The sequence below is a fragment of the Helianthus annuus genome, chromosome 2 (genome assembly GCF_002127325.2).
Source record: "Helianthus annuus cultivar XRQ/B chromosome 2, HanXRQr2.0-SUNRISE, whole genome shotgun sequence".
Classification (NCBI taxonomy): Eukaryota; Viridiplantae; Streptophyta; class Magnoliopsida; order Asterales; family Asteraceae; genus Helianthus; species Helianthus annuus.
In genome coordinates this window covers 30,496,139-30,640,317 of record NC_035434.2, presented here as the reverse complement: position 1 = coordinate 30,640,317, position 144,179 = coordinate 30,496,139, and the positions used below count along the sequence as shown (strand labels likewise).

At 40.7% G+C, this 144,179-nt stretch overlaps 1 protein-coding gene and 1 non-coding gene across 2 annotated transcripts; both read right to left on the bottom strand.

Moving 5' to 3' along the window:
* Positions 1 to 41,805: 41,805 nt before the first annotated feature.
* Positions 41,806 to 124,122, bottom strand: LOC118484723. Its single transcript, XM_035980607.1, has 4 exons — positions 124,070 to 124,122; positions 123,701 to 123,989; positions 123,451 to 123,622; positions 41,806 to 42,587 (listed from the first exon to the last, which is right to left on the bottom strand). The coding sequence occupies exons 1-4, from the start codon at positions 124,120 to 124,122 to the stop codon at positions 41,806 to 41,808; spliced, it is 1,296 nt and encodes a 431-aa protein (XP_035836500.1).
* A 10,970-nt stretch (positions 124,123 to 135,092) lies between these two features.
* On the bottom strand, positions 135,093 to 135,199 carry LOC118490010. Its single transcript, XR_004888021.1, has one exon. It is a non-coding gene; the product is annotated as a small nucleolar RNA R71 (small nucleolar RNA).
* Positions 135,200 to 144,179: the final 8,980 nt, after the last annotated feature.

Genomic DNA, 144,179 nt, shown 5'->3' with positions numbered 1-144,179 from the left:
TTTGCTCGGCAGATAAACAAAAAGGTCACTTGAGCCACTTGTCGTCCTAACATGGTTACCATACAAGTCAGGTCTAGGTTCAAGTATTGCACATAAGCTAACAGGTTACGAACACTTATTGATCATGGCAAACACGTAGAGCACGTTAACAGTCAAAATCACACATGATACCCACATTGTGCGACTTGGATGATTGGGCTGTTGAACTTATACGAGCCCAATCATCTTGTGCGATCCAATAATAGAGCCCAAAGTCATCTGGCCCAACCTATTGTGCGATCAGCATAGTTTGTGCGATCCACAATGGGTTGTGCTATTCTGATCCAAACCCGGCCCAAAATAATAATACAATCCAAAGACTTGTGCGGCCCAAACATTTAGCAGTTAACAAATCTTGTGCGGTCCGGATGGACTTGTGCGATCCGGACGACTTGTGCGACCGGGTTGGGCCATTCAGCCCAATAACATAAACCGAGTCCAAGCACTGTGTAAGGCCCAAGACTTGTGCGATCGACACTGTCTTGTGCGATCCACAAGGTCTTGTGCGATCCTGCATATCCTGATGGTACACTGTGCCTAATGTGATTGTATGCAGCTTGTGCGATTCCCTTGTGCGACCAGTCTTGTGCGATCAGGTCAGATTCTATATGATCTGATCTTGTGCGACCGGAGGGAAACTTGTGCGATTTGTTTTAATATCCGAAAGTTATGCTAATCAGTTACATGGTTTCCATATTTGCACACAATCAATCAACAACTAACAGTTTTTGATTATGCAAATTATCGATCAAACAAGGGTTTCATCACCTATTCATATAAACCCTAATAACTTATCAAATCATATAATTTGGTCCGATTACATAAACATACAACCGATTACATACATTCGATCCTAAATCGTCATGCAAACAATCCGAAAACAGGATATGATAGCTGATTAACATCTATTTGGTTTATGATCAACACCATACAAATCCGATTCATATGAATATTATCAAATACACATTTGAGCCGATTTCATGAACACTAAACATTAACAGTTTACATCACCATCAATCATATATCATCCCTAACTCATCATGTAAAGCATATATATCACAACATCATGCATCATACAATCAATACTTAAAACACTAACCGGTTAGAGAAGAGGACAAGGATTGATCCGAACACAAAAGCTTCGGTGGAGAGGGGATGTACTGCCGTCGGCTTCAAGAGGCGAGAAGGAGAGAATAGGGTTTGTGTGTGTTGTGTTTTGTAACAAACTGAGAAACAAAACTCCCTAAGGATATGTGTATGCGTATGAAGGAGTGGGCCGAATCCATTATGGGCCGTCCTTGTGGTTCGAGTTCAAAAAGTATGGCCCGAATGGGCTTGTGCGATCGCGTTAGAGTTGTGCAATTTGGGTTACATACATTCACATAATACAATGACAAACATAACATTCAATTATACAACTAAGTTCACATATCACATAATGTTCACATACGTTACATTAAACACAAAGATGGGTTCTGAAATACGAGTTGTCACATATGAATAAATTAAAAGCTTATATTTGTGATCTTGCCTACTGACCCATCTTAGTTGAAGCCACCCAAACTTCCCAGTCAAACCCATTCGTCCACTTCTTTCATCTTTTCATTCACGACAACTGTCCCCGTACTTCACTTCTGAGTCAAACCCATCTTTTCATTGCACGTCGAACTTCCTATAGATCACCAAAGTAGAAGGTAAATGAAATTAAAATATGTAAATGTTAATCCGTAAGCTAAACCAAAATATGATATGTCTCGCGATTTGTCTCCAAATTCAAGCAATTTAATTATAAAGGGCCATTTTTGCATGTGTCAAAACGGGTCAAATCATGTTGATCCATTAACACCTTTTGTCCAATCTATAAAATAAATAAACTATTAGCTAAGATTACGAAGTAATATTATTACATTAATAATGGAAACATGTAAATAAAAAACGATGCAAAGGTTGTATGCCTTAAAATCATAGTTTTGCAGGATTTCAAACCTTGGGAACTTAACTTGGTTTTTCTATTTGACCCGTTTTAAGATAACAATCATAGCAACCTATTAAACATGATGTATTAGTTAGTATGAAAATATATAATAAATATTAGATAAAACAATTAAAGGCTATTACACTATTTAAAGCTAAAAGACCTGATTGGTTGGCCATCACACATGACCTTCTTCACATCTCACCTCGGTCTAGAAGTCAGCCCCCAACCAGGACAATCAAAGAAAGCAACAACACAATTTACCCGCCGAGATATCACCGCCATCACCACCATTACACGCTGTCAGGAGAACACTTACATCCCAAACTTTTCATACGGACTTACGCGTCGACCTAGTACAAAAGGGCCATCTTACTGAATCCGGAAGGTCGACTACTTGAAAAATATCCAGTATCTCCTTCATCTATGTTAAGAACTAACTTTTTTTTCTTTTGTGCAACAAAACAAATAGGTAAAAAGAGGTTACTATCCACACATTCTTGAACGCAATTTATAAACCTTTTATTTCTCTCAATAACCATCTGGTACTGCGAAGTTTGTAGAGTTAGCTGTTTAACACATTAACTATATTAAAAAAAAAAGTAGACAAAGGGTGCTGCAAGTTAGTCAACCTAACCCGTTCCACTTGGATTTGTACCAAAATTTGACATGTTTGAACCTAAACCCGTTCTAACCCCACCCAACTTGCCCGCTCACCAAAATTCCACTTCTTATCCAACCAGCGGGAGGATATGTTGCTAAAAGGATTAAAAATAACTTAACGTATTGTTCCTGAAACATTTCTCTGAAGCATATTATGTAACATTTAGAACTACAATTAGTATCTGTAATCAGTTTTAACTAACTACATATCCAGCCCTACCCAGTCTATTAAGCCAGTAGAAATAATAGCATGTTCTGACCCAAACCCGCTACCAAACCTACACCCATGAACTAACCTCAAAACCCTCAGAAGAAAGGCATGCAAGACGACCGGCTTGAGCAATAGTTGACGCACCATGGAAGCCCGTACAACCAATACGATTAATGGAAAAGTTACTATATATGAGTCATGATGGATCTTGCGCCGCCATTGTAACTTTAGACCCAAATAAGACCGGGCATAAAAACTAAGATAAGGTAGAGGTCATATGAAAAAAAATTTACTGTCTTTTTACGGTAACCAGATCATATTTAGATAACTCGAACAAGAAACGTTGTCAGCATGAATGAGTCAAATAGAAAAACTTTAAAATGCAAAAAAAAAAAAAAAGAATACATACTAAAAGTAAATCAAACAAATACTTGAAGGCAGGAAATGTGGAACTGTGCACCATCAGATACAAATATGCCATCTTCCTCTATGCCAATGATTGCGTAAAACCATGAAGCAAGTTGAGCTCTTAGTTGCTTATATGTTAATTAACTATCATATTAAATAAACGATGTCACCTTGTTCAGCTACGTAATCACTGTTAATAACCAAAATCATAACTGTAACCAACAAAGCTATCAAATAGGTATACCTTGCGACCTTGTTCAACTTCATAAAAACCGTAACTCTCAAAAGTAAAAAAGCGAAGCCAGGTGTGCTCTACTAAAACATTAAAAATATAAACCAAGGAAGGTAAACGCTAAATTTAAGCAAATTCAAACTCAGAAACAATCAAAAACAAAAACATTTTCTTGCAACAAACAACAAAAAACGATAAACACATACAACTACATATTATCAGACTACTAATTGAAACCCTAAACGATAAAATCAAATCAACTAAAACAAGAATTACCTCCATCTGGAATTGCAGGAAACCAAACCATCTTCTCTGAAATTGAATAACAAATTAATCAAATGACATGCTAATTAGTGCCCCCGTGATATAAACAATTTAATCAAGCAAAACTTGATTATATGTTACAAATTATAAATCAATTTAAGGAAAACCATAATGAAGAAAATCAAGTGTAGCTAGGGCACATACCTACGTTGCATAAAACCGAAATCTTTGAAAACTAAAAAAAATGTCAAAATCTAATAGATGGAAATTGTTATGGATATTAACTGAAGAGAGAAAAATCGTATAACCTTCTTCTTCAGCCAAATCTCCGGCTAAAAATGACAGCTTCGATGCCGGATTCAAGCGAGAGCCACCGGCGGTCGCCTTCGAAGAGTAGATCTCACAATCGCTACGACATAGGAGAAAAATGATCAGAGGTCAATCAAGAGATAAAGGGGCAAGCGATGTAACTCCGGCGTTGTAGATGGAAGGACTTTTCTGAAGCCATTCAATTATTGAACTAAATGTCAAAATTATCAAGCAAGATGAAGCGACGATGTAGTGAAATCCCTATATTGCCATCAGACGTCTTAAAAAATTTGGACAATTTCCCGATATACCCCTCTAAAATGGCTTATACTCTTTTGTATACGATGCTTTAAAAATTGTACACATTGTAAAATTACCTTTGTGTACATCGGAGATGCTTTATATAGATCTATAGATAATAAATCGATTAATTCCATTTTTTATTCACCATGAGCAAACCCTAACATCCCATATTACTGTTCCCTCTAATAACTTTCATATTCATATGAGGGGTCAACATATCATCATACGCATACTATAAGCATTCAATTATACCAGTTCTTACTCGTAATCACAAACTAAACATTTTACTAACCTTGATTTTTATTGATCGCATCCATTCATTTGTTGAGCTTCCGCCTATGCGCCTCCTTTCAACAAAATCTTGTTCAGATGAACATGGCCAACAAGCCCAGCATCAAAGTTAGCATTTTCTAGTGGTACTTGCCATTAATACATTTCTTCAAATATTTATCATGCTCGATGTTCAGGTACCTACAATTCGTTCACAAATTTCTGACATGTATGCCTCATCGCACCTATAGTTCTACCACCCTCCTCTATAAAATTAAGGATTAGCATATTTCGTTCAGATTCCTTCAAGTATGGCGTTTATCAAATCATCTTGTTTACCTACTAGCTCTTTCTAGATTTCTTTTCAAACAATAGTTCGTTCGACCCATACATAATGGGTCAATACATGACCATTCCTTAACATATCATTTTCATTCGTTTGACTCGTTCATAACGGGTCAATACATAACCATTCGTTAACATACCATTTCCATTCTGTTATTCATTGTATTCGGTGTTATTTATTCTATGTTCTTTCGCAAATCCCTAACTTACTTGGTATACTACATTACACATTTCATTTCTTAAGTAGTATTCTCATAACTTCCGCACTTTGACCCTTTCTAGGTAAAACTGTCATTTATTATTATTTTTTCATACTTTGGAGTATGCGTTATACTTACCTTCGTTCGAACATGCTTACAAAACGTCATTTCATAATTTTTAGCATTTATTGCAAAAACCTTCCGTTCTCATCCATACTTAAGCCATTCATCTGGGTCGTAGCTTGTTATTCACCCAAACTCTCATGAGTTGATTTCTATTATTCTTTCTTTAAATAAAAACTTATGTTTACGTGCCAATTACAATCATCCTCTTGCTATCCTATCGCATTTACTTTATACCAACTCACATGACCCGTTTGACTTCACCATGGTCAAACTGTTAACACATTCTTATGTAGGTTAATTTCATTCATTTTATGTTTTGAATCCCTCTCACAGATTCAAACATTTCTTTCATACTTTTCATTCTTTTTATGTTTTGAATCCGTCTCACGGATTCAAACCTTTCTTTCATACTTTTTCATTCTTTTACGTTTGAATCTGTCAATGGATTCAAACCTTCGTTCTTACCTGGTTGGTCCATTCTTACTTACAGACTCATACCTTTGTTCTTATAATTTATTCTTTCTTACTTGATCCGTACTCACTTACGGATTCAAATATTTTCATTCATACTTCTCATTCATGCTTTTCATTCTTACAAGTTTGATCCGTACGTCTACTACGGGTTCAAACTTTTTCATTCAGTGTATAATGCTCCTAAGTTGCTTGGGAGTCTTATTATTCTTTTCTAACACATAACCACTTACTTTCCAATTCCACCAGACATACATGTAATGATTATCATGGTCTCATGAGTGTCATATACTTCTTGCGCACTGGCCAGGCGCGCAATCCACATACTAGTCTCGTGCCTTCATGTAATCTTCACCTTATGTCCAGAGAACTGGGTTTCAGTTAGTACATCACCAATAAGATCTTGCCGAGGCAATATTAATGTCATTCGTTCATCATTAGTCTTATCTCGGGAGATTCTCCCAATATCGATACCCATACTTATTAAGATTGTGTACCTTGGTTCCATTTGTCTGATTGCATGCTTTGGTATTCATCCTAGACGACATCCTCAGATTATCCTCCTCATCATTTAAGCTTACCTTGCATATACAATACAGTTAGCTTCTTTATATATAAATACATATATACATGCTTACGTTCAATTCTTCCTTTGGATCTTGATCGAGTCATGGATTGTACGGGTTCCTTGTCACAAGAGCACACGGGTTTGAGTTCAAGTATTTACCTTCTTGTACTTGATTTCACTCAAACCAGGGCTCTGATACCAACTTGAAACACCCTTATCACGTTTTAATCATAAATGCACAACGGAAAAACGTACCGTAAAATTTTTCTTTTTAACTGTTCTAAAATACTTGAATATTGTTTAAGTTGACTCTTTTTAACATAAATACATCATTCAACACTTATGAAATGTAACAATGTTAACAAGTAATTACAAACAACGTGACCGCTTTCCCGTACAATCCATGATCTTCAATGTAACACCCCAGTGTTTCAAAAGTCAAAGTCAAAGTCAAGATTGAAGTCAAAGGAAGAAAAGATTGCTAATTGCAATCTGTCTCTCCTTGCTCAATTCCTGTTTTGACTTCTTTGACTGTATATATGGCCTATTTTATGTTACATTAGTTGTATTATGTGGAGTAAGTAATTATAATTGAAGTAATAGAAGTATATTCATCGCTACGAATCGCTTTACGACTGTAAATAATAGGAAGTAACAATGCGATAAAGTCAATTAAACGCTAATCAATCTAATCTTATCAACATCGCGCTCGCAAACTTGAATTACGCATTTTGGTGATTATTATACGTGTGTGTGTGCCTTATGTGTTACTTGTGCATGTTTATTTATGATATGTGTGGTAATCAATCGAATCGCAATCAAAACACAATCGAACTCAATCGAAATCGAATTATGATAATTAGTGTAAAAGAGACAGTGCTCGATATGAGTAGTTGGGATTAAAAGTAACTTGACTAGGGAAACTCTACCGCATTGCAACGCTCGCAAATCGAAATTGAAACAGCAAAACTCGTCGCACCGAACACTCAAAACAGGCGACCGATCGATCAGGCAACCAGCCGATCGACCAGCCGTCCGTTCGGACTGCTGTCCGATCGGACAGGCTGTCCGATCGGACAGGCTGTCCGATCGGACAGGCTGTCCGATCGGCTAGCCCTTTCCTCTTTTGGAACCCTATAAATACCCATGTCACTTTCACACTTTCCATTTCTAGAAACTCTCTGACCGAACAACACGCCCTCCTCACCTTTTCTCAGATTTCTCTTGATTCCGGTATGATCTTGTTAGGATCGGAGGCTCTCATGATTGGGTTTGTTTGTATATTTTGATCATTCAGAGAATATTAAAACAGTGAAAAGTGCAGCGGAAATGGATACAAATTTGGTAAACACAAAAATAGAAGAGAATAGTATGTTTAAACACTTGTTTTCCTTTGAGTTGAATGATTTCAATGAAAACCAAAAGATTACAAGCATACTTACAATACTATGCTCCCCCTCAGCCTGATACCCCAAGGTTGGTTGTACAAGATGAAAGGATTGAATTGAGGAGGAGAACTCACTCAAGACGATCAAATGTAACAGTAAAGAGTACCGCTCCATTTATAGGCAAACCAAACCACTGAAGCATCTTAGCTGACGTCACCATGATAGTGAAATCTAACAAACTAACAACCTATATACATTGTTCTAAACAAACTACTGACATGCAACATCTGATTATCAGTACAATACAAGACAAGAGATAACAACTGCTTCACGTTCCACTGTTGTAGCCTGAGCACTGATGTTGAACTTCAGTGCTTTCTTCAAAGGTGATCAGTCTTTGAGTGGGCAGTGCTTGTGTCTTCAGCAGTACTTAGGAAACAACAGTAGATAGAGCAACAGTGTTTGTCTTTAGCAGTCTTTAGAGTTTCATCAGTGTTTGGTTCATCAGTTGTTGTAATGAGCAGCACTTAAGATCCATCAGCTGTTAGAATACCACTGTCAAGGGGAAAGCAAAGAGTAAACTGCTGCTTATTGTAATCCTCTGATGTGATCCGGTTTTGGCTTTACATTATCTATTCCTCTGGTAGGGTTCAATCCCAACAATCTCCCCTTGGAACAGATAATGCCAAAACCCTTCATTATTCAGGACCTTTATTTCTCATCAAGAGTTCCTTAGCTTGTTTTTTAAATTCAGCTTCAAATTCCTTGGCACTCTGGTCATCTTCATCCCTACACAGTGTAAGTTCAAGGAGATCCTGCAAATCTTCAACACTTAGGCCAAGTGCTTCTTTCCTTGATATGTACTTCACTTCACCATTGGTTCTGACAAGAGTCATTACGTGGGTCTTTTGATCAGATATCCATTTTAGTATTTTTAAACCAAATGGGTTTCTTGGGAGAGATTTATTCTTAGATGAGTTAGAAGATGGTGGCCTTGTGAACAACTGCAGACTTTCAGATATTCTTTTGAAGGCTTCTTCAATGACTTTGTTTGCTGCAGCTATGTCTTATGCAGTTTCTTGTTCAATAAGCTCTTGCCTTTCAATTTCTGACATGTCTGTTGCAGTGTTTGGTGATGCAGGTTTGTTTATTACCTTCTTAACAAGGTTTTGAAGCTTTGTTGAGCTGTCTTCTTTTAGACCCATTTTCATGATGGTGTCCTTGAAGTACTCTGCTTCTTTTTCTTTGACCTCTTTTTCAGTCAGCTGTTTACCTTCTTCTTGGTTTATCACAAGAGTAGGATTGTCTGCTAATTTGAACAATGTTCTGAGGTTTTCAATTTGCTGTTCAAGCTTCATCATTTGTTCACGTTTCTTTGATGAACTTGAAACAATGATCTTTCTCTTCTTCAGCCTTTCATAGGCTTCATCAGTCTGTTGTTTTGACCATTTTGATATGCTTCAGTAGTATCCATTTTTGCATCCACCAGCTCCTTTTTCTTTCCTTTGTACTCAGCAGTGAGGTCAGCAATGAGCTTTTTGTATTTGCTCCAGTTTGGAGCATTTTTCTTTTTTGTAGGATCATTCTTGATTCTTTGAATCCTTTCTGTCTCATGCTTTAAAGCAACTAATGGCCATTCTTTAAACTGTTGTTCTTCAGCAGGATAGAATTTCTCTTTCATGATGTAGGCTAGATATTGTTCTCTTAACCTTTTCTTTTGATCAACCTTTTCTTTGAGTAGCTCTTGTGCAAACTCTTCTATCTGCTTTACTTTTGTGAAGTAGAACTCCAGTCTTTTAGCAATGCCTTCATTACTCAGACCTTCACTTTCACTGTCAACCTTAGCTTTTACTTTAGCTTGCCTTGCCTTGATCTTGAGATAATCATCCATATCTTCTGGTGCCATGTAGCCTATGAGTGAGGAGAATCTTCTTTTTGAAGGATCCTCTTCTGTATAGAATTGCCTCATCACATTTTTGATAGCTTCAAGTTCCAGTGGATATTTTGCAGCATTTGGATCATGTATCCCTTCATCGGCAGAGATTGGCTTTCTTTTTCTACTAAAGAGCTTTGGTTGTGGTATAGGAAAGGTTAGATCAGTGGTGGATGGTTGACTAACAACTGGTGTCTCAACTGCTGTTGTCATTACAACTACTGATGTATCAGCAGATGTCTTCTGCTTTTGAGCAGGGGTTATGATGGCAGTTGTTTGAGTGGTAATCAGTGGTTGACTAACAGTAGTTGAAACAACTGGTGTTTCAACCACTGTTGCCATTACAACAGATGTTGTAACATCTGTTGTCTTCTGCTTTTTGGCAGGGGGTGATAGTGGTTTGGCTTTTTGTGAAGGTAATGGTGGTTTTTGTGCTGTAGACGCAGATGGTGGTGGAATAGTAGTTGTGGTAGTGTGTGTTGAAGTGGTGTGTGTTGATACTGCAGTTTTGGTTTGATTATTTTCTGGCTCAACATACATACCATCATCAATTCCCTTTTTCTTACACTTGATCTTCTCCCCCTTTTTGGCATTATCTGAGAAGGGTTCGTTCATGAAGAGAACAGTGGAGGGAACCTTTCCAGAGGCATTTTGAATGTGAGCTTTTATAGCCTTTATATCTGCCTGAGTATCCTTGAATCTTGATTCCACCATATTTGTCAGCTTTTGAACATGTATGGCATGCTGCTGATCTGCCATCTGCTTTTGTCTTTCCAGCAGTGGTTGGAATAAGTTCCATAACTCATTTGCAGCAGGTGCTTGTTGAGCAGATGCTTGAGTAGGAAGAGCAGTTGATTGGGCTTTCTGAGCTTTTAACAGCTGCTGCACCATATCTTTTATTTCAGCAACTGAGGTCTCAAGGTTTTCGACCCTGCCTGTCAATTCCTGATATCTTGAATCATCACCTGAGTTAACAGGATCATCTGAATCCCCACCAACAGTGGTTTTACCAATGAATGACTTAGGAACAGAGTCCCAAAAGTCAGCCATTGATGCCCCTTGTTCTTAGTACTGGGGACTTCTTTCTTCAGCACTTGATAACCGTTTGATGTTGCCAGTGGTCAAAACAAACTCACTGGTGGTTCTCAATGGTGCTATAGAAGAAATTGCCTTCAAGGGAGTCTTACTAATGAAACCACTGTCCAAGTGTAAACCTGTAGGTTCAACACTTGTAGTGGCTGCTCCACTTGAACTACTGACAAGAATTACTTGTAATTCCTGCAGTGTAACCTCCTCAATTGTTGCTGGGATAATAGAGATATCAACATCAGACCCAGTCACCTGTGGGAGTATACTCTCAGTGATAGGTGATTGAGAGGAACTGGTTTGTGTCTGAGTAATAGCATCTGTATGCAACAAAGATTTTATTGATTGTGGGAAAATGATGGGTGAGGGTATAGGGGTTGAAAGAGACATGTCCTTGGGATCAGGACTGTGGAAGATGGATCCGAGTGGGTCCAGAGCTTCATATTGTGGGGTCCCTGTGCTTACAACTTGATCCTTTTGTGAGGATGCAAGAGGAGTTTGAGGCTGGGGTTGAGATCTTTCTTCCAACTGCTGTGAGGAAGTAGCAGCAGTGGTTATTTGTGACCTTTGTGCTGTCACCGGCATTGTCTCTGGGATCTCATCATCCAGAGTTGCCTTTGGTGTGGGTTTGGTGGGTTTTCTGGATGTTTTTCTTTTTGTCTTTTTGGTGGCAGGTGTGGGTTTCAAAACAGTGGGTGTGCTGCTTTGATCACCTGGAGCAGTGGGCTCAGCAGCAGATACCTGAGGAGCAGTTTCATCTGCTAAATTCTGCTCAGGTACCCCTGCTTTTGTTTTTACAGGGGCTAACATCCTTGAGAAAGTCTCAGGTGTTAAGCTGTTTATTTGAAAAGGAGAACCTTGTTTGAGCAAATCTGCATCTTTCTTTACAAATTTTTTTAAAATAGTAGCTTAAAAATCTTGGAAAGAGCAGAAATGCCTTATTATCAACATTCTTTACCATATCATTAAAAATTTCCTGGGAGTAATTGTAATCTTTATTATTTAAAATAGCATAGCCCAGACATTGAATTTTTAATGGTATTTCATTGAAAGATGTTGTTTTATTTGAAGCACACATCAAAAGTGTGTGAAATAAAAATCTGGGTGCAGAAGGAAAATAACCTTTTTGTAAGGTATCCCTTTTGGGTTGTTCTGCATATCCCCTGTTCAGAAAATCATTTTTCAACTCGTCTTTTGAGAAAGAAATTTTACCTTTCTGATCATCGAGTTTAAAGATCTCTGAAATAGACTGCGGAGTGATTTGGATGGCCTTACCCTTTATTGAGGAGTTTATGGCTTTGATGACACCATCTTGTTTCTCAAGAGTGGCATTTTTCCAGAACTCTCTCTGGGTTTCTTGGTAGATGGGTGCATCTGCTATTAACAAAGTTTTATACTTTGATGCAGATATGGTGTCTATGATGGAATTGAAGGCGTCGTCGGTTGTGGGTTTTGTGAGTATTCCCAAATAGTTGTGAGGGGCTTTGAATGGTATGTCGCTCGGTTCAACAGCCATTTGAGTGGCGTCTTCAAGAGCGGATGATGAAGAAGATGGTTTTGATTTTGGTTTCGATTTTGATTTCGTCATTTTTGATGAAGAAGATCGAAGGAAGTTTTTTGGGAAGAAGAGAGGGAAACTGCTTTGTGAAGAGAATATTTGGAACTCAATTCGACAGTGTGAGCCCCTGTTTGGGTTTAATCAGGGTTTTATTTTAGGGAAAAAGTGAATGCTGATGTGGCAGCGGTTATAATGATCTGACGGCTAAAAACTGACCACGTGCCAACCCCTGATGAAATGGTAAATAATGGAGGACAGTTGTTTTGACAACCATTGATGGATCAAGCATCAGTAGTTACAATGGTAATGAAATGAAGCAGTGGGTGTATCAGTGGATGGAACAATGATTTTGAACATCAGTGTTTTGCAAGAACATAGGTTGAGTATCAGCAGTGGACAGACTTTAGAGAACAGAAGTTGAGGCACAACAGCATTTAAGGAACAGCAGTGGACGAAAACAATAATGAGGATCATTTGTTTAACAACTGTTTGTGCAGCAGTGTTTTGACTTTTGACAAGTAATTTTTGCATCTGCTTGTCCAGATGTAGGAATTGATTTTGTCTCGTGAAAGCACAATATCTTATCTAGCATCTGTTGAACACCAGAATTGCTATTCTTAATAAAATACATTTTAGATGTATATTATCAAGATTAAATTGCCAGCAGTTATCTACAGAAATTTTTGTTCAAGGTTTTGCCAAATGTCCATTATTCCAGACAGTGGTTTAGCATCCCAGATGAGGAAAACTTTTCTACTAAAACAACTCATTTTATGTCTAATTACTTGAACTAGAACACGAGTATCTCAGTAGTTCAAAATCAATTTGCAATCAATTTCTGATATGTGACAACCAAACTTGAGCTTTATCATGACCTTGATATGTGTGCCATTTCCTTTTGATCAGATTTTAAGGATAGTAATTTCCCACAAAAATAAGAAAATTGCATCCTGACCAGAGATGAACTTTTACTAACAAAAATGAGTAAAAGTACAAAATATTTTTATAAAAAAAAATTAATATATATCTGATCTTATTTGGAGAAAAACACCTTAAAAAAATTAAAGGATGTTTTTGAAAATCATCAAAAGGATCTGACAGCTTTTCCAAATAATTTCATGATCATATCCTTCTCAAGTTATTTTGACCATTGTTTGGGGTCATTTTCTTGTCAATTGATTGTAAATTCTTCTTTTAAGGTCAATCACTGGGAGTGTCATTGTAACCTGAACAATTCCTGTATTGATGAATGCACACAGTTGTATGATTTCATTGTTTAACCCAACTTTAACCTCAAAAGTGTTTTATGCTTATACTCTTTTCTTTTGATTTCAAAAGTTTTGAGATAACCACACTTTGAGATTTGTTCATTTTCTTTTTCCCCTTTTACCCTTTTTATTCACATGATCAGAAATACTCACTGGGAGATTTTATTTTGAACAAGCTTAGTCCAGAATCACTTTGAAGTAATGTTTGAGAAATCTTGCCACATTTGTCCATGTTTTATTACCAGATCTCACATCACATATGATTAGGACAGTTTTGACATCTTATTTTCTTAATGTGTTTTGACAGAGTTGATTTGGTCCTTTTGAGGATTCTCAACCTGCCTTTGAGCACATAAGAATTTTGACTAAAGCTTTATTTCCCTCATTCTATGTTAGCAAAACACTAATGTTTATATGAACATAGGTTTTGTTCATCTGAGGTACATACTTTAGTATAAACTCATCACAAATCCCATAACAATAGTTGAAATCAATTTTGAATGAAGATCTACCATAGTTACCAGATAAGTTTTTCAGATCTGGAAACCATGAGTGATTTGTGCATGAATATCACTAGTTTTATGAGATCTGTGAATCTTATGACATCTTGGTTGATTTACAGAGTGTTTGAGTTATCATTTTGAACATGATTTCTGGTTACTCTGTTTTTTCAACTGAATACAACCAACCTTAGTATCAATGAATTGTGAGCTGAACTGTTATGTCAAATTGATTGTTAGATCGAATTTGACTGTCCAAGCTCTGATACCAATTGTTAGGATCGGAGGCTCTCATGATTGTGTTTGTTTGTATATTTTGATCATTCAGAGAATATTAAAACAGTGAAAAGTGCAACGAAAATGGATACAAATTTGGTAAACACAAACATAGAAGAGAATAGTATGTTTAAACACTTGTTTTACTTTCAATGAAAACCAAAAGATTACAAGCATGCTTACAATACTATGCTCCCCCTCAGCCTGATACCCCAAGGTTGGTTGTACAAGATGAAAGGATTGAATTGAGGAGGAGAACTTACTCAAGACGATCAAATGTAACAGTACAGAGTACCGTTCCATTTATAGGCAAACCAAACCACTGAAGCATCTTAGCTGACGTCACCATGATAGTGACATCTAACAAACTAACAACCTATATACACTGTTCTAAACAAACTACTGACATGCAACATCTGATTATCAGTACAATACAAGACAAGAGATAACAACTGCTTCACGTTCCACTGTTGTAGCCTGAGCACTGATGTTGAACATCAGTGCTTTCTTCAAAGGTGATCAGTCTTTGAGTGGGCAGTGCTTGTGTCTTCAGCAGTACTTAGGAAACAACAGTAGATAGCGCAACAGTGTTTGTCTTGAGCAGTCTTTAAAGTTGCATCAGTGTTTGGTTCATCAGTTGTTGTAATGAGCAGTACTTAAGATCCATCAGCTGTTAGAATACCACTGTCAAGGGGAAAACAAAGAGTAAACTGCTGCTTATTGTAATCCTCTGATGTGATCCGGTTTTGGCTTTACATTATCTGTTCCTCTGGTAGGGTTCAATCCCAACAGATCTCGCCTTAAATCTTGTACTTTCTTGATCTACACGCACTCCTACACCTTTCTATCTTTTAAATCTTAACTTGTAACCGTTAAATAACCCGATTTGAGGTGTCCTAGGATGATGTCATCATGAGTTCTTGAAGAACTTCATGTTTTGACCTCAATCCACCAAGAACAACTTAGATCTAGCCGATTTCCACATGAAAAAACAAAGATCGCTAGTAGATCTAAACAATTTTCACAAGGAAAAGGAATGAAAGATGGTTTTCCAACTTTCTTTCAACTCTTTTACACCCAATGCACTCAAAACCGGTGGAATCGGATCTTGTGTCGACATACTACTCAATCTTGTGGTGGTGTGGCTCAAGATCTGGTTTCTAGCCATGATGTTTACCGATTTCGGGTTAAACATAGAACGCCGTCACAAAAAGTTAACGGATCGGGTCTGGGTGATTCCTGTCCGATCGGGAGCACCAAGTAGTTACAAAGTTACTATTGTTTTACACGTTATCAAAATGCCTCGATAAAACAACAAACAATCAAAACAACCAAAGTGTGAGACGTACAGGACGACCAGGACGGGGTGCCGTCCGATCGGACTGCTGTCCAAACGGACAGCCACCCGATCGATCGGTCAGCCGAACGACTTGCACTATGGGTCCCACACTTAATTACTTTTTCTTGAAGTTTGAGTATTGAACGAACTGCCGCCCGATCGGACTACCATCCGATCGGATTACTCTTCGGATCATGAGATACTTGAACTTTAACACTTAATCGATTTTTCAACATGTTCAATGCACTAGGAATGCCACCCGATCGAACTGCTGTCCGCACGAGTGACATTCCGCTGTGAACTTGTTCTCACTTGAAGTGCCCAACCGATCGGATTGCCGGCCGATCGAACAACTGTCCGATCGACCGACCTGAAAGGTAGAAACACTTCAATGTTTTCAAATGCTACAACAAAAACTTCAAAGGTCAAACCATCATACACAAACACATCATTCCTGAAGGAAGAAACAATCCACTCGAACGACCATCCGATCGGACAGCTGTCCGAACGGACAGTCACTCGCACGGTCAGATGACCGATCGGACTGCCATCCGATCGACCAGCTGTCCGACCCACCAACACTTGTTCTGTTTTACGCGTTACTTATCGTTATGCTATCGAACTATTCCGGCTAACCTTACTCTCAAGCGCTCCCTTCAATCCATCCACCGCCGTGAGTATACTCGATCCCTTTTGCTTTATGCACTTTCGGGTGTTACATACGTTACTTATACAAAATCACAATCGAACACACTACGCAATACTTTAAACGCTAACCGTTACTGCGTGTATTACGTGACTAAATGAATGCTTGTTGTTATGTTTACACGTGGAATGCTGTCTACCTACCTTAACAACGATAGTACTATAGTTTGGACTCAGCACCCGTTCACACGGGGGTTGTTAAGGACAATTATTTGCATGGATTACGGTGGTGATCATGTATTACGAACTGCCTTGGGCAGTCAACCCGCAGTCATTGGTATCGATAGATCCATGTCGATAATTAACATGCTTCGTTTTCCTCTGTGTACGTGTTGGTTATGCGTAAACTATTTCGAACTCTATATGCTACTATCAAACTTGTATGCTCACCCTTACACTATGTGTATTGACTTTTATTTTAACGTATGTGACATGTATTTAGGATGCTTAGCTGCTAGGAAAGCGAGGCTATAATAAGTTTGTAGAGGGCAACAAATAGTTGACTGTACTAATGTAATCAGGCGTCTCTAGAAGCAGATAAACAATTGCTCTATTTTGAAAATCTGAGTTGTCGGAATAGAACTATTTGCCTAGATTTTGTCTGTAATAATTTATCTACCTCTTGAGACATGGTATGGGACATGTTATTTTAAATTGATTGGTAATGATAATTGTTATGGAAACTTCTGGACAATCTGTTTCACTCAGTGCCATGCCCCGATGATTCCGCCATCGGTTGGGGTGTGACAGATTGGTATCAGAGCAATAACTATAGGGAATTAGGCAAGACTTGACCTAGTCCGGGTCATTGTCTTAGAAACCTAGTCTATAGTTAGGACCCAATAGACCGACTCGTGCATGTCCAGTAGGGATCATGTATGAGCTTACTGCTATTCTTTGCCATTCTCGCCTATGCTACACTATCACTGCACTCAAATTTTCAATAATGAAGAAGCGGTTTAGTCGAGAATAGGTGTGAAAACCGCAAACTCTCGACTAAAATCTGCTTAATCAACCCGCAATTTTTACTTACCAACAGGGAGAATTATACCAAATCAGGAGTGAAATCCATATTTTGATGAATAATCTCCTCTATTTTATTAAAATCAAAGGGTAGTTGTCAAGCCAGGGGTGAAACCCTAACCTTGACGGCTTGACCACAATTTTATAAAAACTCTCACCAAAGTCTCGACGGACTCCAACGACCTGAACTCACATTATGACTAGAGGGATGTGCGTCGGATGCCCAAGAATCGAGGCAGAGGCCCAATCCTGAAAGTCAAAATGTGCACGCCAAGTCCTTGAGAATAGTCGAATCGCTTTGGGTAGTCAATGTCTAATAGCCACAGACAATCTACTTCTCGATTTTTATGTGTTTTGATTCTGAGCCCGCAACTGCTGACTCTGATGATTCGTCGTTTTTATATGTTTATACGTGTATTTACCTGTTTATGTGTTTAAAATTTTGGAAACTTATTCAATTTTTGCTCCCACCACGATCGACACACACAACCCGCATTGCTTCTCTATCTCAAAACGTTAACAAATCGTTACTACCATGAGGAAACGTCGTACGCTAAGATGCTCGTTATACTATACGCTTATACCATACTAATCGCTATAATTAAACACGATCGCTATATTCGAACAATCGCGAGCTTTGAATGATAGGTTTTGTATTCTGACTGCATCTGATGACTAAATGCGTAAGTGCTTCTGTGTTTCTGTGCTTCTGTGACCTACGTGCTTACATGCCTATGTGCTACTGTGTTTATATGAATCTGTGATTTCGTGCCTATGTGTTTATGTGATTATGCGCCTGCATACCTAAGCCTTAGTAAGTATTAGATGTGTGAGGTGAGATTCGGTTATGACGCGTCTGAGACCTATGACAATGTCTATTGCAGACAATGTCAACTGGACCGTCATCAGGATCCCGTCACCCACTTACTCGTCAAGAAAAGAGAGACAGACGTCTTGCTGCTATCATCGCCAAACAAGTAGCAAAGCTGTGAGTGATGTCTATGAGAACGTCAGCAAATCATCTGAGGAGTCGAGAACCGAAGCTCTTAAAGCTACTCCCAAGGCTGCCTTCAGTTTCAAGCAGTTTAAGGCTTGTGGGCCAAAAGAATTCACTGGCGAGGAAGGTCCTACAACGTTGTTCCAATGGTTTGATTCCATTGAGGTAACTCTATGACAGAGCGGTTTCCCTGCTACTGGCGTCTTCCAGTCCGGCGCACTCGACTGGTGGACGGCCGAGAGAAACTAACGAGGGAACGATGCAGCCTATGGTCTGTCGTGGGACGAACTCAAGGAGGTAATGCTGGAAGAATTTTGCCCTCCTCATGAACGCCAAAAGCTGGAAGATGAATTCTGGCACATAAAGCAAAAGGATGGCGAGAATGCTGCTTTAACTGCTCGATTCAAGCAGCTCAGTATCATCTGCCCTAGTCAAGTGAAAACTTCTGACATGGCAATCAAAAAGTATATCCGAGCCCTGCCTGACTGTGTTGCAGATTTCGTGCAAGTGGCTAAGACTAAGGCGATCGAGGAGACTTACTTACTGGCCGCTGAAATCAACGACAAGCGGGTCAAGGCTGGTGTCCGGGATAAAACTTTGAAGCACCTGCATCAAGCTACCGCCGCTCGAACTGCCGAAACCGCCGCCGCTCAACCGTCAAAGTCCTCATGCCAAAAGAAGAAGAACAACAACAGCAGCTCCAGCAACAAGAACTATGCTGTTACTACCACTGCTGCTCCTCTCCAGGCCGTACCGGCCCAACAGCAGCACCATCACCGTCCAACACCAACCACTTATGCACCACCAGCAAAGCGTGCATACATAGGTCCCCACCCGGTCTACCCAACATGCTCATATCATCATCCGGTGGGTCTTGCCTGTCGTTTCTGCGCTCACTGCAACATATACGACCACTTCACTGTCAACTGCCGTACTGGTCCCCGCAACACCCCAGCTCAACCCACTGCTCATTAAGCTCTGCTCCCGGCTCCGCAAGGCCAACAAGCAGCTCAGGCACCCGCGGTCAACGCCTGAGTTTGCTTCGCATGTGGTGATCCCAACCACTTTGCGAACATGTGCCCGAACAGGGCCGTGAAGCAGGAGCCCTAGGAGCAGCAGCAACAGCTTCACCACCAGCAGCAGCAGCCTCAGCAGCAACGATAAGCCTCACGCGCCAGAACTTTCAACATCAACGTGCGCCAAGCCCAGACCGACAACAACGTGGTCAATGGTACGTTCCTTGTGAATGGTATTTATGCATCATGTTTGTTTGATACTGGAGCCGATAATTGCTTTGTGTCGTTCGAATTTGAGAAGCTCCTTAGTCGTAAGCGCTCCTGTCTCTCCTCGACATTCGATGTTGAAGTCGCTACTGGAAGAACTGTCGCCGTAAATTCTGTTCTTCGTGATTGTACTCTTGAGCTCAACAATCACATCTTCCCAATCGACCTTATCCCGATGCAACTAGGAAGTTTTGACGTCATAATAGGCATGGACTTTCTTCGTGAAAACCATGCTGAAGTTGTGTGTTTCGACAAGATGATTCGATTCTCGCTCGCGAATGGTGATTTATTGTGTGTTTATGGCGAAACTGCTTCGAAAGGTCTCAAGCTTATGTCGTGTGTCCAAGCGAGGAAGTATCTCCGCAAGGAATACAGGGCTTTCTTGGCTAACATTGTAGTAGCGGAGGAGGAAAAGAAAAAGGAAGATTGAAGTAAAAGTCGTCCCTGTGGTCCGCGAATTTCCTCAAGTGTTCCCAGATGATCTTCCTGGTTTACCTCCAAGTCGAGATATCGTCTTCCATATTGACCTCATTCCCGGAGCTAACCCTGTTGCCAAAGCTCCTTACCGACTTGCGCCGTCTGAAATGCGTGAACTCTCAAACCAACTCCAGGAATTACTTGAGAAAGGCTTCATTCGCCCGAGCACCTGTCCTTGGGGCGCGCCAGTCCTTTTCGTTAAAAAGAAGGATGGGTCGTTCCGAATGTGCATCGACTATCGGGAATTGAATAAGCTAACCATTAAGAACCGCTATCCCCTGCCTCGCACCGACAATTTGTTTGATCAACTGCAAGGTGCTACGTGTTTCTCGAAGATCGATCTACGCTCAGGCTACCATCAGTTGCGCATTCAAGAGGAAGATATACCCAAAACTGCCTTTCGCACTCGCTACGGCCACTATGAGTTCATTGTTATGCCTTTTGGTTTAACCAACGCACCGGCAGTTTTCATGGATCTGATGAATCGCGTGTGTAAGCCATTTCTAGACCGTTTCATCATCGTATTCATCGACGATGTCTTGATCTATTCCAAGTCGAAAGCCGAACACGTGCAACATCTACGTTTGGTTCTCGAGTTACTCCAGGGGAATCAACTCTATGCCAAGTTCTCCAAGTGCGACTTCTGGTTGGAGGAAGTTCAATTTCTGGGTCACATCGTAAATAGTCGAGGTATTCATGTCGATCCTGCGAAGATTGAAGCAGTTAAGAGCTGGATTACACCTAAGAACCCGTCTGAAGTCTGTTCTTTTCTCGGACTAGCGGGCTATTATTGCCGATTTATCAAAGGATTCTCAAAGATCGCTGTGCCGCTTACCGCTCTTACGCATAAAGACAGGTCTTTTGTTTGGGGAACCGAACAAGAGTCTGCCTTCCAAACCCTCAAGCACGTGCTTTGCATTGCTCCTGTTCTCACATTGCCCGACAGAAACGATAGCTTCATTGTCTACTGTGATGCTTCCAATCTTGGTCTTGGTTGTGTTGTTATGCAATGGGACAAGGTTATAGCGTACGCATCTCGTCAGCTCAAAATCCACGAGAAGAACTATACAACCCATGATCTCGAGCTACAAGTACTGGTGGCCGGGTATGAAAAGGGATATCGCTCTCTACGTTGGGAAGTGCCTGACCTGTGCAAGGGTCAAGGCTGAACATCAAAGGCCCTCTGGTTTACTCGAGCAACCCCCAATTCCTTTATGGAAGTGGGAGAGTATAGCTATGGACTTCATAACCAAACTTCCGCACACGACATCAGGTCACGATAGTATTTGGGTTGTTGTCGACCGTTTGACCAAATCCGCCCACTTTTTGCCAATACGGGAAGACTACATGGTAGAACGATTAGCCCGAATCTACACCGACGAGATCATTTGTAATCATGGGACGCCTCGTGACATCATCTCTGACCGTGATGCTCGGTTTACCTCGCGATTGTGGGAATCGTTTCAAACTGCTCTTGGTACTACGCTTAACGTGAGTACCGCATTCCATCCTCAAACCGACGGCCAGACTGAAAGAACGATTCATACTCTTGAAGATATGCTCCGATCGTGTGTTATAGACTTTGGTGGTAATTGGGATAAATACCTGCCGTTAGTCAAATTCTCGTATAACAACAATTATCATACCAGTATCCAAATGGCACCATTCGAGGCTCTATATGGAAGAAGACGTCGATCGCCTATTGTATGGCACGAGATCGGTCACTCGCAATTAACCGGCCCTGAGCTATTGTAAGAAACGACTGACAAAGTCCTCCAAATTTGAGACAACTTGTTGAAAGCTCAAAGTAGACAGAAAAGTTACGCCAATAGAAGACGCAAGCCCCTTGAATTTGACGTTGACGACTACGTACTCCTAAAGGTATCACCTTGGAATGGTGTGGTCAGATTCGGCAAGAAAGGGAAACTAGCGCCTCGATACTTTGGACCTTTTAAGATTCTGGAAAGGACCGGAAAAGTCGCCTACAGACTCAAACTACCAGAGGAACTTAGTAACGTCCACACGACTTTCCACGTGTCAAACCTCCGAAAGTGCCTGGCTGAGCATGATTTAATTGTACTTCTCGATGACCTCCAAATAAACGAAACGCTACACTTCGTGGAGAAGCTTGTCGAAATCATGGATCGCCAAACCAAGCAGCTCAGACGCTCGTGCATTCCTATTGTGAAAGTCCGATGGGAAGGCAAACGAGGCGCAGAGTTCACTTGGGAACTCGAAAGCGACATGAAGGCAAAGTATCCGCAATTGTTTGTTATGGCTTCGGCCTAATTTCGGGACGAAATTCCCTAAACTAGGGGAGGCTGTAACACCCCAGTGCTTTGAAAGTCAAAGTCAAAGTCAAGATTGAAGTCAAAGGAAAAAAAGATTGCTAATTGCAATCTGTCTCTCCTTGCCCAATTCCTGTTTTGACTTCTTTAACTGTATATGGCCTATTTTATGTTACGTTAGTTGTATTATGTGGAGTAAGAAATTATAATCGAAGTAATCGAAGTATATTCATCGGTACGAATCACTTTACGACTATGAATAATAGGAAGTAACAATGCGATAAAGTCAATTAAATGCTAATCAATCTAATCTAATCAACATCGCGCTCGCAAACTCGAATTACGCATTTTGGTGATTATTATACGTGTTTGTGTGCCTTATGTGTTACTTGTGCATGTTTATTTATGATATGTGTGGTAATCAATCGAAACACAATCGAACTCAATCGAAATCGAATTATGATAATTAGTGTAAAAGAGACAGTGCTCGATATGAGTAGTTGGGATTAAAAGTAATTTGACTAGGGAAACTCTACCGCATTGCAACGCTCGCAAATCGAAATTGAAACAGCAAAACTCGTTGCACCGAACACTTGAAACAGGCGACCGATCGATCAGGCAACCAGCCGATCGACCAGCCGTCCATTCGGACTGCTGTCCAATCGGACAGGCTGTCCGATCGAGCTGTCATCCGATCGGGCATCCCTTTCCTCTTTTGGAACCCTATAAATACCCATGTCACTTTCACACTTTCCTTTTCTGGAAACTCTCTGACCGAACAACACGCCCTCCTCACCTTTTCTCAGATTTCTCTCGATTCCGGTAAGATCTCGCCTTAAATCTTGTACTTTCTTGATCTACACGCACTCCTACACCTTTCTATCTTTTAAATCTTAACTTGTAACCGTGAAATCACCCGATTTGAGGTGTCCTAGGATGATGTCATCATGAGTTCTTGAAGAACTTTATGTTTTGACCTCAATCCACCAAGAACAACTTAGATCTAGCCGATTTCCACATGAACAAACAAAGATTGCTAGTAGATCTAAACATTTTTCACAAGGAAAAGGAATGGAAGATGGTTTTCCAACTTTCTTTCAACTCTTTTACACCCAATGCACTCAAAACCGCTGGAATCGGACCTTGTGTCGACATACTACTCATTCTTGTGGTGGTGTGGCTCAAGATCTGGTTTCTAGCCATGAGGTTTACCGATTTTGGGTTAAACATAGAACGCCGTCACAAAAAGTTAACTGATCGGGTCTGGGTGATTCCTGTCCGATCGGGAGCACCAAGTAGTGGCAAAGTTACTATTGTTTTACACGTTATCAAAATGCCTCGATAAAACGACAAACAATCAAAACAACCAAAGTGTGAGACGTACAGGACGACCAGGACGGGGTGCCGTCCGATCGGACTGCTGTCCGAACGGACAGCCACCCGATCGACCGGTCAGCAAAACGGCTTGCACTATGGGCCCACACTTAATTACTTTTTCTTGAAGTTTGAGTATTGAACGAGCTGCCGTCCGATCGGACTACCATCCGATCGGATTTCTCTTCGGATCATGAGATACTTGAACTTTAACACTTAATCGATTTTTCATCATGTTCAATGCACTAGGAATGCCACCCAATCGAACTGCTGTCCGCTCGAGTGACATTCCGCTGTGAACTTGTTCTCACTTGAAGTGCCCAACCGATCGGATTACCGGCCGATCGAACAACTGTCCGATCGACCGACCTGAAAGGTAGAAACACTTCAATGTTTTCAAATGCTATAACAAAAACTTCAAAGGTCAAACCATCATACACAAACACATCCTTCCTGAAGGAAGAAACAATCCACTCGAACAACCATCCGATCGGACAGCCGTCCGAACGGACAGTCACTCGCACGGTCAGCTGACCGATCGGACTGCCATCCGATCGACCAGCTGTCCGACCCACCAACACTTGTTCCGTTTTACGCGTTACTTATTGTTATGCTATCGAACTATTCCGGCTAACCTTACTCTCAAGCGCTCCCTTCAATCCATCCACCGCCGTGAGTATACTCGATCCCCTTTTGCTTTATGCACTTTCGGGTGTAACATACGTTACTTATACAAAATCACAATCGAACACACTACGCAATACTTTAAACGCTAACCGTCACTGCATGTATTACGTGACTAAATGAATGCTTGTTGTTATGTTTACACGTGGAATACTGTCTACCTGCCTTAACAACGATAGTACTATAGTTTGGACTCAGCACCCGTTCACATGGGGGTTGTTAAGGACAATTATTCACATGGATTACGGTGGTGATCATGTATTACGAACTGCCTTGGGCAGTCAACCCGCAGTCATTGGTATCGATAGATCCATGTCGATAATTAACATGCTTCGTTTTCCTCTGTGTACGTGCTGGTTATGCGTAAACTATTTCGAACTCTATATGCTACTATCAAACTGGTATGCTCACCCTTACACTATGTGTATTGACTTTTATTTTAACGTATGTGACAGGTATTTAGGATGCTTAGCTGCTAGGAAAGCGAGGCTATAATAAGTTTCTAGAGGCCAACAAATAGTTGACTGTACTAATGTAACCAGGCGTCTCTAGAAGCAGATAAACAATTGCTCTATTTTGAAAATCTGAGTTGTCGGAATAGAACTATTTGCCTAGATTTTGTCTGTAATAATTTATCTACCTCTTGAGACATGGTATGGGACATGTTGTTTTAAATAGATTGGTAATGATAATTGTTATGGAAACTTCTGGACAATCTGTTTCGCTTAGTGCCATGCCCCGATGATTCCGCCATCGGTTGGGGTGTGACATTCAACTCGACCCTCGTTCACTTGTCCATCATGAATATTTGACTAACTTGTGGTCACCACATATATAATCAACCCGTTAATATTTGCTTACATCATATGCATTAGAATAAGGGCATAAAAATATAACCACATAGCGATCTATTATTTTTTACATCTCCATCATGACATTCCTTTGAATTCATTCTTTACACCTAGCATCCAAACTTTGAATGCCCAATACTTTCATACCTGCATTCCTGTTTCAAACATACTAAAGCCCTATATGCATATATACAAGCTCCTTTCTTTCATGTAAATAAATCCTACTTCTTGTATACGTAGCTACATATGTATTTCATACACATATCATACCTACATACATACATACATACTTACATACACACATACACACATACATACATACATACATACATACATACATACATACATACTTACACACATACATACTTATATACATACATACTTACTTACACACATACATTACGTACATACATATCCAAGCTCATATGTGCCTCTTTCATTCCCATATAGTACATACATATATATCCAAGCTCTTATGTGCCTCTTTCATTCCCATATAATATACTACAAATCCTAACCACAAACATCCATAAATAAATATATATTGTTAGCATACATACAAACCTACGATCATACTTATAACGTTCATGCTTACCTACGGATCCCATATACCTTCTTAGTCCGAAAAATCATTAACTGTATTTGAACAACGTAATTAAAGTTTTTATGATCTTCTTGTAGGTTTTACCAATTCCCGTAAGTTTATCGGGGCCTCAACAATAATCTTAGGAAGATACGGAAATTTGAAACATAATAAAATACCAAAAGCATGCACATGTATCTGACCCCCCACCGTAAGCTACGGTGGCTACAGTAGCTTATGGTAGCCTTTAAAGTGGCTATGGTGAGAAGGGTCTACCTTACGGTGGAAGAATAATTCATCAACACCTACCGTAGCTTACGGTGGCTACCGTTAGCTACGGTAGAGCCCAGTTCAGCAAACCTTTATTCTCATTATATGTTCATATCTGACCGTTAGACACCCGAACTTCTTTCTTCTCCGTTTTTTTTCGGGTTTCCAATATGTAAAATAATCATATACAAACTCCTGAATCCTTATAACGCTTAACCCCATGATCAAACTAACTATCACATCACGCCATGTCACTTACTTTTCTCTTGACCCGTTTACTCATTTATGTAATTTCAAACATATATAACTTCCTACAACTTACCTCATCAATACTCATTTTAGTTCTTACCCTTTCTCATAATTTCACACATGATTTCCTATGTCCAACACATCAAACTTTATTTATAAGATAAGAAGCGATTCCGGAAATTACTTATCTTAGCGTCCGTATTTGTATTTGTTACCTTGCCTCCTTTCGACCCATTAGCCTTCCATGCTTCGATCCACCTTGACATGATCCCTATACTTTCATGTCATCGCAATCTCACTAATGTTAGCATACATGATTGTACATAGTAACGATCATATTAAACGCACATCTCACATTTGACTTTCTATAACATTACAATTGTGACAAAATCCTAACCTTGCTACTTATGCATAGTTGACTTTTAGGAAGTCAACGGTTTATCATATGAGCTTTCAACTTAATCTCATACATCCGTATCATCATAAATAGACCATACAATTATCACTATATGCATTTCATGCTCATGGTACAATATGTATTCAACCACAATATCACCTAGTTATATGCATACACCAAACATATTCAATTTCCTCCATACTAGTGATTCTTATAATTCTACAACTAGCACCTTCTCATGAAATTCTTCTACATTGCATTTTTCAAGTTTACTTATCATCAATCATATCGTAACCACATTCTACTAATATTCACTCATTGTTTAGCATATAATTTCACATTCTAACTTCTACTAGGCATTTCATCAAACACTTGGTGTGCGTACACCATTTAACGCACAATGTACAACTAACTTATGCATAATCTTCCAATTTTTTTACTTTCAATCATCAACTTACAATTTTTTTAAATTGGGCGTTTATGTGATGTTATCTACCCTGTAACACATTAGTTAAGTTAGAAAATCAACAAATTTCAATTCTTAACTAGCAATTATCCTTCGAATTGGTTTCTATCAAAAACCCATCAAAAGTTCATCAAAGATGAACATGCAAAGGCAAAACAAAGGAGATGATCATTTACCTGAAATTAAGATGATGATGTGCAACTCGGTACTTCCTTAATCAAACATACACAAGCAAAATTTTGTGATCAAGACCAAATCCTTCTTCTTTCTTCTCTTTCTTGGTTGAATCCTGACACAAATACGAGTAGCTCTAATCCGCATCTAACGAGCCCTGATTGAGGTGATTCAAGCGACCACCGAACTGTCTCAACCTCTCCACCTCTTTCCGCCACCGTTCACCGAAGTCTCTGCTGCCGGAGAATCGAAACTGTCGCCGGAAAAGTCCCAGCGACCTGTTTTGTTCAGCCACATGAAAATCTGCCTTCCCATCATTTAAATCGAGAACCCACCGTTAGCTCTGATCTAACATGTGTTGTAAAGCTTTAGTCAAAATTTGAGGACGATCCAACGGTTAAATCTTCGAGAAATCATACTTGTTTGCAGCTGGTTTAGACAAAAACGGGATTTCTACTCCCAACACTCTTTCTCAACAACTTGCATCTGCTACTTCAGCCCAATTTTTAAAGTCTTATGTTATAACCAAGCCCCTATAGTCTTTAGTTGAACTTAATCAGCCCCAAAACATAAGTTTTGGTTATAAACCAAACTAACCGTCAACTCTAATAAACAATATTTCAGCATATTATTTATTTCATACTATAAAATATGGACACATACTAGCGAATTTAACGATTCGAGTTTTGGGGCGTTACATGTGCATATCTTTTTTTATTTGTACTAAAAACTTCCCGTAATATCACTTTAAAATTTTCTTTTACGTCTTTTATTCCTTGGACGTTTAGTTCGTCTCGCACCACCAAGTTGATGATGTGTGCAACACATCGACTATGGAAAAACACTCCGTCACAAAACGGTTGATATTTCAATTTTTGTACCGCATTTGTATTATTTGAGGCGTTATCAAAATATATTGAAAATAGTTTATCTTGTAATTTAAAAGTTTGTACTGCACTATATAAGATATAAAATAAGTTTTCACCGGTATGTGGATATCCAAATAAATCAAAAGCAATCGTACGCTTCATCATTTGCCACGTCGGGTTGAACCCAATGTGCGGTAACACAAAGGTATGATTCCGGTAAACCATGTAGAGCCGACCAAACATTGGTGGTTAAGTTAACACAGGTATTTATATTTTCAAAACATAAAGTTAAATCTCTTTTAGCCTTTTCCACATTTTTATACCATCACGTCTTAAAGTAGAACGACTTACATGAGCGTAACACGGTTGGAGTGTTTCTTAGATCATCTTTGTCAAGCGCGGGTTATCGAAGTGATCAAATGACAATCCCTCTTGAATGATGAATTGTGCCATCTTATCACGAACCATCTCGGCTTTAAAGTTCCAAACACCTCCCTCGTTTGATATTTCAGCTTGATTTTGAGCCGGATTGTTTCTCAACGCCCTATGATGCTTCTGGGTATGATTTCTCAAAGTCGAATTTCCCATAGCACCTATATTCTTACCATAATTTTTGCATCGAGCCTTTTGTGACCCATTCGACATTTCACATAAATCAAACTTTGACCATATATCTTGGTTCCTCGTTGTTGGTATAATCCTCACCACGGTTAGCTCGCTTGTGGAACCACAACCAACGAAAGCTTGAGTTCTATCAGTTGCCATGAGTAAAAAGAGAATGAAGACTGTGAGATCAAGCTAGTTTTTGTGTTTTATGAACGTTTGTTTTTTGCTTGCTTTGAGAGCGAGAAAGATTTTGTGTTTGAACAATTATAATTATAAGCTATTTATAAGAGGCTAGAATTGTAAATAAAAAATAAAAAATTCAATAGGATCTTGGGATTTAATTGACCCGATCAAAAAGTATAAAATAACAAACGGTCATAAAATATTTTAGGGAACTATATAACTGTTGCCCAAAAAATACAAAAAAAAAAAAAAAAAAAAAACAAACGGTCAAAAATTATTTAAGGAAGATATATAGTTGTTGCCTATTGGGCTCTTAACAGGTAAAATATATGAAATAAGCTAGTATAAAAAATCCATGGGTTATTGGGATTTAATGTAAAGAACCAAAAATTAAAAAGCTATCTATCTACTATACTAAAAGAAAACGTCTTAGCCACATGGCTTATTATTAGCCAACCATTTTGTTGATGTGGACACCCTCTTAATCAAGATAATTCACTACGGGCGGCAATCCTCAATTCTGCTTTATCTCATTCTTTATCCCAGACGCGCTTATTCAGAAATTTTCCACCTCCATTATCCACCTTCATGTTCCACCGCCTTCTCTCTTCTCTATGAAATCCTTTCCCGTTCATATTGTTCGTGACCCTTTCCTTTATCGATTGGATGAAATCCTTGATTGAATATCAAAATCGTTAATCTATTAACTATATGTATGGCGTCTCTCAGATGTATCGCGAATCTCAAATCGGGAACCAGAGACTTTCTGCAATCGGTTAGTATTTCAACATTCTGTATGTTTTTCGTTTGATTTGATTTGTATAATCGGTTAATTTTTTGTTACATCGTTGTTTATTTAGTTATGTTATTATCGATAACCCTAATTATCATGTAAAATAGTGATTTGCGTTTCAATTTTCAATAATCTTCAAAATTTTTGTGTGTTTTGTTAACATATGATTTGTATAATAACGTTTATCTATTTTTGTGCATATGTTTTTTTATGTAGTGCTCTTATGGAAAACCCTAACTACTTAGTGAAAACTGAAATTTGGTTTGCAATCTTCAGTAATCTTCAACCTTATGTAGTTTTGGTATTATATGATTTGTATATAGATATTATTCATTTGTTTTTTATATAGTGTTGTTATCAATAACCCTATCTAATTAGGGCAAATTAAGATTGGGATTGCAATATTTAGTAATCCTCAACCTTGAATATGTTTTTTTTTCCTGATTTGAAGTGTACTATCATTTGAATTTTTGCATACGTTAATTTTTAATTTAGATATGTGTTTATAATAAACGAATTAGGTGATTTCAGAATTTGTAGATTGGGTTTGGAATATTCAGTAATGTTCAACCTTGATTATGTTTTTTTTTATGATTTGATGTGTACAATCGATTGAAATTTTGCATAAGTTACTTTTTTATTTAGATATTTTGTTGTAATGTTGTAATAAACGAATTAGATGATTTCATAATATGTATTGTTTCTTATTAACAATCTTTGTGATTAATCATTTACAAAGTGATCATGATTATCATCAAAGTTCAATTAAATACCCATTTCTAACATTTGCAATTGTTTTCCTCAAAATTTGCAACGTAATTACAATGTCAATGATCACATCATATGAGTTATGTATTAAAAGATGTTGTTGTTGTTTCTGTTCAAGACATTCATTCCGGGGAAGATGCACTCGAAAAACATTATGTTAATGACTATAAGATGTTGCTGCTGTTTCTGTTTCTTGAATATGTGTTACATGAAGGATATCTGAGACCCATATGGATTTGATGACAACGTGAACTTAGACGCTATTTCTCAACCATCGTTGTAACATAAAATAGGTTGGCAAGTAAGATTGCATTGTGGTTTGAGTATCGCGGTCTATTTTTATGAAGAATTTGTGTTATGATTTTTGTTCTAAACAAACATTTTTTTCATTAATACTAACAACATTTGTATATATACAAGAGCGTGTACAATGGTCAGAGTAACAGTCAAAACACAGGTCATGATTATACCTTCTTCAAAAGTTATCATTAAGTCTCTTATGTTTATGCAAAAACATGGTTAATAATATGCCACATGCCTAAGATGTATTCTTTTAGTATAGTAGATAGATGTGATTATTTTTTTAACAAAGTTAACAATGTCTCATTATCAGACATAAACAATTGATCATAAGAATCACATAAACTAATTTAAATATAGCCGGTTAATCAATAATCAATGTGTTGCTGCTTGCACTTGTACGAACAATCACTGTGAGCTCAGGCTAAGGGGGAGACTTTGTGCATGCATGCATTAGTTTTGAGTATTGTAATCAAATACAATCATTCGACTCTATGTTACATTTGTTTGCTTAAAATTGTTCTCTCTTTGATTGTGTTGAAAGTTTGTTCATCTATTTCCGCTGCAACTGTTTCTGATTCATCTTCATTTTAGTTAAACAAACACAATCATATCAAATTCAGATCCTAACAAAAGGTCTGGTGGCAAGAAAAACTACTTCCAGGAGGTTCTCAAGTGTTTTCGCTCGACGATCCATTCTTGGGTGGTTGGTTTGGCACTTGTTCCTGTAACTTGAATCCTAGCCCGGTATATCCCATTTTAGTTTTACACCATTGTGAACCTTACGCCTTTTTTTACTCTCTAATCGAGGTTCTCGGCATTGAAAAATCTTCGTAAACTAAATCACACATGTATATGTTGACATTTAAGAGATATATACTCAAGGAAATCAAGAGTAATGGTGATATATATGGGGATTAGACACCAAAAAATAAACACTCAAAAAATGGCTACAACTTAAGGAATGTGTTTAGTGACGGCATCAGATTCCTAATTGATGGAGAAAGGTCTGGTGGCAAGAAAAGCTACTTCCAGGAGGTTGTCAAGTGTTTTCGCACGACGATTCCATTCTTGGGTGGTTGGTTTGGCCCTTGTTCCTGTAACTCGAATCCTAGCCCGGTATATCCCATTTTAGTTTTACACCGTTGTGAACCTTACGCCTTTTTTACTCTCTGATCGAGGTTCTCGACATTGAAAAATCTTCGTAAACTAAATCACACGTGTATATATTGATATTTAAGAGATATACAGTCAAGAAAATCAAGAGCAATGGTGATATATATGAGTATTAGACACCAAAAAATAAACACTTAAAAATGGCTACAATTTATGGAAGGTGTTTAGTGACGGCATCTGATTCCTAATTGATGGAGAAAGGTCTGGTGGCAAGAAAAGCTGCTTCCAGGAGGTTCTCTAGTGTTTTCGCTCGACAATTCCATTCTTTGGTGTAACAACCCGTGTTTTGAAAGTCAAAGTACATGTCAAAGTCAAAGGAAGAAAAGACTGCTAATTGCGATTTGTCACTCCTTGCTTAACTGTTGATTGTACACCATTGACTTGTAATCTATTCCTTTTATTTGTTTACTTTAGTTGTATTATGTGGAGTATCTATAATAATCGCATGTTTAATCGCTAATCTACTTATCGCTTTATCGCTAATCGCATCGCAATCGCATTCGCAACTTGAATTACAGGTTACGTATATTGTTTTACGTGTGTGTGTGTGTGTTCTATATGGTACTTGTACATGTTTATATTATGTTTGTGGTGATTAATCGCTAACGCAATCGCAACTCTATCGCAACGCAATCTCATCGCGAACTGGAAATGCAAGTTTAATCATGTTGTTGTATGTTAGTTATATTATTTGTGTGACTATTAATTAAATCTATCGCTTCGCGTAATCGACACTCGCTTAAACGCCTCGCAACGCTCAACGCACGAATCAAAACGTCTAAATTCAACTCGCCGGAGGCATTCGATCGAATGACCATTCGATCGAATAGTCATCCATACGGATGACCATCCGATCGGATTGCCCTCCGATCCATCACCTGCACTGCCTTTCCTCTCTTGGTCACCTATAAATAGCCTTGTCACATCATGAACAGTGATGTGACAGCTCTCTCTCTAACCCTTCGACTTCTTAGGCAATTTTCTCTCGATTTCTCGCGATTCCTGTAAGTTTTCAACTCAAATCTTGTACATCTATCATCTACACACACTTCTTCATCACTTTCTGTTAGTCCCAGTTTGGACTTAAAAACTTAATTTCACGTAATTTGGCAAGTGATTTCAATAGATGTGAAAATAGTGTGCGGAAATAGAAATCAGACTTTCAAGAAACAAGACCTACAGAATTTTCAAGTTTATATCACTTTGAAACAAAATGGTTTACAAGGTGATTGTAAGATTATTATATATTACAAATGAATACTTGAATTCTAAGGGTGAAACGACAATGGAGTTTGTAGTATGTATTGAATGCTAAGCTTAACTCATTGTTCTCTGCTTGATAAGCCTTCTATTTATAGAGGGCTGAATACATGAATAAACATTTGTTTATTCATGTATAAGTCCTGCAAAAAGTAGCTCTTTGACATATTCATTGAATCCTGCAACCAAGTTTCCTTTGTCATCATGATATCCAATAATGTCAAGTTGCTTCGGTTACTGTGGCAGGATAGAGCTGATTTTTAGACAAGTGGGGTTTTTATCAGAATTTCTGATAAACCACTTCATCAGAAATTCTGGTGAACAAATCATCAGAAAATCTGATGATCAGAATTGTCAGAGACTGATGATATTTCACTAGAAATATCATCAGATCCACCAGAAAGACCTTCTCTGATAATCTTCTTCAGCTCTTGATCAACTTTTGATACTTTGAAGTAGATGTTGTTCTTTTTCAGTTGTCCTATCCGATCTTCTTCTTCTTGTTGTGATCTTCAGGACTGTTATCTTCTTCATAGATCAAGTTGAATCTGATTTTCTTCAATACTTACAAATAAAGTTTCCTAACAGTTTCCCCCTAAGTATTGTAAGAAAATGAACTATCTATATAAAAAATAAACAACTTTCAACTAATCCTTTAAAAAAAAGTTCAAACAACTAAGTTCGGAAACATAAAACATAATCAAACTGACCATTGTTCAAAACAAACAGAAATAAAATATTGTTCTAAAAAACAGAAATTTAATCTCATGAATTCATTAATTGATCTTCACTCCACTTCTGTATTTGTCTCCTGGTTTCAGCCTTTTCTTGTAGTCAATTGCCTTTTGAGTTTCCTTGTAAAGTTCTTTGTACCATCCTCTGGATTCCATCCACTTTTCAATTGCTTTCCTCAGCTTTTCATTGTTCTTCCCCTTCTTTTTGAGCTGCTCTTCTATCTCATTCATGCAGTTTTTTATGTATTTCAGAGTCTGATTAGAATACCTGCATATTTCACTGATTCTGAACAGAGCTTTCTCATTATGAGCATCTTTGTAGACCACACACATTTCTGGTTTGTCAAAGATTGCTCCAGTTCTCACTTGTTTAGAAGGAATTTTAGCTGGGATTGTGTTGTCTGGAGGAGGTATTAGCACCTTGTTGCCATACTCAAAATTGATACATAAATTAAAGTCTGCCAGTGCAACCCTTTTATATAACTTTGCTCCTGCACCACTTTTCTCTTTATCAATGATATTCTTCATTTTTACTATGCCCAGTGGGTGAATATCATTAGCCAGATTTCCATCAGTAACTTTATCTTCACTGTTATCTTTTCTAATCAAGGTGTATTTGTTCTGCCCTTCAGTTCCTAAGACACCTCCTCTAGTATTCAAAGTGATGATTTTCTCAATAGAGACTATTGGATTGGTCATTGGTTTGTGTAGAATTTCCTATCTTCCCTCATCCCTGAGTTGAACAATATTTTTGCTTATTGGAGAGAGTGGCCTTTCTCGGTTGTCTTCTGGACCTTTCCAGTAGTAATGCTTCAAGTGTTCTTCAGGGTATATGATTGTGTGTAAATTACCTTTTAGCACTTTGAATTCTGTTGGTGCAGTTGTCTGTCGACTACATCTTAGTTCGAGTCTTACGGCAGAGCAGATTGTATAGGAATAGGAAAGTGAGAAAGTTTGTATAGAATTAAAGTGGTTGGACCGCTTATTAGACCTATTAGAGATTAGGATCGCTCTTAAGGCATGATGATGGACCGCTTATGTGGTCATCATAGTGGACCGCTTATGTGGTAGTTATGTGGATCGCTCATATGGACATGTCCATATGAGCGGCCCATAACTTCTATATACAGTAGATCCTAATGAGCGATCCATATAGTTCCAGAGTACGTATGTGTGTGTGAAAAGGCGAAGCTCTGTCCGTTTGTCTCCACATTCTTGTAACTTGTTAGCGGATCAATAAAGGAGACAGTTAAATAGTGAAATCAAGCTTTACGAAGACTAATTCAATGAATTCCGCCTCTGAACTAGTCTAAGTGCTCTTCTGATCGACTCATCGGGTCAGCAAACGATCCTACATGTGGTATCAGAACTCAGGAGGAAGAGTTCTTGCTGTTTAGCTCGATTTTCACTCGATATTCTCACTTCTACACCTTCTTATCTGATTCGAAAAGATTTCACGGTCAAAAATCATTCAAAATCTCAGGGATTGTGCGCAATAGTACTGTGACAAACCCTGGAAAGTTTCAGATCAGAATTCCAAGCCGGTTGGAAGATATCAAGGTTTTTCGGTTCGAAATCGCGAAGGAATCTGGGCTGGTTCGCTGATTTGGATCGCTTTTGGGACAGACCGCTCGAACGGATCGCTTATTTGACACTTGTGAACCGCTCGTTCGGACATATTGGACCGCTTATTTGGACTAGCTCAATAGCGGATCGCTCATCCGAACGGTTGGAACCGCTCGAACGGACAACTTGGAACCGCTCGAACGAATAACTTGGAACCGCTCGAACGAACCGTCTGGACCGCTCATCCGAACAACTTGGACCGCTAATTCAAACAGTTTGGACCGCTTATATGAACGGTTGAATTCGCTTATTTGGACACAACCGGGTCGCTTATCTGGACAGATCAGGCTCGTTCGAATTGACTATCTTGGAACGCTCATTCGGTTCGCTGATTTGAACATCCGTTTCGCTTGTTGATCAGATTGTTTGTTTGCTTCTTGGACATCCGTTTATCCGAACAGTATTTTTGAAAACATGAAAAGAATTCCGATATTTCCAGATCTCGGAAGTGATGTTGATACGGATGATGAGGAAGAGTATCTCAACAAATGCAGAAAAAGCACTGATCCTAACAGTTTTAATTTTTTCTATGCAGATAAAGTTGAGATGCTGAATCAAAAGAAGATTGCTCGGTTGCAGAGAGAGCTTGATGCAGCAAAGTCACTGGCTGATGAAAAGGCGAAAACTGAAGCTGTAGAAAAAGTAGTGGAGAAAATTGTTGAAGTCGAGAAACTAGTGGAAGTTGAAAAAATAGTTGAAAAAGTAATTGAAGTTGCTAAGCCTTGCGAGAAGTGCTCCGAATCTTGCAAAGAATGTGATGAGAAAGACAAAAGATTTGCTGAGTTAAAGAAAGCTGAAGGACAGAAAACTGAAAAAGAATCTGTGAAGAATGACTCTTCAAATTCTGCTTCAGTGTGCTCAAAATGTGACAGCTTCAAGACTGAAAATGACAAACTCTTGATGGATGCGGAAAGTTTGACATCGAAAGTCAAGAAGTTGGAAGATGTGAAGCATGCTGATGATAAGCAGATTCTTATTTTGAAGGAAAATTGTGAGAAGTTGAAAGCTGAAAATGACAAACTGTTTAGTAATTTGAACAGTTTGACATTTGAAAACAAGAAATTGAAAGAAAAGGAAAAGTTTTTTGAAGAGAAAATTAAGAATTTTGAAATTGAAAAAGCAAAAGGTGAAAAAGAATTTCAAAATCAACTGAAAATTCTTGAAGATGGGAGAAATGTTTTTAGCCAAAACAACATTGAAAAGCAAAAACTGATCAATTCACATCTTCAGAAAATTATAAATTTGGAAAAAGAATGTGAATGTGCTCGAAAGAAAATCAAAGAGTTAGAAAATGAGTTTGAAAGCAAAAAGAAATCGTCAGAAGATGAGGATTTCTGGATTAAGTTGGAAAACAAAAATCTGAAAGCAAATGAATCAAAATTTCAGGAACAGATAAAAGTTCTGATGAATGAGAAATCTGTTCTTGAAAATTTGAAGAATGATAATGAGAAAACAATCAAGTCTCATTTTGGGAGAATATCTCAGCTTGAAAGTGAAGCTGAGAATTCGAGGAACAAAATTGATGAACTTGAGAAGAAATTGATAGGCTTTGTGACTAAATCAGACAGTTTGAATTTTCCCTGTCCAAAACCAATCAATTCTGTTCCAATAAGTGACGATGTCACAAACTTTGACTCTGTCAAAGTTGAAGATTGTGATGAGACACCTGATGATGAAAATATCAAAAAAGAAAAACAAAAATTGTTTTTAAATTTAAAAGAAAAATTTCAGAAAACTGTTCTACAATCGACTGAAAAAGGTGAATGTTCTAAACAGAAACCTTTGAAGAAGAAAGTGGAACAGAAACAACAAGATAATAAAAGTTCATCGGGTCGATCATCCAATCAAAAGAAAAAATTACAAAAATTAAAAAATGAAAATTCTAAATTTGTTGGTAATAAGTGGTGCAGGTTGGACCACAGTGCGTCAAAGCCAAATCCAGCAAATTGGAGGAGAGAATATCACCAGGCCAAACAATGTTACGACTTAAATGTTTGGTACAACGATGGTGATAGGTACGATAACAGGGTATGCTACAGCTGCGGCTATCAGGGGCATATTGCTGTTAACTGCCAGTATTGGAGGTATGAGACCAGAAGGTGCTTTAATTGCAATATCAAAGGTCACATTGCCAGAGATTGCCCGAGGAGATCAAGTGAAAGATTGAGGGCTAAGTCTCAGAAATTGGCAAAAATTCCAGTCAAAGTCAAGCCCCAGGAACAGAAGGTTCTGAAACCTAAAGTTCAAGATAAGTCAAAGCAAGAAAAGAAAGTCAAGCTTTCACAGGGGCAGAAAGACAGACTGAGGAAGAAAAGGAAGAAGGCGAGAGAGTATCTCGAGAAGATTTTGTCCTCGGGTTCACGGGATAAACAGAATAACAGTTCTGATGAATCTACTCCCTCAGTTGCAAAGACAAGCAAAAAGAATTCATCAGATACAAATCTGGGGACAAAAGAGGAGAAGAAAAAGAAGAAAGTGAAGTTTTTACTTCCTGGCGATGAATCTGTTTCTTCGGAAACAAAGGAGCCACGTGTCGGCGATGAATCTGACAGGTCAAAGTCAGACAAGCCACATTCAGGCAATGATTCTGGTATGGTAAAACCAGAGGAGCCGTTGGTTGAGGTAAAAAAGGAGAATTCAGGTTTAGCAATGGATGATGCAAATTTTCCACCATTGTTGAACAAGAATTCAAAATCACCCAAGAACAGTCAGGCTTGGGTGAAACTGTTTAAATGAAAAACCTGACTTGCCGGAGGTCCCAAGATTATATCGTGGATCAGGAATCGGCATCTTTCATGTTTGATTAGGATGATTTGAAAGTGTTTAAAATTGTAAAAATTTTACAGGTTGAAGGTCAACGCCGGAGCTTCCAGGTTGGTAAGTGTGAAGCAGGAATCGGCATCCTGATTGGTAAAATGGTGATGTAGACGTAACATTCCTACAAGTGATTATTTTTATGGCTTGATTGCTAATGGTAAATCAGAGACATTAAGTTGTACTTGATTTACTATATATGGACAAAAGAAAAAACAAGATGAAGAGATAACCCCGAATCTACAAATGATTGTTACACAAACTAATTTTTCCGGAAAAACCATTCTGATTAAAACAAACTTAAGTGTTTTGAAATCATTATGGGAAAATAGTTTGTTGTGAGGGGGAGTTCTGATTGTTTATGCCAGGTGGATGGAGAATTGATGTGATTCTCATCATGTTGTCATTTTTGTACAGTTTGTTTCAAATTTTCCCAGAAAATCAAAATTGAGACATATTTTGATTTTAGGGGGAGTAAAATTTAAAAAAAAAAAAAATTAGAAAATTTGAAAATGTCAAAAACATTGAAAAATTGTAAAAATGAGTTTTGTTGCAAAAAAGGAGGAAATGATAGTAAATCAGTTGGACTATCACAACACGCTAAAGAAATGTAATGCAAAAGGTGATAAACGATCTCACTAAAGATGTGACGATAGGCTCAGCTAGATTAGTAGATTTGCGATAACGATACAAACTTAAATGTAAAAGCCTAGTTCTAGTGGGAAACATGGTTGAAAGCATAGTACTTAGTTTTGTCTTTCTTGATTGTGTGCCTACTCAGTAATCGCTGAATGCCAAAAAGCATAAAAACTGGTTAAGTTTGTGAACTTTCACTACTTTGCTGAAAAATCGCTGTGATTGTGCATTTCATTTTGCAAAGATTTAAACTTGTTTGATTTCTTTATTTTGTTTAAGCATCGGACATCCTCTGCGTATACGGGAGTATCGACCTGGATGTTGTTGCCTAAACGTTCTGCTTTATTTTCTTTGGTGTTTCGTTTAAGCTTTGGACCTCCTCTGCGTATACGGAAGTATCGACCTGGTGGTTAAAGCCTAAACAACTTCAACTTGTTTTATTTTTCTTATTTTGTTTAAACATTGGACTTTCTCTGCGTATACGGAAGTATCGACCTGATTGTTAATGTTTAAACATTCTGCTTTGTTTTCGCACAAATCACAGTTGATGAAAGTTTAAAGGCATTACTTGAGTTAGTGTATTGCATGATGAGGGGATATGCTGAGATCGTGGGGTCCATAAGAACTTAGTGCATAATTAATATACCTTAACGTATCGGTAAGCATTTCGAAAGTTTTTAGATTGAGCTTAAGTGGACAATAATATCGTCAATCAACGTGAATCGTTTAGAACTTAAAACGATTAAAAGCTTAACGGTGCTTGTGATATGTTTCAAAATCTGATATGATCCTCTTGCACAGACTCACAAAAATATGTTTGTTTTGCATTTAAATTTTTGCTTTACATTTATGTTTGATATTTTGAAAAATCCAAAAAATTTTCGACAACTGATGTTGATGAGCTAAGTTTCAAAATCTCAAAGGCTAAACTTGATGAACGTACAGGTTGGTAAATACATTTGAAATGTTTAAAATGATTCATTAGTTTGAATCAGAAATTGAAATGTTTCAAATTTGTGAATCAGAGTATAAGTAAAAAAAATTATCAATGCTTAATTGGTTCATTAAATTGAATCACAATTATTATGATTTGAGAGAGAGTGTTAGATTGTGAAGATTTAAAATGCAAAAGTGGTTCATTAACTTGATGACTATGGTTAATGTTAATCAACAGTTTGATCTTCATAATTTTTCTTATATGATTTGCTGATTCATTAAGTTGAATTGCAAATTGTATTAGTTTGTGATAGTGTGGTTAAGTTTTGCAGGTTTCTGATCCTGTTGTTTCGGATAGTCAGGAGATAAATCAGAACCAGAGAAGATCTTAAATGGAGAAAGCCAGGAGTTGATTTCAATGGTGATAACGATTCCCAGACAGAGATCCCAGCATGATGATAGGGGAAGTCTGATGAGAGTTAGAGCCAGAGAATGATCCAGGCATATGATTCCAGGAGGAAATTCCTGAAGAAAAGAGTTAATTCCAGGCAGAGTTCCTGAAGAAGACCGAACAAGAGTGAAGAGCTAGAAATGATTGAAGACTCTCACTGAAGATTCCGTCAACATTCAAGGGGGAGTCTGTTGGTGCAGTTGTCTGTCGACTACATCTTAGTTCGAGTCTTACGGCAGAGCAGATTGTATAGGAATAGGAAAGTGAGAAAGTTTGTATAGAATTAAAGTGGTTGGACCGCTTATTAGACCTATTAGAGATTAGGATCGCTCTTAAGGCATGATGATGGACCGCTTATGTGGTCATCATAGTGGACCGCTTATGTGGTAGTTATGTGGATCGCTCATATGGACATGTCCATATGAGCGGCCCATAACTTCTATATATAGTAGATCCTAATGAGCGATCCATATAGTTCCAGAGTACGTATGTGTGTGTGAAAAGGCGAAGCTCTGTCCGTTTGTCTCCACATTCTTGTAACTTGTTAGCGGATCAATAAAGGAGACAGTTAAATAGTGAAATCAAGCTTTACGAAGACTAATTCAATGAATTCCGCCTCTGAACTAGTCTAAGTGCTCTTCTGATCGACTCATCGGGTCAGCAAACGATCCTACAAATTCTTTGAGGTTTCCATCTGAATCTTCTCCAATCACTTTTCTTGGCCTTTTTGAAGAAGTTACTTCATCTTCCATTCTTCTCTTTTCTTTTATATTCAGATGTCTGCTGAAATCTGTTTCACCTGTGATTGCTATGGAAGATGATTGAGCTGGAACAACTTCTTTCATTGGCACCCTTGAAGTATTTGGCTTTGGGATGTTTGGTGGAGGACCCATGAGTAACTTTGGCTTACTGAGAGGAGGACCCATGGGTTGCTTCTGTTTTTGTGTTGTTGGAGTTTCTGATTGTCTGGTTGGATCTTGTTGAGTAACTTCTGGTTGTTTGACATTTTGTTGAGGAGTTTCTGGTTTTCCTGTTTGTTTTTCTTGTGGAATTGGAGCTTTCAGTTCATGAAAATCAACTTTTGCCAGTCTGGCTACATTTTACTGCAACCTCTTTACTACCAGATGAATATTAGCAAGAGTTTGAGCATTTGATTCATCTTGTTTCTTCATTCTATGAAATTCCAGTTTATTTTGATCTTTCTGTGCAGACAGTTCCACCATCAGCTTCTCAAAAAACTCTGCCATGCTGCTGTTGTTGGCTCTGAGAAACTGAATTTCTTCAAGGATTCTTCCAGAATTTGAGCATTCCCCTGCACTTGCAACCTCAGTCATCTGTTTCTTGATTTCTTGCAGTTCTTTGAGAGCATTCTTGAATTCTGATGAGCCCTCTCTGTTTTCTGATGACTCATGTAGTTTGTTGTGGGCTGCAGTGTTGTCTTCTGTTTGTTTCTGTACATCTTTGATTGTTTCTGATAAAACTTTGATATTTGACTTTTGATTTCTGATCTCTTCCAGTATCAGATCAAGTTTTCCTTCTATGGCTGTTTTCCTAGTACAAACAGCAGTTATGTCTTCAAGTTTCTTATGTAGTTGCTCAGTTGACAAAGATTGGTGTTCTTGGGTAATAGGAGGAACAACAGATGTTCTACCTTTAACACCAGCAGAAAACACATTCTCTGCTGTTCTGAGGTTAAGAGGATTGAAATAATCCATATTCTCTATACCCTTACCAGAAAATTGAAACTCATTCAGATTCTGGTTTTCCTCATATCCTTGAACCTTTTCAGGTTCTCCATGAGTTGTTGAGAAACTCTTAATTTTCTCAACCAGGTTTCCTTTATCAGTAGTCTGATCTCCACCTGTTGCCACCACATTTTCCTCTGTAACACCCCGTGTTTTTGAATGTCAAAGTCAAAGTCAAAGTCCAAGTCAAGTTTGACTTCTTTGACTGTAAATAGTCCATTTTATGTTTTGTATTATGTGGAGTAAGTGTTGTTTATCAAAGAATCAAAGTAATCAAATGTTTAATCGACGCGAAACGCTTTACGACTGTGAATAGTAGGAAGTAGCAATGCGATAAAGTTAATCAATCAATAATCAAGCTAATCAAATCATCAATCGAACTCGATTCTCGAATTATGCAGCTTTGGTGTTATTATACGTGTGTGTGTGCCTTATGTGTTACCTGTGTGTGTTTACTTTATGTTATGTGTGGTGATCAATCGAATCAATCAAATCGAAACTCGAAACTCAATCGAACTCAATCGAAATCGAAATCGAATATGGAATGTAGATGCTTGTATGTAGATATAGTGGTTGGGATTAAAAGTAATTTGAATAGGAAACTCTATCGTACTCGTATCGTCTCAATCGAAATCGAAATATCAGAAATCGTCGCCCCGAACACTCGAAACAGGCTGTGGATCGATCAGGCTCCTAGCCGATCGAACAGCCCAGCCGATCGGACAGACTGTCCGATCGATCAGGCTGTCCGATCGGGATGCCTAGCAGATCGGCCAGCCCTTTCCTCTTTGGGAAGCCTATAAATAGGCCTGTCATTGTCATTCTTTCCACTTTTGGAAACCCTCTGACCGACCAGCTCGTGCTCCCCTTCTTTTCTCAGATTTCTTCCGATTTTGGTAAGTTTTCATCCTAAATCTTGTACTTTCTTGATCAATGCATGCTCCTACACCTTTCTATCTTTCAAATCTTGATTTCTAACCGTGAAATCATCAAGATCTAAGCATTATAGGATGATGTCATCATGGTGTTCTTCAAGAACATCATGTTTTGGCCTCAATCCACCAAGAATCACTTGGATCTAGCCGATTTCCACATAAATAAACTAAGATCTATCACAGATCTAAACATTACATGGTGTGAAGGATTGAAAGAATGATTTCCAACTTTCTTTCAACTCTTTTACACTCAATGCCTTCAAACCGGTAGAAACGGAGCTTGAGCCAACTCACTAATCATTCTAATGGTTGTGTGGTTCAATATTCGGATTCTATCTACGAGGTTCACCGATTTCGGGTTAAACGTTAAACCACCGTTCCGAACCGTTCACCGGCCGGATTTGGGTGATTCCTGTCCGAGCAGAGGAAACAAGTAAGAATGAAGGTTCCATTGTTCAGCTCGTTGTCAAAATACCTCGATATAACGTCAAACAATCAGAACAACCAAGTGTTAGACGAACAGGCCGACCAGGTCAGGATGCTGACCGATCGGATAGGCTGTTCGAACGAACAGCCCAACCGATCGGACATGTCAGTCGATCGACCAGGCCAGCCGATCGGCTAGCAAGTGGCCCCACACTTTGACAGTTTTATGAAGTATAGTATTGAACGAGGTGATATTCGATCGAACGAACTGTTTGATAACATTACTCATCGGATCATGAGATACTATGCTTCAACCCTTAATCAATTTTTAACTCGTTCGACGTATTGGAGTGCCACTCGATCGAACATGCTGTCCGATCAGGTGACATCCTGCTGAGGACCTACTAACGAAGTACCTAACCGATCGGTTAAGCTGGCCGATCGAACGGCCCGTTCGATCGATCGACCGACCTGAAAGGTAAGAGCACTTCAATGTTCTCAAATACTACAACGAAAACTTCAAAAGGTCAAACCATCATACATAAACACATTCTACTCAAAGGAAGAAACAATCCACTTGAATAGTCCAACCGATCGAGCCTACCGGCCGACCGAACAGGCTGTTCGAACGGACTGTCCAGCCGAACGAACCAGCCGTCCGATCGAACCTACCGTCTGATCGACCAGGCTGTTCGACCTACTTACACTTGTTTCCTTTTAACACGTTACTCATCATTATGCTATCGAACTATTCAGGCTAACCCTACTCTCAAGCGCTCCCTTCAATCCACCAATCAATCACTGTGAGTATACTCGAACCCTTTTTGCTTTAAGCACTTTTGGGTGTTACATAAGTTACTTATCTAAAACACAATCGAACACACTACTCAGTTACTTTAAACGCTAACCGATTATGCATGTATTACGTGACTAAATGAATGCTTGTTGATTGTGTTTACACGTGGAATGCTGTCTACCTGCCTTAACGACGTAGTACTATAGTTTGGACTCAGCACCCGTTCACACAGGGGTTGTTAAGGACAATTACTTGCATGGATTACGGTGGTAATCATGTATTGCGAACTATCTCGGACAGTCAACCCGCGGTCATTGGTATCGATAGATCCATGTCGATAATTAACATGCTTCGTTTTCCTCTGTGTACGTGCGGGTTAAGCGTAAACTATTTCGAACTCTATATGCTATTACCAAACTTGTATGCTCACCTTTACATTTCATGTATTGACTTTATTTTAACGTATGTGACAGGTGTTTAATATGCATTCTTGCTAGGGAAGCGAGGCTAGAATAAAGCGTCTAGAGCCCCCAACAAATAGTTGTCTGTAACAGTCAATCTAGGGGTCTTTAGAAGCAGAAACAATATTTATATTTTTTTTATTTAAATCTGAGTTGTCGGAACAGAATTACTTGACTGGTTGTTATCTATAATAATTAATTGTATTATTTGGGATACGGTATGGGACGTATCATTTAACTAAATAGTATTAATAGTTGTTGTGGAAACTTCTGGACAATCTGTTTCGCTCAGTGCCATGCCCCGATGATTCCGCCATCGGTTGGGGTGTGACAGATTGGTATCGGAGCCATAACTATAGGGAATTAGGCTAGACACGACCTAGTCCGGGTCGCTGTCTTAGAGACCTAGACTATAGTTAGGAACCAACAGACCGAGCTTATGTGCTATATCCTGCTACTTTTCACTATCACTGCACTCGAATTTTCAAATAAGATCCAGCGATTTAGTCAGGATTAGGTGTGAAAACCGCAAACTCCCGACTAAATTGCTTGATCAATGCTGATTTTATCAATTCATCAATGATTTCTTCATTAAATTTTCAGAACTATCAAGGAGAATTATACCAAATCAGGAGTGAAATCCATATTTTGATGAATAATCTCCTCAATTTCACTAAAACAAGGAAGAAGTTGCTAAGCTAGGGGTGAAACCCTAACCTTGACAACTTGTTCCGGATTTTATTTGTCTCACCAAAGCCTCGACGGACTCCAACGACCTGAACTCACGAGTATGACCTAAGGAATGCGTGTTGAATGCCCAAGAATCGAGGCAGAAGCACGAACCTGAAAGTCGAAATGTGACGACAAGTCTAATGTGAATAGTCGAATCACTTGGGGTAGTCGATGTCTAGTAGCCGTAGACAATCCAATTCACGATTTTTGTGATTTTGAGTCGGCAGTTGTCACTCTGATCATTCGTCAATTTTATGTGTTTTAAGTGTGTTTACCTGTTTATGTGTCTAATTTTGGCATTTGTTCGATTATCGCACTCAATTCGATCGACACACACGACTCGCATTGCTATTCTATCTCAATACGATAACAAGTCGCTATAGTTCCAGATGATACTATGTAACACCTCGAAATTTTGTGTCCAATAATGTGTTGACACGTGTCATGAGTTTACACATGTTATTAAATACTAAATAAAGGACTAAAGTTGACAAACCTTGAAAGTATGTAAATTCGAGGGTTATCAATGTCAACGAAGGGTAAATATACTGTATAGTAACCCTAAATGATGCTCGTACCTTCAAACGAATAAATCATGGATCGTATGGAGCGAAACGCGGGAGAAAGTGAGAGGTTACAAGCTACAGGGGTTAATCGTGTCAACATGTTTAATTTATACCTCTGAGTGGCCCTTTGACAAACCCGAGGCCTTGTAACAGTAAAATACACTCACTAGTATATACGATATAAATTTCGCGAAGTTCCGTTTTAAAACGAGAAAGTTATGATCAAATTCGTATGCGAGGGGTTAAATGCGTCAACAATAAAAGTTAAGGCTTTTCGGGTAGTAATTAAACTAACCAGGGACTTAATAATGCGGGTAAAAGTTACGAGGCCCTTCATTGTAAATAATCAAGGGCCAAATCGCAAAGTTACCCCTTCGAAACCGAAAGGACAGGTTAATCATTACAAAAGATTTGAAAATCTTTGAAATCAACCCTCAGGCGGGCCGCGTGAGTGAAACCGGCAAGCCAATGCGGGCCGCGCGCCAGTTGAAGATCCGTTTACTGACATGGAGATTCAGGCGGCCCGCGTCCATGTTGCATAATCTCCAATGCGGGCCGCGTAAGGACCCCAGATGCAGAAACTTTGGACAGATGCATTGTTTGAGCTAGTGAACGATCATTTGAGCATAATTGAAGCATGGGCGCCCTCTACATGACCCCTAGCACCCAGGGCCACCTACTGATCATCCATGATCCAATGTAGGGTGAGTTGTAATGATCTTGAGCCCAATCTTTCACTATAAAAGGCACCACATTGCACATAAGTGAAACACACCTCAAAACCTGCTCTCTTGATCATCTCTGGAGCTTCCAAGCATTCTTCTATCATCCTTAGTCGTGCACCAAGCTTCTGTAAGTTGCCTAACCCTTTGTGGTTTCGTTTTTCCTTAGTTTTAGCTTAAAAGTCAATCCGTCGTAATTAACGATTGACTTTGAGATAAATCACAAATGGTCCAGTGGTTTGTCGAATCAAAGATAGTTATATGTTGGTAATCATGTGGGCTTTAAACCTCTAAAAGGGCACCCTCTAATTCCCACTCTAACTAGTCCGAATGTCGAGTCAAACGTGCTTAGAAAAAGTCAACAGAAATGCTATTTTGCGATTTCATGCATAATCTGTAATGTAGGTGATATGTAACCTGTTTAAACACTCATAAAACATGATAATAAGTATATTAACTAGTCTAAGCTTGTTTGATCCGACCATTTATTGTTTTGACCCGGTTCGGAGCCGAAAGTCGCAAAGCTTTGACTCTTGCTTTGACTTCAGTTCTGACCCGTTAAAGTATGATATAGATATGCCTTAGGACTCTCTTAGGACCAGGTTACATGATGGTATAACCCTCTGTGACCGGTTCGTTGTTTGTCCGAGTCTTTTACACATTTCCGTTAAATGCTTAAAAGTTGACCGTGACGCCCTTTTTGATTTAAAACGAGAATTTCGGACATGTGAAAGAATCATAACCTTAGTTACTGATTTCTAAGCATGTCCCTAAAATTTCACGTCTATCCGAGGTCCAGAATAGGAGTTATGCTAAATAGCGCAAATTACGGAAACTTTAGTAATTAAATAGCGCAATTAGCATAACGCCTATCTAAACCCAGATTTCGACACCAAACCTTTTACACACTGATGTAAAATAATATTTTGGGATTTTTAAAGATTTTTAATTATTTTTGACCTGCTCATAACCTGCGGTTATGGCAACGGTTCGGTAAATACTGAATATACCCTTTTTGGCCATAACTTGAGTTCTACAAGGTCTTTTGACCCGATTCCAGTTGCTACTGATTTTAAATAATAAATAAAGTATTTTGAACTTTATAAACTGTTCAGGAAACTCAGATTTCCTGTAGAACTCAGAAACCTCTTTTATGATCTTTAAAAAGACCGAAATACCCCTTCGGGGCATAATATGAACTTAAACTCGTTACGGGCATTATGGAAGGTATCCTACTGATACCACAACCTCTATAAAGCATATTGACTTAGGAAACCAGTGTAGGACTCTTACGGTTACCCGTTGCGCCTTTTGCGCGCACGGTTCGGCTTATGTAACTAGTTTACATAAACTAGCCGAAACGGGTCAAACCATATTGTTTTGACCCCAAAATACAGAGTGTGATTATTATAACCCTATAAAAACAAGTCTTCAAACTTGTTGGGTCAAAATCACATTCCACTCCCAGTTTTCGCCTTTCACGCGATTAAACCGTATCTATCCTTTGAAACTGACCGGTCTAAGCTACGGCTAAATTAAAGACCCGTTAGGATTCTAATAGGTTAATTTAAACCTTCGTTCCAGATTAGGAGACCAGTAAAAGCTATCTGCAATTTATTTCAATTAAGGATTTATACTTGCAAAGGTAAATACTTTTAACTTATTTTCCGTTATACGGGCTTGGGTTACGGTATTTAAAATACCGCTTGGTCGGGCAGTTGACCCCAACTCATTAGTAGTTGGGTATTATCAATGTGACCCATTTAAAAATTTGTTTTGTTGGCTTTACGCCTTTGGGGGCTTAATGACCATGTCCCGGATATCCTTGGCAGCATTTTACGAAATGGCCACGACCCTGACATCTGGGTGTAGGCGTACACCCGGCATTATGTCCATGACTATAAAGGTATAGCCGTTGGTTTTCCTGCCACGGTTTTATACTATGTGGTGTGTCTATTAAACTTTAACCCGGCACGACCCGGGCGACCGAACGCATAGCAAACATGTAATTCTTTACAAGGTTTAATTATAAATTATCCCAAGTTATAAAGAGTTTGTGCCTTGTGCCTCTAAACCAATTTTATTAAACATTTTACAAAAGTGTCAGTTGAATGTATTTACCAGTGTAAACTGACGTATTTTCCCAAAAAGACTAAATGCAGGTACTATGCGTAATTGGCTGGGATTTCTCCTTAGCATCATTAGAAGTCTCGCAAGCTTAAGATGCCTGAAGTCTGTTGAACAATACCTTATTATTATTATTGATCCCCTGTGGATTTTATTTCAACAATGGTGATACTTTGATATTACATTTAACGTTGAAATATATTTATCTTTCTGCTTCCGCTGTGCATTCATATAATTGTGTGGTTTGACTATATTGTTGCCAACTACGTCACGGTAATCCCCCACCGGGCCCACCGGTGAGACACGTGGAAATCGGGGTGTGACAGGTTGGTATCAGAGCCAACATTGAGTGAATTAAACACTATCTTTAAGTGTTTAATCTCAATGACACAATTGCACATACTTGAGTCTAGGCAAGAACATAGGACAAATTCGAATTGTTATTCCAGTTTGTCTTTTTATTGTTTATTGTTATTTAAAGTTTTGAAAGCAGGAAATATGCCGCCTGCAATCAGACGAGGAAGAGGAGGAAGAGGCAAAGGGACGATCATTACTCACAATGATCACGAGGCTGGTCCTTCGAACATGCGAGCTCCTTCCAGTACAAGAAGTGAAGAACCACAGAGGCGAGAAGAAACCTCTTTGAACCTGCAAGACATTCGACCTCGCATAGCTCAACACCCTCATATCGGCATTCCTTTGGACCAGATTCGGAAAACAATCCCAATAACCCTCAACCATCCTTCATACCTCTCCAGCGATCTGCTTCGCACCGTTCTTATGGCGATCCTTCACCTTTCTTCGTAGGACAGTTTAACCCGGCGGATTATGTCCAAGAGCCAATAGGGTATAACCCTTTAGGACCAGAGGATCACTTTTCTGAAGATAATGCAGTGGATATGGATGAGGATACAGACCCCGTCGAGCCTGCAAGGGGTACTCCCAATCATCCAATCGAGATCTCTGATGGGTCATCCTTCCATGGAACACCCTATCAAGGTCCCGACAGCTACCAGGCGAGGTTTGACCAATATAATTGGTACTTTACACCTTCACATCAATTCTTGCCTCACGACCAACAGCAACAACAGGATCCTTCTGAGGATTCGCGGTTTGTGGCAGTTACGCCACCACCACCGCCACCGGTTCAACCAATAATTCCAGATCCGCCAAGGCGTAGAAGATCAGGCGCATACCCGAGGAGGGGAATTCCATTTCAGCACCCCTCGCCACTCGAGTGCTAGTCACTTTCCGTCAGTGCCTGAAGAAGAACCACAATTAGGGGAACCTTCTGGTCACCCTGCAGAGGTGAATTCTGCACCAGTTGCACCACCTCCGCTACCTTTCGGCTATGATAACCCTATACCAGCGTACGGCGCTTCCACCGCATATAATCCGTTTGTGCAGCCGACTCACACGCACTACAACTATAACTATGATGCCGATCCATATGTGGTAGCGGCTAATTATAATGCCCTCCATGGAACCTCTTGGAGACCAGATTACTCAGCTCATGGGTATCCTATACCTCCTAGACCTCCGGTTCAGCAACCGGCGCAGCAGCCACGTTTTTCTCCACCGGAGCAAGAAGAAATACTCCACCGTTTAAACCGTGTGGAACGAGACTTCGAACAAGAACGCAAGAGTAATCGTGGATTTCTCAAGGGCCTAGCAAACCTACTAAAAGGGAGGAAGAAACGAGATCATTAATCTCTTTGTGTATCACAGTATTTACTATCACAAGCAAAATCCCTGCGAGGACATTTGCTTAGAGTATTTTAGTCCCTGTGTGGACATTTATCGTGTTTAGTCCCTGCGTGGACAATGGCATTTCAGTCCCTGCGTAGACTTATCTTTTTAGTCCCTGTGTGGACACCTATCTATGTAATTGGTCCCTGCGTGGACTTATTTCGGTAAACCTCTGCGTAGGTAATTATTTATTTAAAAGTCCCGTTTAGGGCAGCGTGTAATCATATTTGAAATTTATGGAATGTTATGTTATAAATTTCATTTTTGTTATTATTATATATGAAATAATCGAAAATCATTCCTTTTAAATTTAATTATGCCTAAATAAAGAATCTTAAGAGTGAAACCTAGCCAGGTGTCTTTATAAGATCCGACCAAGATGGTAAGACCTGATTAAAAGATTCAGATTCCAAGTTAACCTCTGTAATCATGTTAACGTTCATGGCAGATGTGATTCGTTAAAAATCGCACGCGTCATTCTTACATAAGAATCCTTTTAAGGATTCCAAAGCCCAAGTTAATGATTTATAAATCATGGGTTAAATCATCAATAAAGATGATCATTTATTAAAATCCATTAGTGATGTAGTGCCTACGGGCCAAATTTATTAAACATCCATTAGCGATGTAGTGCCTACGGGCCAAATTATAAAACATCCATTAGTGATGTCGTGCCTACGGGCCATAATTATTGTCATATAAGACAAAAGGCAGTGGTGGTCTATGACTCCCTGTCAGAAAAGGTAAAAGGACTATGGTTCCAACCTTCATGCCTTGATTCTCTGTAATCCCGGCTAACATTATATAAAACGTCCTCGTGACTAGGCTTTTATGCCACTAGCAATATTAGTTATAATTAGGATAAGTTATGTTCAAAATCCTAAATAAATGTGAGTAACAAATTAACCAGATATGGTCTCTGTTACCATGGTTAATGAATTGCCATAAAAGACAATTCCATAATAAACTCCTAAATAAATTTTTTCGTTATCTTCTGTAGCAGATTCAAGTTACCATGGCTGATCCAAGTGGGGAGAATAGTCATTCGAAAGAAGACGAATATGATAACGCCCAGGTTCATTTGACGGGCGCTGAATTAAAAGCTCTTGTCGACAATGCTGTTAAGGCAGCCCTGGATCGACAATACGAGGAGTATACTGAATCCCGGAGCAGAACCATATCTAAACCACACTCAAAGCCGAAAACACACTCAAAATCTCACAGCAAACCACCGTCCAAGCCTAAAAAGAACGATGATAATCACTCGTCCAATGAAAACAGTGTCCGACCAGAAAAAGTTTATACTGATGCATCTCGCGCCAGGGGCTGCACCTACAAGTATTTCGTATCATGCAAACCCCGAGACTTCACTGGAGAGAAAGGCGCGGTTGATTGTATGACGTGGCTAGACGAGATGGACACCGTGGTGGATATCAGTGGGTGTGCAGAGAAAGATGTGGTAAAGTTTGTTTCACAATCGTTCAAGGGCGAGGCCCTGGCTTGGTGGAGGGCTTTGGTTCAGGCCTCGGGGAAGGCTGTTCTATACAGCATGACATGGGAGGAATTCATTTCTCTCATCAAGGAAAATGACTGCCCTCAACATGAGGTTGAAAAGATTGAGACCGACTTTCTATCGTTGGTTATGACGAACCTTGACTGTCAAGCTTACCTCACGAGCTTCAACACGATGTCCCGATTGGTTCCGTATCTGGTAACCCCGGAGCCAAAGAGAATAGCTCGGTTTATCGGTGGTTTAGCCCCCGAAATAAAGGCAAGCGTAAAGGCCTCTCGGCCAGCGACCTTTAGATCTGTAGCCGATATATCTTTGTCCCTTACTCTTGATGCGGTCCGACAAAGATCGCTGAGGAACAAAGAGGCTGAGAAGAGAAAGCGTGAAGATGATACTTCACGGAGGTCGAGCAAGAAACACCGTGGAAACGGTGACAACAAGAGAGGGTCTGAGTCAAGGAAGGATAGGCAACAGTCTGGTGAGAAGCCCAAGTGCAAGAATTGCAAGAGACATCACTTTGGAAAGTGTAGACTCGAATCAAACTCGCAGACTCAGTCGAAGTCGTATGCTTGCGGGTTATGCAAGTCCAAGGACCACAAGACCGTGGATTGCAAAAAGATAAAAGATGCAACTTGCTATAACTGCAACGAGAAGGGGCACATTAAAACCAACTGCCCTAAATATGCCAAGAAGCCTGAAGAGGCCAAGAAGACCAATGCAAGAGTCTTCAGGATGGAGGCGAAAGAAGCAGTGCTAGATGATAACGTGATCACAGGTACTTTTCTCGTAAATGATATCTTTGCCAGAGTACTTTTTGATTCGGGCGCTGATAAGTCCTTCGTAGATCATAAATTTTGCAAATTGCTGAATATGCCTGTCAAAACCTTAAATGTGAATTACGAGGTAGAGCTAGCAGATGGCACCATAGAAACCGTCTCCACTGTGTTAGATGGATGTGTGATATCCATTAAGAACCACTCTTTTCCTCTATCTCTGCTTCCCTTTAAATTGGCCGGTTTCGACCTAGTATTGGGTGTGGACTGGTTATCTCACAACCAGGCCCAAATCGTCTGCAACAGAAAGCAAGTGGTGATAAAGACTCCGTCTGGTGAATCGCTTACCATTCGGGGAGATACCCAGTACGGATTGCCTGAGCAGGTGACTATGCTCAAGGCTTCAAAATGTCTAAAGAAGGGCTGTGCCATCTACATGGCACAGGTGATTATTGAAGAGCCTAAACCGAAGATAGAAGACATTCCCGTCATTTCGGAATATCCAGAAGTTTTCTCGGAAGATCTACCTGGTTTGCCACCAGATAGGCAAGTGGAATTCAGGATCAATATCATCCCTGGAGCAGCACCTATTGCTCGAGCGCCTTACAGGCTAGCACCAACCGAAATGAAGGAGTTGAGGACCCAACTGGATGAACTACTAGCTAAAGGTTTCATCAAACCTAGTTCGTCTCCCTGGGGAGCACCTGTCCTGTTTGTAAAGAAGAAGGACGGATCGATGCGTCTGTGCATCGATTATCGCGAGCTTAATAAAGTCACGATAAAGAATAGATATCCCTTGCCGAGGATCGATGATTTATTCGATCAGTTACAGGGGGCAAGTTATTTCTCGAAGATTGACTTGAGGTCAGGCTACCATCAACTGAAAGTCAAAGATGAAGACGTACATAAAACCGCATTTAGGACTCGCTATGGTCACTATGAGTTCCTAGTGACGCCTTTTGGGCTCACTAATGCACCGGCTGCGTTCATGGATCTCATGAATCGCGTTTGCAAGCCGTACTTAGACAAATTCGTCATCGTTTTCATCGATGATATTCTTATCTACTCGAAGAACCGAGCTGACCATGAGAAACACTTTCGTTGTATTCTCAAACTCCTACATAATGAGAAACTCTATGCCAAATTTTCTAAGTGCGAATTCTGGCTGCGTGAAGTCCAATTCCTAGGACATGTTGTCAGCGAGCGTGGCATCCAAGTGGATCCCGCTAAAGTAGAAGTTGTCATGAATTGGCAAGAGCCAAAGACGCCTACAGAAATTCATAGTTTCCTGGGGTTAGCAGGATATTACAGGCGTTTCATTGAAAATTTTTCAAGGATTGCTGCGCCCTTAACTTCCTTAACCAAGAAGAAAATAAAGTTCGTTTGGGGCCCTAAGAAGCAAGAGTCCTTTGATATTCTGAAACAAAAGTTGAGCAACGCTCCTGTTGTGACAACTCGTATTTCGAACCTACTTTTGTGTAACGTTACGTGCTTATGTGAACTATATTAATTGATTTAATGCATGATATGGTATGTGTTTTGTGTAATGTAATGTATGTATGTATTTAATGGCCCAAACGCACAACCTGATCCGATCGCACAACATTACACACGACCGCACAAGCCCACTTCGGGCCTTATCTCTTGTTATCGGACCAAAGGGGCAGCCCATGATGGGCCGGCCCACTCCCTTTATACGAATAGAGGATGGAGTATACCTCTCATTATTCTTGCAAAAACACCTTCACACACAAAACCCTAGTTTGGTTCCTCTCCTTCACGAACTTGACGGCAGCCAAACAATTCCCCATCGGAACTTGTGGTGTTCGGATCAACTCTTGCTCTCTCTTCTTCAATTGGTTAGTGTATCACCTTGTTCGTGTGATTATTTATATATATTATGTTTGCCATGATACGGTGTGTATGAATGATATACTTGTGAATTGGATATGTGTAATCGGCTATGATATATTGTTCTCGGATTGATTACATGATAAGCTAATGATGTTATGTGGTTATGTTCATATGAACCGGCTGTGTAATATTAACTAAAGAACCGAATGTATGCTTGTTAATCGACTGTGATATTATGATTGGTGAATATGATTTAGGTTGCATGATAGCCTATGACCTTGTTAATCACATGATCCGATTGTTACTGATTCTGGAATTTGATATGAATGTTTGAATATTGAAATAATCGTGTTTGATCTGATTGTGAAACTGCCAAAGTTGTTAGCTGAAATTACGGAATGATTGTTACTAATAATTAAGGAAATCTGTTACACTTTGTCTCGACCAGGGTTGCGAGTCGAGAACCCTTAGTCTCGACTCGAGACCACCTTACCGACACCAAACAGCACAACTCGAGACCAGCATTTGCGAGTCCGGTTGCGACTCGAGACCGTGTAGTCTCGACCAGACCATGACAACTCGAGACCACCTTTGTTGCGACTCGAGACCCCGAAACCAGTACACCTCGAGACCGACTAGTCTCGATTCGAAATCGTTAGTCTCGACTCGAGACCGTGAGCACTTGGACACTATTGGACTATCACTGTTACGAGCCCAACTGATTGGGCCGGATACTTGGACTTGTTATGTGATTGCTATTGAACTGCTACGAATACTTGTGCATGCCATGTTTATACTTGTGTACAATACGTGTAGAATATACGTGCTATACTTGAATACGAACCTGACTTGAATAATAACCATGCTAGGACGTGGTTGATCACCCTATAGCTTAACCGAACTTTGTGTATCTGCCGAGCAAACCAAGGTGAGTTCACACAGCCAAGGCATGGGGTTCCCAAGGTGGGAATGGGATTTGGATGATTTATTTGTACATACTTAGTTAATAGAACCTAATGATATGGTCCTCGGGTGAGGAAGAGTAATGATAAGATACGGCTAGACTAGTATACCAATTGAACTGATTTTCGCACACACGCCAGGGGTTGGCCGCGATATTATGACTAATCATTCGCACACATGCCTAGGAAGGTTGCGAACTATACATACTAAAACTTCGCACACATGCCAGGGTGGCCGCGATACAAATATACATAGTCTATAATACTTGGGAATATTACCCCAAATCTTCGCATACATGCCGAGAGGCCAGCGATGGAAACCAACACGGTACATGACTTAACGAACGAACATAACACTGCTCATACTATTACAATTACTGAACTATACATTGTGAACTCGCTCAACTAGTTGTTGACTCTCTGCTGCATGCCTTGCAGGACCTTAGATACTTATGGAGCTTGCACAAGGAGGAGCAGGTCGTTGTGGACAAGGATTCGTGAATGTTTGCTAAACATTTATGACATTTCAAACTATTAACTATATTGGGTTTATTCACATGCTTCCGCTACTTAAACAAAGTTTGGTTTTGAACATCAATCATGTCGTGATGAATTACATTATCTACTTTTATTATTAAATGCTATGTTCGATATGATTGGTGGCTTGATCCTGGTCATGTCACGCCTCCAAGCGGTGGTACTCCGCGTGTGGATTTTTTGGGGGTGTGACACCTGTACTGACATTGCCTGAAGGTACCGAAGAGTTCGTAGTTTACTGCGACGCATCACACACTGGCATGGGATGTGTGCTCATGCAGAAAGGCAAAGTTATTGCCTATGCTTCGAGACAGTTAAAGGTGCATGAGAAGAATTACGCCACCCATGACTTGGAGCTGGGTGCCGTTGTGTTCGCACTAAAACTGTGGAGGCATTACCTGTATGGTATCAAGTTTGTGATCTATTCAGATCATAAGAGCCTTCAACATCTGTTTAATCAGAAGGAATTAAACATGAGGTAACGCCGTTGGATGGAGACTTTAAATGATTATGATTGTGAAATCAGATATCATCCCGGCAAAGCGAATGTAGTCGCTGATGCCCTGAGTCGGAAAGAAAGGGTGAAACCCTTCCGAATCAATGCCAAGAGCATTGAAGTGAAGAATAATTTGATTGAAAGGTTGTTAGCTGCACAGAAAGAAGCTGTGTTGGAAGCTAACTATCCTAAAGAGAAGCTGGGAGTAACTGAGGAGCAGTTAACTCTTAGCAAGGACAGAATTTTACGATTAAATGGACGAATATGGGTTCCAATTTATGGAGGACTACGAGATGTTATCCTCCAGGAAGCCCATAGTTCCAAATATTCTGTTCATCCTGGAGCAGATAAAATGTATCAGGATCTAAAGGCAAATTAATGGTGGATAGGCTTGAAAAAGTCTGTAGCCGCTTATGTAGCCAAATGCTTGACTTGTGCGCAAGTCAAAGCTGAGCATCAAAAGCCGTCAGGCTTGCTACAACAGCCTAAACTTCCTGAATGGAAGTGGGAATCTGTAACCATGGATTTTATTACCAAGTTACCCAAGACGAGAAAAGGAAATGATACAATATGGGTTATAATCGACAGACTGACTAAGTCAACACATTTCTTACCCATCAAGGAGACTTATAGCTCCGATATGTTAGCCCAGTTATACGTCAATAAGATTGTAGCCTTACATGGCATACCTGTGTCTATTATCTCGGACCGAGATACTAGATACACGTCTCATTTCTAGAAAAGCTTCCAGCAATCTTTGGGCACACGTTTGAATTTTAGTATGGCTTACCATCCTCAGACAGACGGTCAGAGTGAGCGTACTATTCAAACATTGGAAGACATGCCACGTGCATGTGCTATTGATTTGGGTGGTAGTTGGGATAAGAACCTACCATTAACCGAATTCTCCTACAACAATAGCTACCATACCAGCATTAAGGCTGCGCCCTTCGAGGCATTATACGGTAGAAGGTGTAGATCGCCTGTTTGTTGGGCGGAAGTTGGAGATGTCCAATTATCAGGACCAGAGATAATCTTCGAAACGACGGACAAGATTGTCCAGATTCGAGACCGTCTCAAAGCTGCCTGAGATAGGCAGAAAAGTTACACGGATCCAAAGAGTAAAGATTTTCACTTCGAAGTAGGTGAAAAAGTGTTACTTAAAGTATCACCCTGGAAGGGGGTGATGCGTTTCGGTAAGAAAGGCAAACTAAGCCCGAGATACATAGGACCTTTCGAGGTTATCGAACGTGTCGGGTCCGTTGCCTATAAGTTGAACTTAAAGAAGTGCTTCGCTGATGGATCATTGGTGATACCTCATACAGATGTGTATATAGATGAGAGCTTGAAATTTGTGGAAAAACCTTTGTCGATTGAAGATTGACAGGTAAAGAAGCTTCGAAGGAAGCATGTACCTATAGTAAAGGTCAAGTGGGATGCCCGTAGAGGTCCCGAATTCACGTGGGAGGTTGAAGCCACGATGAAAGAAAAATACCCTTATTAATTTCAGTAAATCTCGGGTCGAGATTTATTTTAAGGGGGTGAGGATGTAACACCTCGAAATTTTGTGTCCAATAATGTGTTGACACGTGTCATGAGTTTACACGTGTTATTAAATACTAAATAAAGGACTAAAGTTGACAAACCTTGAAAGTATGTAAATTCGAGGGTTATAAATGTCAACGAAGGGTAAATATACTGTATAGTAACCCTAAATGATGCTCGTACCTTCAAACGAATAAATCATGGATCGTACGAAGCGAAACGCTGGAGAAAGTGAGAGATTACAAGCTACAGGGGTTAATCGTGTCAACATGTTTAATTTATACCTCTGAATGACCCTTTGACAAACCCGAGGCCTTGTAATAGTAAAATACGCTCACTAGTATATACGATATAAATTTCGTGAAGTTCCGTTTTAAAACGAGAAAGTTATGATCAAATTCGTATGCGAGGGGTTAAATGCGTCAACAATAAAAGTTAATGCTTTTCGGGTAGTAATTAAACTAACCAGGGACTTAACAATGTGGGTAAAAGTTACGAGGCCCTTCATTGTAAATAATCGAGGGCCAAATCGCAAAGTTACCCCTTCGAAACCAAAAGGACAGGTTAATCATTACAAAAGATTTGAAAATCTTTGAAATCAACCCTCAGGCGGGCCGCGTGAGTGAAAATGGCAAGCCAATGCGGGCCGCGCGCCCAGTTGAAGATCCGTTTACTGACATGGAGATTCAGGCGGCCCGCGTCCATGTTGCATAATCTCCAATGCGGGCCGCGTAAGGACCCCAAATGCAGAAACTTTGGACAGATGCATTGTTTGAGCTAGTGAACAATCATTTGAGCATTAATTGATGCATTGACGCCCTCTACATGACCCCTAGCACCCAGGGCCACCTACTGATCATCCATGATCCAATGTAGGGTGAGTTGTAATGATCTTGAGCCCAATCTTTCACTATAAAAGGCACCACATTGCACATAAGTGAAACACACCTCAAAACCTGCTCTCTTGATCATCTCTGGAGCTTCCAAGCATTCTTCTATCATCCTTAGTCGTGCACCAAGCTTCTGTAAGTTGCCTAATCCTTTGTGGTTTCGTTTTTCCTTAGTTTTAGCTTAAAAGTCAATCCGTCATAATTAACGATTAACTTTGCGATAAATCACAAATGGTCCAGTGGTTTGTCGAATCAAAGATAGTTATATGTTGGTAATCATGTGGGCTTTAAACCTCTAAAAGGGCACCCTCTGATTCCCACTCTAACTAGTCCAAATGTCGAGTCAAACGTGCTTAGAAAAAGTCAACAGAAATGCTATTTTGCGATTTCATGCATAATCTGTAATGTAGGTGATATGTAACCTGTTTAAACACTCATAAAACATGATAGTAAGTATATTAACTAGTCTAAGCTTGTTTGATCCGACCATTTATTGTTTTGACCCGGTTCGGAGCCAAAAGTCGCAAAGCTTTGACTCTTGCTATGACTTCAGTTCTGACCCGTTAAAGTATGATATAGATATGCCTCTTAGGACCGGGTTACATGATGGTATAACCCTCTGTGACCGGTTCGTTGTTTGTCCGAGTCTTTTACACAATTCCGTTAAATGCTTAAAAGTTGACCGTGACGCCCTTTTTGATTTAAAACGAGAATTTCGGAAATGCGAAAGAATCATAACCTTAGTTACTGATTTCTAAGAATGTCCCTAAAATTTCACGTCTATCCGAGGTCCAGAATAGGAGTTATGCTAAATAGCGCAAATTACGGAAACTTTAGTAATTGAATAGCGCAATTAGCATAACGCCTATCTAAACCCAGATTTCGACACCAAACCTTTTACACACTGATGTAAAATAATATTTTGGGATTTTTAAAGATTTTTAATTATTTTTGACCTGCTCATAACCTGCGGTTATGGCAACGGTTCGGTAAATACCGAATATACCCTTTTTGGCCATAACTTGAGTTCTACAAGGTCTTTTGACCCGATTCCAGTTGCTACTAATTTTAAATAATAAATAAAGTATTTTGAACTTTATAAACTGTTCGGGAAACTCAGATTTCCTGTAGAACTCAGAAAACTCTTTTATGATCTTTAAAAAGACCGAAATACCCCTTCGGGGCATAGTATGAACTTAAACTCGTTACGGGCATTATGGAAGGTATCCTACTGATACCACAACCCCTTTGAAGCATATTGACTTAGGAAACCAGTGTAGGACTCTTACGGTTACCCGTTGCGCCTTTTGCGCGCACGGTTCGGCTTATGTAACTAGTTTACATAAACTAGCCGAAACGGGTCAAACCATATTGTTTTGACCCCAAAATACAGAGTGTGATTATTATAACCCTATAAAAACAAGTCTTCAAACTTGTTGGGTCAAAATCACATTCCACTCCCGGTTTTCGCCTTTCACGCGATTAAACCGTATCTATCCTTTGAAACTGACCGGTCTAAGCTACGGCTAAATTAAAGACCCGTTAGGATTCTAATAGGTTAATTTAAACCTTCGTTCCAGATTAGGAGACCAGTAAAAGCTATCTGCAATTTATTTCAATTAAGGATTTATACTTGCAAAGGTAAATACTTTTAACTTATTTTCCGTTATACGGGCTTGGGTTACGGTATTTAAAATACCGCTTGGTCGGGCAGTTGACCCCAACTCATTAGTAGTCGGGTATTATCAATGTGACCCATTTAAAAATTTGTTTTGTTGGCTTTACGCCTTTGGGGGCTTAATGACCATGTCCCGGATATCCTTGGCAGCATTTTACGAAATGGCCACGACCCTGACATCCGGGTGTAGGCGTACACCCGGCATTATGTCCATGACTATAAAGGTATAGCCGTTGGTTTTCCCGCCACGGTTTTATACTATGTGGTGTGTCTATTAAACTTTAACCCGGCACGACCCGGGCGACCGAACGCATAGCAAACATGTAATTCTTTACAAGGTTTAATTATAAATTATCCCAAGTTATAAAGAGTTTGTGCCTTGTGCATCTAAACCAATTTTATTAAACATTTTACAAAAGTGTCAATTGAATGTATTTACCAGTGTAAACTGACGTATTTTCCCAAAAAGACTAAATGCAGGTACTATGCGTAATTGGCTGGGATTTCTCCTTAGCATCATTAGAAGTCTCGCAAGCTTAAGATGCCTGAAGTCTGTTGAACAATACCTTATTATTATTATTGATCCCCTGTGGATTTTATTTCAACAATGGTGATACTTTGATATTACATTTAACGTTGAAATATATTTATCTTTATGCTTCCGCTGTGCATTCATATAATTGTGTGGTTTGACTATATTGTTGCCAACTACGTCACGGTAATCCCCCACCGGGCCCACCGGTGAGACACGTGGAAATCGGGGTGTGACATAGTATGCTACGAAATACGATTATACTATGCTACATGACACGCTACACGACTATACGATGCCACTCGATATGCTATACGCGACCGATATATACGAACGACACGCGAGCTTTGAATGATAGGTTTCTGTATTCTGACAGCCTCTGTGACTGAATGCGTATGTGCTTCTATGTTTTTGTGTTTCTATGTTTATGTGTTTCTGTGCTCTACGTGCTTACGTGCTTCTGTGATTACGTGAATTGGTGCTTATGTGTTTGCGTGATACGTGTTTTGACGTGTTCCTAAGCTTTAGTAAGTAGTAGACGTGTGAGGTGAGATTCGATTTTGATGTGTCTGAGACCTACGACGATGTCTGTTGCAGACCATGTCGTCATCCGGATACCGAACCCCACTTACTCGCCAAGAGAAGAGAGACAAGCGTCTCGCTGCTATCATCGCCAAGCAAGTGGCAAAAGCTGTAAGCGAGGTGTATGAAAACGTCAGCAAATCGCCTGAGGAGTCGCGAACCGATGCTCCTAAAGATGCCAACAAGACCGTTTTCAGCTTCAAACAGTTTAAGGCATGCGGACCCAAAGTGTTCACCGGAGAAGATGGCCCTACCGCCATGTTCCAATGGTTTGATTAAGTTGAAGTCACTCTGCGCCAAAGCGGCTGTCCTGAAAATCTCCGTACCCTAAATGCAACCGGCGTTTTCCAGTCCCGAGCTCTAGACTGGTGGACGGCCGAATGAAACAAACGCGAGAATAATGCAGCTTATGAGCTGACTTGGGAAGAGCTGAAGGCCATCATGATGGACGAATTCTGCCCTCCCCATGAACGCCAAAAGCTGGAGGACGAGTTTTGGAACATTAAGCAGAAGGACGGAGACAACGCTGCTTTAACTGCTCGCTTTAAGCAGCTTAGCATTATCTGTCCCGATCAAGTCAAGACGCCAGACATGGCCATCAAGAAATACATTCGAGCTCTACCTGATTGTGTTGCCGACTTTGTTCACGCCGCCAAGACATCATCAATTGAAGAGACCTACTTACTTGCTGCCGAGATCAATGACAAGCGAGTAAAAGCTGGTTTCTGGGATAAGCCATCCAAGTCTTTGCATCAAGCTACTACTGCACCAACCACCGACTCCACAGCTCAACCCTCCAAGTCATCACGCCGCAAGAAGAAGCACAACAACAGCAGCTCCAGCAACAAAAAATGTGCTGTCGCAACAACTGCTGCCCCTCTGCAAGCCGTACCGGCTCAGCAGCAGTCTCATCACCGACCAGCTCCAGTGACCAATGCACCGCCAGCAAAGCGTGCTTACACAGGTCCCCACCCGCTCTGCCCGACATGGTCATATCATCATCCGGTGGGAATTGCCTGTCATTTCTGCGCTCACTGCAATCTCTACGGTCATTTCACTGCGAACTGTCGCTATGGTCCCCGTAATACCGCATCTCCTGCCGCCGCTCATCAAGCTCTACTCCCAGCCCCTCAAGGCCAACCCGCAGCTCAAGCACCCGCAGTCAATACTCGAGTCTGCTTTGCATGTGGTGATCCTAACCACTTTGCAAACATGTACCCGAACAGGGTGGTGAAACAAGAGCCCCAACAGCAGCAACAGCAGCCTCAGCAGCAGCAACAAGCAGCCCGTGCCAGAACCTTCAACATCAATGCCCGTCAAGCCCAGGCTGACAACAACGTGGTTAATGGTACGTTCCTTGTGAATGTTATTTATGCATCATGTTTGTTTGATACTGGAGCCGATAACTGCTTTGTGTCGTTTGAATTCGAGAAGCTCCTTAGTCGTAAGCGCTCTTATCTCCCCTCGTCATTCGAAGTCGAAGTCGCTATAGGAAGGACTGTCGCCGTTAATTCTGTTCTCCGTGATTGTTCTCTCGAGCTCAACAATCACATCTTCCCAATCGACCTTATTCCAATGCAACTCGGAAGTTTCGACATCATAGTAGGCATGGACTTTCTTCGCGAAAACCATGCTGAAGTTGTATGTTTTGATAAGATGATTCGATTCTCGCTCGCGAATGGTGATCTTTTATGTGTGTACGGTGAAACAGCTTCGAAAGGTCTCAAGCTCATGTCATGTATCCAAGCTAGCAGGTATCTCCGCAAGGAATACAGAGCTTTCTTGGCCAACATTGTAGTAGCGGAGAAGAAAAAGAAGGCCGAAGTCAAAGACGTCCCAGTGCTCCGTGAATTTCCTCAGGTGTTCCCTGACGATCTTCCTGGATTACCGCCAAGTCATGATATCGACTTTCATATCGACCTCATTCCTGGAGCCAATCCCGTAGCCAAAGCCCCTTATCGACTCGCGCCATCTGAAATGAGGGAACTCTCGAACCAACTCCAGGAGTTACTTGAAAAAGGCTTTATTCGCCCGAGCACCTCTCCTTGGGGCGCACCAGTCCTTTTCGTTAAAAAGAAGGATGGGTCGTTCAGGATGTGCATCGATTATCGGGAATTGAATAATCTGACCATCAAGAACCGTTCCCCTCTACCTCGAATCGATGACTTATTTGATCAGTTGCAAGGTGCCAAGTGTTTCTCGAAGATCGATCTACGTTAAGGCTATAATCAATTGCGCATTCAAGAGGAAGACATCCCCAAAACTGCTTTTCGAACATGATACAGCCATTATGAATTCGTTGTTATGCCTTTTGGCTTAACCAACGCACCCGCAGTTTTCATAGATCTGATGAATCGCGTGTGTATGCCATTTCTAGACCGTTTCGTCATCGTGTTCATCGACAATGTCTTGATCTACTCCAAATCGAAAGCCGAACACACGCAACATCTACGTTTGGTTCTCGAGCTACTCCAGGGGAATCAACTCTATGCCAAGTTCTCCAAATGCGAATTCTGGCTAGAGGAGGTTTAGTTTCTGGGTCACATCGTTAATAGTCAAGGTATTCATGTCGATCCCGCGAAGATTGAAGCAGTTAAGAGCTGGATTACGCCTAAGAACCTGTCTGAAGTTCGTTCTTTTCTCGGACTAGCGGGCTATTATCGACGATTTATCGAAGGATTCTCTAAAATCGCTGTGCCGCTTACCGCCCTTACTCATAAAGACAAGTCTTTTGTTTGGGGAACCGAGCAAGAGTCTGCTTTTCAAACCCTCAAGCATATGCTTTGCAATGCTCATGTTCTCACATTGCCTGACTGAAACAACGATTTCATTGTCTATTTTGATGCTTCCAACCTTGGCTTGGCTGTGTTCTCATGCAACAGGACAAGGTTATAGCTTACACATCTCGTCAGCTCAAAATCCATGAGAAGAACTATACAACCCATGATCTCGAGCTAGGCGCCGTTGTTTTTGCATTGAAGATTTGGCGACAATACCTGTATGGTACCAAGTGTACGATCTTCACCGATCACAGGAGTTTACAACACATCTTTAATCAGAAAGAACTTAACATGCGTCAACGCCGATGGGTAGAACTTCTTAACGATTACGACTGTGAGATTCGTTATCACCCAGGCAAGGCAAATGTTGTTGCAGACGCACTCAGCAGACGAAGTTATTTGCTCAGTATTCGCAACACCCAAGCCCAGCATGATCTCGAAACTCTCGTCCATGAAGCCCAGCATGCCTGTTTTAACGAACACACCTTGAAGAAGGAGAGAATCTATCACGATGGAGCTTAGCTTGTAAGCAAAGCAGATGGGATCTTCTATTATCTGGACCGAATTTGGATCCCTAAGCGGACCGAATTGCGAAAGATTATAATGAACGAAGCTCACAAATCCCGGTACTCTATTCATCCCGGTGCCGACAAAATGTACCAGGACCTTCGTTACAAGTACTGGTGGCCGGGCATGAAACGGGATATTGCCCTCTATGTTGGAAGTTGCCTAACTTGTGCAAGAGTTAAGGCTGAACATCAACGACCTTCTAGCTTACTCGAACAACCTCCAATCCCTATATGGAAGTGGGAGAGTATAGCTATGGATTTCATAACCAAACTTCCGCCCACGCCATCAGGTCACGACAGCATTTGGGTTATAGTTGATCGTCTGACCAAATCAGCCCACTTTTTGCCAATACGGGAAGACTACAAGGTAGAACGACTAGCCCGAATCTACACCAACGAGATCATTTATAATCATGGTACGCCTCGTGACATCATTTCAGACCGTGATGCTAGGTTTACTTCACGATTGTGGGAAACGTTTCAAGCAGCTCTCCGTACGTCGCTTAACCTGAGTACCACATTTCATCCTCAAACCGACAGACAGACTAAAAGAACGATCTGTACTCTTGAAGACATGCTCCGTACGTGTGTCATAGACTTCGGTGGTAGTTGGAACAAATACCTACCACTAGTCGAATTCTCGTACAACAACAGCTATCATGCCAGCATCCAAATGGCACCATTCGAGGCTTTATATGGAAGAAGATGTCGTTCGCCTATTGTATGGCATTAGATCGGTCACTCGCAATTAACCGGTCCCGAGTTACTACAAGAAACGACTGACAAACTCCTCCAGATTCGAGACAACTTGTCGAAATCCAGGGATAGACAGAAAAGTTACGCCGATAGAAGACGCAAGCCCCTTGAAATTGACGTTGGCGACTACGTACTCCTAAAGGTATCACCTTGGAAGGGCGTGGTCAGATTCAGCAAGAAAGGGAAACTAGCGCCTCTATTTGTTGGACCTTTTAAGATTCTGGAAAGGATCGGCAAAGTCGCCTACAGACTCGAACTACCGGAGGAACTTAGTAACGTCCACCCGACTTTCCATGTGTCAAACCTCCGAAAATGCCTAGCTGATCATGATCTGATTGTACCTCTCGACGACCTTCAAGTCAACGAAACGCTGCATTTCGTGGAAAAGCCTGTAGATATCATGGATCGCTAAACTAAGCAACTCAGGCGCTTGCGCATCCCTATCGTGAAAGTCCGACGGGAAGGCAAACGAGGCGTAGAGTTCACTTAGGAACTCGAAAGCGACATGAAGGCTAAGTACCCACAGTTGTTTAAATGAAGATCTGAAGCGAGAAATTGGTAAAATCTTTCACGGTGTTGTGCAGCTTCGAGCCTAATTTCGGGACGAAATTCCCTAAACAAGGGGAGGCTGTAACACCCCGTGTTTTTGAATGTCAAAGTCCAAGTCAAGTTTGACTTCTTTGACTGTAAATAGTCCATTTTATGTTTTGTATTATGTGGAGTAAGTGTTGTTTATCAAAGAATCGAAGTAATCAAATGTTTAGTCGACGCGAAGCGCTTTACGACTGTGAATAGTAGGAAGTAGCAATGCGATAAAGTTAATCAATCAATAATCAAGCTAATCGAATCATCAATCGAACTCGAGACTCGAATTATGCAGCTTTGGTGTTATTATACGTGTGTGTGTGTGCCTTATGTGTTACCTGTGCGTGTTTACTTTATGTTATGTGTGGTGATCAATCGAATCAATCAAATCGAAACTCGAAACTCAATCGAACTCAATCGAAATCGAAATCGAATATGGAATGTAGATGCTTGTATGTAGATATAGTGGTTGGGATTAAAAGTAATTTGAATAGGAAACTCTATCGTACTCGTATCGTCTCAATCGAAATCAAAATATCAGAAATCGTCGCCCCAAACACTCGAAACAGGCTGTGGATCGATCAGGCTCCTAGCCGATCGAACAGCCCAGCCGATCGGACAAACTGTCCGATCGAGCAGGCTGTCTGATCGGGATGCCTGGCCGATCGGCCAGCCCTTTCCTCTTTGGGAAGCCTATAAATAGGCCTGTCATTGTCATTCTTTCCACTTTTGGAAACCCTCTGACCGACCAGCTCGTGCTCCCCTTCTTTTCTCAGATTTCTTCCGATTTCAGTAAGTTTTCATCCTAAATCTTGTACTTTCTTGATCAATGCATGCTCCTACACCTTTCTATCTTTCAAATCTTGATTTCTAACCGTGAAATCATCAAGATCTAAGCATTCTAGGATGATGTCATCATGGTGTTCTTCAAGAACATCATGTTTTGGCCTCAATCCACCAAGAATCACTTGGATCTAGCCGATTTCAACATAAACAAACTAAGATCTATCATAGATCTAAATATTTACATGGTGTAAAGGATTGAAAGAATGATTTCCAACTTTCTTTCAACTCTTTTACACTCAGTGCCTTCAAACCGGTAGAAATAGAGCTTGAGCCAACTCACTAATCATTCTAATGGATGTCTGGTTCAAGATTCGGATTCTATCTACGAGGTTCACCGATTTCGGGTTAATCGTTAAACCACCGTTCCGAACCGTTCACCGGCCGGACTTGGGCGATTCCTGTCTGAGCAGAGGAAACAAGTAAGAACGAAGGTTCCATTGTTCAGCTCGTTGTCAAAATACCTCGATATAACGTCAAACAATCAGAACAACCAAGTGTTAGACGAACAGGCCGACCAGGTCAGGATGCTGACCGATCGGACAGGCTGTTCGAACGAACAGCCCAACCGATCGGACATGTCAGCCGATCGACCAGGCCAGCCGATCGGCTAGCAAGTGGCCCCACACTTTGACAGTTTCATGAAGTATAGTATTGAACGAGGTGATGTTCGATCGAACGAACTATTTGATAACATTACTCATCGGATCATGAGATACTATGCTTCAACCCTCAATCGATTTTTAACTCGTTCGACGTATTGGAGTGCCACCCGATCGAACATGCTGTCCGATCAGGTGACATCCTGCTGAGGACCTACTAACGAAGTACCTAACCGATCGGTTAAGCCGGCCGATCGAATGGCCCGTTCAATCGATCGACCGACCTGAAAGGTAAGAGCACTTCAATGTTCTCAAATACTACAACGAAAACTTCAAAAGGTCAAACCATCATACATAAACACAATCTACTCAAAGTAAGAAACAATCCACTCGAACAGTCCAACCGATCGAGCCTACCGGCCGACCGAACAGGCTGTCCGAACGGACTGTCCAGCCGAACGAACCAGCCGTCCGATCGACCAGGCTGTTCAACCCACTTACACTTGTTTCCTTTTAACACGTTACTCATCATTATGCTATCGAACTATTCAGGCTAACCCTACTCTCAAGCGCACCCTTCAATCCACCAATCAATCGCTGTGAGTATACTCGAACCCTTTTTGCTTTAAGCACATTTGGGTGTTACATACGTTACTTATCTAAAACACAATCGAACACACTACTCAGTTACTTTAAATGCTAACCGATTATGCATGTATTACATGACTAAATGAATGCTAGTTGATTGTGTTTACACGTGGAATGTTGTCTACCTGCCTTAACGACGTACTACTATAGTTTGGACTCAGCACCCATTCACACGGGGGTTGTTAAGGACAATTACTTGCATGGATTACGGTGGTAATCATGTACTGCGAACTGTCTCGAACAGTCAACCCGCAGTCATTGGTATCGATAGATCCATGTCGATAATTAACATGCTTCGTTTTCCTTTGTGTACGTGCTGGTTAAGCGTAAACTATTTCGAACTCTATATGCTATTACCAAACTTGTATGCTCACCTTTACATTTCATGTATTGACTTTATTTTAACGTATGTGACAGGTGTTTAAGATGCATTCTTGCTAGGGAAGCGAGGCTAGAATAAAGCGTCTAGAGCCCCAAACAAATAGTTGTCTGTAACAGTCAATCTAGGGGTCTTTATAAGCAGAAACAATATTTATTTTATTTTATTTAAATCTGAGTTGTCGGAACAGAATTACTTGACTGGTTGTTATCTGTAATAATTTATTATATTATTTGGGATACGGTATGGGACGTATCATTTAACTGAATAGTATTAATAGTTGTTGTGGAAACTTCTGGACAATCTGTTTCGCTCAGTGCCATGCCCCGATGATTCCGCCATCGGTTGGGGTGTGACATCCTCCTCAGAATCTGATTTAGAAAATGGGTCTTTGGTTCCACTCACATTTTGTCTTACAGAAACAGTGCCTCTATGTGAGATTTCATAATTTCCTTGAATTGAATCATCAGAATCACTCTCAGAATTATGAACAATATTAAGTTTAGAGTGTTGGGCACCTGTTTCCCCCATATGTGAGATTTCTGCATGTTGTTCTTCTGCCACAGGACTCATGTTCACGTCTTCATCAGCTGGATGAGGTTTGATTCACCGTGTTGCTCCATTCTTGGTGTGCTTGACTCTTGTGCATCATGCTCCATGGGGGACACACTATCAAAAACTTCTTTGTTCTCTGGCTTCTTGCTTAACATCCTCAGGTATTCTGCTCTGTAAGGTGAATCTTTTGGTATCAGATTCATCATTCTTTCTGACAGAACAGGCACATCATAATCTGACCTCCAAGACCCTACAGCAGTCCAAGGTCTCATAATTTCTGTACTCCACATATGTCACACCCTGGCTTTGCGGAAGCGTGGTTAATTTGTGTGACTTCTTAATACCATAGCTTAATCATAACAAAGCTATATGAATTTAAAAACCATGCAAGTCATCCATTAAGTTTTTGAAAACATCATACAATACCATTGTTTTTAACATGCAACCATAACCTTGTTCAGTAACATTACAACTTATAACAAAACATAAACGTGATTTAGGGATTGTGTCTTGTCCAGGTAAGAGACACAACCCTAAACCCTGATGACTTCATGACCAGTGCAGCGGAAAACGTTCCATACCGTGCCAGATCCGTTTAATTTCCTGAAATACATGTGAGTTGAAAAATCAACAATAATGTTGAGCGAGTTCACGTGTAGGTGAGTATGTAAAACATTTGTGAGTATAAAAATAGTTGTGGTATGTAGCAGTGTAAGAGGACTTGTGATCATCAATGGTTTGCAAGGCCACTGACATATGTGAAGTGCAAATAGGGAGACTCAAACCTAGCAGATTTCGCCACGGCAAAGTATGTGGACAAAGTCACCCCACGGTCCGTTTCTAGTTTGGCCGGGGGCTGGGCTCGCTACACCCAGATAGATCTACCGCTCCTGTCCCTCGGTCCCTCCATGAGGACTAATGGCCCCATGTTGTTCCTATCCACTCACATGATCGTATAACACCTCCTTACGTTAAACATACCGTTGTAAAGTACTCGTAAATCATAGTAACATGTATTTCACCCCCGCAGTTAAGTAAACTGAAAACAGTTAGAGAAAAGGGGGACATGAACTCACAGTGAATGCGTATCTCTACCAAGTAATCCGAATATCCGAAGCTGTGCAACGACCTACAGGTGCTAATTCTATTAGACGGATGGCCGTGCCTTAGCTTTATAACTTACATTTTTAGGAGACGGTTAGACAACCGTTTCGTGTACATACTTGGTATTTTACTTTCCTTCCCAAGGATGGGGGATTTAAATACATGTATATTTATACTATCTCATTAAGTCCCACTTAATATATTTTTATTTCTCTTTCCAAAATATAATTATTTTTCTCAAAAATAATATATTTTCTCTTTACATAATACTTTCCAAAATAATACGTTGACAACATACGTGTTGGTGAATATTTCCGCGTAATGCGTAAGTTACGTTTTAATGATTAGGTGGTAATAGAAATTACCGTTGTAACTTTTATGCTTGTCGTATAAGCGTTTGTATTATTTTGGGTTTGACAAGTTAGTAAATATTATTTTTACTCTAAAAATAATATTTATACATTTTCACAAAATAATCATAAACAGTGTTGTGACAAAATATATTTACCGAATATATATTTATCACGTTTAGTTTTGTGAAAATCCCACCTCCGATTATTTAATAAATAAAGTTATGGCGAAAATATATATTCGTAAATATTTCCAAAAATAATTCTAACACTTGTAAATAACTCTAAGTGTTAGATTTTAGAAAAATTTCGCCAGAGTTTCCCTTGTAACTGGAGGTGGCCACGCTTTCAAGCGTATCATTTTCTTTTACAAAATCACTTCTTTTATTTCAATCAATCAATTTCCAACATAATAAACAAGTTTCAACACTTCAAATTTGTAGACTAGTATGTAAAATCGCATCGTTTCATGAACTTGTAGTTTTTCCAAAAACCATGGTGTAGATCTCGTTATAATTTATGGATCTAGGTATAAAATGATCTAGTCTTATAAAAACCCAGTTGTTATAACAGTTCTTTCTTTACAACTTCCCGACAACTTTTGTAAAAATGGTTATTTTGTCGGATCTTTCGTTTCACAAGTGTTTATACACTTGTAGACTATAAAAATCACATTTGTTAACATGTTATACAACTTTTATAAAACATGATTTTCTCGACATCCGGTCCTACGAATATACCACTTGTACATACGTAGATCGGCTCGTCTTAAATACTATTTTTCATGTTGAAACACTTTTACACAAGTTCATGTTTCCCGTGTGGTGGAGTTTCACCTTTTAACCCTCGTACCGCTGGCAACAAGTGTATGTCAAGATTCGGGATCTCAACAAAGTCGGGTTAAACGATGATAAGAGCCACCACATCGTAGATCGGGCCTTAACAATCAACATATTCAAATACTACGACATTTACACGCGTTATGTGCTTTTAACCAACGATATTCACATTTTAGTAGACTTTAATGATTCAAGAAGTGGGTTACCGACTTTTATCCGTCAAAAATCCTTTTAACCACTTTAGACACGATTAAAAATGAGTTTCAAATGTTATACCTCTAGCTCGGGGCTAGGGAAGTTCTTTGGCGAAAATGGCGCGGATAAAAGCAAATGCACGAGGTCCTTTAGCTTCCGTTTGCTCCAAGCTTCGTTGTACGTGATCCCCGACACTAGAGTGCACTTGGAATGGCAAGACTTGAACCGACAATGGATGGATGGATGGATGGATGGAGCTCTCGGCCGAGAGTAGGGGGCAAGGGAGAGGGTTGGATGTTGGTTTGGTGGTGGATGACAACTCACATGTGGGTGTGTGCTTATATAGAGAAAATTGTCGTTATCGTCCAACGGTCTTTAAGTCTAGATATCCGCATTATCAAATAAAATAATTAAAGTATGTACTCCCTTGGTCCCACCATTTGGCCGATTCCATTAGAGGGTAATGGTATCCGGTTCGTTTTCGATTGTTCAGTTAGAGTTTAGTTTGGTTAAGTCGGTTAGGTTTAGGGATTAACCCCGTTAGTTGTTTAATGCGTTATAATGCGGGTGTTAGGGTAATCAGGGACCCTAACTGGCTCAGAAAAATACCAATAATAATCCTGGCAATATTTTTATGTTCCGGGTATTGTCCGGTTGTTCGGTCGGATAGGAATCCGTTAAAGTGCTTAAGATATCCTTTAAGCGTCGTTAGTAATATTTTTAGCGACACAATTTATTCTGCAAGGTGTCAGGAATAATTCCTCATATTTTGGCACTTTATTAATTAGCTAGAAGCTAGTGTGTAAATAAAAGTGCTGTGTTCCGTGCTTAAGGTACGTTTTAGGCACATCCAATCTCTGTATCTTATTCCTAGAGACGCAATTATACAACCCTTGTATCTCTACACACACTATGGGTGTAGTAAAATAATTCTGGCTCATTCAGGCCTTTAGAGGCAGTGTCTGCCTGATGCTGGTTATATCAGCATGTTCAATAGGTTATCCATTCAAATGCTACTGTGCTTTTGTGCATCATGTTTGTCACTAGAGTTCAGTAAATAAATAATGTAGTGACAGGAAAAAATCAAAGTATGATGCAGAGATGTACATGTATCAACAATCAAGTAGCAGTTTATCAGAAATCTCAGTTAAGCACAGTAATTAGGCAACAGTTAATAGCTAATTAAGTCGTACGGATACCTGGTTTTGTGAGGGTTGTCACATTCTCCCCCCGTTAAATAAATTTCGTCCCGAAATTTAAGTTCTGCTTGTAGATGCAGAGTTTTTAGGAAATAAGTGGGGGTATTTCTCTTTCATCCGGTCCTCACGCTCCCAGGTGTATTCAGGACCATGTCTGGCATTCCAGCGAACCTTGACGAGTTTGACACTGCTCCGGCGGGTCCTGTTAACTTTCCAATCTGTGACCTCGACAGGTGCTTCTACGAAGTGGAGCGTGTCGTCAACATGAATCTCGTCGATAGGAATGGCAACGTCAACTTGAGTTGGACTCTTCTTTAAATTGATTACATGAAATGTATCATGAACACCATTTAGTTCAGCAGGTAGGTCCAACTTGTATGCTACGGTTCCAATTCTTTCTAGAATTCTGAAAGGACCAATGTAGCGTGGATTTAACTTCCCACGCTTCCCAAAGCGTGCCACCCCTTTCCAGGGTGATACCTTCAATAACACCATCTCTCCAACTTGAAAATCCATATGTTTTCGGTTTGGATCCGCATAGGCCTTTTGTCTGTGGCGAGCGGCTTCGATGCGTTTAAGAATCTGCGCAATCTTGTCTGTCGTCTCTTGGACGATTTCGGGACCGGCAAGCTGCCTATCACCTGCGTCAGCCCAACATAGTGGTGATCGACACTTGCGTCCGTAAAGGGCTTCAAAAGGCGCGACACCAATACTGGTGTGGTAGCTGTTGTTGTATGAGAATTCGACCAAAGGTAAGTGTTTATCCCAGCTACCGCCCAAATCCATAGCACATGCTCTCAGCATGTCTTCCAAAGTCTGTATCGTTCGCTCGCTCTGGCCGTCAGTTTGCGGATGGAACGCAGTGCTCAGATTCAATTGTGAGCCAAAAGCTTCTTGGAAGGATTGCCATATCCTCGACACAAACCTTCCGTCTCTATCAGAGATGATCGAGAGGGGTACTCCATGTCGTGCTACGATCTCTCTCAAGTAAATTTCCGCAAGTTTACTAGTACTGTCTTTCTCCTTGATTGGCAGAAAGTGTGCGGACTTTGTTAGGCGGTCAACAATCACCCAAATCTTATCATGGCCTCTTGGCGTTCTTGGCAGTTTTGTAACAAAATCCATTGAGATTTGTTCCCATTTCCACTTGGGAATCTCAGGTTGTTGCAGAAGTCCCGAGGGCTTCTGGTATTCCGCCTTGACCTTAGCGCACGTTAAACATTTGCTCACGTAAATAGCAACGTCGCCTTTCATCCTAGGCCACCAATAGTAATTTTTGAGATCTTGGTACATCTTATCCGATCCCGGGTGGATAGAGTACCGTGACTTGTGCGCTTCATCGAAAATAACTTCCCTTAATTCACCAAATAGAGGAACCCAAATCCTTTTCCCAAAACATAACGTTCCTTCCTCGTTTGGCACCAATATCTTCTCCATCCCACGGAGATACTCTTTCTCAAGGTTCTCCTCCTTGAGAGCTTCTTTCTGTGCTGCACGAACGCGCGAGGAGAGATCGGTTTGGATTATCATTTCCATAGCCCTAACCCTTAGGGGCTTGATCCTTTCCTTACGACTTAAGGCATCGGCGACTACATTCGCCTTCCCTGGGTGATACTTTATCTCGCAGTCGTAATCGTTCAATAATTCAACCCATCGTCTTTGCCTCATATTCAACTCCTTCTGGTTGAATATATGCTGTAGGCTTTTGTGATCTGTGAAGATTGTGTACTTCGTACCATACAGGTAGTGTCTCCAGATCTTTAGTGCAAAAACCACTGCGCCTAGCTCCAAATCATGAGTGGTATAGTTCCTTTCGTGCACCTTCAGTTGGCGTGATGCGTAAGCGATGACCTTTTGACGTTGCATCAACACACAACCCAATCCCTGACGCGATGCGTCGCAGTATACCACAAAATTGTCGGTACCTTCTGGTAGAGCTAAGATTGGCGCGTTACAAAGCTTATCCTTTAATATCTGAAATGCTTCATCCTGTTTGATTCCCCAATCAAACTGCCTTTCCTTCTGCGTGAGGAGCGTCAAAGGTTGAGCGATTTTCGAGAAATCCTCGATGAACCTTCGATAGTAGCCAGCCAAACCCAAGAATTGCCGAATCTCGGTTGGCGTTTTTGGCGTTTCCCAATCTTTAATCGCCTCGATCTTGGTTGGATCCACGTGGATTCCATCTCCGTTCACCACGTGCCCAAGGAATTGCACTTCTCGTAGCCAAAACTCACACTTAGAGAACTTGGCGTACAACTGTTCCTTCTTTAGCAGCTCCAGAATGGCTCTAAGATGCTGCTCGTGTTCAGCCTTTGACTTGGAATAAATTAGGATGTCATCGATGAATACAATCACGAATCTATCCAGGTATGGCTTACAAACTCGGTTCATCAAATCCATGAACACTGCAGGTGCGTTTGTTAAACCAAACGGCATAACTAGAAACTCATAGTGCCCATATCGAGTTCTGAAAGCTGTTTTCGGGATACTTTCCTCCTGTATCCTTAGTTGATGGTATCCAGATCGAAGATCGATCTTTAAATAGAAGCTTGAACCTTGAAGCTGGTCAAACAGATCATCGATTCTTGGCAGGGGATACCTATTCTTGATTGTTAGCTTGTTCAATTCTCTGTAGTCAATACACATGCGGAAACTTCCGTCCTTCTTCTTGACAAATAAGACCGGAGCTCCCCAAGGCGAGAAGCTTGGTCGGATAAAACCCTTGTCTAACAACTCTTGCAGTTGTGTCGACAATTCCTGCATCTCAGACGGAGCAAGTCTGTATGGTGCCTTAGCCACAGGCGCGGCGCCTGGAACTAAGTCAATGTGAAACTCCACTTGCCTCTGAGGTGGCAGTCCGGGTAAGTCTTCTGGGAAGACTTCGGGATACTCCCTCACGACAGGGATGTCTTCGATCTTCGGCTCAGCAGCCTTCTTATCCACAATGTGTGCTAGAAAAGCAACACATCCTTTCTTCAGACACTTTCTTGCTTTCAGGCAACTAATCATCCTTAACGGCGTCTCACGCTTTTCTCCATGAACAACAATGGTCTCACCATCGTCGGTCGGAATACGAATAACCTTCTCGTGACATACTATCTCTGCCTTGTTCCCGGATAACCAATCCATTCCTACCACCACGTCGAAGCTTCCCAACTGGACTGGTAGTAGATCTAGAGTAAACTCGCGTTCTCCTAATTCAATCACACAGCCTCTGATCACATCATTGGCTTCTACCAATTTTCCATTAGCCAATTCGATTGCGTAGGGAATGTCTAACTTATTAGCGGCTAGCCCAAGTATATTCTTAAATTCTAGTGATATGAAGCTATAGTCGGCACCAGTATCAAACAGAACAGATGCATAGCGTTGATTTACAGGGAACATACCAGTGACAACGTTGGGATCCTGGCGTGCTTCCCGTGCACCGATCTGGAACACCCTTCCACGGGCTTGGTTCAATCCCGGGCAATCCTTCTTGAAGTGCCCAATGTCACCGCAATGAAAACATCCTAATCTTTTTCCACTTCCCGCACCGTCCCCAACTGGCGGGTTGTTTTGATTGGCAGTTCCGGCTTGATTTGCATTGTAGCCTCGGTTATTCCCTTGTGGGCGATTTCCCAAACCACCACGATTATCGTTTCTATTCATATATCCTCCCTGGCCTCCCCGGCCTGCACTAGCCCAACATGATTCCTTTGAGTGGCCCGGTTTTCCACAAGATTCACAAACTTTCACGTTACAATAGCCAGCATGGTGGCGTTGGCAGTTGTTGCATTTGGGCTGGGTGCCCTGGTACCCTTTCCCTTTCTTGGTACTACCAGTTGATTTTCCTTTCTTTACTGCCATGCTGACGCCTTGTTTGAAGTTTGAAAACTTCCTTTTGTTATCTCCTGAGGACTCAACGTGAGTCTCTGTCTTCTTTGCCTTGACTTCATCAAACTTGTTTAAACGAATTGCCTCCTCAGTGAGAGCCACGCTCAAATCAATGGCTTCCGTGATAGTTGTCGGTTTGGAGGAGGTCACCATGCTAATGATTTGGGGAGCTAATCCCCAAATGAAGCGCTCGATTCGCTTGTATTCAGGCGTGACCATATAAGGAACCACTTGAGATAGGTCATGAAACCTCTGGACGTATTCTGCAACCTTTGGTCCATCCATCTTTAGGTGCCAAAATTCAGTCTCCAACCTTTGAATTTCTGCGCGGGAACAGTACTTCTTGCGCATAAGCTCTTTCAATTCGGCCCAAGTCAGGGCGTAGGCGGCAGCTTCGCCTAGTGTTTGCACTTGTAAGTTCCACCAAGATAGGGCTCCGTCTAGAAACAGCCCTGAGATGTAAGTGACCTGCTGGTCGAGTGCACATTTGCTCATGCGGATGGTGGAATCAGTCTTCTCTGCCCAGCGAACGAAAGCAACAGCACCACCTGTGCCGTCGAAGTTGATGGGCTTACAGTCCAAGAACTGTTTGTAGGTGCACCCATGAGGAGGATTTTGGTTGCCGTTAATGTTCGAGCTACTTCCGCTCGGTCCTCCTTGCGAGGCAGCGTATTGAGCAATGGCGCTAGCGATAAGTTGTTGGAGTTCTTCATGAGTCGTGGGCATCGGCTGCGGTTGACGTCTTGGTGCCATCTTCTACAGATGCGTACGTTGATTAGGCCATAATAATCATACGTATATAGTAATAATAATAGCATATAACATCTCATGTTATCAATATATCACACACAACATCCCATGTCCCAACATCCCATGTCCCAACATCCCATGTTGCAAATATCATACATATAACATCCCAAATCATAAATAAGCAATCATGTGAATCAGATATGGTGAGAATACAGCGATTGTTATATATCGAGACCATAAAGTGTAGCAAGTGTGTCAGCACGTCACTGTATCATACAATCACAAATCAAATAGGGGCTACATCACCCCTGTCAAAAAACAGCATCACATCAGTGTCACATACAACCAGTACATCAACAAATAACAACAAAAATCTGTATCGTCGACTGGTCTCCAAAAATCTGTGCAGTCACAATCGCGGTCGTCTCACCATCGCCTACCACTATGGTACCAATGAGCCCTATGCGGATGGGGGTGGAGGAGGGGGAAAGTGAGTGTAGAGCAAGCGGCGTAAATGAAGCCAGTCCTCCTCCATCGCCTGCTGAGTGCGAATAACAGATGCAATCTGCTGCTCCATAGTCGTAAGTCGGGCAGCAAAGTCAGGAGGTAATGATCGAAAAGACTGAAAAGATGAAGATGTCTAACCAAGATATAGACCAAAAGATAGCTGAGCTCTCTCGAGCTCCTGGAGTCGCTGTGTATGAGACTCGTGCTGGTGTACAAACGACATCAAAAGATCCTCAATAGTATGGCCCAAATGAAATGGGTGGTATGGATCTGTAGGTGGCATGGCAGATGGGGTCGACCAAAGTAATGGCGTGCTGGTAAGATCGATAGGTGCAACAGAAGATGGGATAGATGCTATTAGAGGCATGAATGGCATGGTCATCGGCACATGACCGAAAGGGTGGGCTGAAGAGCCCTCTCCAGGCCCCGCTGGAGGAATAAATGATGGGATCTGAAATGAGAAATCAGTATGATGTGTGCCAGTGTGATGTGGGGGAAACGGTGGAACATCCTCGTCCGCCGGTATCCACCCGTGCTGTGCCTCCTCATCTGGAGGATCCATGTGCTCAGCAAAAAGAGCGTGCTCGGGCTCGATGGGTAAAGGATCGATAGGAGCAATAACGGGGTCAACAGGTGCAATATCAGGATCGACAGGATCAATAACAGGATCAGCAGGTATGTCACCAACGGGTAAAGGAACAATGGGATCAGCAGCAACATGATCGCCCTCGATCACAGGAACATCTACAGGGGGATCAGCATCAACAGGCTCAAGAGGAAAATCAGCATGAACAGGGTCATGCTCAGGTAAAGGGTCAAAAGCAGCTGCCTGCTCTGGGGCTATGGCAGGCTCAGGGTCGTCGAACGCCATGTCAAAGTCAAAATCTGGATCAATGGGACCGATAGGATCATCAGGGTCCTCCATATGCTCATCCATAGGAATATACTCGATATCATGGTCAGGATCAAATCCTGGAGGGAAAACAGGGTCAGAATCCTCGATATCATCATGCTCAAACGCGTAGCTCGGAATGGGGGCAGCTGAAGACGCCTGATCAGGGTCTGAGTCGTGAATAAACTGCTGCGCGCTCGCCCCGCGAGATGATACAGATGCCACAGACTCAAAAGAGTCTGGGTCTGGTGAGTGAATGGGCGAGTCTCCAGCTGGAACGTCAGCTATCATCAAAAGACCGCCAGCAGGTAGAGGAGCTACGTCAGGATCCTCGTCCTCAAATGGCTCGTCCTCGTAAAGCTCGATGTCGCCGTCGGCATCGGCGTCTGGTAAAAGCTCATACGCAGGGTAAGAAGCAAGAGGAATCGGTGCCGGAATCGCAACAATAGGGAGGTACTCAGCAGGATTGCCATCAATAGGCTCATAGGCACCCTCGGGTAAAGCGAAGGGCAAGGAGTCATCAGTGTGCTCATCGGCGCCGTCGGGTAACGCGAACGGCTGGAAGTCGTCATCGTCGGTGCTAGTATAGTCTGAGGTGTGCACCTCATGCTCCGAAGACATAACATCGTCTGACACTAACGGTAGAGGTCCAGTGGTATCTGATCCACCTGTAGCTGGTGAATCCATGGGTCTGTAACATAACACAGAATAAGCACAAAATCAGTGAATCAAATAGTCACATAAGTTACCAGATAATAATCACATAATCCACCTAGTCCCACTAGCCTCCCAGCCTCCCAGACTGTCCTTCCTAGTCTCACTAGCCAACACTCCTAGTCCCACTAGCCTCCCAGCCTCCCAGACTGTCCTTCCTAGTCCCACTAGTCAACACTCCTAGTCCCACTAGCCAACACTCCTAGTCCCACTAGTCCGAACCTCAGCCTCCCAGACTGAGCCTAGAATAATGAATAAAATGTGCTCAACATTTGTTTGTAAAAAGTTTGTGGATCTGGACTTAAGTGGTATGCAGAAAAATGTTTTCGTGAGAGCCCTAGTGATCATAGTCTAGACTCGAGAAGGAATCCTAGTTCGCTATGATCAGAGCTCTGATACCAAGCTGTCACACCCCTGGCTTTGCGGAAGCGTGGTTAATTTGTGTGACTTCTTAATACCATAGCTTAATCATAACAAAGCTATATGAATTTAAAAACCATGCAAGTCATCCATTAAGTTTTTGAAAACATCATACAATACCATTGTTTTTAACATGCAACCATAACCTTGTTCAGTAACATTACAACTTATAACAAAACATAAACGTGATTTAGGGATTGTGTCTTGTCCAGGTAAGAGACACAACCCTAAACCCTGATGACTTCATGACCAGTGCAGCGGAAAACGTTCCATACCGTGCCAGATCCGTTTAATTTCCTGAAATACATGTGAGTTGAAAAATCAACAATAATGTTGAGCGAGTTCACGTGTAGGTGAGTATGTAAAACATTTGTGAGTATAAAAATAGTTGTGGTATGTAGCAGTGTAAGAGGACTTGTGATCATCAATGGTTTGCAAGGCCACTGACATATGTGAAGTGCAAATAGGGAGACTCAAACCTAGCAGATTTCGCCACGGCAAAGTATGTGGACAAAGTCACCCCACGGTCCGTTTCTAGTTTGGCCGGGGGCTGGGCTCGCTACACCCAGATAGATCTACCGCTCCTGTCCCTCGGTCCCTCCATGAGGACTAATGGCCCCATGTTGTTCCTATCCACTCACATGATCGTATAACACCTCCTTACGTTAAACATACCGTTGTAAAGTACTCGTAAATCATAGTAACATGTATTTCACCCCCGCAGTTAAGTAAACTGAAAACAGTTAGAGAAAAGGGGGACATGAACTCACAGTGAATGCGTATCTCTACCAAGTAATCCGAATATCCGAAGCTGTGCAACGACCTACAGGTGCTAATTCTATTAGACGGATGGCCGTGCCTTAGCTTTATAACTTACATTTTTAGGAGACGGTTAGACAACCGTTTCGTGTACATACTTGGTATTTTACTTTCCTTCCCAAGGATGGGGGATTTAAATACATGTATATTTATACTATCTCATTAAGTCCCACTTAATATATTTTTATTTCTCTTTCCAAAATATAATTATTTTTCTCAAAAATAATATATTTTCTCTTTACATAATACTTTCCAAAATAATACGTTGACAACATACGTGTTGGTGAATATTTCCGCGTAATGCGTAAGTTACGTTTTAATGATTAGGTGTAATAGAAATTACCCGTTGTAACTTTTATGCTTGTCGTATAAGCGTTTGTATTATTTTGGGTTTGACAAGTTAGTAAATATTATTTTTACTCTAAAAATAATATTTATACATTTTCACAAAATAATCATAAACAGTGTTGTGACAAAATATATTTACCGAATATATATTTATCACGTTTAGTTTTGTGAAATCCCACCTCCGATTATTTAATAAATAAAGTTATGGCGAAAATATATATTCGTAAATATTTCCAAAAATAATTCTAACACTTGTAAATAACTCTAAGTGTTAGATTTTAGAAAAATTTCGCCAGAGTTTCCCTTGTAACTGGAGGTGGCCACGCTTTCAAGCGTATCATTTTCTTTTACAAAATCACTTCTTTTATTTCAATCAATCAATTTCCAACATAATAAACAAGTTTCAACACTTCAAATTTGTAGACTAGTATGTAAAATCGCATCGTTTCATGAACTTGTAGTTTTTCCAAAAACCATGGTGTAGATCTCGTTATAATTTATGGATCTAGGTATAAAATGATCTAGTCTTATAAAACCCAGTTGTTATAACAGTTCTTTCTTTACAACTTCCCGACAACTTTGTAAAATGGTTATTTTGTCGGATCTTTCGTTTCACAAGTGTTTATACACTTGTAGACTATAAAAATCACATTTGTTAACATGTTATACAACTTTTATAAAACATGATTTTCTCGACATCCGGTCCTACGAATATACCACTTGTACATACGTAGATCGGCTCGTCTTAAATACTATTTTTCATGTTGAAACACTTTTACACAAGTTTCATGTTTCCCGTGTGGTGGAGTTTCACCTTTTAACCCTCGTACGCTGGCAACAAGTGTATGTCAAGATTCGGGATCTCAACAAAGTCGGGTTAAACGATGATAAGAGCCACCACATCGTAGATCGGGCCTTAACAATCAACATATTCAAATACTACGACATTTACACGCGTTATGTGCTTTTAACCAACGATATTCACATTTTAGTAGACTTTAATGATTCAAGAAGTGGGTTACCGACTTTTATCCGTCAAAAATCCTTTTAACCACTTTAGACACGATTAAAAATGAGTTTCAAATGTTATACCTCTAGCTCGGGGCTAGGGAAGTTCTTTGGCGAAAATGGCGCGGATAAAAGCAAATGCACGAGGTCCTTTAGCTTCCGTTTGCTCCAAGCTTCGTTGTACGTGATCCCGACACTAGAGTGCACTTGGAATGGCAAGACTTGAACCGACAATGGATGGATGGATGGATGGAGCTCTCGGCCGAGAGTAGGGGGCAAGGGAGAGGGTTGGATGTTGGTTTGGTGGTGGATGACAACTCACATGTGGGTGTGGTGCTTATATAGAGAAAATTGTCGTTATCGTCCAACGGTCTTTAAGTCTAGATATCCGCATTATCAAATAAAATAATTAAAGTATGTACTCCCTTGGTCCCACCATTTGGCCGATTCCATTAGAGGGTAATGGTATCCGGTTCGTTTTCGATTGTTCAGTTAGAGTTTAGTTTGGTTAAGTCGGTTAGGTTTAGGGATTAACCCCGTTAGTTGTTTAATGCGTTATAATGCGGGTGTTAGGGTAATCAGGGACCCTAACTGGCTCAGAAAAATACCAATAATAATCCTGGCAATATTTTTATGTTCCGGGTATTGTCCGGTTGTTCGGGTCGGATAGGAATCCGTTAAAGTGCTTAAGATATCCTTTAAGCGTCGTTAGTAATATTTTTAGCGACACAATTTATTCTGCAAGGTGTCAGGAATAATTCCTCATATTTTGGCACTTTATTAATTAGCTAGAAGCTAGTGTGTAAATAAAAGTGTTGTGTTCCGTGCTTAAGGTACGTTTTAGGCACATCCAATCTCTGTATCTTATTCCTAGAGACGCAATTTATACAACCCTTGTATCTCTACACACACTATGGGTGTAGTAAAATAATTCTGGCTCATTCAGGCCTTTAGAGGCAGTGTCTGCCTGATGCTGGTTATATCAGCATGTTCAATAGGTTATCCGTTCAAATGCTACTGTGCTTTTGTGCATCATGTTTGTCACTAGAGTTCAGTAAATAAATAATGTAGTGACAGGAAAAAATCAAAGTATGATGCAGACATGTACATGTATCAACAATCAAGTAGCAGTTTATCAGAAATCTCAGTTAAGCACAGTAATTAGGCAACAGTTAATAGCTAATTAAGTCGTACGGATACCTGGTTTTGTGAGGGTTGTCACATTCTCCCCCCGTTAAATAAATTTCGTCCCGAAATTTAAGTTCTGCTTGTAGATGCAGAGTTTTTAGGAATAAGTGGGGGTATTTCTCTTTCATCCGGTCCTCACGCTCCCAGGTGTATTCAGGACCATGTCTGGCATTCCAGCGAACCTTGACGAGTTTGACACTGCTCCGGCGGGTCCTGTTAACTTTCCAATCTGTGACCTCGACAGGTGCTTCTACGAAGTGGAGCGTGTCGTCAACATGAATCTCGTCGATAGGAATGGCAACGTCAACTTGAGTTGGACTCTTCTTTAAATTGGATACATGAAATGTATCATGAACACCATTTAGTTCAGCAGGTAGGTCCAACTTGTATGCTACGGTTCCAATTCTTTCTAGAATTCTGAAAGGACCAATGTAGCGTGGATTTAACTTCCCACGCTTCCCAAAGCGTGCCACCCTTTCCAGGGTGATACCTTCAATAACACCATCTCTCCAACTTGAAAATCCATATGTTTTCGGTTTGGATCCGCATAGGCCTTTTGTCTGTGGCGAGCGGGCTTCGATGCGTTTAAGAATCTGCGCAATCTTGTCTGTCGTCTCTTGGACGATTTCGGGACCGGCAAGCTGCCTATCACCTGCGTCAGCCCAACATAGTGGTGATTGACACTTGCGTCCGTAAAGGGCTTCAAAAGGCGCGACACCAATACTGGTGTGGTAGCTGTTGTTGTATGAGAATTCGACCAAAGGTAAGTGTTTATCCCAGCTACCGCCCAAATCCATAGCACATGCTCTCAGCATGTCTTCCAAAGTCTGTATCGTTCGCATCGCTCTGGCCGTCAGTTGCGGATGGAACGCAGTGCTCAGATTCAATTGTGAGCCAAAAGCTTCTTGGAAGGATTGCCATATCCTCGACACAACCTTCCGTCTCTATCAGAGATGATCGAGAGGGGTACTCCATGTCGTGCTAACGATCTCTCTCAAAGTAAATTTCCGCAAGTTTACTAGTACTGTCTTTCTCCTTGATTGGCAGAAAGTGTGCGGACTTTGTTAGGCGGTCAACAATCACCCAAATCTTATCATGGCCTCTTGGCGTTTCTTGGCAGTTTTGTAACAAAATCCATTGAGATTTGTTCCCATTTCCACTTGGGAATCTCAGGTTGTTGCAGAAGTCCCGAGGGCTTCTGGTATTCCGCCTTGACCTTAGCGCACGTTAAACATTTGCTCACGTAAATAGCAACGTCGCCTTTCATCCTAGGCCACCAATAGTAATTTTTGAGATCTTGGTACATCTTATCCGATCCCGGGTGGATAGAGTACCGTGACTTGTGCGCTTCATCGAAAATAACTTCCCTTAATTCACCAATAGAGGAACCCAAATCCTTTTCCCAAAACATAACGTTCCTTCCTCGTTTGGCACCAATATCTTCTCCATCCCACGGAGATACTCTTTCTCAAGGTTCTCCTCCTTGAGAGCTTCTTTCTGTGCTGCACGAACGCGCGAGGAGAGATCGGTTTGGATTATCATTTCCATAGCCCTAACCCTTAGGGGCTTGATCCTTTCCTTACGACTTAAGGCATCGGCGACTACATTCGCCTTCCTGGGTGATACTTTATCTCGCAGTCGTAATCGTTCAATAATTCACCGCCATCGTCTTTGCCTCATATTCAACTCCTTCTGGTTGAATATATGCTGTAGGCTTTTGTGATCTGTGAAGATTGTGCACTTCGTACCATACAGGTAGTGTCTCCAGATCTTTTAGTGCAAAAACCACTGCGCCTAGCTCCAAATCATGAGTGGTATAGTTCCTTTTCGTGCACCTTCAGTTGGCGTGATGCGTAAGCGATGACCTTTTGACGTTGCATCAACACTACAACCCAATCCCTGACGCGATGCGTCGCAGTAATACCACAAAATTGTCGGTACCTTCTGGTAGAGCTAAGATTGGCGCGTTACAAAGCTTATCCTTTAATATCTGAAATGCTTCATCCTGTTTTGATTCCCCAATCAAACTGCCTTTCCCTTCTGCGTGAGGAGCGTCAAAGGTTGAGCGATTTTCGAGAAATCCTCGATGAACCTTCGATAGTAGCCAGCCAAACCCAAGAATTGCCGAATCTCGGTTGGCGTTTTTTGGCGTTTCCCAATCTTTAATCGCCTCGATCTTGGTTGGATCCACGTGGATTCCATCTCCGTTCACCACGTGCCCAAGGAATTGCACTTCTCGTAGCCAAAACTCACACTTAGAGAACTTGGCGTACAACTGTTCCTTCTTTAGCAGCTCCAGAATGGGCTCTAAGATGCTGCTCGTGTTCAGCCTTTGACTTGGAATAAATTAGGATGTCATCGATGAATACAATCAAGAATCTATCCAGGTATGGCTTACAAACTCGGTTCATCAAATCCATGAACACTGCAAGGTGCGTTTGTTAAACCAAACGGCATAACTAGAAACTCATAGTGCCCATATCGAGTTCTGAAAGCTGTTTTCGGGATACTTTCCTCCTGTATCCTTAGTTGATGGTATCCCAGATCGAAGATCGATCTTTAAATAGAAGCTTGAACCTTGAAGCTGGTCAAACAGATCATCGATTCTTGGCAGGGGATACCTATTCTTGATTTGTTAGCTTGTTCAATTCTCTGTAGTCAATACACATGCGGAAACTTCCGTCCTTCTTCTTGAACATAGACCGGAGCTCCCCAAGGCGAGAAGCTTGTCGGATAAAACCCTTGTCTAACAACTCTTGCAGTTGTGTCGACAATTCCTGCATCTCAGACGGAGCCAGTCTGTATGGTGCCTTAGCCACAGGCGCAGCGCCTGGAACTAAGTCAATGTGAAACTCCATTGCCTCTGAGGTGGCAGTCCGGGTAAGTCTTCTGGAAGACTTCGGGATACTCCCTCACGACAGGGATGTCTTCGATCTTCGGCTCAGCAGCTTCTTATCCACAATGTGTGCTAGAAAGCAACACATCCTTTCTTCAGACACTTTCTTGCTTCAGGCAACTAATCATCCTTAACAGGCGTCTCACGCTTTTCTCCATGAACAACAATGGTCTCACCATCGTCGGTCGGAATACGAATACCTTCTCGTGACATACTATCTCTGCCTTGTTCCCGGATAACAATCCATTCCTACCACCACGTCGAAGCTTCCCAACTGGACTGGTAGTAGATCTAGAGTAAACTCGCGTTCTCCTAATTCAATCACACAGCCTCTGATCACATCATTGGGCTTCTACCAATTTTCCATTAGCCAATTCGATTGCGTAGGAATGTCTAACTTATTAGCGCTAGCCCAAGTATATTCTTTAAATTCTAGTGATATGAAGCTATAGTCGGCAACCAGTATCAAACAGAACAGATGCATAGCGTTGATTTACAGGGAACGTACCAGTGACAACGTTGGGATCCTGGGCGTGCTTCCCGTGCACCGATCTGGAACACCTTCCACGGGCTTGGTTCAATCCCCGGGCAATCCTTCTTGAGTGCCCAATGTCACCGCAATGAAAACATCCTAATCTTTTTCCACTTCCCGCACCGTCCCCAACTGGCGGGTTGTTTTGATTGGCAGTTCCGGCTTGATTTGCATTGTGCCTCGGTTATTCCCTTGTGGGCGATTTCCCAACACCACGATTATCGTTTCTATTCATATATCCTCCCTGGCCTCCCGGCCTGCACTAGCCCAACATGATCCTTTGAGTGGCCCGGTTTTCCACAAGATTCACAAACTTTCACGTTACAATAGCCAGCATGGTGGCGTTGGCAGTTGTTGCATTTGGGCTGGGTGCCCTGGTACCCTTTCCCTTTCTTGGTATACCAGTTGATTTTCCCTTCTTTACTTGCCATGCTGACGCTTGTTTGAATTTGAAAACTTCCTTTTGTTATCTCCTGAGGACTCAACGTGAGTCTCTGTCTTCTTCGCCTTGACTTCATCAAACTTGTTTAAACGAATTGCCTCCTCAGTGAGAGCCACGCTCAAATCAATGGCTTCCGTGATAGTTGCTCGGTTTGGAGGAGGTCACCATGCTAATGATTTGGGGAGCTAATCCCAAATGAAGCGCTCGATTTCGCTTGTATTCAGGGTGACCATATAAGGAACCACTTGAGATAGGTCAATGAAACCTCTGGACGTATTCTGCAACCTTTGGTCCATCCATCTTTAGGTGCCAAAATTCAGTTTCCCCACTTTTTGAATTTCTGCGCGGGAACATACTTCTTGCGCATAAGCTCTTTCAATTCGGCCCAAGTCAGGGCGTAGGCGGCAGCTTCGCCTAGTGTTTGCACTTGTAAGTTCCACCAAGATAGGGCTCCGTCTAGAAACAGCCCTGAGATGTAAGTGACCTGCTGGTCGAGCGCACATTTGCTCATGCGGATGGTGGAATCAGTCTTCTCTGCCAGCGAACGAAAGCAACAGCACCACCTGTGCCGTCGAAGTTGATGGGCTTACAGTCCAAGAACTGTTTGTAGGTGCACCCATGAGGAGGATTTTGGTTGCCGTTAATGTTCGAGCTACTTCCGCGGTCCTCCTTGCGAGGCAGCGTATTGAGCAATGGCGCTAGCGATAACTTGTTGAGTTCTTCAGGAGTCGTGGGCATCGGCTGCGGTTGACGTCTTGGTGCCATCTTCTACAGATGCGTACTTGATTAGGCCATAATAACATACGTATATAGTATAATAATAGATATACATCTCATGTTATCAATATATCACACACAACATCCCATGTCCCAACATCCCATGTCCCAACATCCATGTTTGCAGAATATCATACATATACATCCAAATCATAAATAAGCAATCATGTGAATCAGATATGGTAGAATACAGCGATTGTTATATATCGAGTACCATAAAGTGTAGCGAAGTGTGTCAGCACGTCACTGTATCATACAATCACAAATCAAATAGGGGCTACATCACCCTGTCAAAAACAGCATCACATCAGTGTCACATACAACCAGTACATCAACAAATACAACAAAAATCTGTATCGTCGACTGGTCTCCAAAAATCTGTGCAAGTCACAATCGCGGTCGTCTCACCATCGGCCTACCACTATGGTACCAATGAGCCCTATGCGGATGGGGGTGGAGAGGGGGAAAGTGAGTGTAGAGCAAGCGGCGTAAATGAAGCCAGTCCTCCTCCATCGCCTGCTGAGTGCGATAACAGATGCAATCTGCTGCTCCATAGTCGTAAGTCGGGCAGCAAAGTCAGGAGGTAATGATCGAAAAGACTGAAAGATGAAGATGTCCTAACCAAGATATGGACCAAAAGATAGCTGAGCTCTCTCGAGCTCCTGGAGTCGCTGTGTATGAGACTCGTGCTGGTGTACAAACGACATCAAAAGATCCTCAATAGTATGGCCCAAATGAAATGGGTGGTATGGATCTGTAGGTGGCATGGCAGATGGGGTCGACCAAAGTAATGGCGTGCTGGTAAGATCGATAGGTGCAACAGAAGATGGGATAGATGCTATGAGGCATGAATGGCATGGTCATCGGTACATGACCGAAAGGGTGGGCTGAAGAGCCCTCTCCAGGCCCCGCTGGAGGAATAAATGATGGATCTGAAATGAGAAATCAGTATGATGTGTGCCAGTGTGATGTGGGGAAACGGTGGAACATCCTCGTCCGCCGGTATCCACCCGTTGCTGTGCCTCCTCATCTGGAGGATCCATGTGCTCAGCAAAAGAGCGTGCTCGGGCTCGATGGGTAAAGGATCGATAGGAGGCAATAACGGGGTCAACAGGTGCAAATATCAGGATCGACAGGATCAATAACAGGATCAGCAGGTATGTCACCAACGGGTAAAGGAACAATGGGATCAGCAGCAACCATGATCGCCCTCGATCACAGGAACATCTACAGGGGGATCAGCATCAACAGGCTCAAGAGGAAAATCAGCATGAACAGGGTCCATGCTCAGGTAAAGGGTCAAAAGCAGGCTGCCTGCTCTGGGGCTATGGCAGGCTCAGGGTCGTCGAACGCCATGTCAAAGTCAAAATCTGGATCAATGGGACCGATAGGATCATCAGGGTCCTCCATATGCTCATCCATAGGAATATAACTCGATATCATGGTCAGGAATCAAATCCTGGAGGGAAACAGGGTCAGAATCCTCGATATCATCATGCTCAAACGCGTAGCTCGGAATGGGGGCAGCTGAAGACGCCTGATCAGGGTCTGAGTCGTGAATAAACTGCTGCGCGCTCGCCCCGCGAGATGATACAGATGCCACAGACTCAAAAGAGGTCTGGGTCTGGTGAGTGAATGGGCGAGTCTCCAGCTGGAACGTCAGCTATCATCAAAAGACCGCCAGCAGGTAGAGGAGCTAGTAGGGATCCTCGTCCTCAAATGGCCTCGTCCTCGTAAAGCTGATGTCGCCGTCGGATCGCGTCTGGTAAAAGCTCATACGCAGGCGTAAGAAGCAAGAGGAATCGGTGCCGGATCGCAACAATAGGAGGACTCAGCAGGTTCGCCATCAATAGCTCATAGGCACCTCGGGTAAAGCGTAAGGCAAGGAGTCATCAGTGTGCTCATCGGCGCCGTCGGGTAACGCGAACGGCTGGAAGTCGTCATCGTCTGTAGTATAGTTCTGAGGTGTGCACCTCATGGCTCCGAAGACATAACATCGTCTGACACTAACGGATACGAGGTCCAGTGGTATCTGATCCACCTGTAGCTGGTGAATCCATGGGTTGTAACATACACAGAATAAGCACAAAATCAGTGAATCAAATAGTCACATAAGTTACCAGATAATAATCACATAATCCACTGTCCCACTAGCCTCCCAGCCTCCCAGACTGTCCTTCCTAGTCTCACTAGCCAACACTCCTAGTCCCACTAGCCTCCCAGCCTCCAGACTGTCCTTTCCTAGTCCACTAGTCAACACTCCTAGTCCCACTAGCCAACACTCCTAGTCCCACTAGTCCGAACCTCAGCCTCCCAGACTGAGCCTAGAATAATGAATAAAATGTGCTCAACATTTGTTTGTAAAAAGTTTTGTGGATCTGGACTTAAGTGGTATGCAGAAAAATGTTTTCGTGAGAGCCCTAGTGATCATAGTCTAGACTCGAGAAGGAATCCTAGTTCGCTATGATCAGAGCTCTGATACGCAAGCTGTCACACCCTGGCTTTGCGGAAGCGTGGTTTAATTTGTGTGACTTCTTAATACCATAGCTTAATCATAACAAAGCTATATGAATTTAAAAACATGCAAGTCATCCATTAAGTTTTTGAAAACATCATACAATACCATTGTTTTAACATGCAACCATAACCTTGTTCAAGTAACATTACAACTTATAACAAAAACATAAACGTGATTTTAGGGATTGTGTCTTGTCCAGGTAAGAGACACAACCCTAAACCCTGATGACTTCATGACCAGTGCAGCGGAAAACGTTCCATACCGTGCCAGATCCGTTTAATTTCCTGAAATACATGTGAGTTGAAAAATCAACAATAATGTTGAGCGAGTTCACGTGTAGGTGAGTATGTAAAACATTTGTGAGTATAAAAATAGTTGTGGTATGTAGCAGGTGTAAGAGGACTTGTGATCATCAATGGTTGCAAGGCCACTGGACATATGTGAAAGTGCAATAGGGAGACTCAAACCTAGCAGATTTCGCCACGGCAAAGTATGTGGACAAAGTCACCCCACGGTCCGTTTCTAGTTTGGCCGGGGGGCTGGGCTCGCTACACCCAGATAGATCTACCGCTCCTGTCCCTTCGGTCCCTCCATGAGGACTAATGGCCCCATGTTGTTCCTATCCACTCACATGATCGTATAACACCTCCTTACGTTAAACATACCGTTGTAAAGTACTCGTAAATCATAGTAACATGTATTTCACCCCCGCAGTTAAGTAAACTGAAAACAGTTAGAGAAAAGGGGACATGAACTCACAGTGAAATGCGTATCTCTACCAAGTAATCCCGAATATTCCGAAGCTGTGCAACGACCTACATGGTGCTAATTCTATTAGACGGATGGCCGTGCCTTAGCTTTATAACTTACATTTTTAGGAGACGGTTAGACAACCGTTTCGTGTACATACTTGGTATTTTACTTTCCTTCCCAAGGATGGGGGATTTAAATACATGTATATTTATACTATCTCATTAAGTCCCACTTAATATATTTTATTTCTCTTTCCAAAATATAATTATTTTTCTCAAAAATAATATATTTTCTCTTTACATAATACTTTCCAAAATAATACCGTTGACAACATACGTGTTGGTGATATTTCCGCGTAATGCGTAAGTTACGTTTTAATGATTAGGTGGTAATAGAAATTACCGTTGTAACTTTTATGCTTGTCGTATAAGCGTTTGTATTATTTTGGGTTTGACAAGTTAGTAAATATTATTTTTACTCTAAAAATAATATTTATACATTTTCACAAAATAATCATAAACAGTGTTGTGACAAAATATATTTACCGAATATATATTTATCACGTTTAGTTTTGTGAAAATCCCACCTCCGATTATTTAATAAATAAAGTTATGGCGAAAATATATATTCGTAAATATTTCCAAAATAATTCTAACACTTGTAAATAACTCTAAGTGTTAGATTTTAGAAAAATTTCGCCAGAGTTTCCCTTGTAACTGGAGGTGGCCACGCTTTCAAGCGTATCATTTTCTTTTACAAAATCACTTCTTTTATTTCAATCAATCAATTTCCAACATAATAAACAAAGTTTTCAACACTTCAAATTTGTAGACTAGTATGTAAAATCGCATCGTTTCATGAACTTGTAGTTTTTTCCAAAAACCATGGTGTAGATCTCGTTATAATTTATGGATCTAGGTATAAAATGATCTAGTCTTATAAAAACCCAGTTGTTTTAACAGTTCTTTCTTTACAACTTCCCGACAACTTTTGTAAAAAATGGTTATTTTGTCGGATCTTTTCGTTCACAAGTGTTTATACACTTGTAGACTATAAAAATCACATTTGTTAACAATGTTATACAACTTTTATAAAAACATGATTTTCTCGACATCCGGTCCTACGAATATACCACTTGTACATACGTAGATCGGCTCGTCTTAAATACTATTTTTCATGTTGAAACACTTTTACACAAGTTCATGTTTCCCGTGTGGTGGAGTTTCACCTTTTAACCCTCGTTACCGCTGGCAAACAAGTGTATGTCAAGATTCGGGATCTCAACAAAGTCGGGTTAAACGATGATAAGAGCCACCACATCGTAGATCGGGCCTTAACAAATCAACATATTCAAATACTACGACATTTACACGCGTTATGTGCTTTTTAACCAACGATATTCACATTTTTAGTAGACTTTAATGATTCAAGAAGTGGGTTACCGACTTTATCCTGTCAAAAATCCTTTTAACCACTTTAGACACGATTAAAATGAGTTTCAAATGTTATACCTCTAGCTCGGGGCTAGGGAAGTTCTTTGGCGAAAATGGCGCGGATAAAAGCAAATGCACGAGGTCCTTTAGCTTCCGTTTGCTCCAAGCTTCGTTGTACGTGATCCCGACACTAGAGTGCACTTGGAATGGCAAGACTTGAACCGACATGGATGGATGGATGGATGGAGCTCTCGGCCGAGAGTAGGGGCAAGGGGAGAGGTTTGGATGTTGGTTTGGTGGTGGATGACAACTCACATGTGGGTGTGTGCTTATATAGAGAAATTGTCGTTATCGTCCAACGGTCTTTAAGTCCTAGATATCCGCATTATCAAATAAAATAATTAAAGTATGTACTCCCTTGGTCCCCACCATTTGGCCGATTCCATTAGAGGGTAATGGTATCCGGTTCGTTTTCGATTGTTCAGTTTAGAGTTTAGTTTGGTTAAGTCGGTTAGGTTAGGGATTAACCCCGTTAGTTGTTTAATGCGTTATATATGCGGGTGTTAGGGTAATCAGGGACCCTAACTGGCTCAGAAAAATACCAATAATAATCCTGGCAATATTTTTATGTTCCGGGTATTGTCCGGTTGTTCGGTCGGATAGGAATCCGTTAAAGTGCTTAAGATATCCTTTAAGCGTCGTTAGTAATATTTTTAGCGACACAATTTATTCTGCAAGGTGTCAGGAATAATTCCTCATATTTTGGCACTTTATTAATTAGCTAGAAGCTAGTGTGTAAATAAAAGTGCTGTGTTCCGTGCTTAAGGTACGTTTTAGGCACATCCAATCTCTGTATCTTATTCCTAGAGACGCAATTATACAACCCTTGTATCTCTACACACACTATGGGTGTAGTAAAATAATTCTGGCTCATTCAGGCCTTTAGAGGCAGTGTCTGCCTGATGCTGGTTATATCAGCATGTTCAATAGGTTATCCGTTCAAATGCTACTGTGCTTTTGTGCATCATGTTTGTCACTAGAGTTCAGTAAATAAATAATGTAGTGACAGGAAAAAATCAAAGTATGATGCAGACATGTACATGTATCAACAATCAAGTAGCAGTTTATCAGAAATCTCAGTTAAGCACAGTAATTAGGCAACAGTTAATAGCTAATTAAGTCGTACGGATACCTGGTTTTGTGAGGGTTGTCACATTCTCCCCCGTTAAATAAATTTCGTCCCGAAATTTAAGTTCTGCTTGTAGATGCAGAGTTTTTAGGAAATAAGTGGGGGTATTTCTCTTTCATCCGGTCCTCACGCTCCCAGGTGTATTCAGGACCATGTCTGGCATTCCAGCGAACCTTGACGAGTTTGACACTGCTCCGGCGGGTCCTGTTAACTTTCCAATCTGTGACCTCGACAGGTGCTTCTACGAAGTGGAGCGTGTCGTCAACATGAATCTCGTCGATAGGAATGGCAACGTCAACTTGAGTTGGACTCTTCTTTAAATTGGATACATGAAATGTATCATGAACACCATTTAGTTCAGCAGGTAGGTCCAACTTGTATGCTACGGTTCCAATTCTTTCTAGAATTCTGAAAGGACCAATGTAGCGTGGATTTAACTTCCCACGCTTCCCAAAGCGTGCCACCCCTTTCCAGGGTGATACCTTCAATAACACCATCTCTCCAACTTGAAAATCCATATGTTTTCGGTTTGGATCCGCATAGGCCTTTTGTCTGTGGCGAGCGGCTTCGATGCGTTTAAGAATCTGCGCAATCTTGTCTGTCGTCTCTTGGACGATTTCGGGACCGGCAAGCTGCCTATCACCTGCGTCAGCCCAACATAGTGGTGATCGACACTTGCGTCCGTAAAGGGCTTCAAAAGGCGCGACACCAATACTGGTGTGGTAGCTGTTGTTGTATGAGAATTCGACCAAAGGTAAGTGTTTATCCCAGCTACCGCCCAAATCCATAGCACATGCTCTCAGCATGTCTTCCAAAGTCTGTATCGTTCGCTCGCTCTGGCCGTCAGTTTGCGGATGGAACGCAGTGCTCAGATTCAATTGTGAGCCAAAAGCTTCTTGGAAGGATTGCCATATCCTCGACACAAACCTTCCGTCTCTATCAGAGATGATCGAGAGGGGTACTCCATGTCGTGCTACGATCTCTCTCAAGTAAATTTCCGCAAGTTTACTAGTACTGTCTTTCTCCTTGATTGGCAGAAAGTGTGCGGACTTTGTTAGGCGGTCAACAATCACCCAAATCTTATCATGGCCTCTTGGCGTTCTTGGCAGTTTTGTAACAAAATCCATTGAGATTTGTTCCCATTTCCACTTGGGAATCTCAGGTTGTTGCAGAAGTCCCGAGGGCTTCTGGTATTCCGCCTTGACCTTAGCGCACGTTAAACATTTGCTCACGTAAATAGCAACGTCGCCTTTCATCCTAGGCCACCAATAGTAATTTTTGAGATCTTGGTACATCTTATCCGATCCCGGGTGGATAGAGTACCGTGACTTGTGCGCTTCATCGAAAATAACTTCCCTTAATTCACCAAATAGAGGAACCCAAATCCTTTTCCCAAAACATAACGTTCCTTCCTCGTTTGGCACCAATATCTTCTCCATCCCACGGAGATACTCTTTCTCAAGGTTCTCCTCCTTGAGAGCTTCTTTCTGTGCTGCACGAACGCGCGAGGAGAGATCGGTTTGGATTATCATTTCCATAGCCCTAACCCTTAGGGGCTTGATCCTTTCCTTACGACTTAAGGCATCGGCGACTACATTCGCCTTCCCTGGGTGATACTTTATCTCGCAGTCGTAATCGTTCAATAATTCAACCCATCGTCTTTGCCTCATATTCAACTCCTTCTGGTTGAATATATGCTGTAGGCTTTTGTGATCTGTGAAGATTGTGCACTTCGTACCATACAGGTAGTGTCTCCAGATCTTTAGTGCAAAAACCACTGCGCCTAGCTCCAAATCATGAGTGGTATAGTTCCTTTCGTGCACCTTCAGTTGGCGTGATGCGTAAGCGATGACCTTTTGACGTTGCATCAACACACAACCCAATCCCTGACGCGATGCGTCGCAGTATACCACAAAATTGTCGGTACCTTCTGGTAGAGCTAAGATTGGCGCGTTACAAAGCTTATCCTTTAATATCTGAAATGCTTCATCCTGTTTGATTCCCCAATCAAACTGCCTTTCCTTCTGCGTGAGGAGCGTCAAAGGTTGAGCGATTTTCGAGAAATCCTCGATGAACCTTCGATAGTAGCCAGCCAAACCCAAGAATTGCCGAATCTCGGTTGGCGTTTTTGGCGTTTCCCAATCTTTAATCGCCTCGATCTTGGTTGGATCCACGTGGATTCCATCTCCGTTCACCACGTGCCCAAGGAATTGCACTTCTCGTAGCCAAAACTCACACTTAGAGAACTTGGCGTACAACTGTTCCTTCTTTAGCAGCTCCAGAATGGCTCTAAGATGCTGCTCGTGTTCAGCCTTTGACTTGGAATAAATTAGGATGTCATCGATGAATACAATCACGAATCTATCCAGGTATGGCTTACAAACTCGGTTCATCAAATCCATGAACACTGCAGGTGCGTTTGTTAAACCAAACGGCATAACTAGAAACTCATAGTGCCCATATCGAGTTCTGAAAGCTGTTTTCGGGATACTTTCCTCCTGTATCCTTAGTTGATGGTATCCAGATCGAAGATCGATCTTTAAATAGAAGCTTGAACCTTGAAGCTGGTCAAACAGATCATCGATTCTTGGCAGGGGATACCTATTCTTGATTGTTAGCTTGTTCAATTCTCTGTAGTCAATACACATGCGGAAACTTCCGTCCTTCTTCTTGACAAATAAGACCGGAGCTCCCCAAGGCGAGAAGCTTGGTCGGATAAAACCCTTGTCTAACAACTCTTGCAGTTGTGTCGACAATTCCTGCATCTCAGACGGAGCAAGTCTGTATGGTGCCTTAGCCACAGGCGCGGCGCCTGGAACTAAGTCAATGTGAAACTCCACTTGCCTCTGAGGTGGCAGTCCGGGTAAGTCTTCTGGGAAGACTTCGGGATACTCCCTCACGACAGGGATGTCTTCGATCTTCGGCTCAGCAGCCTTCTTATCCACAATGTGTGCTAGAAAAGCAACACATCCTTTCTTCAGACACTTTCTTGCTTTCAGGCAACTAATCATCCTTAACGGCGTCTCACGCTTTTCTCCATGAACAACAATGGTCTCACCATCGTCGGTCGGAATACGAATAACCTTCTCGTGACATACTATCTCTGCCTTGTTCCCGGATAACCAATCCATTCCTACCACCACGTCGAAGCTTCCCAACTGGACTGGTAGTAGATCTAGAGTAAACTCGCGTTCTCCTAATTCAATCACACAGCCTCTGATCACATCATTGGCTTCTACCAATTTTCCATTAGCCAATTCGATTGCGTAGGGAATGTCTAACTTATTAGCGGCTAGCCCAAGTATATTCTTAAATTCTAGTGATATGAAGCTATAGTCGGCACCAGTATCAAACAGAACAGATGCATAGCGTTGATTTACAGGGAACGTACCAGTGACAACGTTGGGATCCTGGCGTGCTTCCCGTGCACCGATCTGGAACACCCTTCCACGGGCTTGGTTCAATCCCGGGCAATCCTTCTTGAAGTGCCCAATGTCACCGCAATGAAAACATCCTAATCTTTTTCCACTTCCCGCACCGTCCCCAACTGGCGGGTTGTTTTGATTGGCAGTTCCGGCTTGATTTGCATTGTAGCCTCGGTTATTCCCTTGTGGGCGATTTCCCAAACCACCACGATTATCGTTTCTATTCATATATCCTCCCTGGCCTCCCCGGCCTGCACTAGCCCAACATGATTCCTTTGAGTGGCCCGGTTTTCCACAAGATTCACAAACTTTCACGTTACAATAGCCAGCATGGTGGCGTTGGCAGTTGTTGCATTTGGGCTGGGTGCCCTGGTACCCTTTCCCTTTCTTGGTACTACCAGTTGATTTTCCTTTCTTTACTGCCATGCTGACGCCTTGTTTGAAGTTTGAAAACTTCCTTTTGTTATCTCCTGAGGACTCAACGTGAGTCTCTGTCTTCTTTGCCTTGACTTCATCAAACTTGTTTAAACGAATTGCCTCCTCAGTGAGAGCCACGCTCAAATCAATGGCTTCCGTGATAGTTGTCGGTTTGGAGGAGGTCACCATGCTAATGATTTGGGGAGCTAATCCCCAAATGAAGCGCTCGATTCGCTTGTATTCAGGCGTGACCATATAAGGAACCACTTGAGATAGGTCATGAAACCTCTGGACGTATTCTGCAACCTTTGGTCCATCCATCTTTAGGTGCCAAAATTCAGTCTCCAACCTTTGAATTTCTGCGCGGGAACAGTACTTCTTGCGCATAAGCTCTTTCAATTCGGCCCAAGTCAGGGCGTAGGCGGCAGCTTCGCCTAGTGTTTGCACTTGTAAGTTCCACCAAGATAGGGCTCCGTCTAGAAACAGCCCTGAGATGTAAGTGACCTGCTGGTCGAGTGCACATTTGCTCATGCGGATGGTGGAATCAGTCTTCTCTGCCCAGCGAACGAAAGCAACAGCACCACCTGTGCCGTCGAAGTTGATGGGCTTACAGTCCAAGAACTGTTTGTAGGTGCACCCATGAGGAGGATTTTGGTTGCCGTTAATGTTCGAGCTACTTCCGCTCGGTCCTCCTTGCGAGGCAGCGTATTGAGCAATGGCGCTAGCGATAAGTTGTTGGAGTTCTTCATGAGTCGTGGGCATCGGCTGCGGTTGACGTCTTGGTGCCATCTTCTACAGATGCGTACGTTGATTAGGCCATAATAATCATACGTATATAGTAATAATAATAGCATATAACATCTCATGTTATCAATATATCACACACAACATCCCATGTCCCAACATCCCATGTCCCAACATCCCATGTTGCAAATATCATACATATAACATCCCAAATCATAAATAAGCAATCATGTGAATCAGATATGGTGAGAATACAGCGATTGTTATATATCGAGACCATAAAGTGTAGCAAGTGTGTCAGCACGTCACTGTATCATACAATCACAAATCAAATAGGGGCTACATCACCCCTGTCAAAAACAGCATCACATCAGTGTCACATACAACCAGTACATCAACAAATAACAACAAAAATCTGTATCGTCGACTGGTCTCCAAAAATCTGTGCAGTCACAATCGCGGTCGTCTCACCATCGCCTACCACTATGGTACCAATGAGCCCTATGCGGATGGGGGTGGAGGAGGGGGAAAGTGAGTGTAGAGCAAGCGGCGTAAATGAAGCCAGTCCTCCTCCATCGCCTGCTGAGTGCGAATAACAGATGCAATCTGCTGCTCCATAGTCGTAAGTCGGGCAGCAAAGTCAGGAGGTAATGATCGAAAAGACTGAAAAGATGAAGATGTCTAACCAAGATATAGACCAAAAGATAGCTGAGCTCTCTCGAGCTCCTGGAGTCGCTGTGTATGAGACTCGTGCTGGTGTACAAACGACATCAAAAGATCCTCAATAGTATGGCCCAAATGAAATGGGTGGTATGGATCTGTAGGTGGCATGGCAGATGGGGTCGACCAAAGTAATGGCGTGCTGGTAAGATCGATAGGTGCAACAGAAGATGGGATAGATGCTATTAGAGGCATGAATGGCATGGTCATCGGCACATGACCGAAAGGGTGGGCTGAAGAGCCCTCTCCAGGCCCCGCTGGAGGAATAAATGATGGGATCTGAAATGAGAAATCAGTATGATGTGTGCCAGTGTGATGTGGGGGAAACGGTGGAACATCCTCGTCCGCCGGTATCCACCCGTGCTGTGCCTCCTCATCTGGAGGATCCATGTGCTCAGCAAAAAGAGCGTGCTCGGGCTCGATGGGTAAAGGATCGATAGGAGCAATAACGGGGTCAACAGGTGCAATATCAGGATCGACAGGATCAATAACAGGATCAGCAGGTATGTCACCAACGGGTAAAGGAACAATGGGATCAGCAGCAACATGATCGCCCTCGATCACAGGAACATCTACAGGGGGATCAGCATCAACAGGCTCAAGAGGAAAATCAGCATGAACAGGGTCATGCTCAGGTAAAGGGTCAAAAGCAGCTGCCTGCTCTGGGGCTATGGCAGGCTCAGGGTCGTCGAACGCCATGTCAAAGTCAAAATCTGGATCAATGGGACCGATAGGATCATCAGGGTCCTCCATATGCTCATCCATAGGAATATACTCGATATCATGGTCAGGATCAAATCCTGGAGGGAAAACAGGGTCAGAATCCTCGATATCATCATGCTCAAACGCGTAGCTCGGAATGGGGGCAGCTGAAGACGCCTGATCAGGGTCTGAGTCGTGAATAAACTGCTGCGCGCTCGCCCCGCGAGATGATACAGATGCCACAGACTCAAAAGAGTCTGGGTCTGGTGAGTGAATGGGCGAGTCTCCAGCTGGAACGTCAGCTATCATCAAAAGACCGCCAGCAGGTAGAGGAGCTACGTCAGGATCCTCGTCCTCAAATGGCTCGTCCTCGTAAAGCTCGATGTCGCCGTCGGCATCGGCGTCTGGTAAAAGCTCATACGCAGGGTAAGAAGCAAGAGGAATCGGTGCCGGAATCGCAACAATAGGGAGGTACTCAGCAGGATTGCCATCAATAGGCTCATAGGCACCCTCGGGTAAAGCGAAGGGCAAGGAGTCATCAGTGTGCTCATCGGCGCCGTCGGGTAACGCGAACGGCTGGAAGTCGTCATCGTCGGTGCTAGTATAGTCTGAGGTGTGCACCTCATGCTCCGAAGACATAACATCGTCTGACACTAACGGTAGAGGTCCAGTGGTATCTGATCCACCTGTAGCTGGTGAATCCATGGGTCTGTAACATAACACAGAATAAGCACAAAATCAGTGAATCAAATAGTCACATAAGTTACCAGATAATAATCACATAATCCACCTAGTCCCACTAGCCTCCCAGCCTCCCAGACTGTCCTTCCTAGTCTCACTAGCCAACACTCCTAGTCCCACTAGCCTCCCAGCCTCCCAGACTGTCCTTCCTAGTCCCACTAGTCAACACTCCTAGTCCCACTAGCCAACACTCCTAGTCCCACTAGTCCGAACCTCAGCCTCCCAGACTGAGCCTAGAATAATGAATAAAATGTGCTCAACATTTGTTTGTAAAAAGTTTGTGGATCTGGACTTAAGTGGTATGCAGAAAAATGTTTTCGTGAGAGCCCTAGTGATCATAGTCTAGACTCGAGAAGGAATCCTAGTTCGCTATGATCAGAGCTCTGATACCAAGCTGTCACACCCTGGCTTTGCGGAAGCGTGGTTAATTTGTGTGACTTCTTAATACCATAGCTTAATCATAACAAAGCTATATGAATTTAAAAACCATGCAAGTCATCCATTAAGTTTTTGAAAACATCATACAATACCATTGTTTTTAACATGCAACCATAACCTTGTTCAGTAACATTACAACTTATAACAAAACATAAACGTGATTTAGGGATTGTGTCTTGTCCAGGTAAGAGACACAACCCTAAACCCTGATGACTTCATGACCAGTGCAGCGGAAAACGTTCCATACCGTGCCAGATCCGTTTAATTTCCTGAAATACATGTGAGTTGAAAAATCAACAATAATGTTGAGCGAGTTCACGTGTAGGTGAGTATGTAAAACATTTGTGAGTATAAAAATAGTTGTGGTATGTAGCAGTGTAAGAGGACTTGTGATCATCAATGGTTTGCAAGGCCACTGACATATGTGAAGTGCAAATAGGGAGACTCAAACCTAGCAGATTTCGCCACGGCAAAGTATGTGGACAAAGTCACCCCACGGTCCGTTTCTAGTTTGGCCGGGGGCTGGGCTCGCTACACCCAGATAGATCTACCGCTCCTGTCCCTCGGTCCCTCCATGAGGACTAATGGCCCCATGTTGTTCCTATCCACTCACATGATCGTATAACACCTCCTTACGTTAAACATACCGTTGTAAAGTACTCGTAAATCATAGTAACATGTATTTCACCCCCGCAGTTAAGTAAACTGAAAACAGTTAGAGAAAAGGGGGACATGAACTCACAGTGAATGCGTATCTCTACCAAGTAATCCGAATATCCGAAGCTGTGCAACGACCTACAGGTGCTAATTCTATTAGACGGATGGCCGTGCCTTAGCTTTATAACTTACATTTTTAGGAGACGGTTAGACAACCGTTTCGTGTACATACTTGGTATTTTACTTTCCTTCCCAAGGATGGGGGATTTAAATACATGTATATTTATACTATCTCATTAAGTCCCACTTAATATATTTTTATTTCTCTTTCCAAAATATAATTATTTTTCTCAAAAATAATATATTTTCTCTTTACATAATACTTTCCAAAATAATACGTTGACAACATACGTGTTGGTGAATATTTCCGCGTAATGCGTAAGTTACGTTTTAATGATTAGGTGGTAATAGAAATTACCGTTGTAACTTTTATGCTTGTCGTATAAGCGTTTGTATTATTTTGGGTTTGACAAGTTAGTAAATATTATTTTTACTCTAAAAATAATATTTATACATTTTCACAAAATAATCATAAACAGTGTTGTGACAAAATATATTTACCGAATATATATTTATCACGTTTAGTTTTGTGAAAATCCCACCTCCGATTATTTAATAAATAAAGTTATGGCGAAAATATATATTCGTAAATATTTCCAAAAATAATTCTAACACTTGTAAATAACTCTAAGTGTTAGATTTTAGAAAAATTTCGCCAGAGTTTCCCTTGTAACTGGAGGTGGCCACGCTTTCAAGCGTATCATTTTCTTTTACAAAATCACTTCTTTTATTTCAATCAATCAATTTCCAACATAATAAACAAGTTTCAACACTTCAAATTTGTAGACTAGTATGTAAAATCGCATCGTTTCATGAACTTGTAGTTTTTCCAAAAACCATGGTGTAGATCTCGTTATAATTTATGGATCTAGGTATAAAATGATCTAGTCTTATAAAAACCCAGTTGTTATAACAGTTCTTTCTTTACAACTTCCCGACAACTTTTGTAAAAATGGTTATTTTGTCGGATCTTTCGTTTCACAAGTGTTTATACACTTGTAGACTATAAAAATCACATTTGTTAACATGTTATACAACTTTTATAAAACATGATTTTCTCGACATCCGGTCCTACGAATATACCACTTGTACATACGTAGATCGGCTCGTCTTAAATACTATTTTTCATGTTGAAACACTTTTACACAAGTTCATGTTTCCCGTGTGGTGGAGTTTCACCTTTTAACCCTCGTACCGCTGGCAACAAGTGTATGTCAAGATTCGGGATCTCAACAAAGTCGGGTTAAACGATGATAAGAGCCACCACATCGTAGATCGGGCCTTAACAATCAACATATTCAAATACTACGACATTTACACGCGTTATGTGCTTTTAACCAACGATATTCACATTTTAGTAGACTTTAATGATTCAAGAAGTGGGTTACCGACTTTTATCCGTCAAAAATCCTTTTAACCACTTTAGACACGATTAAAAATGAGTTTCAAATGTTATACCTCTAGCTCGGGGCTAGGGAAGTTCTTTGGCGAAAATGGCGCGGATAAAAGCAAATGCACGAGGTCCTTTAGCTTCCGTTTGCTCCAAGCTTCGTTGTACGTGATCCCCGACACTAGAGTGCACTTGGAATGGCAAGACTTGAACCGACAATGGATGGATGGATGGATGGAGCTCTCGGCCGAGAGTAGGGGGCAAGGGAGAGGGTTGGATGTTGGTTTGGTGGTGGATGACAACTCACATGTGGGTGTGTGCTTATATAGAGAAAATTGTCGTTATCGTCCAACGGTCTTTAAGTCTAGATATCCGCATTATCAAATAAAATAATTAAAGTATGTACTCCCTTGGTCCCACCATTTGGCCGATTCCATTAGAGGGTAATGGTATCCGGTTCGTTTTCGATTGTTCAGTTAGAGTTTAGTTTGGTTAAGTCGGTTAGGTTTAGGGATTAACCCCGTTAGTTGTTTAATGCGTTATAATGCGGGTGTTAGGGTAATCAGGGACCCTAACTGGCTCAGAAAAATACCAATAATAATCCTGGCAATATTTTTATGTTCCGGGTATTGTCCGGTTGTTCGGTCGGATAGGAATCCGTTAAAGTGCTTAAGATATCCTTTAAGCGTCGTTAGTAATATTTTTAGCGACACAATTTATTCTGCAAGGTGTCAGGAATAATTCCTCATATTTTGGCACTTTATTAATTAGCTAGAAGCTAGTGTGTAAATAAAAGTGTTGTGTTCCGTGCTTAAGGTACGTTTTAGGCACATCCAATCTCTGTATCTTATTCCTAGAGACGCAATTATACAACCCTTGTATCTCTACACACACTATGGGTGTAGTAAAATAATTCTGGCTCATTCAGGCCTTTAGAGGCAGTGTCTGCCTGATGCTGGTTATATCAGCATGTTCAATAGGTTATCCGTTCAAATGCTACTGTGCTTTTGTGCATCATGTTTGTCACTAGAGTTCAGTAAATAAATAATGTAGTGACAGGAAAAAATCAAAGTATGATGCAGACATGTACATGTATCAACAATCAAGTAGCAGTTTATCAGAAATCTCAGTTAAGCACAGTAATTAGGCAACAGTTAATAGCTAATTAAGTCGTACGGATACCTGGTTTTGTGAGGGTTGTCACATTCTCCCCCCGTTAAATAAATTTCGTCCCGAAATTTAAGTTCTGCTTGTAGATGCAGAGTTTTTAGGAAATAAGTGGGGGTATTTCTCTTTCATCCGGTCCTCACGCTCCCAGGTGTATTCAGGACCATGTCTGGCATTCCAGCGAACCTTGACGAGTTTGACACTGCTCCGGCGGGTCCTGTTAACTTTCCAATCTGTGACCTCGACAGGTGCTTCTACGAAGTGGAGCGTGTCGTCAACATGAATCTCGTCGATAGGAATGGCAACGTCAACTTGAGTTGGACTCTTCTTTAAATTGGATACATGAAATGTATCATGAACACCATTTAGTTCAGCAGGTAGGTCCAACTTGTATGCTACGGTTCCAATTCTTTCTAGAATTCTGAAAGGACCAATGTAGCGTGGATTTAACTTCCCACGCTTCCCAAAGCGTGCCACCCCTTTCCAGGGTGATACCTTCAATAACACCATCTCTCCAACTTGAAAATCCATATGTTTTCGGTTTGGATCCGCATAGGCCTTTTGTCTGTGGCGAGCGGCTTCGATGCGTTTAAGAATCTGCGCAATCTTGTCTGTCGTCTCTTGGACGATTTCGGGACCGGCAAGCTGCCTATCACCTGCGTCAGCCCAACATAGTGGTGATTGACACTTGCGTCCGTAAAGGGCTTCAAAAGGCGCGACACCAATACTGGTGTGGTAGCTGTTGTTGTATGAGAATTCGACCAAAGGTAAGTGTTTATCCCAGCTACCGCCCAAATCCATAGCACATGCTCTCAGCATGTCTTCCAAAGTCTGTATCGTTCGCTCGCTCTGGCCGTCAGTTTGCGGATGGAACGCAGTGCTCAGATTCAATTGTGAGCCAAAAGCTTCTTGGAAGGATTGCCATATCCTCGACACAAACCTTCCGTCTCTATCAGAGATGATCGAGAGGGGTACTCCATGTCGTGCTACGATCTCTCTCAAGTAAATTTCCGCAAGTTTACTAGTACTGTCTTTCTCCTTGATTGGCAGAAAGTGTGCGGACTTTGTTAGGCGGTCAACAATCACCCAAATCTTATCATGGCCTCTTGGCGTTCTTGGCAGTTTTGTAACAAAATCCATTGAGATTTGTTCCCATTTCCACTTGGGAATCTCAGGTTGTTGCAGAAGTCCCGAGGGCTTCTGGTATTCCGCCTTGACCTTAGCGCACGTTAAACATTTGCTCACGTAAATAGCAACGTCGCCTTTCATCCTAGGCCACCAATAGTAATTTTTGAGATCTTGGTACATCTTATCCGATCCCGGGTGGATAGAGTACCGTGACTTGTGCGCTTCATCGAAAATAACTTCCCTTAATTCACCAAATAGAGGAACCCAAATCCTTTTCCCAAAACATAACGTTCCTTCCTCGTTTGGCACCAATATCTTCTCCATCCCACGGAGATACTCTTTCTCAAGGTTCTCCTCCTTGAGAGCTTCTTTCTGTGCTGCACGAACGCGCGAGGAGAGATCGGTTTGGATTATCATTTCCATAGCCCTAACCCTTAGGGGCTTGATCCTTTCCTTACGACTTAAGGCATCGGCGACTACATTCGCCTTCCCTGGGTGATACTTTATCTCGCAGTCGTAATCGTTCAATAATTCAACCCATCGTCTTTGCCTCATATTCAACTCCTTCTGGTTGAATATATGCTGTAGGCTTTTGTGATCTGTGAAGATTGTGCACTTCGTACCATACAGGTAGTGTCTCCAGATCTTTAGTGCAAAAACCACTGCGCCTAGCTCCAAATCATGAGTGGTATAGTTCCTTTCGTGCACCTTCAGTTGGCGTGATGCGTAAGCGATGACCTTTTGACGTTGCATCAACACACAACCCAATCCCTGACGCGATGCGTCGCAGTATACCACAAAATTGTCGGTACCTTCTGGTAGAGCTAAGATTGGCGCGTTACAAAGCTTATCCTTTAATATCTGAAATGCTTCATCCTGTTTGATTCCCCAATCAAACTGCCTTTCCTTCTGCGTGAGGAGCGTCAAAGGTTGAGCGATTTTCGAGAAATCCTCGATGAACCTTCGATAGTAGCCAGCCAAACCCAAGAATTGCCGAATCTCGGTTGGCGTTTTTGGCGTTTCCCAATCTTTAATCGCCTCGATCTTGGTTGGATCCACGTGGATTCCATCTCCGTTCACCACGTGCCCAAGGAATTGCACTTCTCGTAGCCAAAACTCACACTTAGAGAACTTGGCGTACAACTGTTCCTTCTTTAGCAGCTCCAGAATGGCTCTAAGATGCTGCTCGTGTTCAGCCTTTGACTTGGAATAAATTAGGATGTCATCGATGAATACAATCACGAATCTATCCAGGTATGGCTTACAAACTCGGTTCATCAAATCCATGAACACTGCAGGTGCGTTTGTTAAACCAAACGGCATAACTAGAAACTCATAGTGCCCATATCGAGTTCTGAAAGCTGTTTTCGGGATACTTTCCTCCTGTATCCTTAGTTGATGGTATCCAGATCGAAGATCGATCTTTAAATAGAAGCTTGAACCTTGAAGCTGGTCAAACAGATCATCGATTCTTGGCAGGGGATACCTATTCTTGATTGTTAGCTTGTTCAATTCTCTGTAGTCAATACACATGCGGAAACTTCCGTCCTTCTTCTTGACAAATAAGACCGGAGCTCCCCAAGGCGAGAAGCTTGGTCGGATAAAACCCTTGTCTAACAACTCTTGCAGTTGTGTCGACAATTCCTGCATCTCAGACGGAGCAAGTCTGTATGGTGCCTTAGCCACAGGCGCGGCGCCTGGAACTAAGTCAATGTGAAACTCCACTTGCCTCTGAGGTGGCAGTCCGGGTAAGTCTTCTGGGAAGACTTCGGGATACTCCCTCACGACAGGGATGTCTTCGATCTTCGGCTCAGCAGCCTTCTTATCCACAATGTGTGCTAGAAAAGCAACACATCCTTTCTTCAGACACTTTCTTGCTTTCAGGCAACTAATCATCCTTAACGGCGTCTCACGCTTTTCTCCATGAACAACAATGGTCTCACCATCGTCGGTCGGAATACGAATAACCTTCTCGTGACATACTATCTCTGCCTTGTTCCCGGATAACCAATCCATTCCTACCACCACGTCGAAGCTTCCCAACTGGACTGGTAGTAGATCTAGAGTAAACTCGCGTTCTCCTAATTCAATCACACAGCCTCTGATCACATCATTGGCTTCTACCAATTTTCCATTAGCCAATTCGATTGCGTAGGGAATGTCTAACTTATTAGCGGCTAGCCCAAGTATATTCTTAAATTCTAGTGATATGAAGCTATAGTCGGCACCAGTATCAAACAGAACAGATGCATAGCGTTGATTTACAGGGAACGTACCAGTGACAACGTTGGGATCCTGGCGTGCTTCCCGTGCACCGATCTGGAACACCCTTCCACGGGCTTGGTTCAATCCCGGGCAATCCTTCTTGAAGTGCCCAATGTCACCGCAATGAAAACATCCTAATCTTTTTCCACTTCCCGCACCGTCCCCAACTGGCGGGTTGTTTTGATTGGCAGTTCCGGCTTGATTTGCATTGTAGCCTCGGTTATTCCCTTGTGGGCGATTTCCCAAACCACCACGATTATCGTTTCTATTCATATATCCTCCCTGGCCTCCCCGGCCTGCACTAGCCCAACATGATTCCTTTGAGTGGCCCGGTTTTCCACAAGATTCACAAACTTTCACGTTACAATAGCCAGCATGGTGGCGTTGGCAGTTGTTGCATTTGGGCTGGGTGCCCTGGTACCCTTTCCCTTTCTTGGTACTACCAGTTGATTTTCCTTTCTTTACTGCCATGCTGACGCCTTGTTTGAAGTTTGAAAACTTCCTTTTGTTATCTCCTGAGGACTCAACGTGAGTCTCTGTCTTCTTTGCCTTGACTTCATCAAACTTGTTTAAACGAATTGCCTCCTCAGTGAGAGCCACGCTCAAATCAATGGCTTCCGTGATAGTTGTCGGTTTGGAGGAGGTCACCATGCTAATGATTTGGGGAGCTAATCCCCAAATGAAGCGCTCGATTCGCTTGTATTCAGGCGTGACCATATAAGGAACCACTTGAGATAGGTCATGAAACCTCTGGACGTATTCTGCAACCTTTGGTCCATCCATCTTTAGGTGCCAAAATTCAGTCTCCAACCTTTGAATTTCTGCGCGGGAACAGTACTTCTTGCGCATAAGCTCTTTCAATTCGGCCCAAGTCAGGGCGTAGGCGGCAGCTTCGCCTAGTGTTTGCACTTGTAAGTTCCACCAAGATAGGGCTCCGTCTAGAAACAGCCCTGAGATGTAAGTGACCTGCTGGTCGAGTGCACATTTGCTCATGCGGATGGTGGAATCAGTCTTCTCTGCCCAGCGAACGAAAGCAACAGCACCACCTGTGCCGTCGAAGTTGATGGGCTTACAGTCCAAGAACTGTTTGTAGGTGCACCCATGAGGAGGATTTTGGTTGCCGTTAATGTTCGAGCTACTTCCGCTCGGTCCTCCTTGCGAGGCAGCGTATTGAGCAATGGCGCTAGCGATAAGTTGTTGGAGTTCTTCATGAGTCGTGGGCATCGGCTGCGGTTGACGTCTTGGTGCCATCTTCTACAGATGCGTACGTTGATTAGGCCATAATAATCATACGTATATAGTAATAATAATAGCATATAACATCTCATGTTATCAATATATCACACACAACATCCCATGTCCCAACATCCCATGTCCCAACATCCCATGTTGCAAATATCATACATATAACATCCCAAATCATAAATAAGCAATCATGTGAATCAGATATGGTGAGAATACAGCGATTGTTATATATCGAGACCATAAAGTGTAGCAAGTGTGTCAGCACGTCACTGTATCATACAATCACAAATCAAATAGGGGCTACATCACCCCTGTCAAAAACAGCATCACATCAGTGTCACATACAACCAGTACATCAACAAATAACAACAAAAATCTGTATCGTCGACTGGTCTCCAAAAATCTGTGCAGTCACAATCGCGGTCGTCTCACCATCGCCTACCACTATGGTACCAATGAGCCCTATGCGGATGGGGGTGGAGGAGGGGGAAAGTGAGTGTAGAGCAAGCGGCGTAAATGAAGCCAGTCCTCCTCCATCGCCTGCTGAGTGCGAATAACAGATGCAATCTGCTGCTCCATAGTCGTAAGTCGGGCAGCAAAGTCAGGAGGTAATGATCGAAAAGACTGAAAAGATGAAGATGTCTAACCAAGATATGGACCAAAAGATAGCTGAGCTCTCTCGAGCTCCTGGAGTCGCTGTGTATGAGACTCGTGCTGGTGTACAAACGACATCAAAAGATCCTCAATAGTATGGCCCAAATGAAATGGGTGGTATGGATCTGTAGGTGGCATGGCAGATGGGGTCGACCAAAGTAATGGCGTGCTGGTAAGATCGATAGGTGCAACAGAAGATGGGATAGATGCTATTAGAGGCATGAATGGCATGGTCATCGGCACATGACCGAAAGGGTGGGCTGAAGAGCCCTCTCCAGGCCCCGCTGGAGGAATAAATGATGGGATCTGAAATGAGAAATCAGTATGATGTGTGCCAGTGTGATGTGGGGGAAACGGTGGAACATCCTCGTCCGCCGGTATCCACCCGTGCTGTGCCTCCTCATCTGGAGGATCCATGTGCTCAGCAAAAAGAGCGTGCTCGGGCTCGATGGGTAAAGGATCGATAGGAGCAATAACGGGGTCAACAGGTGCAATATCAGGATCGACAGGATCAATAACAGGATCAGCAGGTATGTCACCAACGGGTAAAGGAACAATGGGATCAGCAGCAACATGATCGCCCTCGATCACAGGAACATCTACAGGGGGATCAGCATCAACAGGCTCAAGAGGAAAATCAGCATGAACAGGGTCATGCTCAGGTAAAGGGTCAAAAGCAGCTGCCTGCTCTGGGGCTATGGCAGGCTCAGGGTCGTCGAACGCCATGTCAAAGTCAAAATCTGGATCAATGGGACCGATAGGATCATCAGGGTCCTCCATATGCTCATCCATAGGAATATACTCGATATCATGGTCAGGATCAAATCCTGGAGGGAAAACAGGGTCAGAATCCTCGATATCATCATGCTCAAACGCGTAGCTCGGAATGGGGGCAGCTGAAGACGCCTGATCAGGGTCTGAGTCGTGAATAAACTGCTGCGCGCTCGCCCCGCGAGATGATACAGATGCCACAGACTCAAAAGAGTCTGGGTCTGGTGAGTGAATGGGCGAGTCTCCAGCTGGAACGTCAGCTATCATCAAAAGACCGCCAGCAGGTAGAGGAGCTACGTCAGGATCCTCGTCCTCAAATGGCTCGTCCTCGTAAAGCTCGATGTCGCCGTCGGCATCGGCGTCTGGTAAAAGCTCATACGCAGGGTAAGAAGCAAGAGGAATCGGTGCCGGAATCGCAACAATAGGGAGGTACTCAGCAGGATTGCCATCAATAGGCTCATAGGCACCCTCGGGTAAAGCGAAGGGCAAGGAGTCATCAGTGTGCTCATCGGCGCCGTCGGGTAACGCGAACGGCTGGAAGTCGTCATCGTCGGTGCTAGTATAGTCTGAGGTGTGCACCTCATGCTCCGAAGACATAACATCGTCTGACACTAACGGTAGAGGTCCAGTGGTATCTGATCCACCTGTAGCTGGTGAATCCATGGGTCTGTAACATAACACAGAATAAGCACAAAATCAGTGAATCAAATAGTCACATAAGTTACCAGATAATAATCACATAATCCACCTAGTCCCACTAGCCTCCCAGCCTCCCAGACTGTCCTTCCTAGTCTCACTAGCCAACACTCCTAGTCCCACTAGCCTCCCAGCCTCCCAGACTGTCCTTCCTAGTCCCACTAGTCAACACTCCTAGTCCCACTAGCCAACACTCCTAGTCCCACTAGTCCGAACCTCAGCCTCCCAGACTGAGCCTAGAATAATGAATAAAATGTGCTCAACATTTGTTTGTAAAAAGTTTGTGGATCTGGACTTAAGTGGTATGCAGAAAAATGTTTTCGTGAGAGCCCTAGTGATCATAGTCTAGACTCGAGAAGGAATCCTAGTTCGCTATGATCAGAGCTCTGATACCAAGCTGTCACACCCTGGCTTTGCGGAAGCGTGGTTAATTTGTGTGACTTCTTAATACCATAGCTTAATCATAACAAAGCTATATGAATTTAAAAACCATGCAAGTCATCCATTAAGTTTTTGAAAACATCATACAATACCATTGTTTTTAACATGCAACCATAACCTTGTTCAGTAACATTACAACTTATAACAAAACATAAACGTGATTTAGGGATTGTGTCTTGTCCAGGTAAGAGACACAACCCTAAACCCTGATGACTTCATGACCAGTGCAGCGGAAAACGTTCCATACCGTGCCAGATCCGTTTAATTTCCTGAAATACATGTGAGTTGAAAAATCAACAATAATGTTGAGCGAGTTCACGTGTAGGTGAGTATGTAAAACATTTGTGAGTATAAAAATAGTTGTGGTATGTAGCAGTGTAAGAGGACTTGTGATCATCAATGGTTTGCAAGGCCACTGACATATGTGAAGTGCAAATAGGGAGACTCAAACCTAGCAGATTTCGCCACGGCAAAGTATGTGGACAAAGTCACCCCACGGTCCGTTTCTAGTTTGGCCGGGGGCTGGGCTCGCTACACCCAGATAGATCTACCGCTCCTGTCCCTCGGTCCCTCCATGAGGACTAATGGCCCCATGTTGTTCCTATCCACTCACATGATCGTATAACACCTCCTTACGTTAAACATACCGTTGTAAAGTACTCGTAAATCATAGTAACATGTATTTCACCCCCGCAGTTAAGTAAACTGAAAACAGTTAGAGAAAAGGGGGACATGAACTCACAGTGAATGCGTATCTCTACCAAGTAATCCGAATATCCGAAGCTGTGCAACGACCTACAGGTGCTAATTCTATTAGACGGATGGCCGTGCCTTAGCTTTATAACTTACATTTTTAGGAGACGGTTAGACAACCGTTTCGTGTACATACTTGGTATTTTACTTTCCTTCCCAAGGATGGGGGATTTAAATACATGTATATTTATACTATCTCATTAAGTCCCACTTAATATATTTTTATTTCTCTTTCCAAAATATAATTATTTTTCTCAAAAATAATATATTTTCTCTTTACATAATACTTTCCAAAATAATACGTTGACAACATACGTGTTGGTGAATATTTCCGCGTAATGCGTAAGTTACGTTTTAATGATTAGGTGGTAATAGAAATTACCGTTGTAACTTTTATGCTTGTCGTATAAGCGTTTGTATTATTTTGGGTTTGACAAGTTAGTAAATATTATTTTTACTCTAAAAATAATATTTATACATTTTCACAAAATAATCATAAACAGTGTTGTGACAAAATATATTTACCGAATATATATTTATCACGTTTAGTTTTGTGAAAATCCCACCTCCGATTATTTAATAAATAAAGTTATGGCGAAAATATATATTCGTAAATATTTCCAAAAATAATTCTAACACTTGTAAATAACTCTAAGTGTTAGATTTTAGAAAAATTTCGCCAGAGTTTCCCTTGTAACTGGAGGTGGCCACGCTTTCAAGCGTATCATTTTCTTTTACAAAATCACTTCTTTTATTTCAATCAATCAATTTCCAACATAATAAACAAGTTTCAACACTTCAAATTTGTAGACTAGTATGTAAAATCGCATCGTTTCATGAACTTGTAGTTTTTCCAAAAACCATGGTGTAGATCTCGTTATAATTTATGGATCTAGGTATAAAATGATCTAGTCTTATAAAAACCCAGTTGTTATAACAGTTCTTTCTTTACAACTTCCCGACAACTTTTGTAAAAATGGTTATTTTGTCGGATCTTTCGTTTCACAAGTGTTTATACACTTGTAGACTATAAAAATCACATTTGTTAACATGTTATACAACTTTTATAAAACATGATTTTCTCGACATCCGGTCCTACGAATATACCACTTGTACATACGTAGATCGGCTCGTCTTAAATACTATTTTTCATGTTGAAACACTTTTACACAAGTTCATGTTTCCCGTGTGGTGGAGTTTCACCTTTTAACCCTCGTACCGCTGGCAACAAGTGTATGTCAAGATTCGGGATCTCAACAAAGTCGGGTTAAACGATGATAAGAGCCACCACATCGTAGATCGGGCCTTAACAATCAACATATTCAAATACTACGACATTTACACGCGTTATGTGCTTTTAACCAACGATATTCACATTTTAGTAGACTTTAATGATTCAAGAAGTGGGTTACCGACTTTTATCCGTCAAAAATCCTTTTAACCACTTTAGACACGATTAAAAATGAGTTTCAAATGTTATACCTCTAGCTCGGGGCTAGGGAAGTTCTTTGGCGAAAATGGCGCGGATAAAAGCAAATGCACGAGGTCCTTTAGCTTCCGTTTGCTCCAAGCTTCGTTGTACGTGATCCCCGACACTAGAGTGCACTTGGAATGGCAAGACTTGAACCGACAATGGATGGATGGATGGATGGAGCTCTCGGCCGAGAGTAGGGGGCAAGGGAGAGGGTTGGGTGTTGGTTTGGTGGTGGATGACAACTCACATGTGGGTGTGTGCTTATATAGAGAAAATTGTCGTTATCGTCCAACGGTCTTTAAGTCTAGATATCCGCATTATCAAATAAAATAATTAAAGTATGTACTCCCATGGTCCCACCATTTGGCCGATTCCATTAGAGGGTAATGGTATCCGGTTCGTTTTCGATTGTTCAGTTAGAGTTTAGTTTGGTTAAGTCGGTTAGGTTTAGGGATTAACCCCGTTAGTTGTTTAATGCGTTATAATGCGGGTGTTAGGGTAATCAGGGACCCTAACTGGCTCAGAAAAATACCAATAATAATCCTGGCAATATTTTTATGTTCCGGGTATTGTCCGGTTGTTCGGTCGGATAGGAATCCGTTAAAGTGCTTAAGATATCCTTTAAGCGTCGTAAGTAATATTTTTAGCGACACAATTTATTCTGCAAGGTGTCAGGAATAATTCCTCATATTTTGGCACTTTATTAATTAGCTAGAAGCTAGTGTGTAAATAAAAGTGTTGTGTTCCGTGCTTAAGGTACGTTTTAGGCACATCCAATCTCTGTATCTTATTCCTAGAGACGCAATTATACAACCCTTGTATCTCTACACACACTATGGGTGTAGTAAAATAATTCTGGCTCATTCAGGCCTTTAGAGGCAGTGTCTGCCTGATGCTGGTTATATCAGCATGTTCAATAGGTTATCCGTTCAAATGCTACTGTGCTTTTGTGCATCATGTTTGTCACTAGAGTTCAGTAAATAAATAATGTAGTGACAGGAAAAAATCAAAGTATGATGCAGACATGTACATGTATCAACAATCAAGTAGCAGTTTATCAGAAATCTCAGTTAAGCACAGTAATTAGGCAACAGTTAATAGCTAATTAAGTCGTACGGATACCTGGTTTTGTGAGGGTTGTCACAACATATTTTCTGATGTTGGAATTTCTAGGTTCCTTTCAGAAAATGCATCAGAAATTATGACTGACAGAAATCTGGGAAAAGTTAGATGTGAATCTATCCTTCTAGTGTTAGTCAGAATTGTTCTTCTGATCAGATTAAATATTTCTGTTCCAAAATCAATATTCAACCCACTAATGAGGCTGAACATGATTGTCATAACATTTATATTTATCTGATCTGTACCTCCAATTTTTGATGATAAACACTTGTTCAGAATTTCCATTAACACTTTCCAGAAGGCAGGTAGCTGATTCCTCTTGAATTCACTGATTTTTGAGATTTTTATCTTGTAACCCATTACTGCATCAAGTAGTAAAAACATATCTTCCTTTTATGGTGCTTCTTCATAGCTTTGGCTTAAGGGTAGTTCCAAACATTCCCTTATTTTCTCTGGTGAAATTGTAATGAAGATATCTCCCCACACATGTGTTGTAAGCTCGATTTGATTTGAGAGTTTGAGAGTTTTTACAACTTGTTGTATAAGTTTTTCTGGTACCTCTCTGGTCTTTGTGGGAGCTTGAGCTACCGGGCATCTGGTCAGAAATTCAATTAGGATTTGACACTTTGTATCATATTCTTCAATGTTGTCGTTCATTGCTTCATTCTTGCTCTTTAATGGAAGAAATTTAGCTTCGGTGATGAATGGGAACCGAGTGTTCAACTGGTGGCATATTGATGTTGATAGCAGCCATTGAGAATTGCGGTTTGATGTTTCGGAAAAGGGTTTTTAGGGTTTTCAGAAGGAAGGTTGAAGATGGAAGTCTCTGTTTTTGAATGAGGTATTTATAGTGTATTGAGACAGAGATCTTTGAGTGTTTTTCGTGGGTTGTTTGTATTCAAGGTGGTTAATGACACCTTAATGATGTTTTTAATCCGTTTAGGAGACAACCGTTTTTGAAAACCTTTGGTTTATCTCTAATTTAATATAAATCTTTTAATGAAAATCAGAGATTCCAAGGATTTAGCAGATAAACACTAATGTTCAACTTGCACCTTTTCTTCATGTGGGACCCCTTTTGTTTTAAAAAGGTCCAATAGAAACCTTTTTGAGATTGTGCATCTTCCCAAGTTTTCCTTTTGATGATATATATCAGAAAATCTTTGAATAAACTTTGAGAGTTGAATTTTCTTCATACTTCATCAGAATGCATTTGATTCATATATAGAGATTGAATCAGCATTTTTTTTTAGATGAGAGGGAATAAGTAGAGTTTGAAGATTTCACTTACACATCATTTCTGAACTTTGCACCTTTGTTCTGATTTTCAAGGGGTCTTTTTGAGCAAAAGTTTACAAAAGATTTTGTTTCATTCCTTTTTGAAGATAGATAATCCAGAAAAATTTTAATTTTGACAGAAACTTTTTGAATAAAAATTTTGTTGCAAGTTTCTTTGAACCAGGTTAAGAGCAATGTTTCCTAATATTTCTTCTTATTTTCTGTTGATTTATCAGATTTTCTGTTTATTTTGAGAATTTTCTGATGTATGAACAGATTCTAATGATTTATAGGGTTTTCTGAAAAATTATCAGATTTTCTGATTGATTATCAGATTTTCTGAGTTTCACTAAATCTATCAGATTTCTTTTGAGTTTCACCAGATTTTCCTTGTTTTTATCAGATATGTTGTTTTAGTTCCCCCTAGATCTATTGTCATGTTTTTGTGTTTTTTTAAGTGTAAAGAAAAAAAATATATTAAGATAAGAAAATATCTTTAAACACACACAAAAACAAACAAAACAAACAAACAACAACTACTCCTCATTGACCACATTGTACATGCCTTTCACATACAACCAGAGATAGGTTATACGACCACTGTGATTTGTTGATGGGACAAGGGTATGATCACTTATGTTCTCTTGTAGCGCCAGCTCAGCCCTTGGATACCAGCTTCTTACTCCTCCGAAGTCCAGCTGTCTTGTTATCACCTTGGTCACAAAACGAGGATAGATCAGAAAAGATTGATGGGTATGTATATTTGCTTCCAAGTTTCTCATGAGAAACTTAGAATAGTTGTATGGTTTCTTTTGTACAACTGCATGAATCACCTCCATGATCCTTTAGGACAGCTCGTTGAAGTGTCCAATCTTCTTAGAGAAGAAGACACTGAGCTGTGTCACCAAGTACTGGAAAGGTGGTATGAAACCAGACTTGCTGATCTGCCTTGACACGTTGTATGTATGATAGCCCATGTCCGTCAAGGTTTGTTGTACCATTTCCTTATCCAGGAAGGTGTTTTCTTGATCATCACCCAGTTGGAGGACATCTCTGGGAGTTTCCTCCTTTAGGGTGTTTATGACCCTCATAACCTTACTTTCTATCAACATGGAAGTGCCACTGAAGACGATTTCAGCATTCCACCAGAATTCTTGAAGAAGTTCTGGATAGATGGTGACATGTGTAGATACAACAAAGCCCAAGGGACTTCGCATAATCATGTTGTACACATACCTGCAATCTTCCCATGTAGGACCTTCCAGATTAGACCTAAGTCTTAGGTTATGGTGTCTGTGAAGAGGGAGAGGGAAATGTGTTTGTCTCATTACTTTTGGGTGAGCCATTCTAAAAATAAGAAATTTCTGATGAAGAGCTTTTGAAGAGAAGATTATTTGATGTGAAGAAAGTCTTTTTCAGGTTGTTAATATTTATAGTTGAAAGTGATAGTTATGCCATAAATGTTCTTAACAGCCAAAGATTTTCATTTTCATTTCAATCTCTTCATTTAAGATGATATATGTTGCAGTGAGAATATGACAGTCTACTAAGCCCCATGTGTGAGTAAGCATTGAATAGCTAGGCGGCTACTTTCATAGCCCCTAATCATTTTTATGCCTCCGTGTCTCTCAAACTTCTTATGAAAAAATGACGTTGCATGCATTGGAAGTATAAGAAAAATTCAATTTTCTGGAAAAATTTTCCCTGTGACGGTTGATTTTCTCTGTTGTGACATTGAATTTTATCTTAATGCGTGTTACTTTCCCCCTTTTTGTTTTTTTTAAATAAAAGAAAGAGAAAAAAATACAAAAATAGACTTTTCACAGTTATGAATTTATACACATGTGAGATATGCATGAAGGTGGAAATTTCATAATTTTTTTTCTGATCAGTGATCATTTTGATGTTTCAACAAAGTTTCTGATATTTTATCAGAATTTCTAATGATTTCATCAGATTTTCTGATACTTCAGATTTTCTGATAAATCATCACATTCATTGATGATTTATCAGATCTTCTGATATTCCATCAGATTGATGAATTTCTTTGTTAGAAACCTGTTGAATTATTCTTTGATTATCAGAATTTTGATGTTCATCAGTTTGGTTTTGAATTTGTGGCCTTTTGTTTTCTGAAAGATCTTCATCTTTTATGTTAACCATGCTAAGTTTGCTGATTAAAAAATTGTGTCTCTTTTCATCAAGAGGTTTTGTAAAGATATTAGCAATTTGGTTTTCTGTCGTAACAAAGTACATTTCTATGTTACATTTTTCAACATGATCCTTTATGAAGTGATATCTGACATTTATGTGCTTGGTTCTAGAGTGATGAACTGGATTTTCTGTTATTGCAATTGCACTCTTTGAATCACATAGGATTGGTATCTTTGTCAGATTTACTCCATAATCTCTTAGCTGATTTTGCGTCCACAGTATTTGTGAGCAGCAACTTGCTGCTGCTACATATTCTGATTCAGCTGTTGATGCTGCAACACAATTTTGTTTCTTGCTTGCCCATCATACCAATTTTTCTCCCAAGATTTGACATGCACCAGATGTGCTTTTTCTGTCAATCTTGCACCCTGCATAATCTGCATCTGTATATGCAATTAGTTCAAGGTTTGTATCCTTAGGATACTAGAGACCAAGTTCTGATGTGCCTTTTAGATATTTGAAAACCCTTTTTACAGCTTTTAGATGGGATTCTTTAGGATTACATTGATATCTGGCCAGAAAGCATGTTGCAAACATAATATCTTGTCTGCTTGCAGTTAAGTATAACAATGATCCTATCATCTCCCTATAGGTTTTAATATCTATACATATTCCATCTTTATCAGAATCCAATTTGTTCCCTGTTGCCATGGAAGTTTTTGAAACTGAGCAATTTTCAAGTGAGTATTTTTGCAGAATTGTTTTTACATACTTTGATTGACTCAAAAATTTGTTTTACTTGTAAACCCAAGAAAAAGGTTAACTCACCCATCATGCTCATTTCAAAGTGGCTGGTCATTAACTTTTGAAACTTTTTACAGAAATTTTCATTTGTTGATCCAAATATAATGTCATCAACATATATTTGGACTAACAAAGTGTGACCTTTGTGTGTTTTGAGGAAAAGTGTTGTGTCAATAGTACCTTTTGTGAAGCCATAATTTAGTAAGAAGTTTGAAAGTGTTTCATACCAGGCTCTACGAGCTTGCTTCAAACCCTACAAGGCTTTGTTTAATCTATAAACATGATTTTGAAATTTTGGATCAACAAAGCGTTCTGGTTGATGCACATAAACTTCTTCCTCAATTCTACCATTCAGGCATGCAGATTTTACATCCCTTTGATAAACTTTGAAATCTTTGGATTCAGCATACGCAAGAAAAATTCTTACTGCTTCTAATCTAGCTACTAGTGCAAAGGTTTCATCATAGTCAATACCTTCTTGTTGACAATAACCTTTGACCACTAACCTTGCTTTATTCCTGGTGATTATGCCATTTTCATCTGATTTATTTCTGAATACCCATTTTGAGCCTATGACTGATTTGTCATTTGGCTTAGGCACTAGATCCCATACCTTGCTCTTTTCAAACTGATCCAGGTCTTCTTGCATAGCTTGAATCCAGTCTGAGTCATTTAGAGCTTCTTTGACAGACTTGGGTTCAATCTTTCTTAAGAACCCAACAAATGCACACTCATGTGCTGTTGCAGATCTTGTTCTTACACTATCTGCTGGATTGCCAATGATGTTAGAATGAACATGTCCTTTAATCCATCTCAACTTGTTGTGAAAAGTTGTTGGTTCGGATGGATTTGAAGTTTCCCCCCGAACAGTTTCCTCAGTTGTATGTAGTGTATCAAAATTTTGATTATCAGACATATTTTCATTGTTCTGATTCAAGATTTCTGATGCACTATCCATTTGTTCTGCAGGGTTAGTACATGAATTATCTATTGATTTGTTTGTAAGAGATTTATCATGTTCTAAGAAATCTTCTGTTATCACTTCAAAGATATGTTCATAATTTTCTTGTTTGTCAGAAAAGTTTATTTCTTTCATGTATTCATCAGAAACCTCTGTTTCTGATGACTCATCAAAAGATACATATAGACTTTCTCTGATTGTCCTTATGTTTAGAATAAAAATTCTATAAGCTTTCGAGGACAAAGAATAACCAAGAAAAATACCATTTTCTGCTTTTCTGTCAATTTTCTGAAGGCTTTCAAAAAACAAAACATCTACAACCAAATGTATGTAAAAATTTTACACTTGGAATTCTTCCATTGATAATGTTGTATGGTGTTTTGTTGAGCCTTTTGTTGATTATGGATCTGTTTTGGGTAAAACAAGCATTTTCTATTGCTTCTACCCAAAAATGAGTGGGCATTTTAGCATAAGAAAGCATTGTTCTGGATGCTTCCACTAAGGTTCTATTTTTTCTTTCAACCACCCCATTCTGTTGAGGTGTTCTGGGAGCAGAAAAATCATGAGAGATTCCTTTACTTACAAGAAAGCTCTCAATCTTTGAATTCTTAAATTCTGTTCCATTGTCTTATCTGATCCTTCTGACTGTTAATTTTAACAGATTTTCAATTTTTCTGATAAAATTGATGATCAGATCAGGAGTTTCAATTTTCTTTCTTAAAAATTCTACCCATGTGTACCTGGAAAAATCGTCTACAATTACAAGTATGTATTTCTTTCCAGAGAAGCTTTCTGTACTTATGGGTCCACACAGATCCATATGTAAAAGTTCCAAATTTTGTGTTATAGAAGACTCAGAAATTGATTTGTGTGAGCTTCTTTTGGATTTTCCCATCTCACAAGTTTCACAATTTTATCCTTCTTTGAGGATATGAAAGGTAATCCTTTTACCAGGCCTTTGCTTGCTAATTTGCTTAGGTTTTTGAAATTTAAGTGGGCTAACCTCTTGTGCCACAACCAACTACTACCCTTGTTCATTTTTGAAAATAAACATAATTTTGGATGTTCATTTTCTTCTTTGAAATCAAAATAGTAGATTGATTGTCTTATCCTTTTTCCATTTAAATAAATTTTATTATCATCCATACCTATTAACAAGCATTTTTCTGGTAAAAAGGTTACCTGAAAACCTTTATCACATAATTGACCACAACTTAGCAGATTGTATTTTAAGCCTTCTACATAGGCTACTTTCTCTATGGTCAAGCATCCATACCTTATGCATCCATATCCCATGATCCTCCCTTTTACTCCATTTCCAAAATTTACCATTTTACCCAGTTTTGAAACAAAGTTACTGAGTAAGCTCCTGTCCCCAGTCATGTGCTTGGAGTTTCCAGAACCGCATTTCCAGATCTGCTGCACATGATGGTCCTGAAATGGAAAATATAGAGGGTTTTTGGTACCCTGTAGGATCGTGATACTTACCCAAATGAGTCGTTCAGAGGAGTTTTACTCTGTTTCATGTGCGGAAAACAAGAAACAAAGCTAGAAACAGCTGATACTTCACTTTAACTACTGATTGTATTGATTAGATCACAATTACACTCAGTCTTCACACTAGCAGCACTTCGGCATGGAATACAAGGTAATGCATACTGATTTCGCTCATACATGACCTATATATAGCCTTGTAATTTCGCTCGAAATAGCACGAGACACAAGGAGCGAAATCAGATACTTCTGATTTCGCCCGGAATCACCCAAGAGACCCTAGGAGCGAAATCAGACACTTAACACACTAACTCTTCCTATTTTCTCATTAAACGTGCCCTGATCTATACAATGAAATCTAAGACTCGATCCAAGACGAAGTCGACAGATGTATGCACCAACATACCCAGACTTGCTTGGGTACACTTTCTGATGAGATTTTAATTAGATTGTTTTCTCTTGATGGCCTTTCATCAATATTTGTTATATGCTAAGCCATAAACAGATTTTTCACTTTTCTTTTGGAGATGGTGTTGAACAAGCTTCAGTATGTCAACACACATACAAGGTTCTTTATCAGAATTTTCTGATATTTTTTCTTGTGATGGAATGAGTGGATAATTTTGAAAAATGAGTGAACTGCTTCTGGAATTTTTAAAGATTTTTGTTTGCATTCACTTCTTTTTGCTTTAAAGTTGGGTTTATCAAAAGAGTATTCAGAACTGGTTGATTTGCATGATTCAGAACCAGATTCTGATGAAAAATTATCAGAAATCTGAAGTGTTGCTTTTACAAAGACAGTGGGTTTAATTTCTCTTGTTTTTACATATCTTAAACCCTCTCCTTTGTTCTTTGGTGTGGACTTAATAAAACTTATGAATTCCTTAGCTTGTTGAAAACCTCTTACGTTAATTTCCTTATCATTAATTTTCATGTAAAGATCTTTTCTTTCATTTTCATGGAATTCAATTTTAGCTCTGTGATCTAAACTTTCTTCTATTAGTAATTGGTTTTCAAGTATGATTTTATTCATGGTCCTTTGCAAATCATCAGATTTTTTACTGTCTGATTTCTGTTTATCTTGCAGATTTAGAAAATCTGACATGAGCTTGTTTAGCTTGTGTTCAAGATCAAGATTATCTAAATTTACCTTCTGTCCTGACGTTTCTGGTAGTTCATCAGAAAGTGCCATAATGCAGAAATTTGCCATTTCTTCTTCTTCTTCTTCTTCTTCATCAGAAGAATCTTCGGATTGCCATGTATCTTTCCCTACAATTAAACTGACTTGTTCCTGCTTCTTTGCTTCTTCCAGCTTCTTCTGATAATAAGCAACATCTTTCAGTTTCTTGGTTTTGCATTCTGATGCATAGTGGCCCCTCTGCTTGCACTTGTAACACACAACTTCAGCCTTTCCCTTATCCCTAGATATACCTTCTTCCCTATACACAACTTATTGATTATTGATTATAGTGATCTACCTTCTTCCCTAAACAAAGTCTCTCCCTTAGCCTGAGCTCACAGTGATCTACCTTCTTCCCTTATCCTTAGATCTACCTTCTTCCCTATGCACATAACTTCAGCCTTTCACTTGTAAACTAAATCACACATGTATATGTTGACATTCAAGAGATATACAATCAAGAAAATCCAGAGCAATGGTGATACATATGCGGATTAGACACCAAAAGATAAACACTCAAAAAATGGCTACAATTTAAGGAATGTATTTAGTGATGGCATCAGATTCCTAATCGATGGAGAAAGGTCGGTGGCAACAAAAGCTGCTTCCAGGAGGTTGTCAAGTGTTTTCGCTCAATGATTCCATTCTTGTGTAGTTGGTTTGGACCTTGTTCCTGTAACTCGAACCTAGCCCGGTATATCCCATTTTAGTTTTACACCATTGTGAACCTTACGCCTTTTTTACTCTTTGATCGAGTTTCTCGGCATTGAAAAATCCTCGTAAACTAAATACACATGTATATGTTGACATTTAAGAGATATACAGTCAAGAAAATCAAGAGCAATGGTGATATATATGCGGATTAGACACCAAAAAATAAACACTAAAAAATGGCTACAATTTAAGGAATGTGTTTAGTGACAGCATCAGATTCCTAATTGATGGAGAAAGGTCTGGTGGCAAGAAAAGCTGCTTCCAGGAGGTTGTCAAGTGTTTTCGCTCGACGATTCCATTCTTGGGTGGTTAGCTTGTCGCTTTTTCTAGTAACTCGAATCCTTGCCCGGTATATCCCATTTTAGTTTTACACCATTGTGAACCTTACACCTTTTTTACTCTCTGGTCGAGGTTCTCAGCATTGAAAAATCTTCGTAAACTAAATCACACGTGTATATGTTGACATTTAAGAGATATACAGTCAAGAAAATCAAGAGCAATGGTGATATATATGCGGATTAGACACCAAAAAATAAACACTAAAAAAATGGCTACAATTTAAGGAATGTGTTTAATGACGGCATCAGATTCCTAATTGATGGAGAAAGGTCTGGTGGCAAAAAAAGCTGCTTCAAGTAGGTTGTCAAGTGTTTTAAGCTCGATGATTCCATTCTTGGGTGGTTGGTTTGGCCCTTGTTCCTGTAACTCGAATCCTAGCCCGGTATATCCCATTTTAGTTTTACCACATTGTGAATATTATGCCTTTTTTACTCCCTGATCGAGGTTCTCAACATTGGAAAATCTTCGTAAACTAAATCACACGTGTATATGTTGACATTTAAGAGATATACAGTTAAGAAAATCAAGAGCAATGGTGATATATATGCGGATTAGACACCAAAAAATAAACACTCAAAAAATGGCTACAATTTAAGGAATGTGTTTAGTGACGGCATCAGATTCCTAATTGTTTGCCCGTGTTCCGACCCTGAATAGTCAGTAGAGAACGTTCATCTTCAAGTACGAAGGCGGAATCAACGTAAATGAAGTAACAACAGCTTTCCTATTCAATTCCTTTCCTTTTATTGCTTTCTGAAGTGAATTTGACAGAGTTTTGCTACCAAAAGCATGCAACAGTTCCGCTTCAATGTTCAACAACAACTACCAATGTTTCGCTTCAACTGCTTATATATAGTCTATGTGGTTTCGCTTGAATGACATGATCTACAAGCGAAACCTCCTTCAATACCCTTGAAGCGAAACCCCTTTGACTAATAAGCGGAACCTCTACAACTTATGCTCACACAAGCGAAACTAACATAAAATACATGAAATTGACTTTCTAGCTTCTAAATTGACCAATCTTGACCTAAGACTTGATGTCGACGTAGTCAACAGATATTCCATGCACCAACAGACTCCCCCTTGGATGTTGACGTAGTCTTCAGCAGTCTCCAGCTTCTGAGTCGTCAGTCTTGGTCATTTTTCTAACTCTCTGTCTTCACATCATTCAATCTTTACAGATTTAGAATCACATCTTGACTCCATCTTCAGACTCCCCTTTAGCTGTTGATCCAGACTCCCCCTTTGACAGACTCCCCCTCTCGATATGCTAGAATCTGAGGTATCTGGTTCGAGCTTTGACATTTAGCTTCCATTGGGAATAATGAAGTCCAAACCTGTTACTCAAACAATAACTTACAATCTATTTTCTCAACCAATAAATCACTAACACAATCAGCTTTAGTAATCTACTCAAGTATTCAGGTCCAAATTAATGACCCTGATACTCAATTAATCTACCAAGTTCAATTTAATGACCTTGGTTGATCATTTGACGAAACACACTGATTTTTGTAAAAACATTTTCACATTTTCTAAAAAAATAACAAGTATCAATTTAATGAACTTGTTTTAACATTGAAAACATCTTCCAAACTCCAACAAAGTAAGCTCTCCTCATTCTTCAGTCCAGAATCTCCTGTATCTGCTTTAATCTCTGAGGCTCCAACAATAAACTCTCTACTCTGGTTTGTCTAAACTAAAGCAGAATTGAAAAAATCTTTTTGGATTTTTTAATATGTTCTAAACTAAGAAATGAAATGCAGAAAACTTAAATTGCAGAAAATAAACTATTTACAAATTTATTTTTGGCGAGCGTGTCAGGGAATCATATCAGCTTTTCAGACAAATTACTAGTACCGTTAAGCTTAATTACATGCTCAGACTTAAACAATTCACCTCGATTGTTGATATACTGATCGATCTTAAATTCTCACATAGATTTCAATCTATTCAAGATACGATTTAGATGTTTTAAGAACTTAGCTCAATTCGTGTGTCCCACCTCTTGAATATACTCCCGTATCCAGAATCCCAATATTCAGTCTTACAGGTAAGTATACTACAATGATATCGGTACATAAATTAGGTATGCGAGGGCCGAGGGATCTCAGGTCGATACTTCCGTATACGCAGAGAGATATCAACTTCGACTTTTCAGTATGTCCCCTTTAGAAGATCTTTTAGCTACAACAGCAGCGATTATCAATTTTATTGTTTCATCTGCATGCTGAGGGTTTATGTTGTGTTTCAAGCATTAGGTGAAAGTATTAGCCAAGGGCTAGGTCAGAACTTCCGTTCAGCAGAAGTCCCGGAATAATACCCCAGACATCATTGAGTATAAAAACCTAGTATATCAGAATACGAGACCTTTCAAACGAGATTTCAGGGGTTACCTATATATCCAAGTAGTGTTCCCCACAAATTTCACAAGTTTGAAATTTTAGGTTTATATCCCGAATAAATCTACTAAATGTGCAAAAACCTATCGACACATCATCAGTGAGACTGTTTAACTCATTTAGTCTTTTCAAATCTTTAGCATACTGTAATTGTCTAGCCGATGTACTATCATTTTCCCTATATACACAAGCTCTTTTTCAATTTTATCATGTTTTTGTATTTTTGCATTTTTACTGTTTTTGTATTTTCTGAAAATAAACTATATACATCTATCTACTCTACTCCCCCTAAATACCAAAACACGTAAAAAATTGACAAACCATTGCAGATTGTTTCTCGTCTTCATCCGCAATAGTACTCTCATCAACGCTCACAACTCCATCCGACACCGAAAGCGATTTCATACCATTAAGTTTTAACAAATATTGAAATCGATTTTTATCAAAAGCTTTGGTATGCAAATCAGCCTTTTTTTCGTCAGTGTGGATTTTCTCAATTCGTATCAACTTTTCCTCAAAACAATCGCGAATAAAGTGATGACGAATTTCTATATGTTTAGTTTTAGCGTGATGTACTGGATTTTTAGTTATATTTATTGTGGCCTCATTATCAACAAACAAAGGTGTGTTAAGAAACTGCAAACCGTAGACGCGCATCTGTTGCTGTATCCACAGGATCTGAGAGCAGCAACTGCTAGCAGAAACGTACTCCGCTTCACATGTAGATAGCGCCACAAACGTTTGTTTCTTACACTGCCAGGTAACCAATCTAGGTCAAAAGAACTGGCATCCTGCAGTTGTTGATTTGGTATTGACTTTGCAGCTTCCGAAATCCGAATCGGAATACCCTTCGAGCATAAATTCGCCTTTTCTAGGGTACCACAACCCCAATGTGGGTGTTCCTTTCAAATAGTGTAATATCCTCTTGAAAATGATCATGTGCGAAGCTCTCGGGTTAGATTGATATCTTGCTGCGAGGCACGTTGGGTACATGATATCAGGACGTGAAGCAGTTAGATACATCAAAGAACCTATCATGGAACGGTAGAACGTTTCATCAGCCCTGTCTCCGGTGAGATCTGGGTGAATCCCATGATTAGTCGCAAGTGGAGTAGCAGCTGGAGTAGAACTTGACATTCCAAATTTCTCTATAATATCATGCATGTACTTCGTCTGGTGAATGAAAATTCCCTCAGGAAGCTGTTCAACTTGTAAACCCAGAAAGAATTTCATCTCCCCCATTGATGACATTTCGAATTTCTGCTTCATCACCTGTTCGAAATCTTTGCACAATTTCTCATTCGTTGACCCAAAAATTATATCGTCTACATAAATCTGAACGACAAGAAGATGTCCGTCGACCTCTTTAGTGAAGAGAGTGGCATCCACTTTCCCTCTGATAAAGCTGTTAGCGAGTAGGTGTTGAGACAAAGTCTCGTACCAGGCTCTCGGTGCCTGATGTAGACCATACAACGCTTTGTCTAGCAGATAAACTTTGTTCTTGTGGATTGGGTCAGAAAATCCCGGCGGCTGACCGACATAAACCTCCTCTTTGACCTTCCCATAAAGAAACGCCGATTTAACATCCAACTGATATACTTTAAAGTTCTTCCAAGACGCAAATGCTAGGAAAATTCTGATAGCCTCTAGTCGTGCTACAGGAGCATAGACTTATGTAAAATCAATCCCCTCCTGTTGACTGAAACCCTGAACAACGAGTCGAGCTTTGTTCCTCACAAGACTCCTCTGTCGTCTCTCTTACACTTGAATACCCATTTAGTATTGATTTTCCGTTGACCATCCGGCAAATCCACTAACTTCCACACTCCTAACTTTTCAAACTGACTTAGCTCTTCTTGCATCGCTATGACCCAAGAGTCTTCAGTAAGCGCCTCTTTGTAAGTTCTCGGTTCAACCTGCGAGATAAAACAACTTAATGAAAATTCAGTTTGTAAAGGTGCTACTGTAGAATAAAAACATGTTAAGCCCTGGTCTATTTGACGTCTTGTACGAACGCCTGAATACAGTTCTCCTATGATCAACTCCTCTGGATGATAAGAAAGAGTTCGCGGCATCACTTCGCCTGGAACATCTACATTTCCCTCCAGATTAGTAACATTCTGTTCTGCATCTTGTTCACCAACTTGGTTTGTTTGACTTGATAACTAGATATGCTCCCCCTCAGAGTCTGAATCACCATGATAAAAAACTGGCATGTTTTCAGCTTCTTGATTATCATTCACCTCCGACTGATTACCAGGAGCAACTTCATCATCATGTTCACCAGCATTACTAGGACCTGCTTCATCATCATTTGAAGTTTCCCAAGGTCTTCTAGAATACTCCGCTGGGAACCTGAGCTGCGACTCATACTCTCGCAAAATATCCAGCTCATCAAAGAAATCTTCATCGTCCTCTGATTCTTCTCTCATGTCAAACGAATTCCAAAGTTTATCATAATGATATCGCCATGAATCACCAGGATTCTGTGGCGGCATAGTGTAACCTTGACATTCAACATTCGCTGCTTCAATAATCCGCTTCTCACTTGGAACGAAGACACGTCGCATTGGATTGGCATAACCAACAAATATTCCCTCAATGCACTTCGAACCAAACTTTCCATTAGACTCTATAACTGTACAGGGTGACCCGAACGGTTCTAGATACTTCAAATTCGGCTTGCGGTTATTGATTAGCTCAAAACACGTCTTGTTGAACTTCTTGACAGTAAGAACCCTGTTGAGCGTATAGCATGCGGTAGAAACAGCTTCAGCCCAGAAATTAATTGGTAACTTAGAATCTGCAAGCATAGTTCTAGGCGTCTCGATTAGCGTCCGGTTTTTGCGTTCTGCTACTCCATTCTGTTGTGGAGTGTACGGAGCACTAAACTCATGCAGTATACCTCGTTCATCACAAAATTCTTCCATCTTACTGTTTTTGAATTCAGTACCATTATCACTTCTAATTCTACTGATAGACCTCTGGTACAAATTCTCAATCCTTTTAAACAACGCCATTAAACTGTCAAATGTTTCATCTTTCGATTTCAAGAATGAAACCCATGAAAATCTGGAATAATTATCAGTCACGACCAAACAGTAGTAATCTCCTGTAATACTCTTGACATTCACTGGACCAAACAAATCCATGTGAAGTCTTTCTAACGGTCTTCAGACTGAATTGACTTGCTTTGTAGGGTGTGACTTTTTCTTCTGCTTGCCTTTGACATAGCTTATGCACTCCCCTTCCAGATGAAAACCTTTGACATGTACTCCTGTGACCAAATCATTATGCACCAAATGATTCATCTTCATTAGGAGAATATGCCCCATTTTCCGGTGCCACAATCTTGATTCTTTCTCAGTTGCTCTGGACACAAAACAACGAGCCTGACCCGTGGTTGTAGTAGCTACACTCATGTCCAACACGTACAGATCATTGACTCTTGGTGCCCTCATGATGATCCATTCCTCAGGTATCACAAATCCCGGTTTCAAGATCAAACATTCTTTGTCAGTGAAGTGAGTAGTATACATCCTGTCACAAATCTGGGAGATACTCAGAAGGTTGTTCTCCAGCTCAGCGATGTAGTTCACTCTTTCAAACGTAACAATCCCGTTGGATAACGTTCCTTCACCTATAATCTTTCCTCCTTTATTACCCGCAAAACCTACGTAACCACCATTAATGTTTCTCACATCATACAGCAACGTGGTCTTCCCTGTCATATGTCTTGACGCTCCACTATCCATGATCCATCTGGATACAAGTTTTGGAAGATCCTGCACATAACAAATCATCACTTAAACAACTTCAAGAAAAATGCCGATTCATGCTTCGCGATCCAGGAAGCTCCGGCAATTCAAACTGTTTAGTCAAACATGGAGTCCACCCAGGCCTCATCAGCCTTAGGTGTAACCTTGACTCTCGCAATTTGAATTTTGAAATTTTCAGCCTTGAGAGGTGGAAATTTGCATCATAACCAACCGTAATTGATTCTTCAGCCTTTTTCACTTCATAAGTTGAAATTTTCTTCTCAATTTTTGGCTTCCAAACTTGTTGAGATAATGCAACCCTTTTGTAAAATTTATCATTTTTAATTACCAACTTCTTTACGGGTTCATTTTTCACACTCTTTTTCTCAACAACTATTGGTGTTTTGCCCTTCATCTCAATTTTCTTCTATTGAGTCTTCACAGTTTCAGTCTTAGGCTTCACACTGGTACACTTTCGTGCAATGTGTCCAACTTGATTACATCTAAAGCAAGTGCGAGTATCAACACCTCGACTTGTGCCTTCAGACTGAGACTGAGAAGCTCTTTTCTCAAAGAATTCTTTGTTTGATTTTGAAAAAATTTCTTTTTCTTCATCAGCAAGTGAACTTGAACTATTCACAAACTTTTTCTTCTCGACAAACCTCTTGTTAGAAACATTTCTTTTCTGATATGATTTACCCCCTGATAACCACACGACCAATTGTTTCTGTTGTTATTGTAAAAACGTGGTGGATTAACAGATTTCTTGTTGTAAACCATTTCTTTCTCAAACTTCATTTTTTTCGTCGTTTAACTCAACTTGTTCACTTCTGACAATTCGACTTCAACCAATTTGAAAACATTTGTCAATTTCTTCATGTTTACATTCTCCATCGGAAACTCTGAATCCAAAAACAACTTATCCGATCCCAACATCTTGTATATGACAAGATCAGGTTCATCATTTAAGTTGTTCTTGGACTTTTGTTTCGGAATGTATTTGTCCAAGAAACACCCATCTTCCTCAGTAGTGTCACCATCCGGTTTTAACACGTTTTCAACAACACCTTTTACCACATCATTTTGGACACTATCGTCATCGGAAGATGTGAACGTGACATCAATGTTCTCCGGAAGTTTAACTTCACTTTCTTCCTCAAGTTCAACCAACCCAGATTCCTTTTTCGTGTAATTATGCAAAATCGGCGGTGGAACTTTGTGAAAACCCACCCCGGTTCCATCAGAATACACATCTTCGCCAGCTTTGTTTTTCCCGATGGGTTTGGGAACAATGTGCTGCAACACAAAGCTTGCGGAGCTATAGTTGTTAAGCTTCAACTGGATTCGCTCGTTTTCAATTTCAGCCTCTTGAACCTTAAGTTTCAAATTAGCGATTTCATCCAGTTGTTTGTTAATTGATTCTTCTTTTACTCTCAGCACTGCTTTTAGATGTTCGTTTTCTTTAAAAGTTTTACCATTTCGATCATCACTATCGTTTACTGTGCTTTTGAGTTTTTCAAATTTTTCAGAAATCTGACGGTTTTCAAGAATTAACTTTTGATGTGTGTAAAATGCAACATATAAATCACATCAATTAAGGCATAAAACTAACCCTTTTTAAGTACTAATGTTGGAAAAAGAGTGTTTTTGTCTTCCTTTTGTATTTTCAGGATGAAATGAGCTCAAAATCACAAAAGAAGCAAAAAAGACAGCTAATTCTACCATAAATACAAGAAAAGGAACAAAAGTGGACTGCCCGGACCCTCAACGGCATCTCCCAAGGCAAAGGAGAAGAAACAGAGTCTGAACACGCCCCGTGTCCAGCGAACACGGGGGCGTGCCCAGGAAGCAGCAGAAAAGACAAACCAGTAGAAGCTTCCATTGCCCACCACGGGGCCGTGTCCAGCGGGCACGGGGGCGTGGTGAAAGTACAGCAGGCGCATTAATTGTAATTCGCAATTACAATTAATGAGGAGAGAGAGTGTCAGGCGGGCACGGGGCCGTGTCCAGCGGACACGGGGCCGTGTCCAGCCTTCTGTTCAGCCTATAAATAGAGGAGCTTGGCTTCATTCTCTCTCATCCCTTGGCACACCACCTCTCTCACACCTCATCCACCACCCACCACCACCATAACACCATCATCCACCACCATCATCCATTGTCCATCGTAGAGTGTGTGAGTCGTCTCGGGATCCAAGATTGATCGTAAGAGTTCTTGACAATCAAGGCCATGTTTGCCTAAGTCGCTTACATCACTTGGTGAAGACAAGTGTTTAGTATAATACTTTTTATTTTTAATCTTTTGCACTTTTTATTTGGTTTTGTATTAATGACTTTAATAACTAGTTACTTATGTTGAAGGTGATCTTTCCTTATCGTTTGTCCGTGGTGTCTTGGCGTTATTTTACTGTCTATATAAAATAAAAGATTTTCACCATTCATATCTCCACGGTCTATATGGAGATATGTTGGCTACCTGGTCGGGGGTTAAGGGAACGGTTTGGTAAGGGTCTTGCCCTTGTTCAGCGTTTAGAGGTCCTGCAAGGGACCTGGGTCAAATTTAGTAGGATCTCCTTCAATGCCCATAGGTATTGGATGGCGGGGATCCAAACTCTTTGACCCCCTCATAAGTTAACTACTATTAATACTATAACCCGGCTATTTAGGACTGTATCCCTGCTGACTCAGACTACTTAGCCGAGGGTAACGTCACCGCCAAAAGCGGGGCCTACCATAATTTGCATTAATAACTTAATTCATTATCTTTCAATAATCCGACCCTTTAGGATTGTATCCTTGCTGACTCAAACTACTGGGTTGAGGGTAACGTCGCCTTCAAAAGAGGGGCCTACTACAATAACTAAGATAATCTCTTAAACAAGTGCAAAAGTGCGAAAATAATCAAAGGTTATACTAATACACGTGTCGGATCCAAGTGATTCATCTTGTCTATCTGTTTTTATTTTATTTTTATTTTCAGCATTTAGTTAGTTTTTATTTTTCTTAGTTTAAAACATTTTTCTCTCTTTTTGATTTGATTAGACGTTGAGGATAAACCGGTATTAAAAGCTCTTGTGTCCTTGGACGACCTCGGTATCTTACCAACACTATACTACGTCCACGATGGGTGCACTTGCCCATATGTGTGTTTAGTGTTAGTGAATATCGTGTTTTATAAATTTAAAACTTGGCTAAAAGTGTAAAAAGGGCTTAAATATATATCTAAAAACATATATACACTGACACGCATCAAGTTTTTGGCGCCGCTGCCGGGGACACAAGGATTTTAAGAAAGTTAGGAATCAACGGCCTAATCATATTTTTATTTTTCTTTAATTTTTTTTAGGATTTTTCTTAGATTTTCAGCTTCTGCAGAGCTCAGCACGGGGCCGTGCCTGGTCGGACACGGGCCGTGCTCAGCAACGTTACTGGCAGTTTTTGTTTTTTAAGTTACAGAAGGCTGACCACGGGGCCGTGCCGGTGTAACACGGGGCCGTGTCCAACTTCCAGTAACTGGGATCTGAAAAACAATCACTGTAATTCCGACCACGGGGCCGTGTTCGCTCAACACGGGGCCGTGGTGAACCTTCTGACCAACATTATTTTCTGTTTTTATTGCAGGACTTGGAACCCGACGCCATCCTCACGTAGTGTATGAGCTCCAGTTCCAATAAAGACATAAAGGAACCGCTAGAAGAACCCGAACGCTTTCTCAGAAAAAGGTTAAAAGCCAAAAACCAAGAGAAGGTTTCGGGTGATCCACCCCCAATGGCGGACCAACGTACCCTTATGGATTATCTACGGCCCACCGTAGGTAATCTAGGCGCCGCTATCAATGCTCCGAATGTCAAAGCCAATAACTTCGAACTTCGACCGCATTTGATACAAATGCTCCAAAACTCCGCAACCTTCCACGGGCTTGCGGACGAGGATCCTCATCTACATATAACTAATTTCTTAGAAATATGTGATACCTTTCGGATCAATGGAGCATCAAACGACGCCATTCGCCTCCGTATGTTTCCATTCTCACTAAAAGACCGAGCAAAAGCTTGGCTCAACACCCTCCCAGCTGGATCGGTAAACACCTGGGATGAACTAGCCCAAAAGTTTCTATATAAGTATTTCCCTCCTTCTAAAACTGCTAAATTAATGGCTGAAATTAATACATACTCACAAGAGGACGGGGAATCCTTATATGAAACTTGGGAAAGGTTCAAGGAGCTATTACGCAAGTGTCCCCATCACGGCCTCGCAATATGGCAACAAGTATCCACTTTCTACAATGGATTGTTGCCACACACTAGGCAGACACTTGATTCTAGCTCCGGGGGACTTTTAGGTAATCGACGCCCGCACGAAATATATAATCAGATTGAGGAAATTGCTCAAACTAATTTTCAATGGCACACTCCCCGGGGAAATAAGTCTATTGCCCCGGGCGCCCATAAGGTCGACGAAAGCACCTCTTTGCAAGCCCAAATCGAGGCCCTTTCTTCAAAAATAAAAAAATTAGAAATGACAAAAACAGTCTCGGTTATGGCTTGTGAAGGGTGTGGTGGGTCACATGAAAATTGGAGTTGCATGAAAGAAACGGACGATCAACAAGAAATGGTAAACTACATTGATAATAGACCTAGGCCGTCGGGTTCTCCAACGGGAACTTACAACCAAGGATGGCGAAATCACCCAAACCTTGGTTGGAGGGAAACCGGCAATAGTAGTAACCAACAAACCCAACGAACAAACTTTCAGCAATCAAGAAATGAGTCACAAAATTTCACTCAACAACAAGGTGGACGAGAAAGGCTCGAAGATACTTTATCTCGCCTCGTCTCTGACACTGATAAGAAAAACTCGGAAAGATTTCTACAATTAGAATCTAATTTTAGGAATCAACAAGCTAGCATTCAAAACATTGAAAAACAAATAAATCAACTAGCACAAATGTTACGCCCTAATTCGTATTTGTCAAAAGTCGCAGCGGAAATTCGTGCCATAAAATTTCTTTCATTACAAACGTCTTGACTTACTTGAAAGTTCGTTTTAAAATGTATCTTTTACAAAGATAAAATATAAGTCATGTTTACTAATAGTACATACTTAATTATTCCCGTACAATCTATCTTGTGACTCGGTCTTCGATCTCTAATTCTTGTGATAATTCGCCCGTTAACCGTATAACCTGCACTCACCACATACATTCATAACATTAGTACACATTATATAAACAAGATTCATTCGCGTACACTTCACATTTCGTCATCTTTCAAACTTTAAGCATTTCACATGCGTATCCATTTCCTGGTGAGGCTTCAATAATGTACCTGCATTACTTTTCAATCTCAAGGTGCACCATTAATAACGTTAACCCTCAACGTGACTAAATTATGCATACATGCGTAATTACATACATACATACATACACATCTACATACGTACGTATCTTCCCTACAATTTTACATAAGAGTATACTCTCACACATGTCTTATTACATACATGCATATACTTCTACATACGTACGTACCTTTCCTACATCTTTACATACATGCATACGCTCGTACATATCTTTATACATACATACATGCACATCTATATACGTACAAACCTTTCCTACATCATTACATACATGCATACACTCGTACATATCTTTATACATACATACATACACATCTACATTTGTTCATGCCTTTCCTACGTCATTACATACATGCATACCTTTATGTACACGTGCTAGATCACGCGTACCTCTTACATAATCATACATTATTTACATGGGTCTTAGACTTAGCTTTATAGCTCATAAACATCTAAGGAACCATCAAAATCATGTTTGGAAGGTCCGCCGTAGACCACGGATGACAAACCGAAGCCTACGATACATAAATTAACTTAAATAACAAGATTTCAGCTTTTGGAACTTGGGGAGGCCGTCGCCGACGCCCCTAGGGCCGTCGGCGACGGGCCTTGCATTTACCCGTAGCCCAAAAACCCGTAGACAGGAAATTAACCCGTCAGCACAAAAATTCACTTTCTGGAGCCCGTCGGCGACGCCCCCATACCCGTCGGCGACGCCCTCTAGAAACTGCAGTTTTCTGCAGTTCCGTTTCGTCGTCCGTACGCACTAAAACGCGCATAACTTTTGACCCATAACTTGCATACAATTTCCTATATTATTGTCACATAGACATTTCATCAAACACTTGGTGTGCGTACTATCATCTAAGCATAATGTACAAGTATATAAAGCATATCTCTACTAGTTCATCTTCACATAACATTTACAATCATTTTATTATACATGATTATTTCATCCTACATCAACCTATTCACCATTCATGTATCACAAACCAGATTATTCACCCTAAAATTCATATGTATGATTTCACTTGATTATCATACTTATACTAACTTCTTAAAAATTTGGGTTTTTGCCATAATCTTACCAAATCACCAAGGCCAAACATAAATTCTGCTCCAATCCATATTCTTAACCTCCAATTACACAAAGTGTTTCATAAACTCATGATTCGGGTGAAACCCAACTCCTACTATTCATCAAAACACAAAATTGAACTTACCACTCTATTGGGTATGTTGAGCTACTTGAAAATTTGAAGACATGCAATCATTTAACATCGCATTTCCTTGATGATTTGATGAACTTGCATGAACAAGGGTTAACCCTTGTTTTTCCCCTGCTCTGATCGATCCAAAACACGCACCAGGGTGTGTGTTTTTGGTTTAACCCCTTTTTAAACCCTCACTTTCATTCTAATCCATCTAGCCCCTCATGTTTACCACTTAACATATTTGGCACAATTTTCTTCATTTAATAGTTTTGGCCATAAACTTTAACTAGGTAAAATGGTCTAAATTACTTATTTCGGGGTACATTATATAAAAATGTATGTCAATTATAAACATTCGGATTTTGGGGCGTTACAAGTCTACCCCCCTTAAATAAGGTTTCGTCCCCGAAACCTTTCTCACTTCCATTTACACATACACATATCTATGTTTTCTTCTTAACCAATCTATACTTTCCATGCCATGCTTCCACGTAACCTTCTCATTTCCTTGACCGGTTAGTAATAGTTCATCGTTCCTATATATTCAAACCTATATTAATGCTTACTTATAAAGGCGTTCATTACATCCTTTTATGTTTTAAATCCGTCCCACGGATTTAAACGTAACATCCATACCCTTCATTCCTTCTATGTTTGAATCTATCTAGCGGTTTCAATCATATCATCCGTACCTTTTCTTTCTTACATGTGTTTAACAAAAACTTAAAGCTTTACCTACCTTCAGCAACAAGGTTTTAAAGTTAGTCATCTCAGTTGTCGAATCATAATTACTTCATTTTAGTTCCATCCATATATGAGCTTTCTTCTTTCTTGCACACTCGACTACCCAGGTAATTGGGTTCGGCATAAACACTCTCAACGAGAGTTAAGCATACACATTCCACTACCCAAATGATTGGGGTTTGGCATAAACACTCTCAACGAGAGTTAAGCATACACATTCCACTACCCAAATAATTGGGTTTGGCATAAACACTCTCAACGAGAGTTAAGCATACACATTCCACTACCCAAATAATTGGGTTTGGCATAAACACTCTCAACGAGAGTTAAGCATACACATTCCACTACCCAAATAATTGGGTTTGGCATAAACACTCTCAACGAGAGTTAAGCATACACATTCCACTACCCAAATAATTGGGTTTGGCATAAACACTCTCAACGAGAGTTAAGCATACACATTCCACTACCCAAATAATTGGGTTTTTTCGCTTTTAACATAACTTCTTCTTTCAATCCGTATAACGGATTAAGCTTCTAGCATTCATTAGAGCATTCAAAATCACTCGTTCAAAACAGATGGTAGCTTATTCTTATTTGACTTGTTCGCTAGAACCGGTCGACTCGCATAACTTTTCATAACCTTCGTTAGCATAACCAAATCCGCAATGGTTTGCTATTTCGCATTCGCTACAACATAGCGCCCACCTGCTACCCAGTTCTACAAGACATACCTGCAATAATTGCCACGGTCTCACGAACGTCATATGCTTCTTGCGTACTGGCCAGGTGCGCAATTCACACACTAGTTTCGTGCCTTCATGTAATCATCGCCTTATGCCCGAGAAATGGGTTTCAGTTTCGTGCATATTTCTAAAACTCCCCCAAGACCACATCATTGTCTTTCGTTTAATAATTACTCTCCCAAGGAGACCCTTTCCCTTTCTTTTGACATCGGTACTCATGCGTATTAGTAGTGTGTACCTGGGGTTAATTTGCCTATTTGCACCTTTGTCCGCCTTAGCGTTCATCCTATTTTGCATTCACGGATCATCCTCTCCCAATTCTTAAGCTTACCTTGCACATAACATACTATTAGTTCCCTTCAAATACATAACCTAACACATACTTACATTTGCTTTTGCCTTTAGGCCTCGATCGAGTCTTGGATTGTACGGGTTCTTGGTCACGAGAGCACACCGGTTTGAGTTCAAGCATTTGCCTCCTTTTACTTGATTCTCTCAAACCAGGGCTCTGATACCAACTTGTTACGCCCTAATTCGTATTTGTCAAAAGTCGCAGCGGAAATTCGTGCCATAAAATTTCTTTCATTACAAACGTCTTGACTTACTTGAAAGTTCGTTTTAAAATGTATCTTTTACAAAGATAAAATATAAGTCATGTTTACTAATAGTACATACTTAATTATTCCCGTACAATCTATCTTGTGACTCGGTCTTCGATCTCTAATTCTTGTGATAATTCGCCCGTTAACCGTATAACCTGCACTCACCACATACATTCATAACATTAGTACACATTATATAAACAAGATTCATTCGCGTACACTTCACATTTCGTCATCTTTCAAACTTTAAGCATTTCACATGCGTATCCATTTCCTGGTGAGGCTTCAATAATGTACCTGCATTACTTTTCAATCTCAAGGTGCACCATTAATAACGTTAACCCTCAACGTGACTAAATTATGCATACATGCGTAATTACATACATACATACATACATACACATCTACATACGTACGTATCTTCCCTACAATTTTACATAAGAGTATACTCTCATACATGTCTTATTACATACATGCATATACTTCTACATACGTACGTACCTTTCCTACATCTTTACATACATGCATACGCTCGTACATATCTTTATACATACATACATGCACATCTATATACGTACAAACCTTTCCTACATCATTACATACATGCATACACTCGTACATATCTTTATACATACATACATACACATCTACATTTGTTCATGCCTTTCCTACGTCATTACATACATGCATACCTTTATGTACACGTGCTAGATCACGCGTACCTCTTACATAATCATACATTATTTACATGGGTCTTAGACTTAGCTTTATAGCTCATAAACATCTAAGGAACCATCAAAATCATGTTTGGAAGGTCCGCCGTAGACCACGGATGACAAACCGAAGCCTACGATACATAAATTAACTTAAATAACAAGATTTCAGCTTTTGGAACTTGGGGAGGCCGTCGCCGACGCCCCTAGGGCCGTCGGCGACGGGCCTTGCATTTACCCGTAGCCCAAAAACCCGTAGACAGGAAATTAACCCGTCAGCACAAAAATTCACTTTCTGGAGCCCGTCGGCGACGCCCCCATACCCGTCGGCGATGCCCTCTAGAAACTGCAGTTTTCTGCAGTTCCGTTTCGTCGTCCGTACGCACTAAAACGCGCATAACTTTTGAACCGTTTACCCGTTTAACCTCCCGTTTCTTCCTACATGCTTGTAAATTCACATTCTATCATATCATCTTAAAATCCTACCTCCGGATTAAGGAAATTCTTAACTTACGTGCATTCGACATATTACCCTTTTCTAACTATTTGACCCGTTCGTGCATTTATCAACATAATCTGATTACTTAACCTCGACTCCTCATGAACCTTTTAATATCAACGTCATTTATCATAGAGGATTAAATTCTTGGATGTCTTACCTATTTTTAACATATTTTTGGTCAGAAGCTTACCTTGACCCGTTATGGGTATTTATGCATTAAGTAGTTTATGACATACAAAAACATACTCCACATTTTCATGCTTGACCTAAATATTATACTAATCGAATATCTTGATTCCAAACGACTTCTAAGGTCGTTTGCCCGATATACCTATCAAGGGCATTTTAGTCAATTATGCTATATCCTTAATAACAAAGGAATTTCTTGCATGAGTAACCAATCTCACTACTTAGCTACAATTTCTTAATCACACCTGCCTAGCTTGGATCAAACTAAGATCCGTTTAATACTTTATTGACATCATACAACTCATTCCTATTTGACCTCAATTATCACATATAATTAGATTGCATATAACATTACATAACAACTAGGAAGTGATTGCGGAATCACTTACCTCATGCATCCGTGTTCATATTTGTTTCCTCGCCACTTCTTGACCCGTAGTCTTCCGTGCTTGATTCCGTCTCGACATGATTCCTATACTTCCATGTCATCGAAATCACATTCTTATTAGCATACACAATCGTACATGATAACGATCATATCGATCACATAATTCATACTTGAAGTCTATAGTCACTTCTAACAAGCATAATACATGTAACCAAGTTCATGTCATTTCAAACTCATGTAATCTGTCGTGTCATCGTATTAAACACACGCACGTCTAACACGTCATTAGCCTAACTCATGACACATATTTATTCCTAAACCTTACAGTAGCATTCATAAGTCGAACCATACCATTCGCATATTCGTTGACTTTTCAGAAAGTCAACCATCAAGCACACAAATTTCCAACTCAAGAACATATGTCCGTATTGATGTTAGTGGACCATGCTAACGACATCCTATGCATTTTGTAATCATATTCTTGAACACATACAACCATATAATTACTTGTCTATGTACACACACATACACGTAATTCATTCCATTCATACTAGTATTTCTATAACTCCACAACTAACACTATAACACGTATTAAGCTAACCTTATACTATTCCAACAATGATTCTTTTTAGGACTCTCATATGCTTCACATATACTTCAAGTTCACAACTAGCGGATCAAACCACCACATGGTGTGCATCACATCATTTAAACGCATAGTGCAAGCCATTAGTGCACACTTCTACCCGGGAATGAAATCAACAAAATCTCCACATGGAGTCAATCTAACACGTCTTCTTCATAGTAGTTTACTAACAAACACATCATTATCACTCTTTATACATATTGACCCACAACTTGCATACAATTTCCTATATTATTGTCACATAGACATTTCATCAAACACTTGGTGTGCGTACTATCATCTAAGCATAATGTACAAGTATATAAAGCATATCTCTACTAGTTCATCTTCACATAACATTTACAATCATTTTATTATACATGATTATTTCATCCTACATCAACCTATTCACCATTCATGTATCACAAACCAGATTATTCACCCTAAAATTCATATGTATGATTTCACTTGATTATCATACTTATACTAACTTCTTAAAAATTTGGGTTTTTGCCATAATCTTACCAAATCACTAAGGCCAAACATAAATTCTGCTCCAATCCATATTCTTAACCTCCAATTACACAAAGTGTTTCATAAACTCATGATTCGGGTGAAACCCAACTCCTACTATTCATCAAAACACAAAATTAAACTTACCACTCTATTGGGTATGTTGAGCTACTTGAAAATTTGAAGACATGCAATCATTTAACATCGCATTTCCTTGATGATTTGATGAACTTGCATGAACAAGGGTTAACCCTTGTTTTTCCCCTGCTCTGATCGATCCAAAACACGCACCAGGGTGTGTGTTTTTGGTTTAACCCCTTTTTAATCCCTCACTTTCATTCTAATCCATCTAGCCCCTCATGTTTACCACTTAACATATTTGGCACAATTTTCTTCATTTAATAGTTTTGGCCATAAACTTTAACTAGGTAAAATGGTCTAAATTACTTATTTCGGGGTACATTATATAAAAATGTATGTCAATTATAAACATTCGGATTTTGGGGCGTTACAACAAAATTTTTCCGAGAGACCGCAAGGCGCATTACCTAGCAATACCGAAACAAACCCAAAGGCGCAAGTTCACCTCATCACACTACGAAACCGCACCGTAGGGCCTGCAGAAGTACCTCCACCAACGGAAGAAACAATGCCAACACATCTGCAGGAAAAGAACTCTCCCCCATCACCAGAGCCTACCAAGGCTCCTCGAGTTCCGTACCCCGGTAGGTTAATTCGTCAAAAGACCAATGAGCAGTTCGCAAAATTCGAAAGTCTGTTAAAACAATTGCATGTCAATATTCCTTTTATCGAAGTCCTAACCCAAATGCCCAAATACTCTAAATTTATGAGGGACTTCCTTACACATAAAAAGAAAATTGAAAATTTGCAATTAGTTAATTTAGGCGAAGAATGCTCTGCCCTCGTACTCAATAAACTACCCCAAAAGAAAATCGATCCCGGAAGTTTCACGATTCCATGCTCAATAGGGGAATCACCCGTTCGCAATGCCTTGGCCGACTTAGGGGCTAGCATTAACCTCATGCCCTCATCGATGTTCAAAAGGCTTGGCTTGGGAACCACGAGCCCTACAAAAATAAGCATACAACTCGCTGATCGATCAGTCAAGTTCCCACAAAGTGTCATCGAGAATGTCTTGGTAAGGGTAAGCAGATTCGTTTATCCAGTTGAGTTTGTCATACTCGACATGGAGGAAGACACCGAGGTCCCCCTTATCCTAGGGAGACCCTTCCTTGCCACAGCACAAGCAGTGGTAGACATGAATGACGGAACACTGACTTTGAGGTATGGGGACGATGAGGTGAAGTTCGGAGTTGGGAAGAAAATAGAGGACGACGACCCAGTCAATTACATGAAGGTTATTGATTCAAGCTTGGATGCCGCTCTCCGACGGTGTAACTTGGGAAGCAAGGCACTCCACTCAGAAGATATATAACCGGGAATCGGGTCTAGCCAAGGACCCTTATAAACGTGGCGCACCACGGAGGCATTCCGCGGATCTATCCTTAGTTTAGTTTAGTTTAATCTTTTAGTTTTTGCAGAATAAAACACACTCATGGTGGTAATGGATGAAAAAGGGAACGAGAAAAATGGAACCTTGCACGAAGAACAGAGCAAC

Coding starts and splice junctions, on each gene's coding strand:
- LOC118484723 (XM_035980607.1), bottom strand. CDS start 124,122: ATGTGCATAGGGAAGAAGGTAGATCTAAGGATAAGGGAAGAAGGTAGA. Junction 123,990..124,069: donor AGGGAAGAAGGTAGATCACT/GTGAGCTCAGGC, acceptor AGTTGTGTATAG/GGAAGAAGGTATATCTAGGG. Junction 123,623..123,700: donor CAGAAACGTCAGGACAGAAG/GTAAATTTAGAT, acceptor CAAGATAAACAG/AAATCAGACAGTAAAAAATC.